Source organism: Rana temporaria (assembly GCF_905171775.1).
Source record: "Rana temporaria chromosome 1 unlocalized genomic scaffold, aRanTem1.1 chr1c, whole genome shotgun sequence".
NCBI classification, from domain to species: domain Eukaryota; kingdom Metazoa; phylum Chordata; class Amphibia; order Anura; family Ranidae; genus Rana; species Rana temporaria.
The window spans coordinates 35632-179810 of NW_024404401.1; the positions used below are offsets into that span (position 1 = coordinate 35632).

Sequence of the window (144179 nt, forward strand, 5' to 3'; positions counted from 1 at the left end):
GAGGTTTTGATTGGTGGATCGCAGAATGCGATTGGGGTTATGGGCTTTTATTTTTTCGCATAGATATTGGGGGGCGTTGCCTTGAATACACTTATGTATTAGGCAGAGTGCCTTGAAAGTGATTCTGTCTTTTACCGGCAACCAATGAAGGGATCTCAGTGAAGGTGAGATTGATTCCCATGGTTTTTTCCCAGTCACTAGTCGAGCGGCCGTATTTTGAACGACTTGCAGACAAGTGATTTGGTATTTGGGGAGTCCTAGATAGAGGGCATTTGCGTAGTCGAGTCTGGAATTGATGATTGTTCCCACCACGACTGCAATGTCCTCTTTCGGGATAAAGGGCGTGAGTCTGCGTAGTAGGCGCAGCAGATGGTGGGATCCGCTGACTACTGACCCTATTTGTGCATCCATTGTCATGTAGGTATTGAAGATGACTCCGAGACTTTTGACTTTGGTGCTAGGGGGGATAGTTTTATCCAGAATGGGTGGGGGAGTCCATGTTGACGCGGGGTGGTTTTCCGGTTAGCGTGAAACAGGAGAAGTTCTGTTTTCGAACCATTGAGTTTAAGATAAGTGTTTGTCATCCAGTTATCTATTAGAGTGAGGCATTCCTCTAGTCCAAGAGAATGATCCTTTTTGTTGCAGATGTGGAAATACAGTTGTGTGTCGTCTGCATAGGAGTGGTAAAGTAACTTCTGGTTTCTGATGATTTCAGATAGATATTAAACAATACGGGCGATAAGGGAGATCCCTGAGGGACTCTGCATGACACCGTACGTTTTTCAGAAGTGAAAGACCCCAGTTTCACTATTTGTGATCGGTTTTCCAAGAAGGAGGAGAACCAGGGTAAAACACATTCAGCGACTCCGGCTACTTCAGCTAGCCTAGCCAGTAGTAGTCTGTGGTCTACAGTGTCAAAAGCCACGCTTAGGTCCAGCAGTATCAGGAGACAAGATGAGGAAGGAAATACAAGAAATGTTAAGACTGGGGATTATAGAACCATCTGACAGCCCCTGGGCCTCGCCCGTTGTCCTAGTACCCAAAAAGGACGGAACAACCCGATTCTGTGTCGATTACCGACGCCTCAATGACAGAACCGTGACCGATGCCTACCCCATGCCCCGAGTAGACGAGCTATTAGATCGTATTGCCAGGGGACGTTATCTGACCACAATCGATCTGTGCAAAGGGTATTGGCAGATTCCCCTGTCCAAGGAGGCTATCCCTAAGTCAGCCTTTGTCACCCCATTTGGCTTATTCCAGTTCAAGGTCATGCCATTTGGGATGAAGAACGCCCCAGCCACATTTCAGCGCTTAGTGGACCGCCTCCTTGATGGCTTCCAGGATTTCGCTTGCGCGTACCTGGATGACATTGCGATCTATAGTGAGACTTGGGGGGAACACTTGAGGCATGTTGAGGCTGTACTGGATCAGATTAGGGCCGCGGGCCTAACCCTGAAACCAGAAAAATGTAATTTCGGGATGGCAGAAGTACTTGGGACACAGAGTGGGGTGTGGGAAACAACGACCCAAACCCGCTAAGGTTGAGGCTGTAGCCAATTGGCCAACCCCCCACACTAAGACCCAGGTGCCATCCCTGTTGAAAGAGGGCACAATCCAGCCCATCTTGAAAAAACCTAACCTGGATCCCAAGGACCCAACTCACCGCCGTCCCATAACAGGCCTTAATGTTCTCTCCAAGATAATGGAGAAAGTAGTGGTACAACAGCTGCAACAGCATCTAGATACCCACAATCTACTGGATCCATTACAATCAGGCTTCCGTCCCGGACACGGGACAGAAACGGCCTTACTCAAAATATGGGACGATGCCCTCGAGGCCGCAGACGAAGGAGAATCTTGTCTCCTGGTTCTGCTGGACCTAAGCGCAGCCTTTGACACGGTAGACCACAAACTGTTACTGATGCGACTAGCCAAGGTAGCAGAAGTCGCAGAAGGTGATTTACCATGGTTTTCTTCCTTTCTTGAAAACCGATCACAAACAGTTAAATTGGGTTGTTTCACGTCGGAAAAGCGCACGGTGTCATGTGGAGTCCCCCAAGGATCCCCCCTGTCACCGGTGCTTTTCAACATCTATCTTCGCCCTCTCTTTGATATTATCAGTAGCCAAGAACTACTCTATCACTCTTATGCAGACGATACGCAACTGTATTTTCGCATCTGCAACAAAAAGGATCATCATCTCAGTTTAGAGAAATGTCTCTCTTTGATAGAAAACTGGATGACTAAGAGTTATCTTAAACTCAACAGTTCAAAAACAGAACTCCTTATGTTTCACGCCAGCCGAAAGAGTCAACTGGCAACAACCTGGACACCCCCGCCCATTCTGGGCCAAATCATCACCCCTAGCTCCAAAGTCAAAAGTCTCGGGGTCATCTTCGACACCTTCATGACAATGGACGCACAAATAGGGTCAGTAGTCAGCGGAGCGCACCATCTGTTGCGCCTACTACGCAGACTTATTCCATTTATCCCCAAAGAAGACGTAGCAGTCGTGGTGGGAACAATCGTGAATTCCAGACTGGACTATGCAAATGCCCTTTACCTCGGACTCCCAAAGTACCAAATCTCTCGTCTGCAAGTCGTACAGAATACGGCCGCCAGACTTGTGACTGGGAAAAAAAAATGGGAATCAATCTCACCTTCGTTGAGAACCCTTCACTGGCTGCCAGTAAAAGACAGAATTGTATTTAAAGCACTCTGCCTGACACATAAGTGCATCCATGGGAAGGCTCCGCAATATCTTTGCGACAAGATAGAACCTCACAATTCGAATCGCGTTCTGCGATCCACCGACCAAAATCTGGTCAGGGTACCAAAAACCAAATACAAGTCCAAAGGAGAAAGAAGGTTTGCTTTTCAGGGTCCTAGACTATGGAACGCTTTACCAACCAGCATTCGGTTGGAGGAAAACCACCTGACTTTCAGAAGACGAATCAAAACTCTGCTCTTTTGATGACATGAGACACGAACAACTAGCGCCCAGAAGCGATTCAGTTCGCATGCGCCGCGCTTTATAAGTTTTTCATTCATTCATTCATTCAGGTACTGGCATTTCTAGGGACAGCGGGGTATTACAGAAAATTTGTCCCTGACTACAGTACCATTGCCAAACCCCTGACGGATTTGACCAAAAAGAATTTGCCTAGAGTAGTCCTGTGGTCTCCCGCCTGTGAAACAGCATTCCAAACCTTGAAACAAGCATTGATCAACGCACCTGTCCTATCTGCCCCCGTCCCTAACAAAAGATTTGTCGTTCATACAGATGCATCCATGTATGGACTGGGGGCAGTTCTAAGCCAGATCGGGGAGGATGGAGGAGAACACCCTGTCGCGTACCTGAGTAGAAAACTATTACCCAGGGAAGTGAGCTACGCAGCAGTGGAAAAGGAATGTTTAGCCCTGGTTTGGGCCTTAAAGAAGCTCACACCCTACCTGTATGGTCAGGAATTCACCCTGATCACGGACCATAACCCACTAGTATGGCTGAACCGAGTAGCCGGAGATAATGGGCGCTTGCTAAGATGGAGCTTGGCCCTACAACCCTACAATTTTTCTATCCAATACCGCCCTGGCAGATTCAATGGGAATGCCGACGGACTGTCCAGGCAAACTGAACTTTTACCCTAACAGCAGACCGGACATCCCCAAGTTGACCCGAAAAGGATCAATCCGGGTCTGCCGGAGTGTTCCACAAAAGGGGAGCAGTGTAACGGACGTATGAACTATTCTGCCGGGACACCCTATAATACTCCGACAGTGAGGTCTACAAAGAACTGCATGGCTCGTTACAATTGGATTTACCACATTGTATTCTGAGCTCAAAGGGTTAATTATACAAGGGACTTTTTCACTGCTGAATGCTAATATTCCCTTTACATAGCTAATGGACTCTCCTTTGTGTAGTAACAGCCTCCTGCCAGGTGTATGCTAACGTGATGATCTGTGAGTGTATATTGTTCTAAAGGTTAATTGAATTCTATTGAGAAAGGAATGTGCCCGGCCAGGTCATGTTAAGTAGATCTCGGTGCCGGAACGTCTAGAGACTGATTGATTCAAGGAGATCATTGTGTTTGAGTTCTGGTAATGAAGAAATGTTTATAATTAGCTCAAAGAAGGTGATTGAAGCCCCCCCCCACGGTGTGATGTGTGGGTGGGGACAGTTTGATTGTTCATGTGCCTTGAATACTGTATAAAATCTCAGAGTGAACCATTAAAAATCAGTCCTGCTTGACTCTGCAAACGTAGCCCGTCTCGTTTCTTGAAAGGGCGTTCGATGGGATATACCGGCGGTACCTGCATATCGCAGCTTGCCAGGGAAAAGGACTTCTCCAACGGCTGATACCCTCTCCCTAGCCGGGTAGCCGTTACAATGTGAATGTTCAATCAATGGAAACCTGAGAACGTAACGAGGCATGAAACCCGCTTCATGATATTACCCTCATAACAGAGGTCCCCCCATCACATCAGAGGTCCCCCCATCACATCAGAGGTCCCCCCATCACATCGGAGGTCCCCCCATCACATCGGAGGTCCCCCCATCACTTCGGAGGTCCCCCCATCACATTGGAGGTCCCCCCATAACATCGGAGGTCCTCCCATCACATCAGAGGTTTCCCTATCACATCGGAGGTCTCCCCATCACATTAGAGGTCTTCCTATCACATCGGAGGTCCCCCATCACATCGGAGGTCCCCCATCACATCGGAGGTCTCCCCATCACATCAGAGGTCTTCCTATCACATCGGAGGTCCCCCATCACATCGGAGGTCCCCCATCACATCGGAGGTCTCCCTATCACATCAGAGGTCCTCCCATCACATCGGATGTCCCCCATCACATCAGAGGTCCCCCATCACATCAGAGGTCCTCCCATCACATCAGAGGTCCTCCCATCACATCAGAGGTCCCCCCATCACATCAGAACTCCCCCCGAATCACATCAGAGGTCCCCCATCACATCAGAGGTCCTACCATCACATCGGAGGTCCCCCTATCACATCAGAGGTCCTCCCATCACATTGGAGATCCCCTATCACATCAGAGGTCCCCCCATCACATCAGAGGTCCCCCATCACATCAGAGCTCCCCCATCACATCAGAGGTCCTCCCATCACATCAGAGGTCCTCCCATCACATCGGATGTCCCCCATCACATCAGAGGTCCCCCCATCACATCAGAGGTCCCCCCATCACATCAGAGGTCCCCCATCACATCAGAGGTCCTCCCATCACATCAGAGGTCCCCCCATCACATTAGAGGTCTCCCCATCACATCAGAGGTCTCCCCATCACATCAGAGGTCCTCCCATCACATCAGAGGTCCCCCCATCACATCAGAGGTCCCCCCATCCCATCAGAGATCCCCCCAATCACATCAGAGGTCCCACCATCACATCAGAGGTCCCCCCATCACATCAGAGGTCCCGACATCACATCAGAGGTCCCGACATCACATCAGAGGTCCCCCATCACATCAGAGGTCCCCCCATCACATCAGAGGTCCCCCATCACATCAGAGGTCCCCCATCACATCAGAGGTCCTCCCATCACATCAGAGGTCCCCCCATCACATTAGAGGTCCCCCCATCACATCAGAGGTCTCCCCATCACATCAGAGATCCCCCCATCACATCAGAGGTCCCCCATCACATCAGAGGTCCCCCATCACATCAGAGATCCCCCATCACATCAGAGCTCCCCCATCACATCAGAGGTCCTCCCATCACATCAGAGGCCCCTCCCATCACATCAGAGGTCCCCCCATCACATCAGAGGTCCCCCATCACATCAGAGGTCCTCCCATCACATTTGAGGTCCCCCCAAATCACATCAGAGGTCCCCCCCATCACATCAGAGGTCCCCCCCATCACATCAGAGATCCCCCATCACATCAGAGGTCCCTCCATCACATCAGAGGTCCCCATCACATCAGAGATCCCCCCATCACATCGGAGGTCCCCCCCATCACATCAGAGGTCTCCCTTTACATCAGAGGTCCCCCCATCACATCAGAGGTCCTCCCATCACATCAGAGGTCCCCCATCACATCAGAGGTCCCCCCATCACATCAGAGGTCCCCCCATCACATCAGAGGTCTCCCATCACATCAGAGGTCCCCCCATCACATCAGAGGTCCCCCATCACATCAGAGGTCCCCCCATCACATCAGAGGTCTCCCATCACATCAGAGGTCCCCCCATCACATCAGAGGTCCCCCATCACATTAGAGGTCTCCCCATCACATCAGAGGTCTCCCCATCACATTAGAGGTCCCCCCATCACATCAGAGGTCTCCCCATCACATCAGAGATCCCCCCATCACATCAGAGGTCCCCCCATCACATCAGAGGTCCCCCCATCACATCAGAGGTCTCCCATCACATCAGAGGTCCCCCCATCACATCAGAGGTCCCCCATCACATCAGAGGTCCCCCCATCACATCAGAGGTCTCCCATCACATCAGAGGTCCCCCCATCACATCAGAGGTCCCCCATCACATTAGAGGTCTCCCCATCACATCGGAGGCCCCCATCACATCGGAGGCCCCCCATCACATCAGAGATCCCCCATCACATCAGAGGTCCTCCCCCCATCACATCAGAGGTCCTCCCATCACATCAGAGATCCTCCATCACATCAGAGGTCCCCCCATCACATCAGAGGTCCTCCCATCACATCAGAGGTCCCCCATCACATCGGAGGCCCCCCATCACATTAGAGGTCTCCCCATCACATCGGAGGCCTCCATCACATCGGAGGCCCCGCATCACATCAGAGATCCTCCCATCACATCAGAGGTCTCCCCATCACATCAGAGGTCCTCCCATCACATCAGAGATCCTCCATCACATCAGAGGTCCCCCCATCACATCAGAGGTCCTCCCATCACATCAGAGGTCCCCCATCACATCAGAGGTCCCCCCATCACATCAGAGGTCCCCCCATCACATCAGAGATCCTCCATCACATCAGAGGTCCCCCATCACATCAGAGGTCCTCCCATCACATCAGAGGTCCCCCATCACATCAGAGATCCCCCCATCACATCAGAGATACTCCATCACATCGGAGGTCCCCCCCATCACATCGGAGGCCCCCATCACATCAGAGATCCTCCATCACATCGGAGGTCCTCCTCATTATAAATGTCCCCATCACATAAAAGTACATTGGGGGTCCCTCCCACCACTTTGGAGATGTCAGGTGATCTGGGGAGGTCTCTAGCAGTCTCTGGTGATCGGTTACCTGGGTGATCTGGGGAGGTCTCTAGCAGTATCTGGTGATCGGTTACCTGGGTGATCTGGGGGGGTCTCTAGCAGTCTCTGGTGGGACAATGTCGGGTGATCTGGGGGGGTCTCTAGCAGTCTCTGGTGGGACAATGTTGGGTGATCTGGGGAGGTCTCTAGCAGTCTCAGGTGGGACAATGTCGGGTGTTCTGTCGAGGTCTCTAGAAGTCTCTGGTGGGACAATGTTGGGTGATCTGGGGAGGTCTCTAGCAGTCTCTGGTGGGACAATGTCGGGTGATCTGGGGAGGTCTCTAGCAGTCTCTGGTGGGACAATGTCGGGTGATCTGGGGGGGTCTCTAGCAGTCTCTGGTGGGACAATGTCGGGTGATCTGGGGGGGTCTCTAGCAGTCTCTGGTGGGACAATGTCGGGTGATCTGGGGAGGTCTCTAGCAGTCTCTGGTGGGACAATGTCGGGTGATCTGGGGGGTCTCTAGCAGTCTCTGGTGGGACAATGTTGGGTGATCTGGGGGGGTCTCTAGCAGTCTCTGGTGGGACAATGTTGGGTGATCTGGGGAGGTCTCTAGCAGTCTCTGGTGGGACAATGTCGGGTGATCTGGGGAGGTCTCTAGCAGTCTCTGGTGGGACAATGTTGGGTGATCTGGGGGGGTCTCTAGCAGTCTCTGGTGGGACAATGTTGGGTGATCTGGGGAGGTCTCTAGCAGTCTCTGGTGGGACAATGTCGGGTGATCTGGGGAGGTCTCTAGCAGTCTCTGGTGGGACAATGTCGGGTGATCTGGGGAGGTCTCTAGCAGTCTCTGGTGGGACAATGTCGGGTGATCTGGGGGGTCTCTAACAGTCTCTGGTGGGACAATGTCGGGTGATCTGGGGAGGTCTCTAGCAGTCTCTGGTGGGATAATGTCGGGTGATCTGGGGGGGTCTCTAGCAGTCTCTGGTGGGACAATGTCGGGTGATCTGGGGGGGTCTCTAGCAGTCTCTGGTGGGACAATGTCGGGTGATCTGGGGAGGTCTCTAGCAGTCTCTGGTGGGACAATGTCGGGTGATCTGGGGGGGTCTCTAGCAGTCTCTGGTGGGACAATGTCGGGTGATCTGGGGGGGTCTCTAGCAGTCTCTGGTGGGACAATGTTGGGTGATCTGGGGAGGTCTCTAGCAGTCTCTGGTGGGACAATGTCGGGTGATCTGGGGGGTCTCTAGCAGTCTCTGGTGGGACAATGTTGGGTGATCTGGGGGGGTCTCTAGCAGTCTCTGGTGGGACAATGTTGGGTGATCTGGGGAGGTCTCTAGCAGTCTCTGGTGGGACAATGTCGGGTGATCTGGGGAGGTCTCTAGCAGTCTCTGGTGGGACAATGTCGGGTGATCTGGGGGGGTCTCTAGCAGTCTCTGGTGGGACAATGTCGGGTGATCTGGGGAGGTCTCTAGCAGTCTCTGGTGATCGGTTACCTGGGTGATGATCACAGACAGGAATACCTGGAAATAGAATATAAATTATTATTGATGATCGGAAGGTTTTATATATAAATGTGACCTGACAACAATGTACAGCCAGGATGTGTCTAATAATCATATTATACAGGAGGAATCAGAGAGCCCCGGAGCTTACAATCTAAAATTCTATATTATAAAATCGGTCCCTGCCCACCCCCATGCGGTCCCTGCCCACCCCCCATGCGGTCCCTGCCCACCCCCCACGCGGTCAGCACTCACCTCGGGAGTCTCCTGCTGTATGGGGCAGAATTGGGTGAAGTTCTTTATATTGGGAGGGGGAGGGGAATTTCTGTGTCAATATTTTTCCTTCCACATGAAGCGTCTCTCTCCTCTCACTTCTGATCTTCTCTCCATTATACGGGGGGGGGGGGGGGGGGGGTGTGGCACCAACATATACCATGGGGCTTTTAGAGGAGATCTGTACTGAGGGGGGTTGTAAAGGGGGAGCTGTATCGGGGTTGGGGGGGGGGATTGTACAGTAGGGGGCAGCTGTATGGGGGGAGGAAATTTTACAGTGGAGGGGAGCTGTACTGAGGGGGGACTTCTGGTGGGGGGGTATTGTACTGAGGAGGGGTTGTAATTTGTGCGGGGGGGTACTGCACTGGAGGCGGAGTGCTGAACTGAGGGGGCTGTACTGGAAGGCGGGGTGTTGTAGTAAGGAGGGGTTGTGATTTGTGGGGGGGCACTGCACTGGAGGCGGAGTGCTCAGCTGAGGGGGGCTGTACTGGGCTGAGGGGGGCTGTACTGGGCTGAGGGGGGCTGTACTGAGCTGAGGGGGGGCTGTTGTACTAAGGAGGGGTTGTGATTTGTGGGGGGGGCACTGCACTAAAGGGGGGGTGCTGAGCTGAGGGGGGCTGTACTGGGCTGAGGGGGGCTGTACTGAGCTGAGGGGGGGCTGTTGTACTAAGGAGGGGTTGTGATTTGTGGGGGGGGGGGCACTGCACTGAAGGGGGAGTGCTGAGCTGAGGGGGGCTGTACTGGGCTGAGGGGGGCTGTACTGGACTGAGGGGGGCTGTACTGAGCTGAGGGGGGGCTGTTGTACTAAGGAGGGGTTGTGATTTGTGGGGGGGGCACTGCACTGAAGGGGGAGTGCTGAGCTGAGGGGGGCTGTACTGGGCTGAGGGGGGCTGTACTGAGCTGAGGGGGGGCTGTTGTACTAAGAAGGGGTTGTGATTTGTGGGAAGGGGGGTACTGCACTGGAGGGGGATGCTGAGCTGAGGGGGGCTGTACTGGGCTGAGGGGGGCTGTACTGAGCTGAGGGGGGGCTGTACGGGACGGTGGGACTGTTGTACTAAGGAGGGGTTGTGATTTGTGGGGGGGTACTGCACTGGAGGGGGGATGCTGAGCTGAGGGGGGCTGTACTGGGCTGAGGGGGCTGTACTGAGCTGAGGGGGGGCTGTACGGGAAGGCGTGGCTGTTGTACTAAGAAGGGGCTGTGATTTGCGGGGAGGGCACTTCACTGAAGGGGGAGTGCTGAGCTGAGGGGGGCTGTACTGGGCTGAGGGGGGGCTGTACGGGACGGTGGGGCTGTTGTACTAAGGAGGGGTTGTGATTTGTGGGGAGGGTACTGCACTGGAGGGGGGATGCTGAGCTGAGGGGGGCTGTACTGGGCTGAGGGGGGCTGTACTGAGCTGAGGGGGGGCTGTACAGGACGGTGGGGCTGTTGTACTAAGAAGGGGTTGTGATTTGTGGGAAGGGGGGTACTGCACTGGAGGGGGGATGCTGAGCTGAGGGGGGCTGTACTGGGCTGAGGGGGGCTGTACTGAGCTGAGGGGGGGCTGTACGGGACGGTGGGACTGTTGTACTAAGGAGGGGTTGTGATTTGTGGGGGGGGGTACTGCACTGGAGGGGGGATGCTGAGCTGAGGGGGGCTGTACTGGGCTGAGGGGGGCTGTACTGAGCTGAGGGGGGGCTGTACGGGAAGGCGTGGCTGTTGTACTAAGAAGGGGCTGTGATTTGCGGGGAGGGCACTTCACTGAAGGGGGAGTGCTGAGCTGAGGGGGGGCTGTACGGGACGGTGGGGCTGTTGTACTAAGGAGGGGTTGTGATTTGTGGGGGGGGTACTGCACTGGAGGGGGGATGCTGAGCTGAGGGGGGCTGTATGGTAAGGGGGGAAAGGCTGTACTGAGTTTGAGGGGGCAGTACTGAGGAGGGTTTTGATGGCGGGGAGGGGAGCTGTACTGGGTGGGGATCTGTGCTGAGGGGGGTTGTGATGGGGGGAGCTGTCCCTGAGGGGGTGCTGTACGGGGGGGAGGAAACTTACAATGGAGGGGTGCTGTGCTGAGGGGTGCTGCATGAAAGGAGGGAAGTACTGTACTGAGTCTGAGGGGGTTGTACTGAGTGGGGGTTGTCGATGGGGGGAGCTGTTTTGGGGGGGGGGGTGGGAGTGTTTGCCCTTAGTATTGATCTATTACATAACAGAGGCACGCTGGGTGGAGGAGGGGTTATAGAGGTGCTGGCTTATGAATGTTCTGTCTGCCGGTGCCCAATCTTTCCGGGGGGGGGGGGGGGTAACTGACTTCTCATGTCCCTCAATGGACTTCAAGAAATAGAAGAATTTTCCGAATGACTTGTCATGGTAAAATTGTCTGTACACAGAGCACACCGCCATTTTGTCCTGTGCGAATCGCACACATTTCGTCTTAGTAAAATAAGCCATCTTTAAACTAAATAAGGTCACTCACCATCCATTCTCTGCCATTCATTCTCTGCCATTCATTCTCTGCCATCCATTCTCTGCCATTCATTCTCTGCCATTCATTCTCTGCCATCCATTCTCTGCCATTCATTCTCTGCCATTCATTCTCTGCCATTCATTCTCTGCCATTCATTCTCTGCCATCCATTCTCTGCCATTCATTCTCTGCCATTCATTCTCTGCCATCCATTCTCTGCCATTCATTCTCTGCCATTCATTCTCTGCCATTCATTCTCTGCCATTCATTCTCTGCCATTCATTCTCTGCCATTCATTCAAGTCAAGAGACCTCACCAATTGTTCTCATTCCATCCTCGCTCCCAGCCATCACCGGTCTGCCGACGCCCTCACAGGCAGTTTTATTAAAGACCCAGCAGGAAGTGATGTCACAACATGTGACCTCCTCCATAGGAAGTGAGCTCACAGAGCTCCACCCAGCAGATGCCCATGTATGGATCTGACAACACAGGATGTGATAATACATGATAACCCTTCTAACAGGGATAATTAGATACATATAATACATGAATGCAATAGAATACAACAACACCACAAGATTCAGCAAGAATTTACGCCGGCGTATCTATAGATACGCCGCGTAAATTCAAAGCTGCGCCGGCGTATCTTCTTTCTGTATTCAGAAAACAAGATACGCCGAAATTAGGCTAAGATCCGACTGGCGTAAGTCTCTTACGCCGTCGTATCTTAGGGTGCGTTGTGACGCTGGCCGTTCGGTGGCGCTTCCGTCATTTTCGGGTGTAAAAAAAATACAAATGACCTAGATACGCCGATTCACAAACGTACGTGCGCCCGGCGGAAGTTTTTACGTCGTTTGCGTAAGGCTTTTCCGGCGTAACGTTGCTCCTGCTTCTATGAAGCGTACGCAGTGTTAAGTATTGACGGCCGGTCCCGCGTTGAATTTTGAATTTTTTACGTCGTTTGCATAAGTCGTTCGCGAATAGGGCTGGACGTAAGTTACGTCCGCGTCGAAAGCATTGACTATTTGCGGCGGAATTTCGAGCATGCGCACTGGGATTCTTTCACGAAGGGCGCATGCGCCGTTCGTTAAAGACGTCATTTACGTGGGGTCATGTTTTATTTACATAAAACACGCCCACCTCTTGCAAATTTGAATTTGGCGCGCTTACGCCGGCTGATTTACGCTACGCCGCCACGGAGCAAGTGCTTTGTGAATACTGCACTTGCCCGTCTAAGTTGCGGCGGCGTAGCGTAAATAACATACGCTACGCCCGCACAAACTTATGGCGGGCTACTTGAATCTAGCCCATAGTGTGCCTGCAGGGCGGACGCATCGCACAGGCGAATATCTGTGCATCACACAGGGGCCCTATCACCGGCCGACACCCCCCTCCACAAACCCCGCCTTCTCCAAATCAGGAAGTGTATCTCCACCAGTCTGTCTGCCCCACTCAGTTCTGTAGAGCGGGTTGCGGAAGTACTAAGACTGGGTGCCATTATGACAACGGCCCGGATTCAGAGAGCAATTGCGCCTGCGTAACCATAGTTACGCAGCGCAATTGCTTGCTTGCGCCGGCGTTACGAATGCTCCTGATTCAGGAACCTCGTAACGCCGACTGCAGCCTAAAACCTGCGTGGCATAAGGCTCTTATGCCGCGCAGATTTTAGGCTGCATTCTTGCGATGCCCGCTAGGGGGCGCTCCCATTGTGCGCAGTGTATAGTATGCAAATTGCATACTAACACCGATTCACAATGTTGCGCGAGCCCTGCGTACGCAAGTTACGTCGTTTCCGTACGGCGTCTTTAGCGTAAGGCTGCTCCTGCTAATAGTAGGGGCAGCCAATGCTAAAGTATACCCGCCGTTCCCGCGTCGCGAAATTTGATTTTCACGTCGTTTGCGTAAGTGATTCGCGAATGGCGCTGGACGCCATTCACGTTCACTTTGAAGCAAATGACGTCCTTGCGACGTCATTTGCCGCAATGCACGTCGGGAAAGTTTCCCGACGGCGCATGCGCTTTACGATCGGCGCGGGAACGCGCCTAATTTAAATGATTCCCGCCCCCCTGCGGGATCATTTTAATTGCGCGCGCTTACGCCGGGCAATTTTGCCGGCGCGCCCTCGCAATTTACGGAGCTACTGTAGCTCCGTGAATCGAGGGCAGCGGCGCAAATTTGCAGGGGCGCAGGGCAAAATCGTTGCCCTGCGCCTCCGTAAATAATGCGCAGATCTCTTTGAATCCGGGCCAGTATTTTAGAACATTTCGTATTGATTTGAACCCAATTCCATAGATTGCAGCCTGCCACAGATCATATGAATGATACGCACAGAAACATAGAACAAATAGATTTAACCACTTCCCGCCTGGCCTATGGCCGATTTACGTCCGGGAAGTGGTTCTGAAATCCTGACTGGACGTCCTGCAGGATTTCATGCCGCGCGCGCACGTGGGGGCGCGCAGCGTGCCCGATCGGTGGTGCGATGTGTCAGTCTGACACCCTGCATCTCCGATCTCGGTAAAGAGCCTTCCGGCGGAGACTCTTTACCACGTGATCAGCCGTGTCCAATCACGTTCGGTGGGGGAGGATCGGTCTGAGGAGAACCCCGGAGGCAGGTGATCCAACAAGGCTGAACGAACCAATCGGGGATCTGGGTGACCGGACACTGACAGGTCACATTCAATCTGTCAGTCGGTGACCCCAAAGGACATACTGGGGGGATTCGCTCTATCGCTCACAATTTCAGCGCTAGGCCTGTGGCAGAGGTAGGGTTGCCACCTGTCCAGGATTCACCCGGACAGTTCGGGATCTTGTGTCCGGGTTTCAGTCTGCCTGAAACCCGGACACATTATTTAGACTGGGCCGTGGCTCTCCAAGTAACTGAGGTAGTCACACAAAAATCTGTTGCCATTCAGGAGATGCGGGCCGCTGTCTGGGGGCAGGTTTGGCATCACTGAGGGGGAGCCATGATGTCAGCAAGAGCAGTTTGGCCACGCCCACTGTTTGCCGCAGCGCGCTGCATTACCACTCTCCTTGAGGCACCCGAAGGTGCCCCAGGTCTTTTATTATCCGATTGTGTATACTACGGGAAAAAACGTGCCCTGTGCCGCTAAAGTGTTCGGGTTTGGCTTGAAGAAAAGGTGGCGCCCCTAGGCAGAGGTCTCACCCAACATCCTAATCCAATCAGAGCCGAGTCGGTGGCGGAGACTTGTTCCTCCCAGAAGCTCTAAGTGGCGCTCCGGCTGCCAGGTAGGGTGACCACATTTCCAAACTACCATTCAGGGACACCCCCCCCTTCCCAACGAAAATCACAGCACAGCGATTGGACGCAAGAGGCGGGATTTATGATTTCTCCAATCACAAGCAAGGGGCGGGTATTGTTCTCCTCCAGGCATTCCCGGCCAGGACAAGTACTGTCAGTGGGCCGGATTCAAAGAGATTTGCGCATTTATTACGGAGGCGCAGGGCAACGATTTTGCCCTGCGCCCCCGCAATTTTTTTGTGCTGCCCTCGATTCACGGAGCATAAGCTCCGTAAATTGCGCGGGCGCGCCGGCAAAATGCCCGGCGCAAGAGCACGCAATTTAAATGATCCCGTAGGGGGCGGGAATCATTTAAATTAGGCGCCGAGCGTAGAGCACATGGTCCGTCGGGAAAGGCTTCAAAGTGAACGTGAATGGCGTCCAGCGCCATTCGCGATTCACTTACGCAAACAACGTAAAATTTGAAATTTCGCGACGCTGGAACGACGGGTATACGTAGCAGGGCAGCCTTGCGTGAAAACCGCCGTACGTAAACGACGTAAATTGCGTACGCAGGGCTCGCGCAACGTTGTGAATCGGTGTTAGTATGCAATTTGCTTACTATACGCTGACCACAATGGGAGCGCCCCCTAGCGGTCATCGTAAGAATGCAGCCTAAGATATGCGGGCATAAGAGCCTTATGCCGCGCAGATTTTAGGCTGCAGTCGGCGTAACGAGGTTCCTGAATCAGGAGCACTCGTTACGCCGGCGCAAGTAAGCAATTGCGCTGCGTAACCTATGGTTACACAGGCGCAATTGCTTCTTGAATCCACCCCAGTGAGTAAAGCGGTGATGTGGCAGCCTTTTTTGGGGGCATCAGATTGGCCATTGGGTGGCTGTGCCAGTTTCATTCCGGGACACTGTATTGTCCTGGAATAAATGTGCCCGGGACAGACCTTCAAAATTCGGGACTTTCCCGGGGCAATCCAGGACACGTGGTCACCCTACTGCCAGGCCTGTGAGAGAGGTCTGTCCGGGGGGCACTATACCCACTCCGGCTGCCAGGCCTGTGAGAGAGGTCTGTCCGGGGGGCACTTCCCCCACTCCGGCTGCCAGGCCTGTGAGAGAGGTCTGTCCGGGGGGCACTTCCCCCACTCCGGCTGCCAGGCCTGTGAGAGAGGTCTGTCCGGGGGCACTATACCCACTCTGGCTGCCAGGCCTGTGAGAGAGGTCTGTCCGGGGGGCACTTTACCCACTCCAGCTGCCAGGCCTGTGAGAGAGGTCTGTCCGGGGGCACTTCACCCACTTCGGCTGCCAGGCCTGTGAGAGAGGTCTGTCCGGGGGGCACTATACCCACTCCGGCTGCCAGGCCTGTGAGAGGGGTCTGTCCGGGGGGCACTATACCCACTCCGGCTGCCAGGCCTGTGAGAGAGGTCTGTCCGGGGGGCACTTCACCCACTCCGGCTGCCAGGCCTGTGAGAGGGACCTGTCTGGGGGCACTATACCCACTCCGGCTGCCAGGCCTGTGAGAGGGGTCTGTCCAGGGGCACTTCACCCACTCCGGCTGCCAGGCCTGTGAGAGGGGTCTGTCCAGGGGCACTTCACCCACTCCGGCTGCCAGGCCTGTGGGAGAGGTCTGTCCGGGGGAGCACTTCACCCACTCCGGCTGCCAGGCCTGTGAGAGAGGTCTGTCCGGGGGGCACTTCCCCTACTCCGGCTGCCAGGCCTGTGGGAGAGGTCTGTCCGGGGGAGCACTTCACCCACTCCGGCTGCCAGGCCTGTGAGAGAGATCTGTCCGGGGGGCACTACACCCACTCCGGCTGCCAGGCCTGTGAGAGAGGTCTGTCCGGGGGGGCACTTCACCCACTCCGGCTGCCAGGCCTGTGAGAGAGATCTGTCTGGGGGGCACTTCACCCACTCCGGCTGCCAGGCCTGTGAGAGAGATCTGTCCGGGGGCACTTCACCCACTCCGGCTGCCAGGCCTGTGAGAGGGGTCTGTCCGGGGGCACTTCACCCACTCCGGCTGCCAGGCCTGTGAGAGAGGTCTGTCCGGGGGCACTTCACCCACTCCGGCTGCCAGGCCTGTGAGAGGGACCTGTCCGGGGGCACTTCACCCACTCCGGCTGCCAGGCCTGTGAGAGAGGTCTGTCCAGGGGGCACTTCACCCACTCGGGCTGCCAGGCCTGTGAGAGAGGTCTGTCCGGGGGGCACTTCACCCACTCGGGCTGCCAGGCCTGTGAGAGAGATCTGTCCGGGGGGCACTTCACCCACTCGGGCTGCCAGGCCTGTGAGAGGGGTCTGTCCGGGGGGCACTTCACCCACTCGGGCTGCCAGGCCTGTGAGAGGGGTCTGTCCGGGGGGCACTATACCCCTCCGGCTGCCAAGCCTCTGAGAGAGGTCTGTCCGGGGGCACTATACCCCTCCGGCTGCCAAGCCTGTGAGAGGGGTCTGTCCGGGGGCACTTCCCCCACTCCGGCTGCCAGGCCTGTGAGAGAGGTCTGTCCAGGGGGCACTTCACCCACTCCGGCTGCCAGGCCTGTGAGAGAGGTCTGTCCAGGGGGCACTTCACCCACTCTGGCTGCCAGGCCTGTGAGAGGGGTCTGTCCGGGGGGCACTTCACCCACTCCGGCTGCCAGGCCTGTGAGAGAGGTCTGTCTGGGGGCACTATACCCCTCCGGCTGCCAGGCCTGTGAGAGGGGTCTGTCCGGGGGCACTATACCCCTCCGGCTGCCAAGCCTGTGAGAGGGACCTGTCCGGGGGGCACTTCACCCACTCTGGTGCCTGCCAGGCCTGTGAGAGAGGTCTGTCCGGGGGGCACTTCCCCCACTCCGGCTGCCAGGCCTGTGAGAGAGGTCTGTCCGGGGGGCACTTCACCCACTCCGGCTGCCAGGCCTGTGAGAGGGGTCTGTCCGGGGGGCACTTCACCCACTCCGGCTGCCAGGCCTGTGAGAGAGGTCTGTCTGGGGGCACTATACCCCTCCGGCTGCCAAGCCTGTCAGAGGGGCCTGTCCGGGGGGCACTTCACCCACTCCGGCTGCCAGGCCTGTGAGAGAGGTCTGTCCCGGGGGCACTTCACCCACTCCGGCTGCCAGGCCTGTGAGAGAGGTCTGTCCGGGGGCACTATACCCACTCCGGCTGCCAGGCCTGTGAGAGAGGTCTGTCCGGGGGCACTTCACCCACTCTGGTGCCTGCCAGGTCTGTGAGAGAGGTCTGTCTGGGGGGCACTTCCCCCACTCTGGCTGCCAGGCCTGTGAGAGAGGTCTGTCCGGGGGGCACTTCACCCGCTCCGGCTGCCAGGCCTGTGAGAGAGGTCTGTCTGGGGGGCACTTCCCCCACTCTGGCTGCCAGGCCTGTGAGAGAGGTCTGTCTGGGGGGCACTTCCCCCACTCTGGCTGCCAGGCCTGTGAGAGAGGTCTGTCCGGGGGGCACTTCACCCACTCCGGCTGCCAGGCCTGTGAGAGGGGTCTGTCCGGGGGCACTTCACCCACTCCGGCTGCCAGGCCTGTGAGAGGGACCTGTCCGGGGGCACTTCACCCACTCCGGCTGCCAGGCCTGTGAGAGAGGTCTGTCCAGGGGGCACTTCACCCACTCGGGCTGCCAGGCCTGTGAGAGAGGTCTGTCCGGGGGGCACTTCACCCACTCGGGCTGCCAGGCCTGTGAGAGAGATCTGTCCGGGGGGCACTTCACCCACTCGGGCTGCCAGGCCTGTGAGAGGGGTCTGTCCGGGGGGCACTTCACCCACTCGGGCTGCCAGGCCTGTGAGAGGGGTCTGTCCGGGGGGCACTATACCCCTCCGGCTGCCAAGCCTCTGAGAGAGGTCTGTCCGGGGGCACTATACCCCTCCGGCTGCCAGGCCTGTGAGAGGGACCTGTCCGGGGGGCACTACACCCACTCCGGCTGCCAGGCCTGTGAGAGGGGTCTGTCCAGGGGCACTTCACCCACTCCGGCTGCCAGGCCTGTGAGAGAGGTCTGTCCGGGGGCACTTCACCCACTCCGGCTGCCAGGCCTGTGAGAGAGGTCTGTCCGGGGGCACTATACCCACTCCGGCTGCCAGGCCTGTGAGAGAGGTCTGTCCAGGGGGCACTTCACCCACTCCAGCTGCCAGGCCTGTGAGAGGGGTCTGTCCGGGGGCACTTCACCCACTCCGGCTGCCAGGCCTGTGAGAGGGATCTGTCCGGGGGCACTTCACCCACTCCGGCTGGAGTGGCGACGCATACAAGTACAATTTCTAAAGGGCAGGATTGCCTTTACTATCCATAGCCTGGTAGTTGCTCCTCCTCCACCAGCCTGTCCTGTCTTCCTCAAGTCACATGTTGGTCGTGTTTGACCGGGAAAATAATGCATTGAAAACGTCAAACACCGGTATGGACATTCTATTATTGCTCTCAGCACCACCAGCACCCCTAGACACAGAGAAGAGGTAACTTAAACACGCCCATCCCAAATCTAATCAGCGGCTCCTGCGGGGGTAGCGCTACAACGGGTTATTTGGTAGAGCGGTGACATGAGGAGTGGGGGATCGGTCGGGGGATGTAGACGATCGGTGTAACGCTCGGCGTGATGTTTGCGGTTCCCGTCTGCTGATCTCAGTGTTTGTTTTTCCTGTTGGTGTCTCTTCTTCTGATCACACGATGGGCGGGGTCTCGGGTCGGCGGCGGTGACCTCGGGGATGAGTGACTCTCTTCATCTTAGCGCTTACCACCACGCTATGTCTTCTCTGCAGGTGTTCAGCAATGTCAGCTGAGACTCTCCATACAAGGACACCAATCAGGGGGGCCCATCGGATGTCTGGGCCCCTTCTCATCCCCGGGCCCCTTCTTATCCCCATTCCACTTCTCATCCCCGGGCCCCTTCTCATCCCCGGGCCCCTTCTCATCCCCGGGCCCCTTCTCATCCCCATTCCCCTTCTCATCCCCAGGCCCCTTCTCATCCACATTCCCCTTCTCATCCCCATTCCCTTTCTCATCCCCATTTCCCTTCTCATCCCCGGGCCCCTTCTCATCCCCGGGCCCCTTCTTATCCCCATTCCCCTTCTCATCCCCAGGCCCCTTCTCATCCACATTCCCCTTCTCATCCCCATTCCCCTTCTCATCCCCATTTCCCTTCTCATCCCCGGGCCCCTTCTCATCCCCGGGCCCCTTTGTAACGGCTACCCAAGTAGTGTGAGGGCCTCAGCCGTTGGAGACGTCCTTTTCCCTGGCAAGCTGCGATATGCAGGTACCGCCGGTATATCCCATCGAACGCCCTTTCAAGAAACGAGACGAGCTACGTTTGCAGAGTCAAGCAGACTGACTTTATTTGCCACATTTTTCCTCCTTATATCTGGTTACAAACTGTACAGAAACAAATGACACTCCCCCCCCCCCCAGGGGGGACTTCAATACACACACTTTGAAACAATGACACTCCCTTGAGCCAATCAGCCGCTAGCCGTTTTGGCTCCTTAACTTGATCAGACAATAGAATTCAATTAACCTTTAAAACAATTATCACTCACACATAATCCCCCTCAGCATACACCTCACAGGGGGGGTGTTACCTACACAAGAGAGAGTTCATTAGCTATGCGAAGGGAACATTAGCATTCAGCAGTGAAAGAGACTTGTCCAATTAACCCTTTGAGCTCAGAATACAATGCGGTACATCCAATTGTGACAAGCCATGCAGTTCCTTGTAGTCCTCCCTGCATAAAGATTATCGATGTCCCGGCAGCATGCATATGTCCGTTACACTACTCCCCTTTTGTGGAACACTCCGGCAGACCCGGATTGATCCTTTTCGGATTAACTTGGGGATGTCCGGTCTGCTATTAGGGTAAAAGTTCTGTTTGCCTGGACAGTCCGTCGGCCTTCCCATTGGCTTACTAGGTCGGTAGCTGATGGTGACGGTGAATAATAGAATTCAATTCTGGAACAGTCACTTGCTTTGCTCTCTCAATGGCTCCCAAAACCTGTTGCTGATGCTCTTGGGACAGATACGGCACCACCTGGATGCAAATCCCATTTAATCTTTTGACAATTTCCGCCTGTTTGTGCATTTCAATGTTCAAGCCACGGGACATCTCATAATACATGACATAGTGTCGTTGCATCTCTGATTTCTCACTGGCCAACTTGTCACATTCCCATTTTAGACTTGTCACATTCCCATTTTAAATGTGGAAAATAAAGTCAGTCTGCTTGACCCTTCAAACGTAGCACGTCTCGTTTCTTGGAAGGGCGTTCGATGGGATATACCGGCGGTACCTGCATATCGCAGCTTGCCAGGGAAAAGGACGTCTCCAACGGCTGAGACCCTCACACCAGTGGGTAGCCGTTACAACTGCATTTAAAGCTTTTGTAGAAAGTGAGGAGGAAATCGATGGATATTTGGCGGACTTTGAGAGGCAGTGCTCACTACACCAGGTACCACCAGACCAATGGGTCACTATTTTGTCGGGGAAATTGTCGGGCAAAGCCAATGAAGCCTTTCGGGCTCTCGCCCCAGAGGGTATTTTACAATATCAGCAAGTTAAAAAGGCGCTGCTAACCCGATACGCCGTAACTCCAGAAGCCTACCGCCGGCGCTTCCGGGAGTCCCAGAAGAAGGCTGTGGACTCCCACATGGAATGGGCCAACCAGTTACAAAGGGTGGCATCCCTTTGGGTCCAAGGGTGCAAGGCCAACACCGGGGAGGAAGTATTACAGCTGTTCCTAATGGAACATTTCTTCCAAGACCTGGCCGCAGACATACAAGACTGGGTACGAGATCGCCGTCCCGCTAACTTAAACGAGGCGGCTCGGCTAGCAGATGAGTACGCGGAGACAAGGAAAGTAAGCCAGGGTACTATGAGGCTGGCTCATAAGGTAGAACCGCGTACTCCAACCGTCACCCCACGCCCAGAGTTTCGGGCCCCAGTCCCACCACGTCCTCAGGGGCCTAGCAACTACCCCCGGGATTCGCCTAGGGTGACGTGCCATCACTGCAGCGACACGGGACATATTGCTCGTTATTGCCCTTTGAGAGCTACAAATAACAACTGGAGACGCACAACACCCAACACAGAGGTCACTCCATCACGTCCCTCTGCGGACCACTGCCTGGAGACCGAGGGGGGCCCTGAGGAATGTCTGGGAATTTTGTATGAGGCAGACCCAATACAAGCTGCCTCTCCGGATAACCGTCAGCATCACCGTCAGGAGGTACGGGTGAATGGACAAGTAGCACAAGGCCTAAGAGATTCCGGGACTACTATCACTCTGATTCAAAAACATCTGGTAAAGCCAGAGAACGTGTCCACTCGCACAGTTGCCGTCCGGGTCGCAGGGGGTGCTGTATTTCGCGTACCCACCGCCCGGGTGCACTTAGACTGGGGAGCCGGGTCAGGAAAGACCACAGTTGGTATCATGGACAACCTACCTGCCGAGGTGGTGCTGGGCAACGACATTGGCCCTCTGACTTCGGCTTATTTACCTACACCTGCTGCTGCTTGTCCCGTGACCACCCGCGTTGCTGGAATCAACCCACTTGCTGCTGAGAACCGGGTAAGACTACCGTCCCCGACATGTACTGTAGATCCGGCACAATATCACAGTCTAAAATGGGAATGTGACAAGTTGGCCAGTGAGAAATCAGAGATGCAACGACACTATGTCATGTATTATGAGATGTCCCGTGGCTTGAACATTGAAATGCACAAACAGGCGGAAATTGTCAAAAGATTAAATGGGATTTGCATCCAGGTGGTGCCGTATCTGTCCCAAGAGCATCAGCAACAGGTTTTGGGAGCCATTGAGAGAGCAAAGCAAGTGACTGTTCCAGAACTGAATTCCATTATTCACCTTCACCATCAGCTACCGACCTGGTAAGCCAAATGGCAATGCTGATGGTTTATCCCGGCAAACAGACGTCATCCCGGCCTCCTAGTTCCGGACATCCCCAAGTTGACCCGAAAAGGATCAATCCGGGTCTGCCGGAGTGTTCCACAAAAGGGGGGCAGTGTAACGGATCATGGACTATGCTGCCGGGACAGTTATAATCTTCATGAGGACTACAAGGAACTGCATGGCTTGTCACAATTGGATGTACCGCATTGTATTCTGAGCTCAAAGGGTTAATTGGACAAGTCTCTTTCATTACCTCTCTTTTGTGTAGGTAACAGCCCCCCTGTGAGGTGTATGCTGAGGGGGATTATGTGTGAGTGATAATTATTTTAAAGGTTAATTGAATTCTATTGTCTGATCAAGTTAAGGAGCCAAAACGGCTAGCGGCTGATTGGCTCAAGGGAGTGTCATTGTTTCAAAGTATGTGTATTGAAGCCCCCCCTGGGTGGGGGGGGGGGGAGTGTCATTTGTTTCTGTTCAGTTTGTAACCAGATATAAGGAGGAAAAATGTGGCATTAAAAGTCAGTCCTGCTTGACTCTGCAAACGTAGCACGTCTCGTTTCTTGGAAGGCGTTCGATGGGATATACCGGCGGTACCTGCATATCGCAGCTTGCCAGGGAAAAGGACGTCTCCAACGGCTGAGACCCTCACACTACTTGGGTAGCCGTTACATTGGTTGGCAGCGGTGGGATGGTCCTTTTATCCAAAGAACAAGTTCTGAATGGAGTCGCAGTACGCCAGGCTGAAAAGATCCACACTAAAAGATTTATTAGAGAGTCGTGGTAGGAGCGCCAGCAACAGACCACGGAGGGAGCTGATAGCTGACCTGCTGGAGCTGGACGAAATGGATGGATCCATGGAAGGAACGGAGCCCCTTGCACCGGTCAGCGAGGAAGATGTAATTACTGGGATTGTACAGCGGAGATTATCCTTGTATCCAGAAACGTCCGTGGAACTTATCAACCAGCTGTTCCGGGAAGCAAGGGAGGAGATACAAACGAAGAGGGGACAAGAACTGGAACTGGTAAGAGCGAGACAGCCCATTACACCTGCAGTTCCTACCCCCCCACCTGCTGCTACAGGAAAGAAAATACCGTTCACTGCATTCAAAGCTTTTGTAGAAAGTGAGGAGGAAATCGATGGATATTTGGCGGACTTTGAGAGGCAGTGCTCACTACACCAGGTACCACCAGACCAATGGGTCACTATTTTGTCGGGGAAATTGTCGGGCAAAGCCAATGAAGCCTTTCGGGCTCTCGCCCCAGAGGATATTTTACAATATCAGCAAGTTAAAAAGGCGCTGCTAACCCGATATGCCGTAACGCCAGAAGCCTACCGCGTCTCCAACGGCTGAGACCCTCACACCAGTGGGTAGCCGTTACAGACCCCTTCTCATCTCTGGGCCCCTTCTCATCTCTGGGCCCCTTCTCATCTCTGGACCCCTTCTCATCTCTGGACCCCTTCTCATCTCTGAACCCCTTCTCATCTCTGGACCCCTTCTCATCCCCGGGCCCCTTCTCATCTCCGGACCCCTTCTCATCCCTGGACCCCTTCTCATCTCTGGACCCCTTCTCATCTCTGGAACCCTTCTCATCTCTGGGCCCCATCTCATCTCTGGGCCCCTTCTCATCTCTGGACCCCTTCTCATCTCTGGGCCCCTTCTCATCCCTGGACCCCTTCTCATCTCTGGGCCCCTTCTCATCTCTGGACTCCTTCTCATCTCTGAACCCCTTCTCATCTCTGGACCCCTTCTCATCCCCATTCCCCTTCTCATCTCTGAACCCCTTCTCATCTCTAGGCCCCTTCTCATCCCCATTCCCCTTCTCATCTCTGAACCCCTTCTCATCTCTGGACCCCTTCTCATCCCCGGGCCCCTTCTCATCCCTGGACCCCTTCTCATCTCTGGGCCCCTTCTCATCTCTGGACCCCTTCTCATCCCCGGGCCCCTTCTCATCCCTGGACCCCTTCTCATCTCTGGGCCCCTTCTCATCTCTGGACCCCTTCTCATCTCTGGACCCCTTCTCATCTCTGGGCCTCTTCTCATCTCTGGGCCCCTTCTCATCTCTGGACCCCTTCTCATCTCTGGACCCCTTCTCATCTCTGGACCCCTTCTCATCTCTGGACCCCTTCTCATCCCGGACCCCTTCTCATCTCGGACCCCTTCTCATCTCTGGGCCCCTTCTCATCTCTGGACCCCTTCTCATCTCTGGGCCCCTTCTCTTCTCTGGGCCCCTTCTCATCTCTGGACCCCTTCTCATCTCTGAACCCCTTCTCATCCCCATTCCCCTTCTCATCTCTGGACCCCTTCTCATCTCTGGACCCCTTCTCATCCCCGGGCCCCTTCTCATCTCTGGGCCCCTTCTCATCCCCGGGCCCCTTCTCATCTCTGGACCCCTTCTCATCTCTGGACCCCTTCTCATCTCTGGGCCCCTTCTCATCTCTGGACCCCTTCTCATCCCTGGACCCCTTCTCATCTCTGGACCCCTTCTCATCTCTGGACCCCTTCTCATCTCTGGACCTCTTCTAATCTCCGGGCCCCTTCTCATCTCCGGACCCCTTCTCATCTCTGGACCCCTTCTCATCTCTGGACCCCTTCTCATCCCTGGACCCCTTCTCATCTCTGGACCCCTTCTCATCCCCGGGCCCCTTCTCATCTCTGGACCCCTTCTCATCTCTGGACCCCTTCTCATCTCTGGACCCCTTCTCATCCCTGGACCCCTTCTCATCTCTGGACCCCTTCTGATCTCTGGACCCCTTCTCATGTCTGGAACCCTTCTCATACCCGGGCCCCTTCTCATCTCTGGGCTCCTTCTCATCCCTGGACCCCTTCTCATCCCCGGGCCCCTTTTCATCTCTGGGCCCCTTCTCATCCCTGGACCCCTTCTCATCTCTGGGCCCCTTCTCATGTCTGGACCCCTTCTCATCTCTGGAACCCTTCTCATCCCCGGACCCCTTCTCATCCCCGGGCCCCTTTTCATCTCTGGACCCCTTCTCATCTCTGGAACCCTTCTCATCCCCGGACCCCTTCTCATCTCTGGACCCCTTCTCATCTCTGGGCCCCTTCTCATCTCTGGACCCCTTCTCATCTCTGGACCCCTTCTCATCTCTGGAACCCTTCTCATCCCCGGACCCCTTCTCATCTCTGGACCCCTTCTCATCTCTGGGCCCCTTCTCATCTCTGGGCCCCTTCTCATCTCTGGACCCCTTGTCATCTCTGGGCCCCTTCTCATCTCTGGACCCCTTCTCATCTCTGGGCCCCTTCTCATCTCTGGACCCCTTCTCATCTCTGGAACCCTTCTCATCCCCGGACCCCTTCTCATCTCTGGACCCCTTCTCATCTCTGGGCCCCTTCTCATCTCTGGAACCCTTCTCATCTCTGGGCCCCTTCTCATCCCCGGACCCCTTCTCATCTCTGGACCCCTTCTCATCTCTGGACCCCTTCTCATCTCTGGAACCCTTCTCATCCCCGGACCCCTTCTCATCCCCGGGCCCCTTTTCATCTCTGGACCCCTTCTCATCTCTGGACCCCTTCTCATCCCCGGACCCCTTCTCATCTCTGGGCCCCTTCTCATCTCTGGACCCCTTCTCATCTCTGGACCCCTTCTCATCTCTGGACCCCTTCTCATCTCTGGGCCCCTTCTCATCTCTGGACCCCTTCTCATCCCCGGACCCCTTCTCATCTCTGGACCCCTTCTCATCTCTGGGCCCCTTCTCATCTCTGGACCCCTTCTCATCTCTGGAACCCTTCTCATCCCCGGACCCCTTCTCATCTCTGGACCCCTTCTCATCTCTGGGCCCCTTCTCATCTCTGGAACCCTTCTCATCTCTGGACCCCTTCTCATCTCTGGAACCCTTCTCATCCCCGGACCCCTTCTCATCTCTGGGCCCCTTCTCATCTCTGGAACCCTTCTCATCCCCGGACCCCTTCTCATCTCTGGACCCCTTCTCATCTCTGGACCCCTTCTCATCTCTGGACCCCTTCTCATCTCTGGAACCCTTCTCATCCCCGGACCCCTTCTCATCTCTGGACCCCTTCTCATCTCTGGGCCCCTTCTCATCTCTGGACCCCTTCTCATCTCTGGACCCCTTCTCATCTCTGGAACCCTTCTCATCTCTGGACCCCTTCTCATCTCTGGGCCCCTTCTCATCCCCGGACCCCTTCTCATCTCTGGGCCCCTTCTCATCTCTGGACTCCTTCTCATCTCTGGAACCCTTCTCATCCCCGGACCCCTTCTCATCTCTGGACCCCTTCTCATCTCTGGACCCCTTCTCATCCCCGGACCCCTTCTCATCTCTGGACCCCTTCTCATCTCTGGAACCCTTCTCATCTCTGGGCCCCTTCTCATCTCTGGAACCCTTCTCATCTCTGGGCCCCTTCTCATCTCTGGACCCCTTCTCATCTCTGGGCCCCTTCTCATCTCTGGACCCCTTCTCATCCCCGGGCCCCTTCTCATCTCTGGAACCCTTCTCATCTCTGGGCCCCTTCTCATCCCCGGACCCCTTCTCATCTCTGGACCCCTTCTCATCTCTGGACCCCTTCTCATCTCTGGGCCCCTTCTCATCTCTGGACCCCTTCTCATCTCTGGACCCCTTCTCATCTCTGGACCCCTTCTCATCTCTGGACCCCTTCTCATCTCTGGGCCCCTTCTCATCTCTGGACCCCTTCTCATCTCTGGGCCCCTTCTCATCTCTGGACCCCTTCTCATCTCTGGGCCCCTTCTCATCTCTGGAACCCTTCTCATCTCTGGACCCCTTCTCATCTCTGGAACCCTTCTCATCCCCGGACCCCTTCTCATCTCTGGACCCCTTCTCATCTCTGGGCCCCTTCTCATCTCTGGACCCCTTCTCATCTCTGGACCCCTTCTCATCTCTGGACCCCTTCTCATCTCTGGAACCCTTCTCATCTCTGGACCCCTTCTCATCTCTGGGCCCCTTCTCATCCCCGGACCCCTTCTCATCTCTGGGCCCCTTCTCATCTCTGGACTCCTTCTCATCTCTGGAACCCTTCTCATCCCCGGACCCCTTCTCATCTCTGGACCCCTTCTCATCTCTGGGCCCCTTCTCATCCCCGGACCCCTTCTCATCTCTGGGCCCCTTCTCATCTCTGGACTCCTTCTCATCTCTGGAACCCTTCTCATCCCCGGACCCCTTCTCATCTCTGGACCCCTTCTCATCTCTGGACCCCTTCTCATCTCTGGACCCCTTCTCATCCCCGGACCCCTTCTCATCTCTGGACCCCTTCTCATCTCTGGACCCCTTCTCATCTCTGGAACCCTTCTCATCTCTGGGCCCCTTCTCATCTCTGGGCCCCTTCTCATCTCTGGAACCCTTCTCATCTCTGGACCCCTTCTCATCTCTGGGCCCCTTCTCATCCCCGGACCCCTTCTCATCTCTGGGCCCCTTCTCATCTCTGGACTCCTTCTCATCTCTGGAACCCTTCTCATCCCCGGACCCCTTCTCATCTCTGGACCCCTTCTCATCTCTGGACCCCTTCTCATCTCTGGACCCCTTCTCATCCCCGGACCCCTTCTCATCTCTGGACCCCTTCTCATCTCTGGACCCCTTCTCATCTCTGGACCCCTTCTCATCTCTGGGCCCCTTCTCATCTCTGGGCCCCTTCTCATCCCCGGACCCCTTCTCATCTCTGGACCCCTTCTCATCTCTGGACCCCTTCTCATCTCTGGGCCCCTTCTCATCTCTGGGCCCCTTCTCATCTCTGGGCCCCTTCTCATCCCCGGACCCCTTCTCATCTCTGGACCCCTTCTCATCTCTGGACCCCTTCTCATCCCCGGACCCCTTCTCATCTCTGGAACCCTTCTCATCTCTGGGCCCCTTCTCATCTCTGGGCCCCTTCTCATCTCTGGAACCCTTCTCATCTCTGGGCCCCTTCTCATCTCTGGGCCCCTTCTCATCTCTGGAACCCTTCTCATCTCTGGGCCCCTTCTCATCTCTGGACCCCTTCTCATCTCTGGACCCCTTCTCATCTCTGGGCCCCTTCTCATCTCTGGGCCCCTTCTCATCTCTGGACCCCTTCTCATCCCCGGGCCCCTTCTCATCTCTGGAACCCTTCTCATCTCTGGAACCCTTCTCATCTCTGGGCCCCTTCTCATCTCTGGACCCCTTCTCATCTCTGGACCCCTTCTCATCCCCGGACCCCTTCTCATCTCTGGACCCCTTCTCATCTCTGGACCCCTTCTCATCTCTGGAACCCTTCTCATCTCTGGGCCCCTTCTCATCTCTGGGCCCCTTCTCATCTCTGGAACCCTTCTCATCTCTGGACCCCTTCTCATCTCTGGGCCCCTTCTCATCCCCGGACCCCTTCTCATCTCTGGGCCCCTTCTCATCTCTGGACTCCTTCTCATCTCTGGAACCCTTCTCATCCCCGGACCCCTTCTCATCTCTGGACCCCTTCTCATCTCTGGACCCCTTCTCATCTCTGGACCCCTTCTCATCCCCGGACCCCTTCTCATCTCTGGACCCCTTCTCATCTCTGGACCCCTTCTCATCTCTGGAACCCTTCTCATCTCTGGGCCCCTTCTCATCTCTGGGCCCCTTCTCATCCCCGGACCCCTTCTCATCTCTGGACCCCTTCTCATCTCTGGGCCCCTTCTCATCTCTGGGCCCCTTCTCATCTCTGGGCCCCTTCTCATCTCTGGGCCCCTTCTCATCTCTGGGCCCCTTCTCATCCCCGGACCCCTTCTCATCTCTGGACCCCTTCTCATCTCTGGACCCCTTCTCATCCCCGGACCCCTTCTCATCTCTGGAACCCTTCTCATCTCTGGGCCCCTTCTCATCTCTGGGCCCCTTCTCATCTCTGGACCCCTTCTCATCCCCGGACCCCTTCTCATCTCTGGACCCCTTCTCATCTCTGGGCCCCTTCTCATCTCTGGACCCCTTCTCATCTCTGGACCCCTTCTCATCTCTGGACCCCTTCTCATCTCTGGAACCCTTCTCATCTCTGGACCCCTTCTCATCTCTGGAACCCTTCTCATCCCCGGACCCCTTCTCATCTCTGGACCCCTTCTCATCTCTGGACCCCTTCTCATCTCTGGAACCCTTCTCATCCCCGGACCCCTTCTCATCTCTGGACCCCTTCTCATCTCTGGGCCCCTTCTCATCTCTGGACCCCTTCTCATCTCTGGACCCCTTCTCATCTCTGGACCCCTTCTCATCTCTGGAACCCTTCTCATCTCTGGACCCCTTCTCATCTCTGGACCCCTTCTCATCTCTGGAACCCTTCTCATCTCTGGGCCCCTTCTCATCTCTGGACCCCTTCTCATCTCTGGAACCCTTCTCATCTCTGGGCCCCTTCTCATCTCTGGACCCCTTCTCATCTCTGGAACCCTTCTCATCCCCGGACCCCTTCTCATCCCTGGACCCCTTCTCATCTCTGGGCCCCTTCTCATCCCCGGACCCCTTCTCATCTCTGGGCCCCTTCTCATCTCTGGACTCCTTCTCATCTCTGGACCCCTTCTCATCCCCGGACCCCTTCTCATCTCTGGACCCCTTCTCATCTCTGGACCCCTTCTCATCCCCGGACCCCTTCTCATCCCCGGACCCCTTCTCATCTCTGGACCCCTTCTCATCTCTGGACCCCTTCTCATCTCTGGAACCCTTCTCATCTCTGGGCCCCTTCTCATCTCTGGAACCCTTCTCATCTCTGGGCCCCTTCTCATCTCTGGAACCCTTCTCATCTCTGGACCCCTTCTCATCTCTGGGCCCCTTCTCATCTCTGGGCCCCTTCTCATCTCTGGACCCCTTCTCATCTCTGGACCCCTTCTCATCTCTGGGCCCCTTCTCATCCCCGGACCCCTTCTCATCTCTGGACCCCTTCTCATCTCTGGACCCCTTCTCATCTCTGGGCCCCTTCTCATCTCTGGACCCCTTCTCATCTCTGGGCCCCTTCTCATCTCTGGACCCCTTCTCATCTCTGGGCCCCTTCTCATCTCTGGGCCCCTTCTCATCCCCGGACCCCTTCTCATCTCTGGACCCCTTCTCATCTCTGGACCCCTTCTCATCTCTGGGCCACTTCTCATCTCTGGACCCCTTCTCATCTCTGGACCCCTTCTCATCTCTGGACCCCTTCTCATCTCTGGACCCCTTCTCATCTCTGGGCCCCTTCTCATCTCTGGACCCCTTCTCATCTCTGGGCCCCTTCTCATCTCTGGACCCCTTCTCATCTCTGGGCCCCTTCTCATCTCTGGAACCCTTCTCATCTCTGGACCCCTTCTCATCTCTGGAACCCTTCTCATCCCCGGACCCCTTCTCATCTCTGGACCCCTTCTCATCTCTGGGCCCCTTCTCATCTCTGGACCCCTTCTCATCTCTGGACCCCTTCTCATCTCTGGACCCCTTCTCATCTCTGGAACCCTTCTCATCTCTGGACCCCTTCTCATCTCTGGGCCCCTTCTCATCCCCGGACCCCTTCTCATCTCTGGGCCCCTTCTCATCTCTGGACTCCTTCTCATCTCTGGAACCCTTCTCATCCCCGGACCCCTTCTCATCTCTGGACCCCTTCTCATCTCTGGACCCCTTCTCATCTCTGGGCCCCTTCTCATCCCCGGACCCCTTCTCATCTCTGGGCCCCTTCTCATCTCTGGACTCCTTCTCATCTCTGGAACCCTTCTCATCCCCGGACCCCTTCTCATCTCTGGACCCCTTCTCATCTCTGGACCCCTTCTCATCTCTGGACCCCTTCTCATCCCCGGACCCCTTCTCATCTCTGGACCCCTTCTCATCTCTGGACCCCTTCTCATCTCTGGAACCCTTCTCATCTCTGGGCCCCTTCTCATCTCTGGGCCCCTTCTCATCTCTGGACCCCTTCTCATCTCTGGACCCCTTCTCATCTCTGGGCCCCTTCTCATCCCCGGACCCCTTCTCATCTCTGGGCCCCTTCTCATCTCTGGACTCCTTCTCATCTCTGGAACCCTTCTCATCCCCGGACCCCTTCTCATCTCTGGACCCCTTCTCATCTCTGGACCCCTTCTCATCTCTGGACCCCTTCTCATCTCTGGGCCCCTTCTCATCTCTGGGCCCCTTCTCATCCCCGGACCCCTTCTCATCTCTGGACCCCTTCTCATCTCTGGGCCCCTTCTCATCTCTGGGCCCCTTCTCATCTCTGGGCCCCTTCTCATCTCTGGGCCCCTTCTCATCTCTGGGCCCCTTCTCATCCCCGGACCCCTTCTCATCTCTGGACCCCTTCTCATCTCTGGACCCCTTCTCATCTCTGGGCCCCTTCTCATCTCTGGGCCCCTTCTCATCCCCGGACCCCTTCTCATCTCTGGACCCCTTCTCATCTCTGGGCCCCTTCTCATCTCTGGGCCCCTTCTCATCTCTGGGCCCCTTCTCATCTCTGGGCCCCTTCTCATCCCCGGACCCCTTCTCATCTCTGGACCCCTTCTCATCTCTGGACCCCTTCTCATCCCCGGACCCCTTCTCATCTCTGGAACCCTTCTCATCTCTGGGCCCCTTCTCATCTCTGGGCCCCTTCTCATCTCTGGGCCCCTTCTCATCTCTGGGCCCCTTCTCATCTCTGGAACCCTTCTCATCTCTGGGCCCCTTCTCATCTCTGGACCCCTTCTCATCTCTGGACCCCTTCTCATCTCTGGGCCCCTTCTCATCTCTGGGCCCCTTCTCATCTCTGGACCCCTTCTCATCCCCGGGCCCCTTCTCATCTCTGGAACCCTTCTCATCTCTGGGCCCCTTCTCATCTCTGGGCCCCTTCTCATCTCTGGACCCCTTCTCATCTCTGGACCCCTTCTCATCTCTGGACCCCTTCTCATCCCGGACCCCTTCTCATCTCTGGACCCCTTCTCATCTCTGTGCCCCTTCTCATCTCTGGGCCCCTTCTCATCCCCGGACCCCTTCTCATCTCTGGACCCCTTCTCATCTCTGGGCCCCTTCTTATCTCTGGGCCCCTTCTCATCTCTGGAACCCTTCTCATCTCTGGGCCCCTTCTCATCTCTGGGCCCCTTCTCATCCCCGGACCCCTTCTCATCTCTGGACCCCTTCTCATCTCTGGGCCCCTTCTCATCCCCGGACCCCTTCTCATCTCTGGAACCCTTCTCATCTCTGGGCCCCTTCTCATCTCTGGGCCCCTTCTCATCTCTGGACCCCTTCTCATCCCCGGGCCCCTTCTCATCTCTGGAACCCTTCTCATCTCTGGACCCCTTCTCATCTCTGGACCCCTTCTCATCTCTGGACCCCTTCTCATCTCTGGGCCCCTTCTCATCTCTGGGCCCCTTCTCATCTCTGGGCCCCTTCTCATCTCTGGAACCCTTCTCATCTCTGGGCCCCTTCTCATCTCTGGACCCCTTCTCATCTCTGGACCCCTTCTCATCTCTGGGCCCCTTCTCATCTCTGGGCCCCTTCTCATCTCTGGACCCCTTCTCATCCCCGGGCCCCTTCTCATCTCTGGAACCCTTCTCATCTCTGGACCCCTTCTCATCTCTGGACCCCTTCTCATCTCTGGACCCCTTCTCATCTCTGGGCCCCTTCTCATCTCTGGGCCCCTTCTCATCTCTGGACCCCTTCTCATCCCCGGGCCCCTTCTCATCTCTGGACCCCTTCTCATCTCTGGACCCCTTCTCATCTCTGGGCCCCTTCTCATCTCTGGGCCCCTTCTCATCTCTGGGCCCCTTCTCATCTCTGGACCCCTTCTCATCTCTGGACCCCTTCTCATCTCTGGACCCCTTCTCATCTCTGGGCCCCTTCTCATCTCTGGACCCCTTCTCATCTCTGGACCCCTTCTCATCTCTGGAACCCTTCTCATCTCTGGACCCCTTCTCATCTCTGGGCCCCTTCTCATCTCTGGGCCCCTTCTCATCTCTGGGCCCCTTCTCATCTCTGGACCCCTTCTCATCCCCGGGCCCCTTCTCATCTCTGGGCCCCTTCTCATCTCTGGGCCCCTTCTCATCTCTGGACCCCTTCTCATCCCCGGGCCCCTTCTCATCTCTGGACCCCTTCTCATCTCTGGACCCCTTCTCATCTCTGGACCCCTTCTCATCTCTGGACCCCTTCTCATCTCTGGACCCCTTCTCATCTCTGGGCCCCTTCTCATCTCTGGACCCCTTCTCATCTCTGGGCCCCTTCTCATCTCTGGACCCCTTCTCATCTCTGGGCCCCTTCTCATCTCTGGAACCCTTCTCATCTCTGGACCCCTTCTCATCTCTGGAACCCTTCTCATCCCCGGACCCCTTCTCATCTCTGGACCCCTTCTCATCTCTGGGCCCCTTCTCATCTCTGGACCCCTTCTCATCTCTGGACCCCTTCTCATCTCTGGACCCCTTCTCATCTCTGGAACCCTTCTCATCTCTGGACCCCTTCTCATCTCTGGGCCCCTTCTCATCCCCGGACCCCTTCTCATCTCTGGGCCCCTTCTCATCTCTGGACTCCTTCTCATCTCTGGAACCCTTCTCATCCCCGGACCCCTTCTCATCTCTGGACCCCTTCTCATCTCTGGGCCCCTTCTCATCCCCGGACCCCTTCTCATCTCTGGGCCCCTTCTCATCTCTGGACTCCTTCTCATCTCTGGAACCCTTCTCATCCCCGGACCCCTTCTCATCTCTGGACCCCTTCTCATCTCTGGACCCCTTCTCATCTCTGGACCCCTTCTCATCCCCGGACCCCTTCTCATCTCTGGACCCCTTCTCATCTCTGGACCCCTTCTCATCTCTGGAACCCTTCTCATCTCTGGGCCCCTTCTCATCTCTGGGCCCCTTCTCATCTCTGGACCCCTTCTCATCTCTGGACCCCTTCTCATCTCTGGGCCCCTTCTCATCCCCGGACCCCTTCTCATCTCTGGGCCCCTTCTCATCTCTGGACCCCTTCTCATCTCTGGAACCCTTCTCATCTCTGGAACCCTTCTCATCTCTGGACCCCTTCTCATCTCTGGACCCCTTCTCATCTCTGGACCCCTTCTCATCCCCGGACCCCTTCTCATCTCTGGACCCCTTCTCATCTCTGGACCCCTTCTCATCTCTGGAACCCTTCTCATCTCTGGGCCCCTTCTCATCTCTGGGCCCCTTCTCATCCCCGGACCCCTTCTCATCTCTGGACCCCTTCTCATCTCTGGGCCCCTTCTCATCTCTGGGCCCCTTCTCATCTCTGGGCCCCTTCTCATCTCTGGGCCCCTTCTCATCCCCGGACCCCTTCTCATCTCTGGACCCCTTCTCATCTCTGGACCCCTTCTCATCCCCGGACCCCTTCTCATCTCTGGAACCCTTCTCATCTCTGGGCCCCTTCTCATCTCTGGGCCCCTTCTCATCTCTGGAACCCTTCTCATCTCTGGGCCCCTTCTCATCTCTGGGCCCCTTCTCATCTCTGGAACCCTTCTCATCTCTGGGCCCCTTCTCATCTCTGGACCCCTTCTCATCTCTGGACCCCTTCTCATCTCTGGGCCCCTTCTCATCTCTGGGCCCCTTCTCATCTCTGGACCCCTTCTCATCCCCGGGCCCCTTCTCATCTCTGGAACCCTTCTCATCTCTGGAACCCTTCTCATCTCTGGGCCCCTTCTCATCTCTGGACCCCTTCTCATCTCTGGACCCCTTCTCATCCCCGGACCCCTTCTCATCTCTGGACCCCTTCTCATCTCTGGACCCCTTCTCATCTCTGGACCCCTTCTCATCTCTGGGCCCCTTCTCATCTCTGGGCCCCTTCTCATCTCTGGAACCCTTCTCATCTCTGGACCCCTTCTCATCTCTGGGCCCCTTCTCATCCCCGGACCCCTTCTCATCTCTGGGCCCCTTCTCATCTCTGGACTCCTTCTCATCTCTGGAACCCTTCTCATCCCCGGACCCCTTCTCATCTCTGGACCCCTTCTCATCTCTGGACCCCTTCTCATCTCTGGACCCCTTCTCATCCCCGGACCCCTTCTCATCTCTGGACCCCTTCTCATCTCTGGACCCCTTCTCATCTCTGGAACCCTTCTCATCTCTGGGCCCCTTCTCATCTCTGGGCCCCTTCTCATCCCCGGACCCCTTCTCATCTCTGGACCCCTTCTCATCTCTGGGCCCCTTCTCATCTCTGGGCCCCTTCTCATCTCTGGGCCCCTTCTCATCTCTGGGCCCCTTCTCATCTCTGGGCCCCTTCTCATCCCCGGACCCCTTCTCATCTCTGGACCCCTTCTCATCTCTGGACCCCTTCTCATCCCGGACCCCTTCTCATCTCTGGAACCCTTCTCATCTCTGGGCCCCTTCTCATCTCTGGGCCCCTTCTCATCTCTGGACCCCTTCTCATCCCCGGACCCCTTCTCATCTCTGGACCCCTTCTCATCTCTGGGCCCCTTCTCATCTCTGGACCCCTTCTCATCTCTGGACCCCTTCTCATCTCTGGACCCCTTCTCATCTCTGGAACCCTTCTCATCTCTGGACCCCTTCTCATCTCTGGACCCCTTCTCATCCCCGGACCCCTTCTCATCTCTGGACCCCTTCTCATCTCTGGACCCCTTCTCATCTCTGGAACCCTTCTCATCCCCGGACCCCTTCTCATCTCTGGACCCCTTCTCATCTCTGGGCCCCTTCTCATCTCTGGACCCCTTCTCATCTCTGGACCCCTTCTCATCTCTGGACCCCTTCTCATCTCTGGACCCCTTCTCATCTCTGGACCCCTTCTCATCTCTGGACCCCTTCTCATCTCTGGAACCCTTCTCATCTCTGGGCCCCTTCTCATCTCTGGACCCCTTCTCATCTCTGGAACCCTTCTCATCTCTGGGCCCCTTCTCATCTCTGGACCCCTTCTCATCTCTGGAACCCTTCTCATCCCCGGACCCCTTCTCATCCCTGGACCCCTTCTCATCTCTGGGCCCCTTCTCATCCCCGGACCCCTTCTCATCTCTGGGCCCCTTCTCATCTCTGGACCCCTTCTCATCTCTGGACCCCTTCTCATCCCCGGACCCCTTCTCATCTCTGGACCCCTTCTCATCTCTGGACCCCTTCTCATCCCCGGACCCCTTCTCATCCCCGGACCCCTTCTCATCTCTGGACCCCTTCTCATCTCTGGACCCCTTCTCATCTCTGGAACCCTTCTCATCTCTGGACCCCTTCTCATCTCTGGACCCCTTCTCATCTCTGGGCCCCTTCTCATCTCTGGAACCCTTCTCATCTCTGGACCCCTTCTCATCTCTGGGCCCCTTCTCATCTCTGGGCCCCTTCTCATCTCTGGACCCCTTCTCATCTCTGGAACCCTTCTCATCTCTGGGCCCCTTCTCATCCCCGGACCCCTTCTCATCTCTGGACCCCTTCTCATCTCTGGACCCCTTCTCATCTCTGGGCCCCTTCTCATCTCTGGACCCCTTCTCATCTCTGGGCCCCTTCTCATCTCTGGACCCCTTCTCATCTCTGGAACCCTTCTCATCTCTGGGCCCCTTCTCATCCCCGGACCCCTTCTCATCTCTGGACCCCTTCTCATCTCTGGACCCCTTCTCATCTCTGGGCCACTTCTCATCTCTGGACCCCTTCTCATCTCTGGACCCCTTCTCATCTCTGGACCCCTTCTCATCTCTGGACCCCTTCTCATCTCTGGGCCCCTTCTCATCTCTGGACCCCTTCTCATCTCTGGGCCCCTTCTCATCTCTGGACCCCTTCTCATCTCTGGGCCCCTTCTCATCTCTGGAACCCTTCTCATCTCTGGACCCCTTCTCATCTCTGGAACCCTTCTCATCCCCGGACCCCTTCTCATCTCTGGACCCCTTCTCATCTCTGGGCCCCTTCTCATCTCTGGACCCCTTCTCATCTCTGGACCCCTTCTCATCTCTGGACCCCTTCTCATCTCTGGAACCCTTCTCATCTCTGGACCCCTTCTCATCTCTGGGCCCCTTCTCATCCCCGGACCCCTTCTCATCTCTGGGCCCCTTCTCATCTCTGGACTCCTTCTCATCTCTGGAACCCTTCTCATCCCCGGACCCCTTCTCATCTCTGGACCCCTTCTCATCTCTGGACCCCTTCTCATCTCTGGGCCCCTTCTCATCCCCGGACCCCTTCTCATCTCTGGGCCCCTTCTCATCTCTGGACTCCTTCTCATCTCTGGAACCCTTCTCATCCCCGGACCCCTTCTCATCTCTGGACCCCTTCTCATCTCTGGACCCCTTCTCATCTCTGGACCCCTTCTCATCCCCGGACCCCTTCTCATCTCTGGACCCCTTCTCATCTCTGGACCCCTTCTCATCTCTGGAACCCTTCTCATCTCTGGGCCCCTTCTCATCTCTGGGCCCCTTCTCATCTCTGGAACCCTTCTCATCTCTGGACCCCTTCTCATCTCTGGGCCCCTTCTCATCCCCGGACCCCTTCTCATCTCTGGGCCCCTTCTCATCTCTGGACCCCTTCTCATCTCTGGAACCCTTCTCATCCCCGGACCCCTTCTCATCTCTGGACCCCTTCTCATCTCTGGACCCCTTCTCATCTCTGGACCCCTTCTCATCTCTGGGCCCCTTCTCATCTCTGGGCCCCTTCTCATCCCCGGACCCCTTCTCATCTCTGGACCCCTTCTCATCTCTGGGCCCCTTCTCATCTCTGGGCCCCTTCTCATCTCTGGGCCCCTTCTCATCTCTGGGCCCCTTCTCATCTCTGGGCCCCTTCTCATCCCCGGACCCCTTCTCATCTCTGGACCCCTTCTCATCTCTGGACCCCTTCTCATCTCTGGGCCCCTTCTCATCTCTGGGCCCCTTCTCATCCCCGGACCCCTTCTCATCTCTGGACCCCTTCTCATCTCTGGGCCCCTTCTCATCTCTGGGCCCCTTCTCATCTCTGGGCCCCTTCTCATCTCTGGGCCCCTTCTCATCTCTGGGCCCCTTCTCATCCCCGGACCCCTTCTCATCTCTGGACCCCTTCTCATCTCTGGACCCCTTCTCATCCCCGGACCCCTTCTCATCTCTGGAACCCTTCTCATCTCTGGGCCCCTTCTCATCTCTGGGCCCCTTCTCATCTCTGGGCCCCTTCTCATCTCTGGGCCCCTTCTCATCTCTGGAACCCTTCTCATCTCTGGGCCCCTTCTCATCTCTGGACCCCTTCTCATCTCTGGACCCCTTCTCATCTCTGGGCCCCTTCTCATCTCTGGGCCCCTTCTCATCTCTGGACCCCTTCTCATCCCCGGGCCCCTTCTCATCTCTGGAACCCTTCTCATCTCTGGGCCCCTTCTCATCTCTGGGCCCCTTCTCATCTCTGGACCCCTTCTCATCTCTGGACCCCTTCTCATCTCTGGACCCCTTCTCATCCCGGACCCCTTCTCATCTCTGGACCCCTTCTCATCTCTGTGCCCCTTCTCATCTCTGGGCCCCTTCTCATCCCCGGACCCCTTCTCATCTCTGGACCCCTTCTCATCTCTGGGCCCCTTCTTATCTCTGGGCCCCTTCTCATCTCTGGAACCCTTCTCATCTCTGGGCCCCTTCTCATCTCTGGGCCCCTTCTCATCCCCGGACCCCTTCTCATCTCTGGACCCCTTCTCATCTCTGGGCCCCTTCTCATCCCCGGACCCCTTCTCATCTCTGGAACCCTTCTCATCTCTGGGCCCCTTCTCATCTCTGGGCCCCTTCTCATCTCTGGACCCCTTCTCATCCCCGGGCCCCTTCTCATCTCTGGACCCCTTCTCATCTCTGGACCCCTTCTCATCTCTGGACCCCTTCTCATCTCTGGACCCCTTCTCATCTCTGGGCCCCTTCTCATCTCTGGGCCCCTTCTCATCTCTGGGCCCCTTCTCATCTCTGGAACCCTTCTCATCTCTGGGCCCCTTCTCATCTCTGGACCCCTTCTCATCTCTGGACCCCTTCTCATCTCTGGGCCCCTTCTCATCTCTGGGCCCCTTCTCATCTCTGGACCCCTTCTCATCCCCGGGCCCCTTCTCATCTCTGGAACCCTTCTCATCTCTGGACCCCTTCTCATCTCTGGACCCCTTCTCATCTCTGGACCCCTTCTCATCTCTGGGCCCCTTCTCATCTCTGGGCCCCTTCTCATCTCTGGACCCCTTCTCATCCCCGGGCCCCTTCTCATCTCTGGACCCCTTCTCATCTCTGGACCCCTTCTCATCTCTGGGCCCCTTCTCATCTCTGGGCCCCTTCTCATCTCTGGGCCCCTTCTCATCTCTGGACCCCTTCTCATCTCTGGACCCCTTCTCATCTCTGGACCCCTTCTCATCTCTGGGCCCCTTCTCATCTCTGGACCCCTTCTCATCTCTGGACCCCTTCTCATCTCTGGGCCCCTTCTCATCTCTGGGCCCCTTCTCATCTCTGGGCCCCTTCTCATCCCCGGACCCCTTCTCATCTCTGGGCCCCTTCTCATCTCTGGGCCCCTTCTCATCTCTGGGCCCCTTCTCATCTCTGGGCCCCTTCTCATCTCTGGGCCCCTTCTCATCTCTGGACCCCTTCTCATCTCTGGACCCCTTCTCATCTCTGGGCCCCTTCTCATCTCTGGACCCCTTCTCATCTCTGGAACCCTTCTCATCTCTGGACCCCTTCTCATCTCTGGGCCCCTTCTCATCTCTGGGCCCCTTCTCATCTCTGGGCCCCTTCTCATCTCTGGACCCCTTCTCATCCCCGGGCCCCTTCTCATCTCTGGGCCCCTTCTCATCTCTGGGCCCCTTCTCATCTCTGGACCCCTTCTCATCCCCGGGCCCCTTCTCATCTCTGGACCCGCAGTGCCACGTATCAATGCCCACCTGTGATGCCAATCAGTGCCACCTAGTAATGCTGCCTATCAGTGTAACCGATCAGTGCCCATCACTGCCAGCTATCAGTGCCACCTATAAAAATGCCACCTTTTAGTGCCACTTCTCAGTGCCGCCTATCAGTGCCCACCAATGAAGGAGAAAAATTACCCGTTTGCAAAATTGTATAACAAAATCTAAAAAAAAATTGAATTTTTTTTTTAATCGGTCTTTTTTTGAATTTTTTAACAAAAAATAAAAGCCGCCGAGGTGATGAAATCCCACCAAAAGAAATCTCTGTTTGTGTTGTATGACCGCGCAATTGTCATTCAAAGTGCGTCAGCGCTGAAAGCCGAGAATCGGCCTGGGCAGGAAGTGGGGGGTATAAGTGCCCGGTAAGATGTTTACATTTCTTCTAATGGGAATAAAAGAAGAGTGTAAAAAATAAAAGGTAAAATAAATGAGAAAAACAATAAATTAAACGCGCCCTGTCCCGCCGAGCTCACACGCAGAAGCGAACGCATACGTGAGCAGCGCCCGCAGATAAAAACGGCGTTCAGACCACACATGTGAGGTATCGCCGCGATCGTTAGAGCGAGAGCGATAATTCTAGCCCGGTCTAGGGGTTCTCTGTAACTCAGAACATGCAACCTGTAAGAAAAAATAAACGTCTCCTATGGAGATTTTTAAGGGTAAAAGTTTGTCGCCATTCCACGAGCGGGCGCAATTTTGAAGCGTGACATGTTGGGTATCAATTTACTCGGCATTACATTATCTTTCACCATATAAAAAACATGGGCCAACTTTACTGCTGTCTTATATAGAATATAATATATACAGCTTGGGGGTTCTAAGTAATTTTCTAGGGAAAAAAAAAATATATATTTTAACTTATAAAAGTCTGATAAATAGGCTCCGCCCTGTCACCTCCCATCCCCCCTCCACACTCAGCTCTGCTGTCTCCAGTCACACCCAACATGGCGGACGGGTCTCCGGGAAAATGGCGGCTGTGTGACGTGTCGCCCGCCCTCTCTTCCCTCCAGTGTCCGGACATTAGTCGGTGGTTGTTGTTCCGTCGGATCTGGCGGGTCGCCTATTCTGACGGAACAGCGGAAAATTTAATTATTTCAATAAGGGCGGTGAGGGCGGAAGTGTCTGAAGCGGAAGGTGTTCGATGTGAGGGCGGAAGTGGATGTCAGTGAGGGCGGAAGTGTCAGAAACGGAAGTTGTCCGATGTGAGGGCGGAAGTGTCGGTGTAATGAGGCGGAAGTGGGCGTCAGTGAGGGCGGAAGTTGTCCGATGTGAGGGCGGAAGTGTCGGTGTAATGAGGCGGAAGTGGGCGTCAGTGAGGGCGGAAGTTGTTGGATGTGAGGGCGGAAGTGGGTGTCAGTGAGGGCGGAAGACATGGAAGATCACTCAGCCACCCAGCAGTGACACCCTGTGAGATGTATGTGTGATGGGGACGGTGGCGGGGGAGGGGACACCCCTCTGTGCAGAGCAGCCAATCAGAACTCGGCTGTCATTGGTCGGGGTGTGAAGTCAGATCTGATTGGTGGGTTGTTAGGGAGAGCCCAGATATGTGTGATAATGGCTCTTCTCTGGCTGTCATGGTGGTCCTTGGGATTCAGTGTTGTCTGACGTCACTAATTCTCATCCCAGCTTTCACTTGTTGCATGCTTCTACCAGATCTGTATGTCGGGGCCCCTCGGTGGTAGTTACGTCTGTCCTGGGGCCCCTCGGTGATAGTCATGTCTTTCCTGGGGCCCCTCGGTGGTAGTCATGTCTTTTCTGGGCCCCCTCGGTGGTAGTCATGTCTTTTCTGGGCCCCTCGTGGTGGTCACGTCTGTCCTGGGGCCCCTCGGTGGTGGTCACGTCTGTCCTGGTGTCGGGGCCCCTCGGTGGTAGTCACGTCTGTCCTGGGGCCCCTCGGTGGTAGTCACGTCTGTCCTGGGGCCCCTCGGTGGTAGTCATGTCTTTCCTGGACCCCTCGTGGTGGTCACGTCTGTCCTGGTGTCGGGGGCCCCTCGGTGGTGGTAGTCACGTCTGTCCTGGTGTCGGGGGCCCCTCGGTGGTGGTAGTCACGTCTGTCCTGGTGTCGGGGGCCCCTCGGTGGTGGTAGTCACGTCTGTCCTGGTGTCGGGGGCCCCTCGGTGGTGGTAGTCACGTCTGTCCTAGGGCCCCTCGGTGGTGGTAGTCACGTCTGTTATATGACTCTCTTTTCTTGCAGTCAGGATGGAGTCGGAGAAGGTCCCCTCGGAGGATCGGGAGGAGGCGGAGAAGGTCCCCTCGGAGGATCGGGAGGAGGAGGAGGAGGAGAAGGTCCCCTCGGAGGATCTGGAGGAGGAGTTCCTCAGGGAGGATCGGGATGAGGAGGAGGGGATTGTGGAGGATGAAGGGAAGGAGGACGGAGATCTGGAACAGAACCCCTTTGATGGTCTCCCCTTCTCCTCCCGCTATTACCTCTTCCTGGCCGGGCGCCGCATGTTGCCGGTTTGGGGGGTAAAATACCAATTCCTGGAGAGTCTTCAGAGCAACAACATCGTCCTTGTCAGCGGAGAGGCGGGGTCTGGGCGGAGCACACAGGTGACTGTCTTATGCATCCTTCTGGGGGGGGAGGGGGGTACAGGGGCCCCATACGTGGTACAGTGTGTGTTAGGATGTATAGGGCCCCTGTACCCCATGTCATGTGACCTCTGTGTCCTCTCAGGTTCCTCAGTGGTGTGCGGAGTTCGCTCTCTCCCAGGAATACTCGGAGGGCGCCGTCATCTCCTCCCAGCCTCACGCCGCCGCCGCCTTCAGCCTGGCCGTCCGAGTGGCGGATGAGATGGACCTGAACCTTGGCCATGAAGTCGGCTTCTCTGTCCCTCATGAGGACTGCACCACCCCCAACACCATACTGAGGTGAGCCGGGGAGCTGGACCTGCACCGACACATGGGGGGAGGAGGGTGGCATGTGTTGGCCAGGCTGCTGTCTGACCCATTTCTTTCCCGAGCTCTTCCCACTTCCTCCAACTCTTCCCATTTCCCCCAGCTCTTCCCACTTCCTCCATCTCTTCCCACTCCCTCCAACTCTTCCCACTTCCTCCATCTCTTCCTCCAACTCTTCCCACTTCCTCCAACTCTTCCCACTCCCTCCAACTCTTCCCACTTCCTCCAACTCTTCCCACTTCCTCCAACTCTTCCCACTTCCTCCAACTCTTCCCACTTCCTCCAACTCTTCCCACTTCCCCAAACTCTTCCCACTTCCCCAAACTCTTCCCACTTCCTCCAACTCTTCCCATTTCCTCCAACTCTTCCCACTTCCTCCATCTCTTCCCACTTCCTCCAACTCTTCCCACTTCCTCCATCTCTTCCCACTTCCTCCATCTCTTCCTCCAACTCTTCCCACTTCCTCCAACTCTTCCCACTCCCTCCAACTCTTCCCACTTCCTCCATCTCTTCCTCCAACTCTTCCCACTTCCTCCAACTCTTCCCACTCCCTCCAACTCTTCCCACTTCCTCCATCTCTTCCTCCAACTCTTCCCACTTCCTCCAACTCTTCCCACTTCCTCCAACTCTTCCCACTCCCTCCCACTCTTCCCACTTCCTCCATCTCTTCCTCCAACTCTTCCCACTTCCTCCAACTCTTCCCACTCCCTCCAACTCTTCCCACTTCCTCCATCTCTTCCTCCAACTCTTCCCACTTCCTCCAACTCTTCCCACTCCCTCCAACTCTTCCCACTTCCTCCAACTCTTCCCACTTCCTCCAACTCTTCCCACTTCCTCCAACTCTTCCCACTTCCTCCAACTCTTCCCACTTCCCCAAACTCTTCCCACTTCCCCAAACTCTTCCCACTTCCTCCAACTCTTCCCATTTCCTCCAACTCTTCCCACTTCCTCCAACTCTTCCCACTTCCTCCAAACTCTTCCCACTCCCCCCAAACTCTTCCCACTTCCCCCAAACTCTTCCCACTTCCCCCAAAGTCTTCCCACTCCCTCCAACTCTATCCACAAGGTCTTCCCACATCCCTGAGCTCTTCCCACTTCCTCAAACTCTATCCACATCCCAAGCTCTTCCCCAAGCTCCTCCCTCTTCCCTGAGCTTTTCGCTGTTCCCTCTTTCCCGAGCTCCTCTTCCCTCTTTCCCGAGCTCCTCTTCCCTCTTTCCCGAGCTCCTCTTCCCTGAGCTCTTCCCATTTCCCAGATTTCTTCCTACTTCCCCAAACTCTATCCACCCCAATCCACATTCTGTGCCATTGTACTTCCATCCACCCCATTGAGTGTCCTTGTAACTCAGACCCTGTCACAGGAAAACCAACAGCCCTTACTATAACCCTACCACCACGACACAACAGCCCTTACTATAACCCTACCACCATGACCCAACAGCCCTTGCCATAACCCTACCACCATGACCCAACAGCCCTTGCCATAACCCTACCACCATGACCCAACAGCCCTTACTATAACCCTACCACCATGACCCAACAGCCCTTACTATAACCCTACCACCATGACCCAACAGCCCTTACTATAACCCTACCACCATGACCCAACAGCCCTTGCCATAACCCTACCACCATGACCCAACAGCCCTTACTATAACCCTACCACCATGACCCAGCAGCCCTTACTATAACCCTACCACCATGACCCAACAGCCCTTACTATAACCCTACCACCATGACCCAACAGCCCTTACTATAACCCTACCACCATGACCCAACAGCCCTTGCCATAACCCTACCACCATGACCCAACAGCCCTTGCCATAACCCTACCACCATGACCCAACAGCCCTTGCCATGACCCAACAGCCCTTACTATAACCCTACCACCATGATCCAACAGCACTTACTATAACCCTACCACCATGACCCAACAGCCCTGACTATTACCCTACCACCATGACCCAACAGCCCTTGCCATAACCCTACCACCATGACCCAACAGCCCTTGCCATAACCCTACCACCATGACCCAACAGCCCTTGCTATAACCCTACCACCACGACACAACAGCCCTGACTATTACCCTACCACCATGACCCAACAGCCCTTGCCATAACCCTACCACCATGACCCAACAGCCCTTGCCATAACCCTACCACCATGACCCAACAGCCCTTACTATAACCCTACCACCATGACCCAACAGCCCTTGCTATAACCCTACCACCATGACCCAACAGCCCTTGCCATAACCCTACCACCATGACCCAACAGCCCTTGCCATAACCCTACCACCATGACCCAACAGCCTGTGCCATAACCCTACCACCATGACCCAACAGCCCTTACTATAACCCCACCACCATGACCCAACAGCCCTTACTATAACCCTACCACCATGACCCTACAGCCCTTACCATAACCCTACCACCATGACCCAACAGCCCTTACTATAACCCTACCACCATGACCCAACAGCCCTTACTATAACCCTACCACCATGACCCAACAGCCCTTACTATAACCCTACCACCATGACCCAACAGCCCTTACTATAACCCTACCACCATGACCCAACAGCCCTTACTATAACCCTACCACCATGACCCAACAGCCCTTGCCATAACCCTACCACCATGACCCAACAGCCCTTGCCATAACTCTACGGCCATGACCCAACAGCCCTTACTATAACCCTACCACCATGACCCAGCAGCCCTTACTATAACCCTACCACCATGACCCAACATCCCTTACTATAACCCTACCACCATGACCCAACAGCCCTTACTATAACCCTACCACCATGACCCAACAGCCCTTACTATAACCCTACCACCATGACCCAACAGCCCTTACTATAACCCTACCACCATGACCCAACAGCCCTTACTATAACCCTACCACCATGACCCAACAGCCCTTACTATAACCCTACCACCATGACCCAACAGCCCTTGCCATAACCCTACCACCATGACCCAACAGCCCTTGCCATAACCCTACCACCATGACCCAACAGCCCTTGCCATAACCCTACCACCATGACCCAACAGCCCTTGCCATAACCCTACCACCATGACCCAACAGCCCTTGCCATAACCCTACCACCATGACCCAACAGCCCTTGCCATAACCCTACCACCATGACCCAACAGCCCTTGCCATAACCCTACCACCATGACCCAACAGCCCTTGCCATAACCCTACCACCATGACCCAACAGCCCTTACTATAACCCTACCACCATGACCCAACAGCCCTTGCCATAACCCTACCACCATGACCCAACAGCTCTTGCCATAACCCTACCACCATGACCCAACAGCCCTTGCCATAACCCTACAACCATGACCCAACAGCCCTTGCCATAACCCTACCACCATGACCCAACAGCCCTTACTATAACCCTACCACCATGACCCAACAGCCCTTACTATAACCCTACCACCATGACCCAACAGCCCTTACTATAACCCTACCACCATGACCCAACAGCCCTTGCCATAACCCTACCACCATGACCCAACAGCCCTTGCCATAACCCTACCACCATGACCCAACAGCCCTTGCCATAACCCTACCACCATGACCCAACAGCCCTTGCCATAACCCTACCACCATGACCCAACAGCCCTTGCCATAACCCTACCACCATGACCCAACAGCCCTTGCCATAACCCTACCACCATGACCCAACAGCCCTTGCCATAACCCTACCACCATGACCCAACAGCCCTTGCCATAACCCTACCACCATGACCCAACAGCCCTTACTATAACCCTACCACCATGACCCAACAGCCCTTGCCATAACCCTACCACCATGACCCAACAGCTCTTGCCATAACCCTACCACCATGACCCAACAGCCCTTGCCATAACCCTACAACCATGACCCAACAGCCCTTGCCATAACCCTACCACCATGACCCAACAGCCCTTGCCATAACCCTACCACCATGACCCAACAGCCCTTGCCATAACCCTACCACCATGATCCAACAGCACTTACTATAACCCTACCACCATGACCCAACAGCCCTTGCCATAACCCTACCACCATGATCCAACAGCCCTTGCTATAACCCTACCACCATGATCCAACAGCCCTTACTATAACCCTACCACCATGACCCAACAGCCCTTGCTATAACCCTACCACCATGACCCAACAACCCTTGCCATAACCCTACCACCATGACCCAACAGCCCTTGCCATAACCCTACCACCATGACCCAACAACCCTTGCCATAACCCTACCACCATGACCCAACAACCCTTGCCATAACCCTACCACCATGACCCAACAGCCCTTGCTATAACCCTACCACCATGACCCAACAGCCCTTGCCATAACCCTACCACAATGACCCAACAGCCCTTACTATAACCCTACCACCATGACCCAACAGCCCTTACTATAACCCTACCACAATGACCCAACAGCCCTTACTATAACCCTACCACCATGATCCAACAGCACTTACTATAACCCTACCACCATGACCCAACAGCCCTTGCCATAACCCTACCACCATGATCCAACAGCCCTTACTATAACCCTACCACCATGATCCAACAGCCCTTACTATAACCCTACCACCATGACCCAACAGCCCTTGCTATAACCCTACCACCATGACCCAACAACCCTTGCCATAACCCTACCACCATGACCCAACAGCCCTTGCCATAACCCTACCACCATGACCCAACAGCCCTTGCCATAACCCTACCACCATGACCCAACAGCCCTTGCCATAACCCTACCACAATGACCCAACAGCCCTTACTATAACCCTACCACCATGACCCAACAGCCCTTACTATAACCCTACCACAATGACCCAACAGCCCTTACTATAACCCTACCACCATGACCCAACAGCCCTTACTATAACCCTACCACCATGACCCAACAGCCCTTGCCATAACCCTACCACCATGACCCAACAGCCCTTACTATAACCCTACCACCATGACCCAACAGCCCTTGCCATAACCCTACCACCATGACCCAACAACACTAACCCTAGCCTTAATCATAACTGTACAGCCCTAACTATAACCCTATAGACCTTAATCACAACCCTACCGCCATGACCCAGTGGCCCTTACCATGCTCCAACAGCCATATCCCCACAGCCCTTGCCATGACCCAATGGCCATAACCCTACCACTATGACCCAGCGGTCCTAGCCATACCTTTGCAGCCCGAACTGTTCATGATACTGGATGTTCTATGCTGCAGTCTACTTGGCCGTGTTGAGGTATGTGGCTATGTACATCCACCCTCCAAGTTGGTATGGTGGTCAGTATATCTGTCTCTGTAGAGCACATCGGTGTGATTCTGGCAGAGCAGTACTCAGGCCCCCCTCCATGTTTCTTACACCTTGTGGTTTCTTCTCCTGTAGGTTCTGCTGGGACTCTCTGCTCCTCCAGGAACTGACCTCCAACCCTCTCATGCAGACGGCCAGTGTGGTGATTCTGGACGAGGTAGATGAGCGGACTGTGGCCACCGACCTCCTCCTGGGCCTCCTGAAGGACATCATTCGGCAGAGAGCTGCCCTGCGTCTGGTGGTCATGACCTCGCCGGCTCTGCAGCCTCGTCTGCTGGAGTTCCTTGGGTCGGGTACGTCCGTGGTGACGGTTCCAGGCCGGGATCACATGCCGAGTGTGGTGTACCGGCCGTCTCAGTCACATGACCAGGTGATGGCGGCGTGTCACATGGTGCTGGATATCCACCGGAGGAATGACCCCGGGGACGTGCTGGTGTTTCTGGCCAGCGAGGAGGTGTGTGTGTGATTGTATGATGGGGGTTGGGATGTGTACCCCGATATCTGTATGATGGGGGTTGGGATGTGTACCCAGATATCGGGGGTGACTGATGTCGGCTTCTCCTTCACAGGAAGTACAGCGGTGCTCGGCGGCGCTCCTCACAGAGTCCGTGTCCCTGAGTCCCAGCCTGGGCTCCCTGCTGCCGATGGCTCTTCTCCCCAGTGCTGGCTCCTCTATACAGAGCGTGTACGAGGCGTCCCACAATGACTCCGACTACCAGCGCCATGTCTTCCTCACATCCTCCGTGGCCGAGTTATCCTTCTCACTGACTGGGATACAGTTCGTCATCGATACCGGGAGCGAGGTGCAATCTGTGAGTATTAATCACACCAAAACCGACCCTTTCCTCCGCCCACTGTGGGATGAAAGGGACCTCCCCTGAGGAGCTGTGGTGAGATCCCACTGCAACAATGTCACTACGGCTTTCCTCTATCAGATACAGCGGGGGAGGGAGAACACACCTAGTGAGCGGGACATGGCTCTCCCCTATCAGATATGGTATACAGCGGGGGGGAGGGGACACTGGGTCCGGTATAGCTCTGTGATGTTCTTCTCTGACGTCTTCTCTTCCAGGTTTACAATCCCCGAATTCGTGCCGATTCTCAGGTCCAACGTCTGATCAGTAAATCCAGAGCGGAGTTCCGGAGGATGAGAGCGCAAGGACCCCATGGTACGTAAATAAGGGGGTGTCACATTATGAGGGTGTTCCATGGTTCATCTTCATATGGGGAAGATTGGCATCACATAGGAGGTCCGGATGAAGCCTTCAGGAGGGAGCACTTTCCACTACCCAATGAGAGACCATCTGTATCTCCTATCATCTTCTCTTTTGTACGAGGGTTTCTGTGAGGTTGTGTATTCAAGGGCGGTTGAGTAGGCGGTCCCTGGGACGATTTCAGGCGGTTGAGTAGACGGTCTCTGGGACGATTTCAGGGGGTAGAGTAGGCGGACCTTAAGCTGTTTTCAGGCGGTAGAGTAGGTGGACTCTCAGCTGTTTTCAGGCGGTAGAGTAGGCGGACTCTCAGCTGTTTTCAGGGGGTAGAGTAGACGGTCCCTCAGCCAATTTCAGACGGAAGAGTAGACGGACCCTCAGCCGATTTCAGACGGTAGAGTAGACGGACCCTCAGCCAATTTCAGACGGTAGAGTAGGCGGACCCTCAGCCAATTTCAGGGGGTAGAGTAGACGGTCCCTCAGCCGATTTCAGGCGGTAGAGTAGACGGATGGACCCTCAGCCGATTTCAGGCGGTAGAGTAGACGGACCCTCAGCCAATTTCAGACGGTAGAGTAGGCGGACCCTCAGCCAATTTCAGGCGGTAGAGTAGACGGTCCCTCAGCCAATTTCAGGGGGTAGAGTAGACGGTCCCTCAGCCGATTTCAGGGGGTAGAGTAGACGGTCCCTCAGCCAATTTCAGGCGGTAGAGTAGACGGTCCCTCAGCCAATTTCAGGCGGTAGAGTAGACGGACCCTCAGCCAATTTCAGGCGGTAGAGTAGACGGACCCTCAGCCAATTTCAGGCGGTAGAGTAGACGGATGGACCCTCAGCCGATTTCAGGCGGTAGAGTAGATGGACACTCAGCCGATTTCAGGCGGTAGAGTAGGCGGACCCTCAGCCAATTTCAGGGGGTAGAGTAGGCGGACCCTCAGCCAATTTCAGGCGGTAGAGTAGACGGTCCCTCAGCCGATTTCAGGGGGTAGAGTAGACGGACCCTCAGCCAATTTCAGGGGGTAGAGTAGGCGGACCCTCAGCCAATTTCAGGCGGTAGAGTAGACGGTCCCTCAGCCAATTTCAGGCGGTAGAGTAGACGGACCCTCAGCCAATTTCAGGCGGTAGAGTAGACGGATGGACCCTCAGCCAATTTCAGGCGGTAGAGTAGACGGACCCTCAGCCAATTTCAGGCGGTAGAGTAGACGGATGGACCCTCAGCCGATTTCAGGGGGTAGAGTAGACGGACCCTCAGCCGATTTCAGGGGGTAGAGTAGACAGTCCCTCAGCCAATTTCAGGCGGTAGAGTAGACGGACCCTCAGCCGATTTCAGGGGGTAGAGTAGACGGATGGACCCTCAGCCGATTTCAGGGGGTAGAGTAGACGGACCCTCAGCCGATTTCAGGGGGTAGAGTAGACGGACCCTCAGCCGATTTCAGGGGGTAGAGTAGATGGACCCTCAGCCGATTTCAGGGGGTAGAGTAGATGGACCCTCAGCCGATTTCAGGGGGTAGAGTAGACGGACCTTCAGCCGATTTCAGGGGGTAGAGTAGATGGACCCTCAGCCGATTTCAGGGGGTAGAGTAGATGGACCCTCAGCCGATTTCAGGGGGTAGAGTAGATGGACCCTCAGCCGATTTCAGGGGGTAGAGTAGATGGACCCTCAGCCGATTTCAGGGGGTAGAGTAGACGGACCCTCAGCCGATTTCAGGGGGTAGAGTAGACGGACCCTCAGCCGATTTCAGGGGGTAGAGTAGACGGTCCCTCAGCCAATTTCAGCCAGTAGAGTAGACGGACCATTCTGCGAGGCTCCTGTTGGGTCTGTGGCCTCATGTCCTCCTATAACCCCTTTCATTCCGTGAGGCTTCGGTTGGGTCTGTGACCACGTGTCCTTCTATAACCCTGCCCACTCTATAAAGGCTCCGGTTGGGTCTACGACCTCATGTCTTCCTAGAACTCTGCCCACTCCTGAGGCTCCGATCCTTTGCTGGTGTCTTTAGGTGATGAATGTCTTTTCCGCTTGGAGAATTTCGAACGTTCCACGCTAGATCTACCTCCTTCACCCAACACTGCTATCCAGATCCCACTGCGTATTGCCTTCATGGATCACTAGCAGTTTCTGTATTGATGGTCCCATTGGGCACTGTACCTGGATCTCATACCCAGGGAAGCCTGTATTGTCTGCTCCGGACCCAAGATCCTGCGCTCACCTTGGCATGTAGAGCAATGAGTGTGGGTAGCTACCGGCTGCTATACAGGTCTCAGGCAGTGTTCCATCCCTATGACATCCAGACCCTGAGAACTTGGCTGAGGGTATGCCCACTATGAATACTAGGTCCACATAGAGAAGTGGCTCATGGGGTACAGGTGTAGAGGACATAGAGAAGTGGCTCATGGGGTACAGGGGTAGAGGACATAGAGGAGTGGCTCATGGGGTACAGGTGTAGAGGACATAGAGAGGTGGCTCATGGGGTACAGGTGTAGAGGACATAGAGAAGTGGCTCATGGGGTACAGGTGTAGAGGACATAAAGAAGTGGCTCATGGGGTACAGGTGTAGAGGACATAGAGAAGTGGCTCATGGGGTACAGGTGTAGAGGACATAGAGGAGTGGCTCATGGGGTACAGGTGTAGAGGACATAGAGAAGTGGGGTACAGGTGTAGAGGACATAGAGGAGTGGCTCATGGGGTACAGGTGTAGAGGTCATACAGAAGTGGCTCATGGGGTACAGGTGTAGAGGACATAGAGAAGTGGCTCATGGGGTACAGGTGTAGAGGACATAGAGAAGTGGCTTATGGGGTACAGGTCATAGAGGAGTGGCTCATGGGGTACAGGTGTAGAGGACATAGAGGAGTGGCTCATGGGGTACAGGTCATAGAGGAGTGGCTCATGGGGTACAGGTGTAGAGGACATAGAGGAGTGGCTCATGGGGTACAGGTGTAGAGGACATAGAGAAGTGGCTCATGGGGTACAGGTGTAGAGGACATAGAGAAGTGGCTGATGGGGTACAGGTGTAGAGGGCATAGAGAAGTGACTCATGGGGTACAGGTGTAGAGTACATAGAGGAGTGGCTCATAGGGTACAGGTGTAGAGGACATAGAGAAGTGGCTCATGGGGTACAGGTGTAGAGGTCATACAGAAGTGGCTCATGGGGTACAGGTGTAGAGGTCATACAGAAGTGGCTCATGGGGTACAGGTGTAGAGGACATAGATAAGTGGCTCATGGGGTACAGGTGTAGAGGACATAGAGAAGTGGCTCATGGGGTACAGGGGTAGAGGACATAGAGGAGTGGATCATGGGGTACAGGTGTAGAGGACATAGAGAAGTGGCTCATGGGGTACAGGTGTAGAGGACATAGAGAAGTGACTAATGGGGTACAGGTGTAGAGGACATAGAGGAGTGGATCATGGGGTACAGGTGTAGAGGACATAGAGGAGTGGCTCATGGGGTACAGGTGTAGAGGACATAGAGAAGTGGCTCATGGGGTACAGGTGTAGAGGTCATACAGAAGTGGCTCATGGGGTACAGGTGTAGAGGACATAGAGAAGTGGGGTACAGGTGTAGAGGACATAGAGAGGTGGCTCAAAGGGTACATGTGTAGAGGACATAGAGAAGTGGCTCATGGGGTACAGGTGTAGAGGACATAGAGAAGTGGCTCATGGGGTACAGGTGTAGAGGACATAGAGAAGTGGCTCATAGGGTACAGGTGTAGAGGACATAGAGAAGTGGCTCATGGGGTACAGGTGTAGAGGACATAGAGAAGTGACTCATAGGGTACAGGTGTAGAGGACATAGAGAAGTGGCTCATGGGGTACATGTGTAGAGGACATAGAGAAGTGGCTCATAGGGTACAGGTGTAGAGGACATAGAGAAGTGGCTCATGGGGTACAGGTGTAGAGGACATAGAGAAGTGGCTCATGGGGTACAGGTGTAGAGGACATAGAGAAGTGGCTCATGGGGTACAGGTGTAGAGGACATAGAGAAGTGGCTCATGGGGTACAGGTGTAGAGGACATAGAGAAGTGGCTCATGGGGTACAGGTGTAGAGGACATAGAGAAGTGGCTCATAGGGTACAGGTGTAGAGGACATAGAGAAGTGGCTCATGGGGTACAGGTGTAGAGGACATAGAGAAGTGACTCATGGGTTACAGGTGTAGAGGACATAGAGGAGTGGGGTACAGGTGTAGAGGATATAGAGGAGTGAGGTACAGGTGTAGAGGACATAGAGGAGTGGCTCATGGGGTACAGGTGTAGAGGACATAGAGAAGTGGCTCATGGGGGTACAGGTGTAGAGGACATAGAGAAGTGGCTGATGGGGTACAGGTGTAGAGGACATAGAGAAGTGGCTCATGGGGGTACAGGTGTAGAGGACATAGAAAAGTGGCTGATGGGGTACAGGTGTAGAGGACATAGAGAAGTGGCTCATGGGGTACAGGGGTAGAGGACATAGAGAAGTGGTTCATGGGGTACAGGTGTAGAGGACATAGAGAAGTGGCTCATGGGGTACAGGTGTAGAGGACATAGAGGAGTGGCTCATGGGGTACAGGTGTAGAGGTCATACAGAAGTGGGGTACAGGTGTAGGGGACATAGATAAGTGGCTCATGGGGTACAGGTGTAGAGGACATAGAGAAGTGGCTCATGGGGTACAGGGGTAGAGGACATAGAGGAGTGGATCATGGGGTACAGGTGTAGAGGACATAGAGGAGTGGCTCATGGGGTACAGGTGTAGAGGACATAGAGAAGTGACTAATGGGGTACAGGTGTAGAGGACATAGAGGAGTGGATCATGGGGTACAGGTGTAGAGGACATAGAGGAGTGGCTCATGGGGTACAGGTGTAGAGGACATAGAGAAGTGGCTCATGGGGTACAGGTGTAGAGGTCATACAGAAGTGGCTCATGGGGTACAGGTGTAGAGGACATAGAGAAGTGGGGTACAGGTGTAGAGGACATAGAGAGGTGGCTCAAAGGGTACATGTGTAGAGGACATAGAGAAGTGGCTCATGGGGTACAGGTGTAGAGGACATAGAGAAGTGGCTCATGGGGTACAGGTGTAGAGGACATAGAGAAGTGGCTCATAGGGTACAGGTGTAGAGGACATAGAGAAGTGGCTCATGGGGTACAGGTGTAGAGGACATAGAGAAGTGACTCATAGGGTACAGGTGTAGAGGACATAGAGAAGTGGCTCATGGGGTACATGTGTAGAGGACATAGAGAAGTGGCTCATAGGGTACAGGTGTAGAGGACATAGAGAAGTGGCTCATGGGGTACAGGTGTAGAGGACATAGAGAAGTGACTCATGGGGTACAGGTGTAGAGGACATAGAGAAGTGGCTCATGGGGTACAGGTGTAGAGGACATAGAGAAGTGGCTCATGGGGTACAGGTGTAGAGGACATAGAGAAGTGGCTCATGGGGTACAGGTGTAGAGGACATAGAGAAGTGGCTCATAGGGTACAGGTGTAGAGGACATAGAGAAGTGGCTCATGGGGTACAGGTGTAGAGGACATAGAGAAGTGACTCATGGGTTACAGGTGTAGAGGACATAGAGGAGTGGGGTACAGGTGTAGAGGATATAGAGGAGTGAGGTACAGGTGTAGAGGACATAGAGAAGTGGCTCATGGGGTACAGGTGTAGAGGACATAGAGAAGTGGCTCATGGGGTACAGGTGTAGAGGACATAGAGGAGTGGCTCATGGGGTACAGGTGTAGAGGACATAGAGGAGTGGCTCATGGGGTACAGGTGTAGAGGACATAGAGAAGTGGCTCATGGGGGTACAGGTGTAGAGGACATAGAGAAGTGGCTGATGGGGTACAGGTGTAGAGGACATAGAGAAGTGGCTCATGGGGGTACAGGTGTAGAGGACATAGAAAAGTGGCTGATGGGGTACAGGTGTAGAGGACATAGAGAAGTGGCTCATGGGGTACAGGGGTAGAGGACATAGAGAAGTGGTTCATGGGGTACAGGTGTAGAGGACATAGAGAAGTGGCTCATGGGGTACAGGTGTAGAGGACATAGAGGAGTGGCTCATGGGGTACAGGTGTAGAGGACATAGAGAAGTGGGGTACAGGTGTAGAGGACATAGATAAGTGGCTCATAGGGTACAGGTGTAGAGGACATAGAGAAGTGGCTCATAGGGTACAGGTCTCTCAGTTACATAGTTACATAGTTAGTCAGGTTGAAAAAAGACACAAGTCCATCCAGTTCAACCACAAAAAAACAAAATAAAAAAACACAGTAAAATCCCATACACCCAACTCCATACCCACAGTTGATCCAGAGGAAGGCAAAAAAAACCCCAGCAGAGCATGAGATCCAATTTGCTACAGCAGGGGAAAAAATTCCTTCCTGATCCCACGAGAGGCAATCGGATTTTCCCCGGATCAACTTTACCTACAAATCTTAGTACTCAGTTATTTTATGTACATTTAGGAAAGAATCCAGGCCTTTCTTAAAGCAATCTACTGAGCTGGCCAGAACCACCTCTGGAGGGAGTCTGTTCCACATTTTCACAGCTCTTACTGTGAAGAAACCTTTCCGTATTTGGAGGTGAAATCTCTTTTCCTCTAGACGTAAAGAGTGCCCCCTTGTCCTCAGTGTTGACCGTAAAGTGAATAACTCAACACCAAGTTCACTGTATGGACCCCTTATATATTTGTACATGTTGATCATATCCCCCCTTATTCTCCTCTTCTCAGGAGAGAATAAATTCAGTTCCTCTAATCTTTCCTCATAGCTGAGCTCCTCCATGCCTCTTATCAGTTTGGTTGCTCTTCTCTGCACTTTCTCCAGTTCTCCGATATCCTTTCTGAGAACTGGGGCCCAAAACTGAACTGCATATTCCAGATGAGGTCTTACTAATGATTTGTACAGGGGCAAAATTATATCTCTGTCTCTGGAGTCCATACCTCTCTTATACAAGAAAGGACTTTCCTCGCTTTGGAGACCACAGCTTGGCATTGCATGTTATTATTGAGCTTATGATCAGTGTTTTCCTTTGTCCTTGTTGACTGCTCAAGATTGTGAGTCACCCTTTATATGGCCAGTGCAGTAAATCTCCTGAGCTGCCAACACCAATCAGTGACTGACGCCCTCCATGATAAGCTCTGATAGTGCCGCTCCCTGTTCTCTATCAGTCACTTCAATATTCTACATACAAACCATGAGCAGCACCGTTCTGTACCACCCACCAATGATTGCACCCCTCACCTCGTGTGCCCCACCCCCTTAGAAGGACCAACCAATGATTGCACCCCTCACCTTGTGTGCTTCACCCCCTTAGAAGGACCTCTTTCATTAGAAGGTCATGAATTGCATTGGACTTGGACCTCCTGGGCGGCTGGTTGGATGAGTTGGCAGCAGATCTGTTCCTGTGGGTTTGGATGGGATCTGGTGACTCTTCCGGTGTCTTTCATGAATGGTGATATGTACTACTGCAATGAGCTCACTGTCTGTATATAAAGGGGCCCTCGGCTTAGGACCCTTTCACACTTGTGCCACTTGGGACTGCGAAGTCACATGACAAGTTGTACCTCCATGATCTCCAATGAGTACCGTCCATTTCTATGTGACTTCAGAGTAGTCCCTGCACTACTTTGGTCCATAGACCTCATGAGTACACAAGCATTGCTTCAAGTCGTGTGACTTTGAGGTCCCACAAATGTGAGAGGGGTCTTGATGTGAACGTTACAATTACTGAAATGCTGAAATCCCTTTCTTGGAGATTATGCTATTCCCGACTCCCCAGATATTCCCTATGTTGGCCCCTTCACTGCTTGCGTTGGGCTCCCCCTCATTATATTCAGGCAGGACCATTTCTCCCCGCTCTGTAATCATTGGTAGACTGGCTCCACCTAGTGGCCTGATAGGGATCCTCATTCTGTATATCCTCCCACTTAGCCCCGCTTACGCCATTTCAGCTAGGACCTTGTAGGCCCACCTTCTCCCTATCTCTCGAGACATTGGCCATCCTGAGCCCTATCCTTCTAAATAAGGGGTGTGAGGAAACGTCCCCCCACACTCCGCTTGAGTGCTTCCTCCCAGGCTGAATATAGATATCAGATATTCCAACCGCTGAGAACCGCGAACAAGACGATACTCGTGTGATTGCTGAACATGGACTGTTTATTAGAAGCAGAATACAAGTCTTATATACAGTAGAAGGGGAGGTTCCCCCCTCCTGCTCATATTACTCTAACAATACACCTGTAACCAGAAACATACATTTACATGAGCTAATGAACTAATCCATAAGGGGGTTCCCCTTCTGGGGAGTCCTTATTTGATCATATCCTCCCTTCTCTGTTCCTATCAGCAGAGATACTTTGGATTCTTCTTCCTTGTGGGGACAGTGTAGCTTGGAAGCCAGTGTTCTCCTCCTTTTTTGTTCCTTGAGATTTTCTATATTCTTCTTTTGTCTTTTCCACCAACACAACCTCTCACCTTCTGCTCTCCTAGATATTAGGAGTCAGGCATAACGTCTATGGCCATGATGTCCTCCTTGGAACCTGTCCCTCCCTCTTGTATGGCCATGTCCTCCTTGGAACCTGCCCCCCCTCTTGTATGGCCATGTCCTCCTTGGAACCTGCCCCCCCTCTTGTATGGCCATGTCCTCCTTGGAACCTGTCCCCCCCTCTTGTATGGCCATGTCCTCTTTGGAATCTGCCCCCCCCTCTTGTGTCTTAAATCGATGGAACCGGCCAGGTCTGTCAAAGCCTCTTTTCACCAGGAAGACTTGCACATCCCCTTTTTCCGGTATTGTCATTGTGACAAACCCTCGTCCTCATCAAAACTTTGTCCGCCATCAATGCTTCCTCTGTCCAGAACCAGCACCGTCCAAGTCTTGCAGAGACAAGGTGGCGTTGAGGCTTAGGACTTGTTTTTTTCCTTTCACCTCAATCCAGGACATCTTCTTTCCATCTCTCTGTCCGGCTCCAATTCATCAGAAGGAGATCTCTCTCCTTTGTCTGGATGTAGTTCGTGTTGTGCAGGTTTACGTCCCGACTACTTGTTCCATTACGTCTCGACTACTTCTTCCATTACGTCCCGACTACTTCATCCATTACGTCTCGACTACTTCTTCCATTACGTCCCGACTACTTCTTCCATTACGTCCCGACTACTTGTTCCATTACGTCTCGACTACTTCTTCCATTACGTCCCGACTACTCCTTCCAATACGTCCCGACTACTTGTTCCATTACGTCCCGACTACTTGTTCCATTACGTCCTGACTACTTGTTCCATTACGTCCCGACTACTTGTTCCATTACGTCCCGACTACTTGTTCCATTACATCCCGACTACTTGTTCCATTACGTCCCGACTACTTGTTCCATTACGTCCCGACTACTCCTTCCATTATGTCCCGACTACTTCTTCCATTACGTCCCGACTACTTGTTCCATTACGTCCCGACTTCTTCTTTCTCCTTCCTTCTACCTCATCTGATGCCAGCTCCGGGTGTAAGGTCCTTCAGGGGTGTGTCCAGACTTCATCTGATACTAGCTCTGGGTGTAAGGTCCTTCAGGGGGGTGTGTCCAGACCTCATCTGATACCAGCTTCGGGTGTAAGGTCCTTCAGGGGGTGTCCAGACCTCATCTGATACCAGTTCGGGGTGTAAGGTCCTTCAGGGGGGTGTCCAGACCTCATCTGATACCAGCTCCGGGTGTAAGGTCCTTCAGGGGTGTGTCCAGACCTCATCTGATACCAGCTCCGGGTGTAAGGTCCTTCAGGGGGGTGTCCAGACCTCATCTGATACCAGCTCCGGGTGTAAGGTCCTTCAGGGGGGTGTCCAGACCTCATCAGATACCAGCTTCGGGTGTAAGGTCCTTCAGGGGTGTGTCCAGACCTCATCTGATACCAGCCTCGGGTGTAAGGTCCTTCAGGGGTGTGTCCAGACCTCATCTGATACCAGCCTCGGGTGTAAGGTCCTTCAGGGGTGTGTCCGGACCTCATCTGATACCAGCTCCGGCTCCAATTCATCAGAAGGAGATCTCTCTCCTTTGTCTGGATGTAGTTCGTGTTGTGCAGGTTTACGTCCCGACTACTTGTTCCATTACGTCCCGACTACTTGTTCCATTACGTCCCGACTACTTGTTCCATTACGTCCCGACTACTTGTTCCATTACGTCCCGACTACTTGTTCCATTACGTCCCGACTACTTGTTCCATTACGTCCCGACTACTTGTTCCATTACGTCCCGACTACTTGTTCCATTACGTCCCGACTACTTGTTCCATTACGTCCCGACTACTTGTTCCATTACGTCCCGACTACTTGTTCCATTACGTCCCGACTACTTGTTCCATTGCGTCCCGACTACTTGTTCCATTGCGTCCCGACTACTTGTTCCATTGCGTCCCGACTACTTGTTCCATTGCGTCCCGACTACTTGTTCCATTGCGTCCCGACTACTTGTTCCATTGCGTCCCGACTACTTGTTCCATTGCGTCCCGACTACTTGTTCCATTACGTCCCGACTACTTGTTCCATTACGTCCCGACTACTTGTTCCATTACGTCCCGACTACTTGTTCCATTACGTCCCGACTACGTCTTCCATTACGTCCCGACTACTTCTTCCATTACGTCTTCTTTCTCCTTCCTTCTACCTCATCTGATACCAGCTTTGGGTGTAAGGTCCTTCAGGGGGGTGTCCAGACCTCATCTGATACCAGCTCCGGGTGTAAGGTCCTTCAGGGGTGTGTCCAGACCTCATTAGATACCAGCTCTGGGTGTAAGGTCCTTCAGGGGGTGACCAGACCTCATCAGATACCAGCTCTGGGTGTAAGGTCCTTCAGGGGTGTGTCCAGACCTCATCCGATACCAGCTCTGGGTGTAAGGTCCTTCAGGGGGTGACCAGACCTCATCAGATACCAGCTCTGGGTGTAAGGTCCTTCAGGGGGGTGTCCAGACTTCATCAGATACCAGCTCCGGGTGTAAGGTCCTTCAGGGGTGTGTCCAGACCTCATCTGATACCAGCTCCTGGTGTAAGGTTCTTCAGGGGTGTGTCCAGACCTCATCAGATACCAGCTCCGGGTGTAAGGTCCTTCAGGGGGGTGTCCAGACCTCATCTGATATCAGCTCCGGGTGTAAGGTCCTTCAGGGGTGTGTCCAGACCTCATCAGATACCAGCTCCGGGTGTAAGGTCCTTCAGGGGTGTGTCCAGACCTCATCAGATACCAGCTCTGGGTGTAAGGTCCTTCAGGGGGTGACCAGACCTCATCAGATACCAGCTCCGGGTGTAAGGTCCTTCAGGGGGGTGTCCAGACTTCATCAGATACCAGCTCCGGGTGTAAGGTCCTTCAGGGGTGTGTCCAGACCTCATCAGATACCAGCTCCGGGTGTAAGGTCCTTCAGGGGGGGTGTCCAGACCTCATCTGATATCAGCTCCGGGTGTAAGGTCCTTCAGGGGGGTGTCCAGACCTCATCTGATACCAGCTCCGGGTGTAAGGTCCTTCAGGGGTGTGTCCAGACCTCATCAGATACCAGCTCCGGGTGTAAGGTCCTTCAGGGGGGGTGTCCAGACCTCATCTGATATCAGCTCCGGGTGTAAGGTCCTTCAGGGAGTTTTCCCGCTCTTTTTAGATATTACTCTTGTAACTGCTTTTGCACAAAACTAAGGCATGCTGGGAGTGGGAGGGGCTGGGAGTGGGAGGGGCTGGGAATGGGAGGGGCTGGGAGTGGGAGGGGTTGTGCAGATCCTCCTGTAGGTGGCAGTATAACCCTCTTTTCCCTCTCCTCCAGGGGTTTGTTACCGCTTGTATCCTGAGAGCACCTTCCAGAGTCGGATGTTGGAGTTCTGTCCTCCTCGGATTCTGCAGGAAAACTTGAGTCGCATGGTTCTGCTGCTGAAACGTTTGGACATCGCTGACCTCGGACAGTGCGACTTCCTGGACCGGCCTGGTAAGGCGGCGTTCTCCCTGGCTAGACCCCTCCCCCCATACTCTGGAAGATATCCCCCCCCCCCAGTCATCGTCCGCTCTTCCTGTAGTACTCTCTCTCTCCTCAGCTCCGGAGTTCCTCATGCAGGCTCTTGAAGATCTGGATTACCTGGCAGCCCTGGATGACGATGGCAATCTGTCTGAGGTTGGGATTGTGATGTCGGAGTTTCCTCTGGATCCTCAGATCTCCAAATCTCTCATTGCGGCCTGCGAATTCCAGTGCGTCAGTGAGATGCTGACATTGGCCGCCATGCTAAGTGGTATGTGTATGGTGGTAAGGGGGGGGGGGGAGGAATGTAGGAGCGAGCACTGACAAAGGACGTTTCCTACTGGGGGCGCCACCATCACTACAAAGTGTAGCTACTGAGGGCGCCACCGTCACTACAAAGTGTAGCTACTGAGGGCGGCACCATCACTACAAAGTGTAGCTACTGAGGGGCGCCACCGTCACTACAAAGTGTAGCTACTGAGGGCGCCACCGTCACTACAAAGTGTAGCTACTGGGGGCGCCACCATCACTACAAAGTGTAGCTACTGGGGGCGCCACCGTCACTACAAAGTGTAGCTACTGTGCTGGCCTCTATAAGGAGAACGCTTCGTACTGATTGGATGAGAGGAAAGTCTGATGTCATGGTGGGGGGAGGAACCATAGAGTCATAGGATCAGTAGGCGGAGTTATAAAGACTAGTGGGTGTGGTTATACATATGGATGGGAGGAGCTATAGATATCATATACATAAATGGTTAGTAGTAGGTGGAGTTAGAGATTAGTGGGCGGAGTTATAAGTCAAAGATAGATATATGTGAGTAGTAGGTGGAGCTGTGAGTATGAGTGGGTGGGGTTAGAAGGAGAAATATAAGAAGCGTAGTAGGTGGAGTTGTAGGAATTACTGGGCGGAGTGTTTCGTAGGTGGAGTTATAGATATGAGTGGGTGGAGTTTTAAGTAAAAGAATAGATGAGCAGTTCATAGTAGGTGGAGTTATCGGTATAAGTGGGTGGAGTTGTATAGCTTGGTGGGTGGGGATAAAAGAAGGAAAGGATAAATATATGGGGCGGGGCATAGTAGGTGGAGTTATAAATAAAACTCAGCTCTGTTGTGGGTTGCAGGTGGAGTTATAGGAGTGGGTGGAGTTATAAGAAGTAAAAGATAGATATTGTAGGAGGAGTTACAGAAATTAATGGGGGTGGGATTATAAGAAGAAAACTAGATGTATGGGCCATAGTGGGTGGAGTTATTGATGTGAGTGGCGTTGTTGTGGGTGGAGTTATTGTGGGTGGGTGGGGTTATTGATGTGAGGTGGGTGGAGTTATTAATGTGGAGTTATTGATGTGAGGTGGGTGGAGTTATTGATGTGGGGTGGGTGGAGTTATTGATGTGGGGTGGGTGGAGTTATTGATGTGGGGTGGGTGGAGTTATTGATGTGGGGTGGGTGGAGTTATTGATGTGGGGTGGGTGGAGTTATTGATGTGGGATGGGTGGAGTTATTGATGTGGGGTGGGTGGAGTTATTGATGTGGGGTGGGTGGAGTTATTGATGTGGGGTGGGTGGAGTTATTGATGTGGGATGGGTGGAGTTATTGATGTGGGATGGGTGGAGTTATTAATGTGGAGTTATTGATGTGAGGTGGGTGGAGTTATTGATGTGGGGTGGGTGGAGTTATTGATGTGGGGTGGGTGGAGTTATTGATGTGGGATGGGTGGAGTTATTGATGTGGGGTGGGTGGAGTTATTGATGTGGGATGGGTGGAGTTATTGATGTGGGATGGGTGGAGATATTGATGTGGGATGGGTGGAGTTATTAATGTGGAGTTATTGATGTGGGGTGGGTGGAGTTATTGATGTGGGGTGGGTGGAGTTATTGATGTGGGATGGGTGGAGTTATTGATGTGGGGTGGGTGGAGTTATTGATGTGGGGTGGGTGGAGTTATTGATGTGGGATGGGTGGAGTTATTGATGTGGGATGGGTGGAGTTATTGATGTGGGGTGGGTGGAGTTATTGATGTGGGGTGGGTGGAGTTATTGATGTGGGATGGGTGGAGTTATTGATGTGGGATGGGTGGAGATATTGATGTGGGATGGGTGGAGTTATTAATGTGGAGTTATTGATGTGGGGTGGGTGGAGTTATTGATGTGGGGTGGGTGGAGTTATTGATGTGGGGTGGGTGGAGTTATTGATGTGGGGTGGGTGGAGTTATTGATGTGGGGTGGGTGGAGTTATTGATGTGGGGTGGGTGGAGTTATTGATGTGGGGTGGGTGGAGTTATTGATGTGGGATGGGTGGGGTAATTGATGTGGGATGGGTGGAGTTATTGATGTGGGATGGGTGGAGTTATTGATGTGGGATGGGTGGGGTAATTGATGTGGGGTGGGTGGAGTTATTGATGTGGGATGGGTGGAGTTATTGATGTGGGATGGGTGGAGTTATTGATGTGGGATGGGTGGAGTTATTGATGTGGGATGGGTGGAGTTATTGATGTGGGATGGGTGGAGATATTGATGTGGGATGGGTGGAGTTATTAATGTGGAGTTATTGATGTGAGGTGGGTGGAGTTATTGATGTGGGGTGGGTGGAGTTATTGATGTGGGATGGGTGGAGTTATTGATGTGGGATGGGTGGAGTTATTGATGTGGGATGGGTGGAGATATTGATGTGGGGTGGGTGGAGTTATTAATGTGGAGTTATTGATGTGGGATGGGTGGAGTTATTGATGTGGGGTGGGTGGAGTTATTGATGTGGGGTGGGTGGAGTTATTGATGTGGGGTGGGTGGAGTTATTGATGTGGGGTGGGTGGAGTTATTGATGTGGGGTGGGTGGAGTTATTGATGTGGGGTGGGTGGAGTTATTGATGTGGGATGGGTGGAGTTATTGATGTGGGGTGGGTGGAGTTATTGATGTGGGGTGGGTGGAGTTATTGATGTGGGGTGGGTGGAGTTATTGATGTGGGATGGGTGGAGTTATTGATGTGGGGTGGGTGGAGTTATTGATGTGGGGTGGGTGGAGTTATTGATGTGGGATGGGTGGAGTTATTAATGTGGAGTTATTGATGTGGGGTGGGTGGAGTTATTGATGTGGGGTGGGTGGAGTTATTGATGTGGGGTGGGTGGAGTTATTGATGTGGGGTGGGTGGAGTTATTGATGTGGGATGGGTGGAGTTATTGATGTGGGATGGGTGGAGTTATTGATGTGGGATGGGTGGAGTTATTGATGTGGGATGGGTGGAGTTATTGATGTGGGGTGGGTGGAGTTATTAATGTGGAGTTATTGATGTGGGGTGGGTGGAGTTATTGATGTGGGGTGGGTGGAGTTATTGATGTGGGATGGGTGGAGTTATTGATGTGGGGTGGGTGGAGTTATTGATGTGGGATGGGTGGAGTTATTGATGTGGGGTGGGTGGAGTTATTGATGTGGGATGGGTGGAGTTATTGATGTGGGGTGGGTGGAGTTATTGATGTGGGATGGGTGGAGTTATTGATGTGGGATGGGTGGAGTTATTGATGTGGGATGGGTGGAGTTATTGATGTGGGATGGGTGGAGTTATTGATGTGGGATGGGTGGAGTTATTGATGTGGGGTGGGTGGAGTTATTGATGTGGGGTGGGTGGAGTTATTGATGTGGGATGGGTGGAGTTATTGATGTGGGATGGGTGGAGTTATTGATGTGGGATGGGTGGAGTTATTGATGTGGGATGGGTGGAGTTATTGATGTGGGATGGGTGGAGATATTGATGTGGGATGGGTGGAGTTATTAATGTGGGATGGGTGGAGTTATTAATGTGGAGTTATTGATGTTAGGTGGGTGGAGTTATTGATGTGAGGTGGGTGGGGTAATTGATGTGGGATGGGTGGAGTTATTGATGTGAGGTGGGTGGGGTTCTTGATGTGGGTGGGTGGGGTTCTTGATGTGGGTGGAGTTATAGATTGTGAGTAGTAGGTGGGTGGAGTTATAGATTGTGAGTAGTAGGTGGGTGGAGTTATTGATGTGGGTGGAGTCTGTAGAAGTTTCTCTCATGTTTCTCTTTGTATCTCATTTCCCGTTTTGCTCTCTGCATTGATCCTGGCGCAGTAGGCGGAGTTATAGATATTAGTGGGTGGCGTTCTTGATGTGGGTGGAGTTATAGATTGTGAGTAGTAGGTGGGTGGGGTTCTTGATGTGGGTGGAGTTATTGATGTGGGTGGAGTCTGTAGAAGTTTCTCTCATGTTTCTCTTTGTATCTCATTTCCCGTTCTGCTCTCTGCATTGATCCTGGCGCAGTAGGCGGAGTTATAGATATTAGTGGGTGGGGTTATTGATGTGAGGTGGGTGGAGTTATTGATGTGGGTGGAGTTATTGATGTGGGTGGAGTCTGTAGAAGTTTCTCTCATGTTTCTCTTTTTATCTCATTTCCCGTTCTGCTCTCTGCATTGATCCTGGCGCAGTAGGCGGAGTTATAGATATTAGTGGGTGGGGTTATTGATGTGAGGTGGGTGGAGTTATTGATGTGGGTGGAGTTATTGATGTGGGTGGAGTCTGTAGAAGTTTCTCTCATGTTTCTCTTTGTATCTCATTTCCCGTTCTGCTCTCTGCATTGATCCTGGCACAGTAGGCGGAGTTATAGATATTAGTGGGTGGAGTTATTGATGTGGGTGGGGTTAATGATGTGGGTGGAGTCTGTAGAAGTTTCTCTCATGTTTCTCTTTGTATCTCATTTCCCGTTTTGCTCTCTGCATTGATCCTGGCGCAGTAGGCGGAGTCATAGATATTAGTGGGTGGAGCTTGCAGTATTTCCCGCTCATTGTCCCCTCCTCTCTCCTGCCCTAGTTGCCCCCCGCTGTTTCCTGCCCCCTCCGCACAGCGAGTCCGTCCTCTGCGCCCGCCGTGACCTGCAGCTTCCGGAAGGGGATCACATGACTCTCATCGCCGTCTACGATCATTACAAGGAGAGTGAGTACTGCTGGATACACTGTGTGTGCTGCTAGTATACCGGACCCCCGAGAACGGGGGCCAGTCATTGGACCCTAGAGACCGGGGCCAGTCATTGGACCCTAGAGAACGGGGGCCAGTCATTGGACCCTCGAGAATGGGGGCCAGTCATTGGACTACCGAGACCGGGGCCAGTCATTGGACACCCGAGACCGGGGGCCAGTCATTGGACACCCGAGACCGGGGGCCAGTCATTGGACCCCCGAGAATGGGGGCCAGTCATTGGACTACCGAGACCGGGGCCAGTCATTGGACACCCGAGACCGGGGGCCAGTCATTGGACCCCCGAGAATGGGGGCCAGTCATTGGACTACCGAGACCGGGGCCAGTCATTGGACCCTCGAGACCGGGGCCAGTCATTGGACCCTCGAGACCGGGGGCCAGTCATTGGACCCCCGAGAACGGGGGCCAGTCATTGGTCTGCTGGTTGTGGGAGGGGTTATCCCGGTCTGGTCTCCATTTATTATTTTACCTTCCTGTGGGCGGCGGTATAACCCAATAGTCCCCCAATTGCTGTTCCTCTCATTGGACTCCAGTGAGTAACCCCGCCCTTTGTTTTATGTGTAGATGGGGACAGTTGGTGTGTCCATGCCGCGGTTTGCCCCCGCGCTCTGCACCAGGCTGACCTGCTCCGCGATGAACTGCTGGACACCATGACGAGGATCGAACTACCGGTGACTGATCCGTCCTTCCCCGACCCGGAGTGCATGCTGAACGTCCTCAGGGCCCTGCTGTCCGGAGGGTTCCTCAAGGTGAGGCGAGGAGAGCCGTGTATGTCCTCATATGTGTCTGGTACCCCTAGGGGGGTTTCTTACTGATGTTGCTGTTCCATATTTCAGGCTGCTAGGGATGTGGACGGACAAGGGAACTATGTCATGCTCACTCACAAGCACGTGGCCTATCTGCACCCCTCCTCCGTGTATTATGGCTGCTCCCCTCCCCCGACCTGGGTCCTCTATCATGACTTCAGCATCACTCAGGACAACTGTATCAGTGTGGCCACCGAAATCCTGCCTGAAATGTGAGTGGTCCCCCCGGGACTCCGCCCTCCTTCCTCTGCACCCTCCTGTCCTGCTGGGTGTGTTCAGGGCCATCCCTAAAACACAGATTGGGGGAGAGTTCCCGATGTATTGTCTGCTTAGCCCCATCCCATGGGTGGTAATAGAGATCATAGCCCCACCCCCTGGGTGGAAATGGAAATCATAGCCCCACCCCCCCTGGGTGGTAATGGAAATCATAGCCCCACCTCCCTGGGTGGTAATGGGATCATAGCCAACCCCCTTGGGTGGTAATGGGATCTTAGCCCACCCCCCTGGGTGGTAATGGGATCATAGCCCTACCCCTGGGTGGTAAAGGAGATTGTAGTCCATCCCCTGGGTGGTAATGGGATCATAGCCCACCCCCCTGGGTGGTAATAGGATCATATCCCCACCCCCTGGATAGTAAAGGAAATCATAGCCCCACCCCCTGGATAGTAAAGGAAATCATAGCCCCACCCCCTGGGTGGTAATGGGATCTTAGCCCACCCCCCTGGGTGGTAATGGAGATCATAGTCCATCCCCTTGGGTGGTAATGGAAATCATAGCCCCACCCCCTGGGTGGTAATGGAGATCATAGTCCATCCCCTTGGGTGGTAATGGAAATCATAGCGCCACCCCCCTGGGTGGTAATGGGGTCATAGCCCCACCCCCTGGGTGGTAATGGGATCTTAGCCCACCCCCTGGGTGGTAATGGGATCATAGCCCCACCCCCTGGATAGTAAAGGAAATCATAGCCCCACCCCCTGGGTGGTAATGGGATCTTGGCCCACCCCCCTGGGTGGTAATGGAGATCATAGTCCATCCCCTTGGGTGGTAATGGAAATCATAGCCCCACCCCCTGGGTGGTAATGGGATCTTAGCCCACCCCCCTGGGTGGTAATGGAAATCATAGCCTCACCCCCCTGGGTGGTAATGGGGTCATAGCCCACCCCCTGGGTGGTAATGGGATCTTGGCCCACCCCCTGGGTGGTAAAGGGACTCATAGTCCCACCCCCTGGGTGGTAATAAAGATCGTAGCTTTGCATCATAGTTGTTTATTGGGAATTGTTGTTCTGCCCCTAGTGGTAAAGTAGATCATAGCCCCGCCCCCTGATGGTAAAAGAACTAAAACATCCACCCCTTGGTGGAGAGAGAAATCATAGCACTGCCCCCGTATGGAAAAGTAATATCCCCACCCCCTGATGGTAAAGAAGTTTGGTAGGAGATGATAGCCCTACCCCCTGATGGTAAAGAAGTTTGGTAGGAGATCATAGCCCCACCCCCTGATGGTAAAGGAGGTAATAGCCTCAACCCTTGGTGGTTAAGGAGAGCGTAGTCCACCCCTTGGGTGGTAATGGAGATCATAGCCCCGCCTTCTGGGTGGTAATGGAGATCATATCCCCACCTTCTAGGTGGTAATGGAGATCATAGCCCCACCTTCTAGGTGGTAATGGAGATCATAGCCCCACCCCCTTGGGTGGTAATGGCGATCATTGCCCCACCCCCTTGGGTGGTCATGGAGATCATAGCCCCACCCTATTGGAGATCATATTTTCACCTTTGGGTAAAAGAGATCATAATTCTGCCCTATGGTTGGTAATGGGGAATCACTGCCCTACCCCCAGTGGTAAAGGAGCTTATAGCCCCACCCCCTGATGGTAAAGAAGTAAATAGCCCCACCCCTTGGTGGTAGAGGAGATCGTAGCCCCGCCCTCCAGGTGGTGCAGGAAGTTGGCGGAGGAGATCGATGCCGGCTCATATATTTTTAATTGATAAATGTATAATGATTTTCTCTGCCCCCCCGCCCCCGCCAGGCGCAGTGTAATTTAAAGGGGAACTCCCTTTTTATTCAGTTGTGGACCAGGATGGTGTGGGTTAGTGTCTCCTGACTGCCGGTCCTGTCTGAGCCTGGCTTTCCTGCCCCCCTATAATATGTCCGGGTAATGGAGCATGTCACCAGAACAGGAAGTAAGGGGTAATCTCCTCATGGGGCAACGCTTCATCTCTCCAACCAGAACTGAAAGTAGAAGAGACCCCAATACCGCCCCCATCTGTATTGTGTAGGCTCTGCAGACCTCGTCCTGCCACTGACCACTAATCCCATCTCTCCTGCAGGTTGGTGGAATTTGCCCCCCAATATTACCTGAGTAACCTGCCAGCCGGTGAGAGTCGGGACCTTCTGATGGAGTTGAGGGACAAGCTGCAGTATGAAGAGACACATCCGGAACAAAACGAGGAGGAGGACCATGAAGGGGAGGAAGAAGAGGAGGAGGAAGAGGAGGTGGTGGAGGAGAAGGATTCCTGCTCTCTGCAGTGAGGACGTCTCTCAGGACTTGATGTGCACTTTATCTGCTGAGCCAATGAGAGGGGAGAGCTAAGCACTCGCTGGCCCTGGGATCCGGTCCAGGCTCCACCCTGAACTGGAAAAGACAAGATTCGCTGAGTGGTCTTTCATGTAGCTTAGTTTGTACAGCTGGGACCCCAGGGGCAATTCAGATCATGTGTATAGCATGGAGGAGCTTAGCCAGTAAGGAGAGAGCTAATTAATAATAATAATCCATGGCCCAACCCTCATAATTCCCTGGCACCGCAAGCGGCACCCTTAACTGGCAGCAGCTGGGGATTCTGTGTGTTTGTTGAGCCTCCTATAGAAATTCACTAGATTTTTGCTGCACAACGACTGCAGTGATTTTTATGCAGCTATGGAAATCTCCCCTCTAAGTGGTCTGACTGGAGGGTGCTGCAATGGGTGCAGATCTCAGGCCTGGGAAAAACATAAACCCCTTCCCCACTCCCATATAATCCATACTGTATGTTTGTTTTTTTAACCAATTGAACCAAGATTTACTCACCTTAGTCCATCGTCCATGTCCCTTACTGGTGCGGTTTCTGGGGGACCGCTAATCGAGCGCTGCTGATGTGCCCGCGTCAAGTGGTCCTCGACGGTTCCCAGCGCTCTGACGTTACCCTTGCAAATTCCCCTTCTGGATCCTAAGAGGACCTTGCAGCTGGAGGTAACTGATTAGGAAATGTCCACATTATACGGGCAGTGACATGGACTACCTGCTATCATACAGCTATGGAAATCTCCCCTCTAAGTGGTCTGACTGGAGGGTGCTGCAATGGGTGCAGCTCTCAGGCCTGGGAAAAACATTAACCCCTTCCCCACTTCCCTATAATCCATCCTGTATGTTTGTTTTTTTATTTTTCCTCTCGGGAGGAGAGCGTCAGGTGACCCTGGTCTTAGCTGAGCAGTTAGAGGGGAGATGGGGGACCCCACCTTTCTTTCATCTGACGTTCTTCTCCCTCCATATAACAAACATTGTTTTGGGGTGCTGCACGGTTCTGACAGCGCTGGACCACGTGCGATTTAGAAGGGTGCGCGCAGTGATGGATTGCGCGGTGCAAAACCAGCAGCAAAGGGGGGAGGGGGGTCAGTGGCACTACGAAATGTGATGTGCAAGATTTTATTCATATATTCCAACGTTTTAGGGCCTCGTGGGGTCCCCTTCCTAAAAACGCATATAGTCAGTGGTGACCCATATCAACCGAAGTCCCTCCATGTTGTCATAATCCCGCCCACATGAACAAGCAGAAAACATGATAGCATGTAATATACATATATATATATACTGCCTTGGAAAAAGTATTCATACCCCTTGAAATTCCCCACATTTTGTTACAACCAGAAAACATAAATGTATTTTATTGGGATTTTCTGTGAGGCCGGGTACTCACGACCAAACATGTATGGTGAAAGCGGTCCGTCGGACCGTTTCCACCATACATGTCTGCCAGAGGGCTTCTGTACGATGGTTGTACACACCATCGTACAGAAGTCCGCGCGTAAACAATACGCGGGGCGTGTCCGCGGTGTCGCCGCGTCGATGACGCGGGTGTCGCCGCGACAATGACGCGGCGACGTGGGCGGCCCGCCTTTAAAATGCTTCCACGCATGCGTCGAAGTCATTCGACGCATGCGAGGGACGGCGGGCGCCTGGACATGTACGGTAGGTCTGTACTGACGACCGTACATGTCCGAGCGGGCAGAATTCCAGCGGACTGTTTTAAAACAAGTCCAGGAATATTTGTCTGCTGGGAAAAGGCCCGGCGGGCAAATGTTTGCTGGAATTCGGCCCGCTCGCGCCCACACACGACCAAACATGTCTGCTGAAACTGGCCTGCGGGCCAGTTTCAGCAGACATGTTTGCTCGTGAGTATGGGGCCTGAGAGACACAAAGTGTCACATAATTGTGAAGTGGAAGGAAAATGATACAAATAAATCTGTGAAAAGTGTGGGGGGGAGGGGCATTTGTATGGCGCCCCCCCGGAGTCAATACTTTGTAGAACCCCCTTTCTCTACAAGTCTTTTTGGGGGGGTCTCTACCAGCTTTGCACATCTAGAGAGGGACATTTCTCCTCCATTCTTCTTCTCTGTAAAATATCTCTGTCTCTGTCAGATTGGATGGAGAGCGTCTGTGATCAGCAATTTTCAGGTCTTGCCACAGATTCTCAATGGGATTTAGGTCTGGACTGTGACTGGGCCATTCTAACACATGAATAGGCTTTGATCTAAACCCTTCCATTGTAGCTCTGGCTGTACTTTAGGGTCGTTGTCCTGCTGGAAGGTGAACCCCCCCCCCCCCCCCCCCCCCCCCCCCCCGGTCTCAAGTCTTTTCTTCTAAGATTGTCCTGTATTTGTCTCCATCCATCTTCCCATCAACTCTGACCAGCTTCCCTGTCCCTGCTGAAGAAAAGCATCCCCACCACATGAAGCTGCCACCACCATGTTTCACAGTGGGGATGGTGTGTTCAGGGTGATGGGCAGTGTTAGTTTTCCCCCACACATAGCGTTTTGGTGTCATGTGACCAGAGCACCTTCCCCCACATGTTTGCTGTGTCCCCTCCCCCACATGTTTGCTGTGTCCCCTCCCCCACATGTTTGCTGTGTCCCCTCCCCCACAGGACTTCTTCTGTCTTTCTTTCTCCAATGTCTTTCTTTCTTGTCACTCTTCCATAAAGGGCAGATTTGTGGAGAGACCACTAATAGTTGTCCTGTGGACAGATTCTCCCCCCTGAGCTGTGCAGCTTCTCCAGAGTTACCATGGGCCTCTTGGCTGCTTCTCTGATGAATGCTCTCCTTGCCCGGCCCGGTCAGTTTAGGTGGACGGCCGTGTCTTGGTAGGTTTGCGGTGGTGCCGTACTCTTTCCATTTTCCGATGATGGAGAACAGAAGCTCCGTGAGATCTTCAAAGCTTGGGAGATTTTTTTTTTATAACCGAACCCTGCTTTATACTTCTCCACAACTTTATCCCTGACCTGTCTGGGGTGTTCCTCGGCCTTCATGATGCTGTTTGTTCACTAAGGTTCTCTAACAAACCTCCGAGGGCTTCACAGAACAGCTGTATTTATACTGAGATTACATGACACACAGGTGGACTCTAATTTACTAATTAGGTGACTTCTGAAGGCGATGGGTTCCTCTAGATTATATTTATCAGAATAAAGGGGGTGCCATACAAATGCCCCTCCCCCCACACTTTTCACATATTTATTTGTGTCATTTATCATTTTCCTTCCACTCCACAATTATGTGACACTTTGTGTTGTTCCATCGCATAAAATCCCAATAAAATACATTTACATTTTTGGTTGTAACAAAATGTGGGAAATTTCAAGGGGTATGAATACTTTTTCAAGGCACTGTATGTAAGGTATACTAGCCACGGACTATCACCGGGGCTTTTGTTGCCTAACAGTGAGTGAGTTGCTTGTGTACTCTTCCAAAATCAGAAGATCTGAGGGAATCCATAGGGGGGCATAGTAAGGTGGGCGCCACGTGTTGGGTGTACAGGGGTAGTTGGCATCATTAGGTTTGTTTTGGAATAATTTTGGCCAGATTATGATGTCATTGGAGAGGGAGGAGACTCTGGTTGCTGATGGGTTATGATTGGCTGTATGTACATTGTGTTGAGTTGTCACCCAAAGGAAGGTAGCTCTGTGAGGCCCCCAAAATATTGGCGGTGTTCTGAATAACGCCTCCAAATTCATTTTTTGGGGGGGGTGTGCTGGTGACGTCCCCCTTTGTTTCCCCTCCATACACGAGGGGCATTCCAGGGACTGACTTTTCAATAGGCTTTTGTAGCACCAAAAATATTTCGGAACGCCTTCCGAAAACTTGGACTTCCTGTGTGTCCTCCTCTGTATAGAGAGACAGAAATGTGTGTCGCGTTCTCTAACACTCCAATTGGAAGGATGTCTCTCTCTCTGTCATCCTATGAGATAGAAATGAGGGCGTGTCCTTGTCTGATGGGGCCCCTGCAGTCAACCACTTGGCAAGGATTTTATCATGTGTATGACACTACAGGTCTTGGGTTAGGCTTCACTTACATGTTCAGACTCCTCTGTAAATCTGTTTGTCTTGTTTTTATAGCTATGGATAATTTAATTTTTTCAATTTAAGCTTTTAAGTTATTTTTTGTTGCACAGTGACTGGGCAATACTTCATATCACAAGTGACTTAGATGGTGTTTTCATACAGCTATGGAAATCGTCGTTTGTTTGGTGTTGTTATGGAAAGGTGCTGCAAGGGTGCAGCTCTCAGGCCTGGTCAGTCCTTCCTGTTTTGATGTTGTAGTGATTGGAAGGTACTACAATGGGGACAGATCTCAGGCTCGATCCGTCATTTATGTTTGGTGTTGGTTGTAGTGATTAGAAGGTACTACAATGGGGACAGATCTCAGGCTCGATCCGTCATTTCTGTTTGGTGTTGGTTGTAGTGATTAGAAGGTACTCCAATGGGGGCAGATCTCAGGCCTGGTCAGTCCTTCCTGTTTTGATGTTGTAGTGATTGGAAGGTACTACAATGGGGACAGATCTCAGGCTCGGTCCGTCATTTCTGTTTGGTGTTGGTTGTAGTGATTAGAAGGTACTCCAATGGGGGCAGATCTCAGGCCTGGTCAGTCCTTCCTGTTTTGGTGTTGTAGTGATTAGAAGGTACTCCAATGGGGACAGATCTCAGGCTCGATCCGTCATTTCTGTTTGGTGTTGGTTGTAGTGATTAGAAGGTACTCCAATGGGGGCAGATCTCAGGCCTGGTCAGTCCTTCCTGTTTTGGTGTTGTAGTGATTGGAAGGTACTACAACAGGGACAGATCTCAGGCCTGGTCCATTATTTCTGTTTTGTGGTAGGCTGTAGTGATTGGATGGTACTACAATGGGGCAGATCTCAGGCCTGGTCAGTCCTTCCTGTTTTGTGGTAGGCTGTAGTGATTGGATGGTACTGCAATGGGGCAGATTTCAGGCCTGGTCAGTCATTTCTGTTTTGTGTGAATTGTAGTGATTAGAAGGTACACCAATAGGGGCAGATCTCAGGCCTAGTCAGTGTTTCCTGTTTTGGTGTTGTAGTGATTAGAAGGTACTACAATGGGGCAGATCTCAGTCTCAGGCCTGGTCCGTCATTTCTGTTTTGTGTCGTAGTGATTAGAAGGTACTCCAATGGGGACAGATCTCAGGCCTGGTCCGTCATTTCTGTTTTGTGTTGGTTGTAGTGATTAGAAGGTACTACAATGGGGGCAGATCTCAGGCCTGGTAAGTTTTGATGTTAAAGGATAAGTTTACTTTTTGGAACATGTTACATGTTCTGCCTGTATTTAGGGTGGAACATGTAACATGTTCCGGCAGCTACAGCCTCTCCTTCTCTGCCCCCCTCCCCAGAGACAATGGTCGGGCATCTTCTCTGGGTGCCCGTTGGAATAAGATGTTGCCATGCGAGGCTCCACCCGCTTGGCCACACCATTCATTCACAGTCCTCTCTGAATGGAAAACTACAAGTCCCAACAGTCTTTGTGGCTGTCCGCTTGTAATTTCAATGAACTACCATGGCGCGGTAAAGGGCTTTGGTAGTTTGTCTCTTGCTGTCAGCGTGTGTCTGTCTGCCCGTATGAGGTATGAGCAGACAGATACACGGAGTCCTGTATGGTACCCCTGATCTGCTGATTACGGGTGCAATGCTTTTCAGGCTCCAATTATTTTTTTTTACCTGCCAAAGGATGTGCAATTTTGTTTTTAAAGGTGAGCTTATCTTTTATTTATATTGATCGAATGGTGCTCCAGTGAGTGCATATCTTATGCCGCGTACACACGATCGGAGTATCCTATGGTCTAAAATCTGATGGATTTTTTCATCGAAATTCCGTTCAGGCTGTCTTGCATACACACTGTCAGACTAAATTCCGACCGTCCAAAACGCGGTGCCGACAAAAATGAAGTTCAATGCTTCCGAGCATGCGTCGACTTGATTCTGAGCATGCGTGGATTTTTCTCCGATGTAATTCCACACAGACGATCGGAATTTACCATCGGATTTTTTTTCATCGGAAGAATTTAAAACGTGTTCTATTTTTTTTACTCCGATGGAAAAAAGTCCGATGGGGCCCACACACGATTGGAATTTCTGATAAAACGAGTCCATTGGAATTTTTTCAATCGGAAAATCAGATCGTGTGATTGGCTTGGCCATCATTTTGGTCTGATACCATTAAAGTGATAAGAAGGTTCTACAGTGCGGGGGGGGGGCATATCTCATGCCTGGTCAGTTGTATTGATTTGGAAGGTGCTGCAATGGGTGCAGCTGTCAGGTCTGGTCAGTAAGTTCTCTTTGATATAATTTTTTTTTGATTCGGAAGGTGCTGCAATGGGTGCAGCTGTCAGGTCTGGTCAGTAAGTTCTCTTTGATATAATTTGTTTTGATTCGGAAGGTACTGCAAAGGGTGCAGCTGTCAGGTCTGGTCAGGAAAGTCCTCTTTGATATACATTTTTTGGATTTGGAAGGTGCAGCTGTCAGGTCTGGTCAGTAAGTTCTCTTTGATATAATTGTTTTGATTCGGAAGGTGCAGCTGTCAGGTCTGGTCAGTAAGTTCTCTTTGATATAATTTTTCTTGATTCGGTAGGTGCTGCAATGGGTGCAGCTGTCAGGCCTGGTCAGTAAGTTCTCTTTGATATAATTTTTCTTGATTCGGAAGGTACTGCAATGGGTGCAGCTGTCAGGTCTGGTCAGTAAGTTCTCTTTTATATAATTTTTTTTGATTCGGAAGGTACTGCAAAGGGTGCAGCTTTCAGGCCAGTCATTTCTGTTTGTCACCACCAGACACGGTGCCTCCCGTAGTTTACACGATAGGAAAACACTAACCTTGCAGCTATGTTCCTGTATAGTAATGTTCACAATGGTTAGCCTCGAAGTGCCAACCATTGTGAAGATCTCAGGGTAGTTTCCTTTGGCCTTCAAAGGGTAGATGAGAATTGAATGAAAAAGGGTTCTCAGAGGAATGGCGGAGCATTGATCTCAGCCCAGGGGGGGCAGACATAAGTGCGCTGTCATTGGGTTACACTACAGAGAGACCTTCTGCTAGTCTGAATTTTAAGAGAATTGCAGTTTATGTCACTCAAACTATAAAAAATGTGCCATACCTTCTACACATATTTGTAGTTCGATAAATGAAACGGCAAGAAATGATGAGATGAATTGCTCATCGGGGGTGGGGGGGGGCATTTGTTATTACATACACCATCGATCTGCCCCTCTGGATCACTTCCTACGCAGCGTAAGACGTCCTGAAGCTGTATAACCTACGTCTGGTGGGAAGTTGCTGCTGTGTGACGTCCCAAGAGCCAGGAATTGGTTAGCAGCTCCCAAGAAGGGGAAAAAAGCGGGATTCTTAATGGCCTTCATCCATCAGCTATTGGGCTCAGCCTATTGGCTTGTTGGGAAAACATGCAAAGGATCGTTTTTTATTTTCTAAATCGGTTCCTTTAATCTCGTGCATTGTGGGTTCACTTACTTTCTCCTTCTGTTTCCCTTCTAAATGTTTTTTTTCTTTGTCTGAATTTCTAACTTCCTGTTTCTCCTCAGTAAGCTTCCCCCCCATCATCCGAGCCGTTCTGGCTGGGGGTTAGTCAGCGTCCTCGCCCCCTCCCATGTCACTACATCCCTACGGAGAGACGCCGTTCTGGCTGGGGGTTAGTCAGCGTCCTCACCCCCTCCCTTGGGACTACATCCCTGCGGGGAGACGCCGTTCTGGCTGGGGGTTAGTCAGCGTCCTCGCCCCCTCCCTCGGGACTACATCCCTGCGGGGAGACGCCGTCCTGGCTGGGGGTTAGTCAGCGTCCTCGCCCCCTCCCTCGGGACTACATCCCTGCGGGGAGACGCCGTCCTGGCTGGGGGTTAGTCAGCGTCCTCGCCCTCTCCCTCGGGACTACATCCCTGTGGGGAGACACTGTGTTCACAGTGTCTCCCCGCAAGGATGTAGTCGCAAGGGAGGGGCGAGCACGGTGACTAACCCCCAGCCAGAACGGCTCGGATGATGGGGGGGGGAAGCTTACGGAGGAGGAACAGGAAGTGAGAAATTCAGACAGAAAAAAAAAACATTTAGAAGGGAAATGGAAGGATAAAGTAAGTGAACCCACAATGCACGAGATTAAAGGAACTGATTTAGAAAATAAAAAACGACCCTTTACAGCCCCATTAAGGGGGAGGGGTGTATAACTTGAAAGCCCCCAAATCTTGCAGTAATTGCCGTCCTTTTCTTGCTGAGGGGTACTTATAGGAAAATCGGAGATGAATCGCCGGTACTCATCGTGCTTTCAGTGATGTCATTTGATTGGTGTGCAATATCACGTCTTCTGTGACAAATGTAATTTTTATAATATAAGAGATTTTATTATTTCCTGGAAATGTGCGTTTCGGGGGGGCTTCCTAAAGAATGCTGGAAATGGGGTCAGTGCAATAAAATCTGAAAAATCTCTGCATGTAAAGACCAATAAACATGCACTACGGAACACCTCCGGATCTGTGTCTTCTGTCTTTGTAATCTTTAGAGGGCGGAGTTTGTATTTCTACAGTATGTGTCACTGTGATGAACCCAGGACTATGCCCCCCATCAATGCTTCCCCTGTCCAGAACCAGCACCGTCCAAGACTCTTTACCCCCCCCCCCCCCAGTCACCAGACAACGGCAGTCTTGGAGTACGTCAGGAATCAACGTTTTGTTTGAGTACTCACAAAAGTATATACACAAGGAGGACAATACAAACTGTGACCAGAAACCTAATTAACATGAGCCAATTATATAATCCTAGGTGACTCAGAGACGTGACCTTTAGGACAGACTTGCCGTCTTTTAGCTCAGAAGACACAATCAACATTATCATCCATAGAAACAGAAAACCTCACAATAGCAGAAGATCCAATTACAATTAACAATACAAACTGTAACCAGAAACCTAATTAACATGAGCTAATTATCTAATCCTTCAGACAGCCTAGGTGACTCGGAGACATGACCTTTAGGACAGACTTGCCGTCTTTTAGCTCAGAAGACCTAATCAACATTATCATCAATAGAAACACAGAAAACCTTCTCACACTAGCAGAAGATCCAATTACAATTAACAATACAAACTGTAACCAGAAACCTAATTAACATGAGCCAATTATATAATCCTAGGTGACGCAGAGACATGACCTTTAGGACAGACTTGCCGTCTTTTAGCTCAGAAGACACAATCAACATTATCATACATAGAAACACAGAAAACCTTTTCACAATATTAGAAGATCTAATTACAATTAACAATACTGTGACGGTATCGGTATGATATCCCCGCCAAGCATTCCCTCCTCTCCATACAAGAACATCACAGGATCCCCCACACATGAGTCAAGACTGGATGCTGGAACCAAGACACTTTATTGACACAAAAACTCAGCTTATATGTGGTTACAGCCTGTTAGGAACGCCCCCCTCACACAGTGGGGTTTCCCATACAGATTATAGGAGACAAGTCGGAGCCGACCATGCAGACACGTTTCTTTAGATAAAGACATCAGTGGAGTTAATTACTACACTGAAGCAATCAGAATAATTAACATACTACTTCTCTAATCATTTAGCCTGATGATACAATACACATCTTTTAAGGGTAAACACAGATCTTCTTTACACAACACAATAGATCAATTAACGTTTAGAATAGTGAGGGGACATTAGCACGTCAATAACCTGTCAGAGGAATGAATCACACATGAAATTCCTTTCTACCTCTAACCCATATGGCTAGCAGGGAGAAGTACACTGAGACATATAGGCAAATGTATCACAATGGCCCCCCTTTTGCTCCCTGCTCTGGCAAATCCGGTTGGACCTTCCCTGGTCCAGTAGGGTTGACGGGTTCAGAGCTTTTAGTCCGAGGTTAACTCCGTTTGGCATGACTGACCTCCCTTGGCAACTGCTTCAGACTCAGGTATGTCACCGGGTAGTCAGATCACACACCGGTCAGTCCCCAAGTCTTTGTGCGATCTGCAAAGTCACCAGAAGTCAGTGTGAAGACAGCGAATGGGTCTGTGCGCCGCCGTCTAGGTGTCCCGCTATGGGAGGGGGCAGGTTATGGCTCTGAAGTGACAATCACAGGAGATTCATAAAAAGGAAAAGTTATATTTGTTGTAGCACTGGTGCTCAGAGTCCGGGGGGGGGGGGAGAGGGGACTCAGAGCCCCATAAGGTCAGCCACCCCCTGCTCCCTCCGCAGCCGCCGGTTCTCCTCTTGGAGCTTCTCCAGCTCCATCTCCAGTTCATGGAGCCTGGGGGGGTCAGCCTGCTGTGACCTCAGGTGGTTGTTCTCCTCCTCCACGCGGCTTATGCACTACTCCAGCTCTATGTACTCACGGATCAGCTCCTGCTTGCTCATGTCCTGCAGGCTCTCCACGTGGTCCTTCATCATCAGGAACTGGGTGGTGGTGTAGGGGCCACCGGTGGGCCCTTGGCGAACATCTCGGCCCGCATCTGGGACGCCCGCTGCGACTCCCTCTCCTCCAGTCGCTTCTTCTCCTCCCAGGTCCGCTGGTTATATGACTTCCAGGACCTCTTCTTCTTGAAGGGTGGCCGGCGGTGCCTCTTTCTGCCCAGCTCCCTCCAGGGCCCCTCCGGCTCAGGGCTGGAGCCCATGACCAGCTGACAATGGTGTTCCCTGTTGTCCGTAATAACAGATTGTACCATGAGGGCTTCGTAAGGGGTGCCCAATGGTTCTTCCCGACCCCGCTCCTGGGGATTCCAAGCCGAGTCTACACAATGGGCTGCTGCTGGTGGGCGGTACCCAGGTTGAGACCAATTTGACCTGGTGTTGTCATTCATGGGGCAATTCTGCTTGAAGTGACCCAACTGTTTGCACCGGAAGCAGCGTTGTTCGTTGTCCTCCTGGCGTGGATAGCGAGGGCTAGATGTCACCGGTCTGTTAGGAGGTTGGTATCTAGCGGCTGGTGGGTGTGAGGGCGCCGTTGGTCGTGGAGGTTGTACCCGTGGTGTGACCTGGTTTGTCTTGCGAGTATCCGCATATTCATCCGCCAACTTCGCGGCCTCTGGTAGAGTCATGGGCCTGCGATCTCTCACCCAATCTTTGACATCCGTCTGGATGTGATTGTAAAATTGCTCCAGGAGCATTAGTTGCAAAATGTCCTCTGCGGTGGTGGCCTGGCTGCTGTTAACCCAGTTAGAGGCCGACGGACAGCTGGCATGCCCATTCTGCGTAAGAGTCTTTCGTGGTTTTGCGTGAGTCCCTGAACTTCTGTCGGTGGGACTCTGGGGTTACTGCATAACGAGCCAGGAGCACTTCTTTAACCCGGGCGTAGCTATGGATATCCTGATCTGGCACGGTCCGGAAAGCATCAGAAGCTTTGCCTGACAGTTTGCCTGACAATATTGCAACCCACTCTCTTCTAGCTATTCGGTGCAGGTTACATTGTCGCTCAAAATCCGCCAGGTAGTTATCAATCTCACAGTCCTTTTCATCAAAAGCTTTAAAAGCGCTAAACGGAATCTTCCTTGTGTCTGCTGTGCTGTACTCACTGTTCGGAGAAGGTGCGGCTGCTTGTTGGACTGCTGCCAGTTTTAACTGTAGCTCTGCGTCTCTTATTTGTTTAGCCTTCTGTAGCTCTGCGTCTCTTATTTCTTTAGCCTCCTGTAGCTCTGCGTCTCTTATTTGTTTAGCCTCCTCCGCTAACAGGTCCATCACTTTCAGCACCACATCCGGCGTTGGGTTCGGGCCGAACCACGCTAGCTTCTCTCTCATTAGCTTGTTGGCTGGCGATTCCTCTTCCTGAATCACTGGTGTCTCCATCTCTTGTACTGCTGGCGTTGCTGCAATCCCGTTCTCCTGGTCTAGCTCCATTGATTCTGCTATGATGACCCGCTTGGTTTTGTTGCTAGCAATCCTTCCACGAACTTCCAGTAGTTCTTCCAGTGTCTGCTTGGAATCCGGGTGTGAAGGAGAGTAGAAGGGAAGATCCCGCTGCTGCCAACCAATTTGTGACGATATCGGTATGATATCCCCGCCAAGCATTCCCTCCTCTCCATACAAGAACATCACAGGATTCCCCACACATGAGTCAAGACTGGATGCTGGAACCAAGACACTTTATTGACACAAAAACTTAGCTTATATGTGGTTACAGCCTGTTAGGAACGCCCCCCTCACACAGTGGGGTTTCCCATACAGATTATAGGAGACAAGTCGGAGCCGACCATGCAGACACGTTTCTTTAGATAAAGACATCAGCGGAGTTAATTACTACACTGAAGCAATCAGAATAATTAACATACTACTTCTCTAATCATTTAGCCTGATGATACAATACACATCTTTAAGGGTAAACACAGATCTTCTTTACACAACACAATAGATCAATTAACCTTTAGAATAGTGAGGGGACATTAGCACGTCAATAACCGGTCAGAGGAATGAATCACACATGAAATTCCTTTCTACCTCTAACCCATATGGCTAGCAGGGAGCAGTACACTGAGACATATAGGCAAATGTATCACAATGGCCCCCCTTTTGCTCCCTGCTCCGGCAAATCCGGTTGGACCTTCCCTGGTCCAGTAGGGTTGACGGGTTCAGAGCTTTTAGTCCGAGGTTAACTCAGTTTGGCATGACTGACCTCCCTTGACAACTGCTTCAGACTCAGGTATGTCACCGGGTCGTCGGATCACACGCCGGTCAGTCCCCAAGTCTTTGTGCGATCTGCAAAGTCACCAGAAGTCACACAATAGATCAATTAACCTTTAGAATAGTGAGGGGACATTAGCACGTCAATAACCTGTCAGAGGAATGAATCACACATGAAATTCCTTTCTACCTCTAACCCATATGGCTAGCAGGGAGCAGTATACTGAGACATATAGGCAAATGTATCACAAATACAAACTGTGACCAGAAACCTAATTAACATGAGCTAATTATCTAAAAATGGATGAATATTTTTTGGGCCCAAAGGGATGAACTTCTGTAGCAAAGGGCCACGGGTTGGGCACCAGGGGCCTAGACACCTGGATTCATCAAATGGTCCGAGCTTCGATGTGCGACACCAACATTCCAAACTGAACCGGGAGCGGAGCAAGTCGGGGGTGGAGGGACGGTGATGACCGGCCGCCCTTCACTGTGAGGGAGAGGGAAAAAATAAGAAATGATTGAGTCTTCGTATCACTCGTCATTTCTCATTAGTTATTTACATGGAATGCATGGTCCTCTGAGATCATGGGAATTCACCCCACACCCGGGGGGAGAACCCCAAACAACGTCACATCACAGGAGCCCAGAACCAGTTTATTGGGCAAGAGAGACCAGGGACACGGACAATCAGCCCACCGAGCCAATCGGCCCACCGGGAAACTCCCAGTAGTCCCGATGACCAGTCCATCCCTGTTGGCCAACAATAGTAATTGGGGTCATTTGTCTTTCCTATCAGAAGGTCTCCCTGACAGCGGGTGACTGACTGGAAATGCCCGGAGGGGCGATTTTTATTTCATGTTTTGCCCCACATTGGTAGAAGAAATACAGAGCATCCGGAAAGTACTCACAGCACTTCACTTTTTCCACTTTTTGTTATGTTACATCTTTTTTCCAAAATTGTTTCCATTATTTCCCTCAAAATTCTACAAACAATCCCCCATAATGACGTGAGAGAAAGTTTGAAATCTTTGCAAAAATCCCATGTACATAAATATCAAAAGCTCCTCCCATGTACATAAGTATCACAGGCTCCTCCCATGTACATAGGTATCACAGGCTCCTCCCACATACATAGGTATCACAGGCTCCTCCCATGTACATAAGTATCACAGGCTCCTCCCACGTACATAGGTATCACAGGCTCCTCCCATGTACATAAGTATCACAGGCTCCTCCCACATACTTAAGTGTCACAGGCTCCTCCTATGTACATAAGTATCACAGGCCCCTCCCATGTACATAAGTATCACAGGCTCCTCCCATGTACATAAGTATCACAGGCTCCTCCCATGTACATAAATATCACAAGCTCCTCCCATGTACATAAGTATCACAGGCTCCTCCTATGTACATAAGTATCACAAGCTCCTCCCATGTGAGTGAGTGAATAACTTTTATAGCGCTACAAATGCGAACTGAATCGCCTCAAGGCACTTGGCCTCCATTTTCCTTCAGAATAGGGAGGTCTTGAGTTTTTTTCTGAAGGCCTCGTGATTCCCTTCCGTTTGATATTAGTTGGTAGGGCATTCCAGAGTCGAGGTCCTTGGACTGCAAATCTTCGTTCTCCTTTGGACTTGTATCGGCCTTGGGGATTTGTAGTAGATTTTGGTTAGTTGACCTGAGAACGCGATTGGGGGTGTGGTTTTTTATTTTCTCACATAGATATTGGGGGGCGGTTCCTTGTACACATTTGTGCGTCAGGCAGAGCGCCTTGAATGTGACTCGGTCCTTTACGGGCAGCCAATGGAGGGACCTCAGGGACGGGGAGATGGATTCCCAGGTTTTATTCCAGTTACCAGTCTTGTCGCCGTGTTTTGGACGACTTGTAGACGGGCAATCTGGTACTTTGGGAGTCCGAGGTAAAGGGAGTTGGCATAGTAGAGCCTGGAGTTGATGATTGTTCCCACCACGACTGCGGTGGATCGATTCTTAGGAGTTGTTCTCTCTGTAGAATTTTTTGAATGGTGTCTGGTAATGTTGCGGTGGTATTCCTTAGGCCACGAATGTTTTTTGCTGAATATATATGTTGAGCATGATACCAAATACACCAAGAGATGACGAGATGGTTAGCGGTGATAACGACGGCGGTGACTAGTGAAAAGTGCTACTGATGACGCTCCGTGGCGGTAAAGGTGGACCCCCAATCTAACCCTCCTGGTTGATCCAGAGGAAGGCAAAAAATCCCCCGCCGAGCGTGGCCAATTAGCTGCAGCCGGGGAAGAAAATTACTTCCTGATCCCTCCGAAGGCGATCGGGTTTAACCCTGGATCAACTGCTATGGTGACAGAGGCCTGGGTCCTTACCTGCTTGTAAGTCGAAACTGCTGTGATGCGACTGTTGATCCTCAGGTGGGGGTGCGACAGGTGAGGGGTGGTAGTGAGGGAGGAAAAAAAAGGGGGTGGAGGGGGCGTGAGCAGTGCTTGGGTGTAGCACTATGGTTGGTTGGTACTTACTGGCCTTTAGGCTTCCCTGACGTGGGTGACCTGAGTGGAGGGGGGTCCCTGCTGGGCACTGGTTCCCGTATGAACTGATCCAGTAGTGGTGGCTGAGGGGGGGGGAGAGGAAGGGGTGATCTGATTCATTGGCAGGGGTGTACCAAGATGGCCGCCGGATGGAACTAGGCATGAGCCGCGGTCTTTCCCGCTGGGGTGGAGGGCCGTTGACTCGGGGGGGCTCCAGGGGAGGACAGGGGGGGGGGGGCGCCGAGCCCGCTCAGGGTAGTGGGATGTCTGGAGGTGACAAGTTGGCGGGGCTGGAACGGTGGATGGCCGGGTCGGCCTGTCACTAGGCCGCAGCCGCGGACTATCCTAAAACAGCCGCGGACTGTTGTGAGGGGCGGGCACCTAACTCTATGTGTGCTCCGGGGGCCCACTGCTGGTTGGGGGGTGCTCAGAGCAGAGCGATGGCTGGCGGAACCTGCGGGAGGAAGAGGTAGGAAGGAAGGAAAGGTGGGAGGCTGGATGTATTAGGCCGCAGTCTGACCTACAGGCCAGGTCTTGAGTGTAAGCCACTCGGGTGGCAGATTGTGGCTGAGGTAGCAGGGTGGGCTGCTATTTGAGTAGGGGAGGGGGGGGCGGGGAGAAGGAAGCCGCGCCTAGTGGAGCATAGACCGGTAAAATACGAGGGATGTCTTAGAGCTGGATACTGATGCTGGAGGCCTGCCTGGAGCTATAACACGTCCTGCTTCCAGGGCCGTGCTGTCGTACTGAGCTCTTGGTGCTATCCGTTTTACAGGCTCCTCCCATGTACACAAGTATCACAGGCTCCTCCCATGCACACAAGTATCACAGGCTCCTCCCACGTACACAAGTATCGCAGGCTCCTCCCACGTACACAAGTATCAAAGGCTCCTCCCATGTACACAAGTATCACAGGCTCCTCCCACGTACACAAGTATCACAGGCTCCTCCCACGTACACAAGTATCGCAGGCTCCTCCCACGTACACAAGTATCGCAGGCTCCTCCCACGTACACAAGTATCACATGCTCCTCCCACGCACACAAGTATAACAGGCTCCTCCCACGCACACAAGTATAACAGGCTCCTCCCACGTACACAAGTATCGCAGGCTCCTCCCACGTACACAAGTATCACAGGCTCCTCCCACGCACACAAGTATAACAGGCTCCTCCCACGCACACAAGTATAACAGGCTCCTCCCACGTACACAAGTATCACAGGCTCCTCCCACATACATAAGTATCACAGGAGCCTGTGATACTTATGTACACTGTGATACTTATGTACATGGGAGGAGTCTGTGATACTTATGTACGTGGGAGGAGCCTGTGATACTTATGTAAGTGGGAGGAGCCTGTGATACTTATGTAAGTGGGAGGAGCCTGTGATACTTATGTACATGGGAGGAGCCTGTGATACTTATGTACATGGAAGGAGCCTGTGATACTTATGTACGTGGGAGGAGCCTGTGATACTTATGTACATTATGGGGGATTTTGTTTGTAGAATGTTGAGGAATATAATTCATTTTGGAATAAGGATGTAACATAACAAAATGTGGAGAAAGTGAAGCTCTGTGAGTCCTTTCTCTGTACATTTCCTGATCTTCCGATTGGCCTCTAGATATATAAATGAATGGACCTCATGCCGCGTACACACCATCATTTCTCGGCGTTGCCCACACACCATCGTGATCAAAAACGCTCTAGCAAAGCGCGGTGACGTGGTGACGTACGCCGGCACTATAAAGGGGCGGTTACATGCGGATGGCGCCGCCCTTGGGGCTGCTTTAGCTGATTCCGTGTTAGTAAAAGACGATTTGCGCTTTTCTGTCAGTTACAGCGCGATGAATGTGCGATCTCCATTATGAACGCTAGTTTTACCAGAACGAGCGCTCCCGTCTCATAACTCGCTTCTGAGCATGCGCGGGTTTTTCACGCCGTTTTAGTCCACACACCATCATTTTTTACAACCCGAAAAACGACATTGTTTAAAACAGCGTTAAAAAATAGAGCATGTTCGAATTTATTTATTTCATTTTTCAGAAGCCGAAAAACCATCAATTTATATGACGTTTTTGAAAAACAACGTTTTTTACATGCCGAAAAATGATGGTGTGTACGCGGCATCAGTCTTCCCCTCCCCTTTCTGTCACCCTTCCCCCGTCTTCTCCTCCTTTCTCTCCTATGGTGTGGGCCTCACAATGTGACGTCATTTTTCTATTACGATGTGAATTCCTCAGACTCTGTATGTTCCTCCGTGTGTCACCATCGCCTCCATCAGATAAGAGGAAGAGGAAGAGGAGGAAAGTCTGCAATGTTATCTGATGAGAGCCGAGCCGCCTGAATCACAAAACACCACATCAGGAAAATCTCACTTTTCTTACAAATGATGAATATAAGGCCGGGGGGGGGGGGCAGAAAAGAGGGGACTCTTTTTAATGAAGGCCCCCCCCCCCATAGGTTGTCAGAATTCCTGGAAGAAAAAGGAAGTCCTTCATGAACACCCCCCCCCCCCCCACCCCATGGGCTGGCAGATTTCCTGGGAAGGGATGAGCCGAACACCCCCCCGATCGGTTCGCACTAGAACTTGTGAACAGACCAAATGTTCGTGTGAACTTTAGAACCCCGTTAAAGTCTATGGGACTCGAATGTTTGAAATCTAAAGTACTAATTGTAAAGGCTAATATGCAATTTGATGTCCTAAAAAGTGTTTGGGAACCCGGGTCCTGCCCCAGGGGGGGTGTTTGGGGTCCAGGGGAGTGTTTGGGGTCCCGGGTCCTGCCCCAGGGGACATGTATCAATGCAAAAAAAGTTTTAAAAATGGCAGTTTTTTCGGGAGCAGTGAATTTAATAATTCTTAAAGTGAAACAATAAAAGTGAAATATCCCTTTAAATTTCTTACCTAGTAAAGTATGCCTGTAAAGTAGCGCATGTTTCCCGTACATAGAACTGTCCCTGCACAAAGTGTCATTTCTAAAGGAAAAAAAGTCATTTAGAACCGGACTTGCGGCTCTAATGAATTGTCGGCTCCGGCAATTTAGAGAAAATACATTCATAAAAAAATGCGTGGGGGTCCCCCCAAATTCAATTACCAGGCCCTTCAGGTCTGGAATGGATATTAAGGGGAACCCTGTGTCAATTTAAAAAAAGAAAATGACGTGGGGGTCCCCCCAAATATCCATTCCAGACCCTTCAGGTCTGGTGTGGATTTTAAGGGGAACTTCACCCTAATTTAAAAAAAAAATGGCGTGGAGTCCCCCCAAAAATCCACACCAGACCCTTATCCGAGCATGTTAACCAGGCCAGCCGCAGAAAAGAGGGGGGGGACAGAGTGCGGCTCCCCCTCTCCTGAACCGCACCAGGCCACATGCCCTCAACATGGGGAGGATGTCGCCATGTTATTGGGGACAAGGGCCTCATCCCCACAACCCTTGCCTGGTGGTTGTGGGGGTCTGCGGGCGGGGGGCTTATCAGAATCTGGAAGACCCCTTTAACAAAGGGGCCCCCCAGATCCTGCCCCCCCATATGAATTGGTAATGGGGTACACTGTACCTCTACCATTTCACGAAGGAAGTGTAAATAGTTGGAAAAAACACATAGACACCGTAGAAAAAAGTCCTTTATTAATAAAAAAATAAAAAATAAATCCAGCGGTGGTAATCCACTCTCGGTCCGGCTCCAACGTTGTCTTCTATCCAGCGACGGGGGATCTCCGGTCCAGCGATGAGAAGATCTTCAAAGCGCAGCATCGCCCGCCTCCTCTCTCCGCTGGACACAGCCCGGCGATTGACGCTGCTGAAGCTGTGACATTTCTTTTTTTGGTGAGGCGGGGCCACCCGTCACGTGACCCCGCCCCCTCTGACGCACCCTCTGTAACGTCACTGGGGAAGCCTGGCTTCCCCCTTGCGTCAGAGGGGGACGGGGTCACGTGACGGGTGGCCCCGCCTCACCAAAAAAAGAAATGTCACAGCTTCACCCGCGTCATTCGCCGGGCTGTGTCTGGCGGAGAGAGGAGGATGGCATGGCCGCGCTTTGAAGATCTTCTCATCGCTGGACCGGAGAGGAGATCACCCGTCGCTGGATACTGACAACGTTGGAGCAGGGAGCCGGGACCGAGAGTGGATTACCATCGCTGGATTTTTTTCTTTTTTTTATTAATAAAGGACTTTTTTCTACGGTGTCTGTGTGGTTTTTACAACTATTTACACTTTCTTCGTGAAATGGTAAGGATACAATGTACCCCATTACCAATTCATATGGGGGGGGGCAGGATCTGGGGGCCAGGATTTGTTAAAGGGGTCTTCCAGATTCTGATAAGCCTCCCGCCCGCAGACCCCCACAACCACCGTGCAAGGGTTGTGGGGATGAGGCCCTTGTCCCCATCAACACGGGGACATCCTCCCCATGTTGAGGGCATGTGGCCTGGTACGGTTCAGGAGAGGGGGGGGCCGCACTCTGTCCCCCCTCTTTTCTGCGGACGGCCAGGTTAACGTGCTCGGATAAGGGTCTGGTGTGGATTTTTGGGGGAACTCCACGCCATTTTTTTTAATTGACGGCGGGGTTCCCCTTAATATCCATTACCAGACCTGAAGGGCCTGGTAATGGAATTTGGGGGGACCCCTACGCTTTTTTTTTTATTTTTATGAATGAATCATCTCTGTGAATTGCCAGAGCCGACAATTCATGAATAGCCGTGAGTCCGGTTTTAAATGCCGTTTTTTTCTTTCAGAAATGACACTTTGTGCAGGGACAGTTCTATGTACGGGAAACATGCGCTATTTCACATGCTGACTTTACACCCCCCCTAGGTAGGAAATTTAAAGGAATATTTCACTTTTATTGTTTCACTTTTAGCATTATTAAATTCACTGCTCCCGAAAAAAACGGCCATTTTTAAAACTTTTTTTTCATTGATACATGTCCCCTGGGGCAGGACCCGGGTCCCCAAACACTCCCCTGGGGCAGGACCCGGGTCCCCAAACACTCCCCTGGGACAGGACCCGGGTCCCCAAACACACCCCTGGGGCAGGACCCGGGCCCCCAAACACTCCCATGGGATAGGACCCGGGTCCCCAAACACTCCCCTGGGACAGGACCCGGGTCCCCAAACACACCCCTGGGACAGGACCCGGGTCCCCAAACACACCCCTGGGGCAGGACCCCGGGCCCCCAAACACTCCCCTGGGACAGGACCCGGGTCTCCAAACACTCCCCCTGGGGCAGGACCCGGGTCTCCAAACACTCCCCCTGGGGCAGGACCCGGGTCCCCAAACACTTCCCTGGGGCAGGACCCGGGTCCCCAAACACTCCCCTGGGACAAGATGGGGGGCTTTCACTTTGTGAGAGAAGGTGAGATCTTTCATGGATAGCCCCCCCACCCATTGGCTGTCAGATTTCCTGGGAGAAGATGAGGGTCCTTCGTGAACCCCCCCCCCCCCCCGGGTGTGATGAGACCTCGGGGCTCCTCCGTCACTCTGACTCTCGGTGAAGTTCCTGATTCTTATCACATGTGGTTTTTGGTCGGATGAATTTAGACTTTTGTGGTCACTTAATCTGATGTCTTCCTCGTCCGTTATTCACCCTCGGCCCACCGACCGCCCACCCCCCGTCCTTCCATCCACCCCCCGTCCTTCCACCCACCCCCCGTCCTTCTTATGTCACATATCACTCTCAGGGACAACCCCCGGGGCCCGGGGACACAAATATAAGACAGGTCTACACCAGGACACCCAGATAGACGGACCGACCGACCAGGAAGGTGAGAGGATCCCGACTTCTATACTACCACATCGTACTACTATACTGACCACATCATATATATATATATATATATATATATACTACACCGACCATCATATATATATATATACTACACCGACCACATCATATATATATATATACTACACCAACCATCATATATATATATATACTACACCGACAACATCATATATATATATATACTACACCGACCACATCATATATATATATATATATATATACTACACCGACCACCATGGAGAGGAGGGGGGGGTGGAGTTGGTCTTGGGACGTTATATTGGTGTATGGAGGTGGGGGGGAGTTGTAGGTGGTCCGGGGATGGTGGATTGGTGTATGGAGGTGGGGGGGGGGGGGGTGATGTATGGGGGTACGGGTAGATATAGGGATGGTGGATTGGTGTATGGAGGTGGGGGGGAGTTGTAGGTGGTATGGGGATGGTGGATTGGTGTATGGAGTTGGGGGGTGATGTATGGGGGTGGGGGTAGATATAGGGATGGTGGATTGATGTATGGAGGTGGGAGGTTGGAGTATGGAGGTGGGGGGGTGGTTGTAGGTGGTCTGGGGATGGTGGATTGGTGTATGGAGGTGGGGGAGGGTGGTTTTAGGTGGTATGGGGATGGTGGATTGATGTATGGAGTTGGGGGGGGGGTGATGTATGGGGGTGGGGGTAGATATAGGGATGGTGGATTGATGCATGAATGTGGGGGAGTTGGGCCCCCAGATGGTGGAATGGTGTATGGAGTTGGGGGGTGATGTATGGGGGTGGGGGTAGATATAGGGATGGTGGATTGGATGAATGTGGGGGAGTTGGGCCCCGGGATGGTGGATTGGTGTATGGAGTTGGGAGGTTGGAGTATGGAGGTGGGGGGGAGTTGTAGGTGGTATGGAGTTGGGGGGTTGGTGTATGGAGTTGGGGGGGTAGATGTGGTGGAAAGGGATTTAGATGGTAGGTACCCCAGGGGCAGAATGAACGAGGTTCTCTTCTATGTTTGCAGATGACGTTCCGGCTTTTCCTCCTCGGCGTTCTGTTCCTCGTTTTGGGATTTTCTTATCTTCAGGCGATTCCGGAGAAATGGCCGGAGCACTGTGAGTTCTCTCCGGATGCCGAGTTCCTCCATTCTTCATTGTCTTTGTTAGGTGATGCCCCGTACACAAGAAGTCCGCCGGGAATCCCGGGGGGGGGGGGGGGGGAGAACCTGCTCGGTAATGTTCCCTGTGTACACACCAGAGGTTTTCCCGTCTGGAAAACTGCGGTGAGAGCTTTGGCCGGGAATCCCGGCTGTGGGTTTGCTCCATCGCATAGGGACACTGCCGGGAAAAAGACCACCGGGAATCGCGGCAGGAAAATAGAGAACCGGCGGTTTTCCTGTATGGAGCCAAAAGCTCTCAAGGGACTGAGAGCCGAAACCTGCAAAAGGAAGGCAGCATTTTGTTAGAGCGCTAAGAAAGGAAAGGGTCAGGGCAGAATCCCAGGACTCACCTCCCCCCAGACAGCAGACCCGGGAGATAGAGACCTCTGGACTCACCTCCCCCCAGACAGCAGACCTGGGAGATAGAGACCTCTGGACTCCCTCCCCCCAGACAGCAGACCTGGGAGATAGAGACCTCTGGACTCACCTCCCCCCAGACAGCAGAACCGGGAGATAGAGACCTCTGGACTCACCTCCCCCCAGACAGCAGAACCAGGAGATAGAGACCTCTGGACTCACCTCCCCCCAGACAGCAGACCCGGGAGATAGAGACCTCTGGACTCCCTCCCCCCAGACAGCAGAACCGGGAGATAGAGACCTCTGGACTCACCTCCCCCCAGACAGCAGACCCGGGAGATAGAGACCTCTGGACTCACCTCCCCCCAGACAGCAGACCCGGGAGATAGAGACCTCTGGACTCCCTCCCCCCAGACAGCAGACCCGGGAGATAGAGACCTCTGGACTCACCTCCTCCCCAGACAGCAGACCTGGGAGATAGAGACCTCTGGACTCGCCTCCTCCCCAGACAGCAGACCCGGGAGATAGAGGCCTCTGGACTCGCCTCCTCCCCAGACAGCAGACCTGGGAGATAGAGACCTCTGGACTCACCTCCCCCCAGACAGCAGACTCAGGAGATAGAGACCTCTGGACTCACCTCCTTCCAGACAGCAGACCCAGGAGATAGAGACCTCTGGACTCACCTCCCCCCAGACAGCAGACCCGGGAGATAGAGACCTCAGGACTCACCTCCCCCCAGACAGCAGACCCGGGAGATAGAGACCTCTGGACTCCCTCCCCCCAGACAGCAGACCCGGGAGATAGAGACCTCTGGACTCACCTCCCCCCAGACAGCAGACCCGGGAGATAGAGACCTCTGGACTCACCTCCCCCCAGACAGCAGACCCGGGAGATAGAGACCTCTGGACTCCCTCCCCCCAGACAGCAGACCCGGGAGATAGAGACCTCTGGACTCACCTCCTCCCCAGACAGCAGACCTGGGAGATAGAGACCTCTGGACTCGCCTCCTCCCCAGACAGCAGACCCGGGAGATAGAGACCTCTGGACTCGCCTCCTCCCCAGACAGCAGACCTGGGAGATAGAGACCTCTGGACTCACCTCCCCCCAGACAGCAGACTCAGGAGATAGAGACCTCTGGACTCACCTCCTTCCAGACAGCAGACCCAGGAGATAGAGACCTCTGGACTCACCTCCCCCCAGACAGCAGACCCGGGAGATAGAGAACTCTGGACTCACCTCCCCCCAGACAGCAGACCCGGGAGATAGAGACCTCTGGACTCCCTCCCCCCAGACAGCAGACCTGGGAGATAGAGACCTCTGGACTCGCCTCCTCCCCAGACAGCAGACCCGGGACATAGAGGCATCTGGACTCACCTCCTCCCCAGACAGCAGAACCAGGAGATAGAGACCTCTGGACTCGCCTCCTCCCCAGACAGCAGACCCGGGAGATAGAGACCTCTGGACTCACCTCTCCCCAGACAGCAGACCTGGGAGATAGAGACCTCTGGAATCGCCTCCTCCCCAGACAGCAGACCCGGGAGATAGAGACCTCTGGACTCACCTCTCCCCAGACAGCAGACCCGGGAGATAGAGACCTCTGGACTCGCCTCCTCCCCAGACAGCAGACCCGGGAGATAGAGACCTCTGGACTCACCTCTCCCCAGACAGCAGACCCGGGACATAGAGACCTCTGGACTCACCTCCTCCCCAGACAGCAGACCTGGGAGATAGAGACCTCTGGACTCACCTCCTCCCCAGACAGCAGACCTGGGAGATAGAGACCTCTGGACTCACCTCCCCCCCAGACAGCAGACCTGGGAGATAGAGACCTCTGGACTCGCCTCCTCCCCAGACAGCAGACCTGGGAGATAGAGACCTCCGGACTCACCTCCCCCCAGACAGCAGACCTGGGAGATAGAGACCTCTGGACTCGCCTCCCCCCAGACAGCAGACCCGGGAGATAGAGACCTCTGGACTCACCTCCCCCCAGACAGCAGACCCGGGAGATAGAGACCTCTGGACTCGCCTCCTCCCCAGACAGCAGACCCGGGAGATAGAGACCTCTGGACTCACCTCTCCCCAGACAGCAGACCCGGGACATAGAGACCTCTGGACTCACCTCCTCCCCAGACAGCAGACCTGGGAGATAGAGACCTCTGGACTCACCTCCTCCCCAGACAGCAGACCTGGGAGATAGAGACCTCTGGACTCACCTCCCCCCCAGACAGCAGACCTGGGAGATAGAGACCTCTGGACTCGCCTCCTCCCCAGACAGCAGACCTGGGAGATAGAGACCTCCGGACTCACCTCTCCCCAGACAGCAGACCTGGGAGATAGAGACCTCTGGACTCGCCTCCCCCCAGACAGCAGACCCGGGAGATAGAGACCTCTGGACTCACCTCCCCCCAGACAGCAGACCTGGGAGATAGAGACCTCTGGACTCGCCTCCCCCCAGACAGCAGACCTGGGAGATAGAGACCTCTGGACTCACCTCCTCCCCAGACAGCAGACCTGGGAGATAGAGACCTCTGGACTCGCCTCCTCCCCAGTCAGCAGACCCGGGAGATAGAGACCTCTGGCCTCACCTCCCCCCAGACAGCAGACCTGGGAGATAGAGACCTCTGGACTCGCCTCCCCCCAGACAGCAGACCTGGGAGATAGAGACCTCTGGACTCACCTCCTCCCCAGACAGCAGACCTGGGAGATAGAGACCTCTGGACTCACCTCCCCCCAGACAGCAGACCTGGGAGATAGAGACCTCTGGACTCACCTCCCCCCAGACAGCAGACCCGGGAGATAGAGACCTCTGGACTCGCCTCCTCCCCAGACAGCAGACCTGGGAGATAGAGACCTCTGGACTCACCTCCCCCAGACAGCAGACCTGGGAGATAGAGACCTCTGGACTCACCTCCCCCCAGACAGCAGACCCGGGAGATAGAGACCTCTGGACTCACCTCCTCCCCAGACAGCAGACCTGTGAGACAGAGACCTCTGGACTCGCCTCCTCCCCAGACAGCAGACCCGGGAGATAGAGACCTCTGGACTCACCTCCCCCAGACAGCAGACCTGGGAGATAGAGACCTCTGGACTCACCTCCCCCCAGACAGCAGACCCGGGACATAGAGACCTCTGGACTCACCTCCTCCCTAGACAGCAGACCTGGGAGATAGAGACCTCTGGACTCACCTCCCCCCAGACAGCAGACCCGGGAGATAGAGACCTCTGGACTCACCTCTCCCCAGACAGCAGAACCGGGAAATAGAGACCTCTGGACTCGCCTCCTCCCCAGACAGCAGACCTGGGACATAGAGGCCTCTGGACTCACCTCCTCCCCAGACAGCAGACCCGGGAGATAGAGACCTCTGGACTCACCTCCCCCCAGACAGCAGACCCGGGAGATAGAGACCTCTGGACTCACCTCCTCCCCAGACAGCAGACCTGGGAGATAGAGACCTCTGGACTCACCTCCCCCCCAGACAGCAGAACCGGGACATAGAGACCTCTGGACTCACCTCCCCCCAGACAGCAGACCTGGGAGATAGAGACCTCTGGACTCACCTCCCCCAGACAGCAGACCCAGGAGATAAAGACCTCTGGACTCACCTCCCCCCAGACAGCAGACCTGGGAGATAGAGACCTCTGGACTCACCTCCCCCCAGACAGCAGACCTGGGAGATAGAGACCTCTGGACTCACCTCCCCCCAGACAGCAGACCCGGGAGATAGAGACCTCTGGACTCACCTCCCCCTAGACAGCAGACCTGGGAGATAGAGACCTCAGGACTCGCCTCCTCCCCAGACAGCAGACCTGGGAGATAGAGACCTCTGGACTCACCTCCTCCCCAGACAGCAGACCCGGGAGATAGAGACCTCTGGACTCACCTCCTCCCCAGACAGCAGACCTGGGAGATAGAGACCTCTGGACTCGCCTCCCCAGACAGCAGATCTGGGAAATAGAGACCTCTGGACTCGCCTCCTCCCCAGACAGCAGACCCGGGAGATAGAGACCTCTGGACTCGCCTCCTCCCCAGACAGCAGACCCGGGAGATAGAGACCTCTGGACTCGCCTCCTCCCCAGACAGCAGACCTGGGAGATAGAGACCTCTGGACTCACCTCCTCCCCAGACAGCAGACCTGGGAGATAGAGACCTCTGGACTCACCTCCTCCCCAGACAGCAGACCTGGGAGATAGAGACCTCTGGACTCACCTCCCCCCAGACAGCAGACCTGGGAGATAGAGACCTCTGGAATCACCCTGTTCCCCGACAGTAGACCTGGGAGATAGAGACCTCTGGACTCACCTCCTCCCCAGACAGCAGACCCGGGAGATAGAGACCTCTGGACTCGCCTCCTCCCCAGACAGCAGACCTGGGAGATAGAGACCTCTGGACTCGCCTCCTCCCCAGACAGCAGACCTGGGAGATAGAGACCTCCGGACTCGCCTCCTCCCCAGACAGCAGACCTAGGAGATAGAGACCTCTGGACTCACCTCCTCCCCAGACAGCAGACCTGGGAGATAGAGACCTCTGGACTCACCTCCCCCCAGACAGCAGACCCGGGAGATAGAGACCTCTGGACTCACCTCCTCCCCAGACAGCATACCTGGGAGATAGAGACCTCTGGACTCGCCTCCTCCCCAGACAGCATACCTGGGAGATAGAGACCTCTGGACTCACCTCCTCCCCAGACAGCAGACCCGGGAGATAGAGACCTCTGGACTCACCTCCCCCCAGACAGCAGAACCCAGAGATAGAGACCTCTGGACTCACCTCCCCCCAGACAGCAGAACCCGGAGATAGAGACCTCTGGACTCACCTCCCCCCAGACAGCAGACCTGGGAGATAGAAACCTCTGGACTCACCTCCTCCCCAGACAGCAGACCCGGGAGATAGAGACCTCTGGACTTGCCTCCTCCCCAGACAGCAGACCTGGGAGATAGAGCCCTCTGGACTCACCTCCTCCCCAGACAGCAGACCTGGGAGATAGAGACCTCTGGACTCACCTCCTCCCCAGACAGCAGACCCGGGAGATAGAGCCCTCTGGACTCACCTCCTCCCCAGACAGCAGACCTGGGAGATAGAGACCTCTGGACTCACCTCCTCCCCAGACAGCAGACCTGGGAGATAGAGACCTCTGGACTCACCTCCTCCCCAGACAGCAGACCTGGGAGATAGAGCCCTCTGGACTCACCTCCTCCCCAGACAGCAGACCTGGGAGATAGAGCCCTCTGGACTCACCTCCTCCCCAGAAAGCAGACCTGGGAGATAGAGACCTCTGGACTCACCTCCCCCAGACAGCAGACCTGGGAGATAGAGACCTCTGGACTCACCTCCCCCAGACAGCAGACCTGGGAGATAGAGACCTCTGGACTCACCTCCCCCAGACAGCAGACCTGGGAGATAGAGACCTCTGGACTCGCCTCCTCCCCAGACAGCAGACCTGGGGTCCTCCTGGGCGGGGCATTGTTGTGCTGCATGTTTCAGGCTTGTCTTTCATCAGCACTATAGTGTCCGGATTAGATGGAAGTTCTTCTTCTCCTTCCAGATCATATCGGGACCCGTGGCAGGGACCTCAACATCATGTGCCCATTAAAGGCAGAGAAAGTCAATTGGAAATGTCCGAAACAAAAAGTCGTATCCCACCAGAAAACTCTTCTTCTCCCCAGGGTGGACTATGAACGGGCCGGCAAGTACTTGTGTTTGGATGACCACGATCAGTCCCAGAGATCCAGTGTATATGTCCTCATACAAGAGGAGGGTAAGTACCGCAGAAATATAACCCAACAAGTTCCGGGGGGGGGGGGGGGCACTAATAGACACTGAACGAGTGCCTGGCATAGGAAACCCTTCTTAGAACAGACATTGTGACTCCCCTTTAGCTCCTCTGACCAGACATTGTGACTCCTCCTTTCAGGTCTCTGACCAGACATTGTGACTCCTCCTTTCAGGTCGCTGGCCAGACATTGTGACTTTCCTTTAGGTCCTCTGACCAGGCATTGTAACACCACCTGTAGGTTCTCTTACCAGGTATTGTGACTCCCCTTTAGGTTCTCTGACCTTATATTGTGACTCCCCTTTAGGTTCTCTGACCAGGTATTGTGACTCCCCTTTAGGTCCTCTGACCAGGTATTGTGACTCACCTTTAGGTCCTCTGACCAGGTATTGTGACTCCCCTTTAGGTTCTCTGACCAGGTATTGTGACTCCCCCTTAGGTTCTCTGACCAGGTATTGTGACTCCCCCTTAGGTTCTCTGACCAGGTATTGTGACTCCCCTTTAGGCCCTCTGACCAGGTATTGTGACTCCCCTTTAGATTCTCTGACCAGGTATTGTGACTCCCCTTTAGGCCCTCTGACCAGGTATTGTGACTCACCTTTAGGTCCTCTGACCAGGTATTGTGACTCCCCTTTAGGTCCTCTTACCAGGTATTGTGACTCCCCTTTAGGTCTTCTGACCAGGTATTGTGACTCACCTTTAGGTCCTCTGACCAGGTATTGTGACTCCCCTTTAGGTCCTCTTACCAGGTATTGTGACTCCCCTTTAGATTCTCTGACCAGGTATTGTGACTCCCCTTTAGGTCTTCTGACCAGGTATTGTGACTCCCCTTTAGGTCCTCTGACCAGGTATTGTGACTCCCCTTTAGGTCCTCTTACCAGGTATTGTGACTCCCCTTTAGATTCTCTGACCAGGTATTGTGACTCCCCTTTAGGTCTTCTGACCAGGTATTGTGACTCCCCTTTAGGTTCTCTGACCAGGTATTGTGACTCCCCCTTAGGTTCTCTGACCAGGTATTGTGACTCCCCTTTAGATTCTCTGACCAGGTATTGTGACTCCCCTTTAGGTCCTCTTACCAGGTATTGTGACTCCCCTTTAGGTTCTCTGACCAGGTATTGTGACTCCCCTTTAGGTCCTCTGACCAGGTATTGTGACTCCCCTTTAGGTCCTCTGACCAGGTATTGTGACTCCCCTTTAGATTCTCTGACCAGGTATTGTGACTCCCCTTTAGATCCTCTGCCCATCAGATGTATGGCGGATTCATACAGCAGCCCCGTACTCCACTGCTCCATTGATGATGAATTTAGCCACCCGGTTCTGGTCCGAGCGAAGGCTTACAGGTGAGTGTGAATGAGTCTCGTCTGTTCTGCTGGGTGGGGGGGCTCTCTGACATGGGTGGGGGAGGGGGGGTCATCACGAGTTGTCTGTTCTGCTGGGTGGGGGGGCTCTCTGGTGACATGGGTGAGGAAGGGGGGTCATCACGAGTTGTCTGTTCTGCTGGGTGGGGGGGGGGGCTCTGTGGTGACATGGGTGGGGGAGGGGGGGGGGCATCACGAGTTGTCTGTTCTGCTGGGTGGGGGGGCTCTCTCTGGTGACATGGGTGGGGGAGGGGGGGTCATCATGAGTTGTCTGTTCTGCTGGGTGGGGGGGCTCTCTGGTGACATGGGTGGGGGAGGGGGGGTCATCACGAGTTGTCTGTTCTGCTGGGTGGGGGGGCTCTCTGGTGACATGGGTGGGGGAGGGGGGTCATCACGAGTTGTCTCTGTTCTGCTGGGTGGGGGGGGGGTGACTCTACAGACTGTCACTACAGTCAGGTGCAATGCTAGGTGGCAAAAATACCAGGGGCTTCAGCCCGAAGTCCAAGGCCGGAAACAGGGGGGGGGGTGGTGTATGTGACGCAGGCTTTTTTTTGTCTGGGCCCGTGACCTACCTGACCTTCATACACTGACGGTAGTCACCTATATACACTGACCTACCTACACTGCCGCATTGTGATTCCCACCTTCTGGAGCCTCCAGTGCCTATGATGAACATCACACGTCCCGCGCTCCCGGGAGTGGACCAGTGGGATGTCCATCATAGGCGTTGCGCAGGCTCCAGAAGGTGGGACCTGCTATGGCACTCGGCCACACTCAGCAGAACTCGGCCACATTTGATGGGGCTCGGGATCAGATCGGTCCCGGCGCTCGCCGCTCACTCTAACAATGGAGACCTGCATGAATGAGACTCTGGGCTTTTCAGAGACCCATTCGGGGCTTCAGCCCCCAAGCCCCCCCTCCCGACGCCCCTGAACACTGCTGGTGGGTGACTTTGCCCACCAAGAGGCAGTTTCTCAATGAAATCTCGGTTCTGGGCGGAATGACCTGCTGCCTTGGCTCCGCTCAGTTATCTGATATGATTGGTTGTCCTTTTATTTTAGATGGAGCGACTTGGAGAACTCAACCTGGGTGCAGACCCCACATAAAAGGGATCCCGTCTACCCCTCAACCATCAACTTTATCATCCCCATCTCCTCAGCTTTCTGCCCCCACGAGGAACATGCCAACCCCTTTTACGTATCTGTGGAGGTGATGACGGAGGAGAAGGAGTACTTGATGGGGGGCAGGCCCATCTCCATGGCTGACGTCGGTGAGTCCACCCAGAAACCAATAAAGTATTTCCTACCTCTGAAATGTCCTCTTCATTGTTCCCCTCTGGTATTATTGCCCCACGTATGGCGCCATCTTGTGGCCGGTACTGACTGATCTCCAGTCCCACTCAGAGTGAGCTGCAGATGGCTGTTATTTATGACATGTCTCTGGTCCACCCTATATATGGTGACCATCTCCACCCTCTTCCCCCCACTCACACCCCCAAGGTAACACAATCCTGGAGGTACTAAATTGGTGGGTAGAGCCACGAGAGGCCGTAGTGAACCATCTCTGCCTCCCCCTCCATGACCCATCTCACCTACCCTATACACCAGCAGGCTGACCTTCTTCTCTACGGCAGCCTCTAAGGGACATTTTCCTGGAAGGGTCATGAGAGGAAAGAAAGTGGGTGGAGCCCAGGACAGCCGTAGCAGATAGGCTCCACCTCTCTAATCTGATTCATTTCCGTCAGCCAGAAAGCGAGTCTGTCCTGGAGAAAGCTGGAAAGTTATTAGAAATAGGTGGAGCCACTTTAACCAAGCCCCTCCCAGAAATGGCTGCGCAACCTCCACACCTCAACCTCTACTTCACTTTATGCAGATAAGCCTTTTGAAGTGGAGCAATGGCTTCTGGGTAAATATCAAGGCCGGGGACAAGGGGTGGGCAGGCAGGGACGGCTGCCCTGGGCACTGTGGAGTCATGCAAGGTGGAGGGGCACTACAAGGAGATTGGGTGGTTGGGGATTTGTGTTAGGAGGAGGAAATTGGGGGGTAACAGAAGGTAAGAATGGTTATAGGAGAAAAAATTTGGGGAGGTGTGCTAGGAGTTGTGATTTGGGGGGGGGTCTGTGTTGGGAGGGGGGAACAGGATTTGTGCTAGGTGTGGGGGGGGGGTGCTAGAAAAGGGGATATGGTAGAAGGGGAAGGGATTTATGCTAGGAGGGGAGGGGGGATTTGTGCCTTTATGGATGATTGGGGGGGAATTAGTGCTAGGATGGAGAAGTGGGGATTTGGAGTGGGGGGTGGAGGAATTGTGCTCTGAGACGACATTTGAGGGGTTTGTGCTAGGAGAGGGAATTTTTTTTTGGGGGGGGGGATATTGGGATAGAGGATTTTAGCTGGGGGGCAAAGATTTGTGCTGGGAGGGGCGGATTTCAGTAGGGGCAGATTTTTGGGAGGAGGGGGGATTTACGCTTAGGGGGTAAGCATCCAATTATTATGGAGAGGGGATTTTTGCTGACACATAATGCTCGTACATCTTGGGGGGGGGTGTAATTTGGCATGTTTGCCTTGGGCTCTAGATGACCTTGTCCCGGCACTGGTAAATATTGCTATAAAATGGGCGGTTTCCAGGACCCCTTGTCCCCATTTGTGATTCCTCATGTGACTCTTCTCCGTGTCTTTGCTCTAGTGGTCCCCGGCGCTCCGGAGAACATACGTGTCAAAGGTGACAACATCACCTGGAGTTATCCGTCTTCCTGGCCGCGTTGGTCTTCCTTCTACCCGCTGCTCTTCCAAGTCAAGGCCACGAGACGTGATAATACGATGGTGAGTCTATAAGACACCCTTCTTTATACATCAATGGACAAGTCGGGGCAAAATAAGGGAGCCAAGAGAGGCTTAATTCCCGCGTCCGCCTCCATTTTATTTTTGGTTTTGGACGTTACGCCACCAAAAATATCAGTGAATGGATTGTGACTCAACCTATATAATGATGGGACTTCAAGTGGTGGCTCAAATCGGCACTTGGGCCTGTCCAGAAAATAAGTATATCGTCGATATACCTGCGCCACAAGAGCATTGTAGAGCAGGTAGATCGACAAACACTCAGAAAAAAAAGGCACCGTTCCCATCCCCCAGGTACAGGTTTGGGTACGATGGGGCACAAATAGTCCCCATCGCCACTCCACCCCCCAGGTACAGGATTGGGTACGATGGGGCACAAATAGTCCCCATCGCCACTCCATCCCCCAGGTACAGGATTGGGTACGATGGGGCACAAATAGTCCCCATCGCCACTCCATCCCCCAGGTACAGGATTGGGTACGGTGAGGCACAGATAGTCCCCATCACCACTCCATCCCCCAGGTACAGGTTTGGGTACGATGGGGCACAAATAGTCCCCATCGCCACTCCATCCCCCAGGTACAGGATTGGGTACTATGGGGCACAAATTGTCCCCATCGCCACTCCCTGGACCTGGATGTAGTGTCTTAAATATATTGTGGGTCAAAATAAATGAAAACATCTCTAGGATGAAAGTGTTGTAAGGTGTCATCTCAACGCTTTCCTCCTGAAAAAAGAAACTTGTATCGGGGGGGGGGGGGGGGATCTTCACATCGACCAACTTTCATGCTACAGTGAGGGAAAAAAGTATTTGATCGGCGGCTGATTTTGTGACAAACGATCAGTCTATAATTTTATTGGTCGGTGTGAAGGATATGTCAGTGTAATTCTCCCTGCTTGGTTAAATTGTGGGTTAGAGGTAAAATGGGTTCATGTGTTACAAGCTATTGACATGTTAATGACCCGTCTGCAGCTAGTTTCTTATTTCAAAGGGATGTTAATCCTGTTACTGTGATTAGAGGTGACTCATGTTATGTATTCTGATGGCTTCATTATGCGGTGCCAGGCTGCCCAGCTATTGTGTTCTGTACACCTTGTAATTAACTTCCCTGATGTAATTATTTAAAGAAAATGTGTCTCAGGTCGGCTCCGAATTGTCTGGCTATATTCTGTATGAGAACTCAAGAGTGGGTGAAAAGGGGGTGGAGCTCCCATTGTTCCTTGATTAAGGATTTAGCTTGTAAAACTGTATTTATAACCAGCAGCAAGCTGCCAATAAATCAGTCTTGGTTCCAGCATCCAGTCTTGACTCATGTGTGGATGATCCTGTTATGTTCTTGTATGGAGAGGAGGGAATGCTTGACGGGGATATCATACCGATACCGTCACAATTGGTTGGCAGCAGAGGGATTTTCCCTTCTACTCTCCCTTACACCAGGATTCCAAGCAGACACTGGAAACAGTGAATGGAAGGCTGCTACACCCTGCTTAAAAGAAATACACTGAAAGAACTACTGGAAGTTCGTGGAAGGATTGCTAGCAACAAAACCAAGCGGGTCATCATAGCAGAATTAATGGAGCGAGACCAGGAGGACGGGATTGCAGCAACGCCAGCAGTACAAGAGATGGAGACACCAGTGATTCAGGAAGAGGAATCGCCAGCCAACAAGCTAATGAGAGAGAAGCTAGCGTGGTTCGGCCCGGACCCAACGCCGGATGTGGTGCTGAGAGTGATGGAGCTACAGAAGGCTAAAGAAATAAGAGACGCAGAGCTACAGGAGGCTAAACAAATAAGAGATGCAGAACTACAGGAGGCTAAACAAATAAGAGACGCAGAACTACAGGAGGATAAACAAATAAGAGACGCAGAGCTACAGAAGGCTAAACAAATAAGAGACGCAGAACTACAGAAGGATAAACAAATAAGAGACGCAGAACTACAGGAGGCTAAACAAATAAGAGACGCAGAACTACAGAAGGATAAACAAATAAGAGACGCAGAGCTACAGAAGGCTAAACAAATAAGAGACGCAGAACTACAGGAGGCTAAACAAATAAGAGACGCAGAACTACAGGAGGATAAACAAATAAGAGACGCAGAACTACAGAAGGATAAACAAATAAGAGACGCAGAGCTACAGAAGGATAAATGGGAAGGCCGGCCGCAGGCTGGCCTGAGTTTGTAGGAGGAGTCGGGGGGTTCATAAACCCGCCCTCCTTCTCCTTTCTCCTGCGGCCGGACCTGGTGTTTTCTCGACGTGACGTCATCGACAGGCGACTCACGGCTCCACGAGGCGAAGAGGCAGAGAGGCAGAGCGGCGGCTCCCACGGCTCCACGACGGAACGGCTGCACGGCTGCACGGCTCATCGGCTTCACGGCTCATCGGTGCGCATCGGCTCCACGGCCCCCGGCGGCCTCACGGCTCCTCCTTCTCGGGTTGGTTCCGCCTTCTCGCTCGGCCACCTCGTACAGGTATCGGGGGGGGGGGGGGGGGGTTCGTCACTGGCTGGCAGGTCACATCACCAAAGGGGGGGGTTTCATTACTGGCTGTCTCGGGTCACATCGCGTGGTCAAGAGGGGGGTTTCGTTACTGGCTGACAGCACAGGGGGGGGGGGGTCATCACTGGCTGACACAGTATCATGTCGCATGGACTAGGGGGGGGGGGTTGTCATTACTGGCTGACTCAGTATCTTGTCACACAGGGAGGGGGGGGGTGTCTCTCTGGTAACCTGTTTGGTTCAGGGGAACTGTGTTTTGTTTGTATTTTTTGCCTTGTTTCATCACCATGTGTATTAATTGTTTTTCCCCAAAAAAAAAACGTACATGTTTTCCGGTTTAGGAGGTATCTGTTGATCCCCCCCCCCCCTCATCCCTCCAAGCTGCAGCTTGTTCAGGTGTTTTCTGGGACAGAGCCCTGTAGGTGTGACTCAGAGATCCTGGTCTCCCTGGGGGTAACCACTCTAGGTGAACCAAGTACCTTTTCCAGGTGAGCCAGCCGGTCACATACGTTTGCCTTGGATACGCCAGTCATGGTGCAATCTCTTTTTCGGTGTTTTGTTGTCTCTCAGCAATGTTGTCATTTTTGTTTTGACATATATCTATCATTTCCGTCATGTCTATCGTTTCCTTCTCTGTTTCAGGACTTTTTCGTACAGTTACGTTTACGTAGACAACAGGGTTCTTGTTAACTGTTGCAGTGAGTGTCATGCAGTTGCTTTCGTTTTTAATCAATTTCTCACGCAGGGTGCTGGTTTCACTTCACTTAGCTTTCACGCAGGTATCGCTTGGGAGTGGGGGGGGGGGTCTCCACTGGGGAGTCACCCACCACGTTTGTGGGTATGTACGGTTTGAGATGCTTCGTTTTTAATTTGCTTGATCAGTGGCAAGTTCTCCTCAACCGTCGGGTATGGGACACCTTTTCCATCTTTCATGCTTCACGTGGCATTATCGTTGTACCTGGTTCGTTCCAGGGGGGGTCTGACTCGCTTCAGTCCCCTGCATCTTTTGTTTCAGGCGCCAGAGGCAAGGTTCACGTGTTAGGTGGAGGACTATCGGTGAAGGTAAGCTGGGGTTCCGGGAGCCTACCCGGTCTGTTCCAGGTTATTAAGGGTCTACCTGCCACTGGGGGTCACCTAATTCGTTTAGGTTGAAGCGGGTTGAGTTGTTTCGTTATTAATTGACTTGAACAGTGGCAAGTCTCCTCACCCGTTTCGAATCCGTTCATGTCTCGAGTAGTCACTCAGCAGCTTCTAAAGCTTGGGACCTGTCACGTTTCAAGGTCCAGGGGGGGGGCCTGAGTGTTTCGTTTTTAATTTGTCTGCGTCGGCAGATGGCTCGGCCCTCCTAGTGGGGAGGTAGTGGGGTGGGTTCGGACCCAGGCTAGGGGGGTGCAAGAGTGGGGGGGGGGGGGCTTGGTCGGTGTTTTCCTTTGTCGGCCTGTTGTGGGAGTCTGTCATGGTGTTTTGTTTTCCATTTAATTTCAGGACATGTCGCAGGCAGCGGATATCGAAGAGTTCGCCTCGGGTTCCCCTTCTTCAGCTAGGGGTTCAGCGAGGGGGTCAGAACGGGGCGCCACGCCTACCCTGAGGTCCTGGACTGTGCCGAGATTGGTGGCGGAATTGCGGCGCAGGGGCATTTCCCATCCGGCTTCGGCACGCAAAGCTGAACTGTTCAGACTATTGTTCCCCTCCCCCGCCAGTACAGACAGCGCAGAACAGGTCACTCTTCGGGCCATGGCCACATCCCTGACACAAATCCATTCCACCCTTAACTCGCTAGCGGGCTCTTTTCAGGATCTAAGGGCCAGGGTGGAAGTGCTAGAGGCCAGCCCAGTTCTTACCCCGGTGGTCCCGGCTATTCCAGAGGTCTTGGTTGTCCCTGAGGTTTCCACGGTTCCTGTGCCTCCGCTGTCAGGTACCAGCTCCGGTGTCCCTTCTGTAACCCCAGCTCATTTCATCCCGGCAGGCATTAGGAAGGACATCCTCGATGGGAAGGACGTCAACCTGGCGTCCTTGTTGATAGCCACTCATGATGTGGCTGACAACAAGTCCTACGCCTGTGGGGACGTTTCCGTGATCATCAAAGCCAGGGATCACAGGTTGAACCGGAAGCTCTCCATCCCTGAGTTCGTGCTGGCTTTCAGCTTGTTCAGGGATGTAGTCTGCTCTGCAAGTCCCCTTAGGAGAGAAGAGCTGGACCACTATCTCTACGCGGTAGTGGAGTTGGGTCACAAATTCGGTGGCTCGGCGTTCTATGATTACCACCGTTCATTTTCCGCCAAGGCTGCCGCTTTGTGGGCCCAGCACCAGGTAGTGGCTGTTTGGAGCCGTGTTGACACGGAGCTGTTCTGCCGCCATTTTGCGGGGTTGAGGTCACCGGTTTGCGCCACCTGCCAGTCATCGTCCCACACGGCCTATTGGTGCCCAAACTCGGAAGCTTCGGCCCTCCCGGGCACTTCCAGAGCTTTCCCCCGGGTCTCTTCCAGCACCGGCGCAGGCAGCCACTGTTGACAAGTTGGGTCGGCCTATCCAATATTTGGGGAAATCCCCTATTTGCAACAATTTTAACCATGGGGTCTGCAACTATGGTCAGTGCCGGTTGCTGCATATCTGTTCAGGATGTTTCAGGGCCCATCCGAAGTCTACCTGTTCACTGAGACTGAACAAACATAGTTGACTGAGCCGCATCAATGTTGAGTTACTGCAGGACTGGCTGTCCTCCCACCCATCCGCGGAGCTAGGCCCCTTTTTGGTGGAGGGTTTTACTCATGGATTCCACACCGGGTTCATTACTTTGCCACAGCAGACCTTTGAATGTCCTAACCTCAGGTCATGTTGCGGGGACATGGGGGCAGTAGACACCTTACTTCAGTCGGAACTGGACAAGGGTTTTGTCATCGGCCCTTTCGCTGTGTCCCCTTTTCAGTCTTGGAGGGTCAATCCGTTGGGTCTGGTTAAAGGAAAGTTCTCCAATAAACTAAGATTAATTTATGACTTGTCTGCCCCTCATTGCTCCGCTGTGCCCAGCCTCAATTCGCTAATTCCATCGGAGGAGTTTTCCCTCAAGTATGCGTCAATAGATCAGGCCATCCAACGAGTCATCAAGGTAGGGCAGGGCGCTTGGCTGTCCAAGGCGGACATAGCGGACGCCTTCAAACTCCTCCCAATCACACCGTCACTCTGGCAGTGGCACGGGATCAAGTGGAGAGAGTTGTACTATTTTGCCACCAGACTCACCTTCGGGTCCAAAAGCAGTCCATGGCTTTTTGATGTGTTTGCCCAAGCGCTTGAGTGGATTCTCGTCCATAAGGAGCGATGCCATGGGGTCATTCACTATCTGGATGACTTCCTCCTCATCGAGAGTCCCCGGCGAGCCCCCGTGGATTTGCAGAAGCTGCTGGGGGTTTTTTCAGCGCTCAATGTGCCACTGGCAACCAAAAAGCTTGAGGGCCCGGCATGGACTCTCACCTTTTTGGGGGTCGTCTTGGACACCAAAGCCATGCAGGCCAGGCTCCCGGCTGACAAACTAGCCAGGATCAGGGAGTGTATCCACGTCTTCACAGTCTCTCGGGTTTGTACCAGGGTGGAGTTGTTGTCTCTTCTGGGCATGTTAAACTTCGCCATGCGTATCATCCCGCAAGGTAGATCTTTTATTTCCAGGTTGTTGGCCTTGTTACCATCGGCACCAGATTCGGACTCACGGGTCAATCTGGACGCGGCCGCGTTAGCAGACCTCCGCATGTGGGACGAATTCCTCCGGTGTTGGAATGGGGTCGCCATGTTCATTCCCGGGGAATCTTGTTCCTCTCCCCAGGTTGGAACTGACGCGGCGGCCACGGTGGGTTACGCTGCTATTTTTGGCACCCATTGGTTGGCAGGTCCGTGGCCGGAGGATGTCTTGGCCATCCCTGGGTTCACGGAATCTTCTGCCTTGTTCGAGATCTACCCCATAGTGGCCGCAGCCTGGGTGTGGGGCAGCTCTTGGGCAGGGCAGACAGTGGTGTTCTCCACGGACAATCAGGCGGCTGTGGAAATCCTCACCAAGGGGAGGTCCCGGTCCTTGGTCATCATGTCCCTGGTACGCAGATTAATCTGGTTGTCCCTGTATCACGAATTCCATTTTCTATGCAAATTCGTCAGTGGGGTGGAGAATGGTGCGGCGGATGCCCTGTCACGGCTCAATTTCCCATCTTTCTTTCTGCAGGTCCCGCATGCCGATGCTCAGGCCACGCCATCCCCACAGGCGTCTCTGCTAATGCTGGACTGAACACCCTCTTGCTCGATGCGGCAGTTTTGGTTGGGGCGTCTCTGGCGAACAACACCAAGAAGGCTTACGCCACGGCCTGGAAGGCCTTCCTGGTTTTTCAGTCCTTGCACCCCTGTGACAACGGCCTCGATGTTCGCTATTTGTTGGCATTTGTCACTTACTGCCACACTCAGCTGAGATTGTCTCATGGCACCATCAGGACGTACCTCGCCGGGGTGCAGCACCATCTGTCCCTGCAGGATCCCAATCGTCCTTCCCTCTTCTCAGCCCATGTCATCAAGGCTGCGTTGAGGGGTGTCCTGAAGAGGTGTCCTCCAGCTACCACTTGCCGTCTCCCAGTCACAGGGCACATTTTCCGCGGCATGTCTGGTTTACTGGATGGGCTGCCTTTCGGGAGGCTCCTCAGTGTGGTGTTGAAAGCAGCCATTTATTTAGCTTTCTTTGGGTTCCTCAGGCCAGGCGAGTTTTGCCGTACTGGCCCGGGTTCCCGGATCCTCACGGTCAGTCAGTTGGTTAGACACCCGCACTGTTATAATCTACATCTAACAGCTTGCAAGACCCAGCAGGTTGGGGCTGGCACCAATGTGTCGTATTTTGAGATTGGCGGGGCGTGGTGCCCCATGCTGGTGTTAGATCAGCTCAAGGCATTGATCTGCAACAAACCCATGAACAGTCCCTTGCTCCCTTTCCCGGTGGCTCCCCTCACGGCGGCCCAGTTCTCTAGTCACTGCCGCACGTTGTGGGCTAGTTTGGGGCTAAACCCGGCAAGCCGGTCGGGTCACTCATTCAGGATTGGGGCAGCCTCAGCAGCATCCCGTCAGGGGATCCCGGCCCATGTCATACGGAAGTTGGGGAGGTGGAATTCGGCTTGCTTTGCCAGATACATTCCAGATCCGCAGGTTGAGATGGCTCGTGCTTTCAGGCACCTGACTGATTAGGTTTGTAGTTTGCATTAAACATATTCAACATTTACCCCTGTGTCCTTTGCTTTTTTTGGCCCCTTTTAGGCGTACCGACCACGTGACCTTTGGCACACTCTCAGGTCTTGTCCAGGATATCTTTCCACGTTCATATCCACATCCACGTGGAGACTCCAAGTACAAATGGGAAGGCCGGCCGCAGGCTGGCCTGAGTTTGTAGGAGGAGTCGGGGGGTTCATAAACCCGCCCTCCTTCTCCTTTCTCCTGCGGCCGGACCTGGTGTTTTCCCCACCCTCCCATCCCCCTTTTAATTATTTCATTTATTCATTTCATTCTTGGGTATGCCCCCTTTTAGGCGTACCGACCACGTGACCTTTGGCACACTCTCAGGTCTTGTCCAGGATATCTTTCCACGTTCATATCCACATCCACGTGGAGACTCCAAGTACAAACAAATAAGAGACGCAGAACTACAGAAGGATAAACAAATAAGAGACGCAGAACTACAGAAGGATAAACAAATAAGAGACGCAGAACTACAGAAGGATAAACAAATAAGAGACGCAGAACTACAGAAGGATAAACAAATAAGGGACGCAGAACTACAGGAGGCTAAACAAATAAGGGACGCAGAACTACAGAAGGCTAAACAAATAAGAGACGCAGAACTACAGGAGGATAAACAAATAAGAGACGCAGAGCTACAGTTAAAACTGGCAGCAGTCCGACAAGCAGCCGCACATTCTCCGAACAGTGAGTACAGCACAGCAGACACAAGGAAGATTCCGTTTAGCGCTTTTAAAGCTTTTGATGAAAAGGACTGTGAGATTGATAACTTCCTGGCGGATTTTGAGCGACAATGTAACCTGCACCGAATAGCTAGAGGAGACTGGGTTGCAATATTGTCAGGCAAACTGTCAGGCAAAGCTTCTGATGTTTTCCGGACCGTGCCAGATCAGGATATCCATAGCTACGCCCGGGTTAAAGAAGCGCTCCTGGCTCGTTATGCAGTAACCCCAGAGTCCCACCGACAGAAGTTCAGGGACTCACGCAAAACCACGAAAGACTCTTACGCGGAATGGGCATGCCAGTTGTCCCTGTCGGCCTCTAACTGGGTTAACAGCAGCCAGGCCACCACCGCAGAGGACATTTTGCAACTAATGCTCCTGGAGCAATTTTACAATCACATCCAGACGGATGTCAAAGATTGGGTGGGAGATCGCAGGCCCATGACTCTACCAGAGGCCGCGAAGTTGGCGGATGAATATGCGGATACTCGCAAGACAAACCAGGTCACACCACGGGTACAACCTCCACGACCAACGGCGCCCTCACACCCACCAGCCGCTAGATACCAACCTCCTAACAGACCGGTGACATCTAGCCCTCGCTATCCACGCCAGGAGGACAACGAACAACGCTGCTTCCGGTGCAAACAGTTGGGTCACTTCAAGCAGAATTGCCCCCTGAATGACAACACCAGGTCAAATTGGTCTCAACCTGGGTACCGCCCACCAGCAGCAGCCCATTGTGTAGACTCGGCTTGGGATCCCCAGGAGCTGGGTCAGGAAGAACCATTGGGCACCCCTTACAAAGCCCTCATGGTACAATCTGTTATTACGGACAACAGGGAACACCATTGTCAGCTGGTCATGGGCGACAGCCGTGAGCCGGAGGGGCCTTGGAGGGGGCTGGGCAGAAAGAGGCACCGCCAGCTACCCTCCAAGAAGAAGAGGTCCTGGAAGTCATATAACCAGCGGACCTGGGAGGAGAAGAAGCGACTGGAGGAGATGGAATCGCAGCGGGCGCCCCAGATGCGGGCCGAGATGTTCGCCAAGGGCCCACCGGTGGCCCCTTACACCACCACCCAATTCCTGATGATGAAGGACCACGTGGAGAGCCTGCAGGACATGAGCAAGCAGGAGCTGATCGGTGAGTACATAAGCCGCATGGAGGAGGAGAACCACCGCCTGAGGTCACAGCAGGCCGACCCCCCCAGGCTCCATGAACTGGAGATGGAGCTGGAGAAGCTCCAAGAGGAGAACCGGCGGCTGCAGAGGGAGCAGGGGGTGGCTGACCTTATGGGGCTCTGATTCCCCTCCCCCCCCCGGACTCTGAGCACCAGTGCTACAGCATTTCAACAAATATAACTTTTCCTTTTTATGAATCTCCTGTGATTGTCACTTCAGAGCCATAACCTGCCCCTCCCATAGCGGGACACCTAGATGGCGGCGCACAGACCCATTCGCCGTCTTCACACTGACTTCTGGTGACTCTGCAGATCGCACAAAGACTTGGGGACTGACCGGCGTGTGATCTGACGACCCGGTGGCATACCTGAGTCGGAAGCAGTTACCAATGGAGGTCAGTCACGCCAAACGGAGTTAACCTCGGACTAAAAGCTCTGAACCCGTCAACCCTACTGGACCAGGGAAGGTCCAACCGGGTTTGCCGGAGCAGGGAGAAAAAGGGGGGCCATTGTGAAGGATGCTTCAGTGTAATTCTCCCTGCTTGGTTAAATTGTGGGTTAGAGGTAAGATGGATTCATGTGTTACAAGCTATTGACATGTTAATGACCCGTCTGCAGCTAGCTCCTTATTTCAAAGGGATGTTAATCCTGTTTACTGGGATTAGAGGTGACTCATGTTATGTATTCTGATGGCTTCATTATGCGGTGCCAGGCTGCCCAGCTAATGTGTTCTGTACACCTTGTAATTAACTTCCCTGATGTCATTATTTAAAGAAAATGTGTCTCAGGTCGGCTTCGAATTGTCTGGCTATATTCTGTATGAGAAACTCCAGAGTGTGTGAAAAGGGGGTGGAGCTCCCATTGTTCCTTGATTAAGGATTTAGCTTGTAAAACTGTATTTATAACCAGCAGCAAGCTGCCAATAAATCAGTCTTGGTTCCAGCATTCAGTCTTGACTCATGTGTGGGGGATCCTGTGATGTTCTTGTATGGAGAGGAGGGAATGCTTGACGGGGATATCATACCGATACCGTCACAGTCGGTTTATTATAACAGCGAGAGACAGAATAACAAAAATATCCAGAAAAGTAATACATTGATTTGCATTTTAATGAGTGGAATAAGTATGTGAACCCCTCACAGAACATGACTTGTGATTGGGGGAGAATCGCTTGTTGGGGGTCACAGAGGTCAGACGTTTCTTGGAGTTGGCCTCCAGGTTCTCACATCTCAGGAGGGATTTTCTCCTCTCCAAGTCATGAAGGTTTCCAGGCTGACGTTTGGTCACTCGAACCTTCAGCTCCTCCACATATTTTTTATGGGATTAAGGTCTGGAGACTGGCTAGGACACAATCTTCTCCCGACAGCTCTTTGGTCTTGGCCATGGTGTTCAACAGAATGTTCACCTGAACCTTGACCCTGACCCTGAGTGTTGACCTAAACCTTGATCCTGACCCCGGCCCCTGACTGAGTGCTGTCCTTAACCTTGATCCTGACCCTGAATATTGACCCTGAGGGCTGACCTAAACCTTGGCCCTGACCCTGAACCCGTGACCCTAAGTGCTGACCTAAACCTTGACCCTGACCCTGAGCACTAACTCTGAAATATTGACCCTGACCCTGAGCTTTGACCTAAACCTTGGCCCTGACCATGAACCGCAACCCTAAGTGCTAACCTGAACCTTGGCTCTGACCCCAAACCCGTCACCCTAAGTGCTGACCTAAACCTTGACCCTGACTCCGAGCACTAACTCTAAATATTGACCCTGACCCTGAGTGTTAACCTAAACCTTGACCCTGACCTGAACCTTGACCCTGGGTTTTGACCTAAACCTTGACCCTGACCTTGAACCGTGATCCCTAAGTGCTAAACTATACCTTGACCCTAACCCCGAGCACTAACCCTGAATATTAACCCTGAGTGTTGGTCTAAACCCTGACCCCGAACCCTGACCCTGAGTGTTAATCTAAACCTTGACTCTAACCCTGAACTCTGACCCACAGAAGTGATCAGTGCCATCATGGTGATAATAAATACAATATACCATAATCCCCAGGAGGTCACAGTGTGGATTATTTCCTCCATATGTCCAGCCACGTGAGTGTGGGTGCCCATATCAGCGTGGTGCCATGTTTCCTGGGTTTGGGGGTCTGGGTAAGGCCTGGCATTGACTGTTGTAGACATTTAGCTTTGTATGACTCCTGATGTTCCCCTCCTCAGGTGACCCAGATAATGGAGCAGACGACCTACAGCAAGCAGAACATCCGCGCCTTCCAAGTTCGCTGCCGCGACCTCTACAGCCCCTCCTCCCCCTGGAGTCACTGGAGCCCAACCTTCTACCCGCGACACTTACAAGGAAGGACAATCCCGGCTGCTTTACCATAATGGCACTTGTGGGCCCACGCCTAGAGTGGTGGTGGGGGGGGGGGGCGTAGTACCTACTATTATGATATACAGACTGTGATAAGACCGCTGCTGCATGTTTCTGGCTGAAATCAGAGAATTAGGGGGCTCAGGATGACGGAGATGTAGGGTTGGGGGAAGGGTTGGTCTAATGTATGGTAACGGGGGTGTAGTGAATGTAGGAGGGGGTGAAAGGTAAAGGGGGTGTAGTGAATGTAGGAGGGGGTGGGGGGGTGAAAGGTAAAGGGGGTGTAGTGAATGTAGGAGGGTGGGGGGGATGAAAGGTAAAGGGGGTGTAGTGAATGTAGGAGGGGTGGGGGGTGAAAGGTAAAGGGGGTGTAGTGAATGTAGGAGGGGGTGGGGGGGTGAAAGGTAAAGGGGATGTAGTGAATGTAGGCGGGGTAGGGGGGGGTGAAAGGTAAAGGGGGTGTAGTGAATGTAGGAGGGGTGGGGGGGTGAAAGGTAAAGGGGGTGTAGTGAATGTAGGAGGGGGTGGGGGGGGGTGAAAGGTAAAGGGGGTGTAGTGAATGTAGGAGGGGTGGGGGGGGGTGAAAGGTAAAGAGGGTGTAGTGAATGTTGGAGGGGGTGGGGGGGGTGAAAGGTAAAGGGGGTGTAGTAAATGTAGGAGGGGTGAAAGGTAAAGGGGGTGTAGTGAATGTAGGAGGGGGTGGGGGGTGAAAGGTAAAGGGGATGTAGTGAATGTAGGAGGGGTTGGGGGGGGTGAAAGGTAAAGGGGGTGTAGTGATTATAATAGGTGGGGGTGTGGGGAAATGTAGGGTAATGGGGTGTAGAGGATGTAGGAGGGGGTGGGGGGGGTGAAAGGTAAAGGGGGTGTTGTGAATGTTGGAGGGGGTGGGGGGTGAAAGGTAAAGGGGGTGTAGTGAATGTAGGAGGGGGTGGGGGGTGAAAGGTAAAGGGGGTGTAGTGAATGTAGGAGGGGGGGGGGGTGAAAGGTAAAGGGGGTGTTGTGAATGTAGGAGGGGGTGGGGGGTGAAAGGTAAAGGGGGTGTAGTGAATGTTGGAGGGGGTGGGGGGTGAAAGGTAAAGGGGGTGTAGTGAATGTAGGAGGGGGGGGGGGTGAAAGGTAAAGGGGGTGTAGTGAATGTAGGCGGGGTGGGGGGGGTGAAAGGTAAAGGGGGTGTAGTGAATGTAGGAGGGGGGGTGTGGGGAAATGTAGGGTAAAGGGGTGTAGGGGATGTAAAGGGAGGGGGAGTGTGTGTGGGGGGGAATGTAGAGGGATTGGGGGAAGGGTAAAGGGGTGTAGGGGATGTAAGGGGGAAACCACATGCTAGCTACAGATGTCTTTTCTAAAATCGCATCACTCAAGGGGCGGAGCTTGTACAAGCCCCCCCCCCCCATCATTCCGGTGTATCGGGGGAAGAATTATATCTATAGAGAGTCATGATCATTTGTGAAGTCCTAGACATAAAAAATGTGCCAAAGATGCAATACTCAACTTTCTCCACTAGGTGGAGATATTGGGATAATATAAGATGTAATACCCACCCCTCTCCACCAGATGGAGATATTGGGATAATATAAGATGTAATACACACCCGTCTCCACCAGATGGAGATATTGGGATAATATAAGATGTAATACACACCCCTCTCCACCAGATGGAGATATTGGGATAATATAAGATGTAATACACACCCCTCTCCACCAGATGGGGATATTGGGATAATATAAGATGTAATACACACCCCTCTCCACCAGATGGAGATATTGGGATAATATAAGATGTAATACACACCTCTCTCCACCAGATGGAGATATTGGGATAATATAAGATGTAATACACACCCCTCTCCACCAGATGGAGATATTGGGATAATATAAGATGTAATACACACCCGTCTCCACCAGATGGAGATATTGGGATAATATAAGATGTAATACACACCCCTCTCCACCAGATGGAGATATTGGGATAATATAAGATGTAATACACACCCCTCTCCACCAGATGGAGATATTGGGATAATATAAGATGTAATACACACCCGTCTCCACCAGGTGGAGGTATTGGTCTTGTAGATGGAGAAGTATTGGGCTTCGTGTATAAGTGATAAATATGTGATGATATGAGAGCAGAACTCACACTGCTCTACAGAAACCTCCAATAAATATATAAACACCGCGAATCAGACAATAAATGATATTATAAGAAAAGTCCATGGGGGGGCGAGATTGTGACAAGTCCTGGAATTCGGCGCTTCGATCGCTCAGGCAATCTTCTCACCACATCCATACTCACATCTGTGAGCTTTATTACCCCCCCCACATCAGGTGCAGATCATCGTGACTTAGCCGGCCTCCTCGTTGGGGACCGTTGGTGAAAAAAAGAGCCAAAGAGAAACCAAAGGATATCCACAGAAGCCGATCCAACAATCGATCGATCATACGAGGAAAGGAAAACTTGGTGCGCAGCGTCCAGATTCAAATAAAAACGGGCAATTTATAAAAAAGAAAAACGACTCACAACGAAACTGTCCTAGTGCTCTCACGAGCGTGATGACGTCACCGCTATTTCCTGCCCTCCCGACGTACGTTTCATCTGAATAGACACTTTCTGTCAGGCAATAGGGGATGTAATACACACTACTCTCCACCAGATGGAGATATTGGGATAATATAAGATGTAATACACACCCCTCTCCACCAGATGGAGATATTGGGATAATATAAGATGTAATACACACCCCTCTCCACCAGATGGAGATATTGGGATAATATAAGATGTAATACACACCCCTCTCCTCCAGATGGAGATATTGGGATAATATAAGATGTAATACACACCTCTCTCCACCAGATGGAGATATTGGGATAATATAAGATGTAATACACACCCCTCTCCTCCAGATGGAGGTATTGGGATAATATAAGATGTAATACACACCCCTCTCCTCCAGATGGAGATATTGGGGTAATATAAGATGTAATACACACCCCTCTCCACCAGATGGAGATATTGGGATAATATAAGATGTAATACACACCCCTCTCCTCCAGATGGAGATATTGGGATAATATAAGATGTAATACACATTCCTCTCCACCAGATGGAGATATTGGGGTAATATAAGATGTAATACACACCCCTCTCCACCAGATGGAGATATTGGGATAATATAAGATATAATACACACCCCTCTCCACCAGATGGAGATATTGGGATAATATAAGATGTAATACACACCCCTCCCCACCAGATGGAGATATTGGGATAATATAAGATGTAATACACACTACTCTCCACCAGATGGATATATTGGGATAATATAAGATGTAATACACACCCCTCTCCACCAGATGGAGATATTGGGATAATATAAGATGTAATACACACTCCTCTCCTCCAGATGGAGATATTGGGGTAATATAAGATGTAATACACACTCCTCTCCACCAGATGGAGATATTGGGATAATATAAGATGCAATACACACCCCTCTCCTCCAGATGGAGATATTGGGATAATATAAGATGTAATACACACCTCTCTCCACCAGATGGAGATATTGGGATAATATAAGATGTAATACACACCTCTCTCCTCCAGATGGAGATATTGGGATAATATAAGATGTAATACACACCCCTCTCCACCAGATGGAGATATTGGGATAATATAAGATGTAATACACACCCCTCTCCACCAGATGGAGATATTGGGATAATATAAGATGTAATACACACCTCTCTCCCCCAGATGGAGATATTGGAATAATATAAGATGTAATACACACCCCTCTCCTCCAGATGGAGATATTGGGATAATATAAGATGTAATACACACCACTCTCCTCCAGATGGAGATATTGGGATAATATAAGATGTAATACACACCCCTCTCCTCCAGATGGAGATATTGGGATAATATAAGATGTAATACACACCCCTCTCCACCAGATGGAGATATTGGGATAATATAAGATGTAATACACACCCCTCCCCACCAGATGGAGATATTGGGATAATATAAGATGTAATACACACTCCTCTCCACCAGATGGAGATATTGGGATAATATAAGATGTAATACACACCCCTCTCCACCAGATGGAGATATTGGGATAATATAAGATGTAATACACACCCCTCTCCACCAGATGGAGATATTGGGATAATATAAGATGTAATACACACCCCTCTCCACCAGATGGAGATATTGGGATAATATAAGATGTAATACACACCCCTCTCCACCAGATGGAGACATTGGGATAATATAAGATGTAATACACACCCCTCTCCACCAGATGGAGACATTGGGATAATATAAGATGTAATACACACCCCTCTCCACCAGATGGAGATATTGGGATAATATAAGATGTAATACACACCCCTCTCCACCAGATGGAGATATTGGGATAATATAATATGTAATACACACCCCTCTCCACCAGATGAAGATATTGGGATAATATAAGATGTAATACACACCCCTCTCCACCAGATGGAGATATTGGGATAATATAAGATGTAATACACACCCCTCTCCACCAGATGGTGATATTGGGATAATATAAGATGTAATACACACCCCTCTCCACCAGATGGTGATATTGGGATAATATAAGATGTAATACACACCCCTCTCCACCAGATGGAGATATTGGGATAATATAAGATGTAATACACACCCCTCTCCACCAGATGGAGATATTGGGATAATATAAGATGTAATACACACCACTCTCCTCCAGATGGAGATATTGGGATAATATAAGATGTAATACACACCCCTCTCCACCAGATGGAGATATTGTGCTAATATAAGATGTAATACACACCCCTCTCCACCAGATGGAGATATTGGAATAATATAAGATGTAATACACACCTCTCTCCACCAGATGGAGATATTGGGATAATATAAGATGTAATACACACTCCTCTCCACCAGATGGAGATATTGGGATAATATAAGATGTAATACACACCCCTCTCCACCAGATGGAGATATTGGGATAATATAAGATGTAATACACACCCCTCTCCACCAGATGGAGATATTGGGATAATATAAGATGTAATACACACCCCTCTCCTCCAGATGGAGATATTGGGATAGTATAAGATGTAATACACACCCCTCTCCACCAGATGGAGATATTGGGATAATATAAGATGTAATACACACTCCTCTCCACCAGATGGAGATATTGGGATAATATAAGATGTAATACACACCCCTCTCCCCCAGATGGAGATATTGGGATAATATAAGATGTAATACACACCCCTCTCCTCCAGATGGAGATATTGGGATAATATAAGATGTAATACACACCCCTCTCCACCAGATGGAGATATTGGGATAATATAAGATGTAATACACACCCCTCTCCTCCAGATGGAGATATTGGGATAATATAAGATGTAATACACACCCCTCTCCTCCAGATGGAGATATTGGGATAATATAAGATGTAATACACACCCCTCTCCACCAGATGGAGATATTGGGATAATATAAGATGTAATACACACCCCTCTCCTCCAGATGGAGATATTGGGATAATATAAGATGTAATACACACCACTCTCCACCAGATGGAGATATTGGGATAATATAAGATGTAATACACACCCCTCTCCACCAGATGGAGATATTGGGATAATATAAGATGTAATACACACTCCTCTCCACCAGATGGAGATATTGGGATAATATAAGATGTAATACACACCCCTCTCCTCCAGATGGAGATATTGGGATAATATAAGATGTAATACACACCCCTCTCCACCAGATGGAGATATTGGGATAATATAAGATGTAATACACACCTCTCTCCTCCAGATGGAGATATTGGGATAATATAAGATGTAATACACACCCCTCTCCTCCAGATGGAGATATTGGGATAATATAAGATGTAATACACACCACTCTCCTCCAGATGGAGATATTGGGATAATATAAGATGTAATACACACCCCTCTCCACCAGATGGAGATATTGGGATAATATAAGATGTAATACACATCCCTCTCCACCAGATGGAGATATTGGGATAATATAAGATGTAATACACACCCCTCTCCACCAGATGGAGATATTGGGATAATATAAGATGTAATACACACCCCTCTCCACCAGATGGAGATATTGGGATAATATAAGATGTAATACACACTACTCTCCTCCAGATGGAGATATTGGGATAATATAAGATGTAATACACACCCCTCTCCTCCAGATGGAGGTATTGGGATAATATAAGATGTAATACACACCCCTCTCCACCAGATGGAGATATTGGGATAATATAAGATGTAATACACACCCCTCTCCTCCAGATGGAGATATTGGGGTAATATAAGATGTAATACACACTACTCTCCTCCAGATGGAGATATTGGGATAATATAAGATGTAATACACACCCCTCTCCTCCAGATGGAGATATTGGGATAATATAAGATGTAATACACACCTCTCTCCACCAGATGGAGATATTGGGATAATATAAGATGTAATACACACTACTCTCCACCAGATGGAGATATTGGGATAATATAAGATGTAATACACACCCCTCTCCTCCAGATGGAGATATTGGGATAATATAAGATGTAATACACACCCCTCTCCACCAGATGGAGATATTGGGATAATATAAGATGTAATACACACCCCTCTCCACCAGATGGAGATATTGGGATAATATAAGATGTAATACACACCTCTCTCCACCAGATGGAGATATTGGGCTAATATAAGATGTAATACACACCCCTCTCCACCAGATGGAGATATTGGGATAATATAAGATGTAATACACACCCCTCTCCACCAGATGGAGATATTGGGATAATATAAGATGTAATACACACCCCTCTCCACCAGATGGAGATATTGGGATAATATAAGATGTAATACACACCCCTCTCCACCAGATGGAGATATTGGGATAATATAATATGTAATACACACCCCTCTCCACCAGATGAAGATATTGGGATAATATAAGATGTAATACACACCCCTCTCCACCAGATGGAGATATTGGGATAATATAAGATGTAATACACACCCCTCTCCACCAGATGGTGATATTGGGATAATATAAGATGTAATACACACCCCTCTCCACCAGATGGTGATATTGGGATAATATAAGATGTAATACACACCCCTCTCCACCAGATGGAGATATTGGGATAATATAAGATGTAATACACACCACTCTCCTCCAGATGGAGATATTGGGATAATATAAGATGTAATACACACCCCTCTCCACCAGATGGAGATATTGGGATAATATAAGATGTAATACACACCCCTCTCCACCAGATGGAGATATTGTGCTAATATAAGATGTAATACACACCCCTCTCCACCAGATGGAGATATTGGAATAATATAAGATGTAATACACACCTCTCTCCACCAGATGGAGATATTGGGATAATATAAGATGTAATACACACTCCTCTCCACCAGATGGAGATATTGGGATAATATAAGATGTAATACACACCCCTCTCCTCCAGATGGAGATATTGGGATAATATAAGATGTAATACACACCCCTCTCCACCAGATGGAGATATTGGGATAATATAAGATGTAATACACACTACTCTCCTCCAGATGGAGATATTGGGATAATATAAGATGTAATACACACCCCTCTCCTCCAGATGGAGATATTGGGATAATATAAGATGTAATACACACCCCTCTCCACCAGATGGAGATATTGGGATAATATAAGATGTAATACACACCCCTCTCCTCCAGATGGAGATATTGGGATAATATAAGATGTAATACACACCACTCTCCACCAGATGGAGATATTGGGATAATATAAGATGTAATACAGACCCCTCTCCACCAGATGGAGATATTGGGATAATATAAGATGTAATACACACTCCTCTCCACCAGATGGAGATATTGGGATAATATAAGATGTAATACACACCTCTCTCCTCCAGATGGAGATATTGGAATAATATAAGATGTAATACACACCCCTCTCCACCAGATGGAGATATTGGGATAATATAAGATGTAATACACACCTCTCTCCTCCAGATGGAGATATTGGGATAATATAAGATGTAATACACTCCCCTCTCCACCAGATGGAGATATTGGGATAATATAAGATGTAATACACACTACTCTCCTCCAGATGGAGATATTGGGATAATATAAGATGTAATACACACCCCTCTCCTCCAGATGGAGGTATTGGGATAATATAAGATGTAATACACACCCCTCTCCTCCAGATGGAGGTATTGGGATAATATAAGATGTAATACACTCCCCTCTCCTCCAGATGGAGATATTGGGATAATATAAGATGTAATACACACTACTCTCCTCCAGATGGAGATATTGGGATAATATAAGATGTAATACACACCCCTCTCCACCAGATGGAGATATTGGGATAATATAAGATGTAATACACACCCCTCTCCTCCAGATGGAGATATTGGGATAATATAAGATGTAATACACACTCCTCTCCTCCAGATGGAGATATTGGGATAATATAAGATGTAATACACTCCCCTCTCCACCAGATGGAGATATTGGGATAATATAAGATGTAATACACACCCCTCTCCACCAGATGGAGATATTGGGATAATATGAGATGTAATACACACCCCTCTCCACCAGATGGTGATATTGGGATAATATAAGATGTAATACACACCACTCTCCACCAGATGGAGATATTGGGATAATATAAGATGTAATACACACCTCTCTCCACCAGATGGAGATATTGGGATAATATAAGATGTAATACACACTCCTCTCCACCAGATGGAGATATTGGGATAATATAAGATGTAATACACACCACTCTCCTCCAGATGGAGATATTGGGCTAATATAAGATGTAATACACACCCCTCTCCACCAGATGGAGATATTGGGATAATATAAGATGTAATACACACTCCTCTCCACCAGATGGAGATATTGGGGTAATATAAGATGTAATACACACTACTCTCCACCAGATGGAGATATTGGGATAATATAAGATGTAATACACACCTCTCTCCACCAGATGGAGATATTGGGATAATATAAGATGTAATACACACTACTCTCCACCAGATGGAGATATTGGGATAATATAAGATGTAATACACACCCCTCTCCACCAGATGGAGATATTGGGGTAATATAAGATGTAATACACACCCCTCTTCACCAGATGGAGATATTGGGATAATATAAGATGTAATACACACTACTCTCCACCAGATGGAGATATTGGGATAATATAAGATGTAATACACACCCCTCTCCACCAGATGGAGATATTGGGGTAATATAAGATGTAATACACACCCGTCTCCACCAGATGGAGATATTGGGCTGGTAAAAGATGTAATACACACCCCTCTCCACCAGATGGAGATATTGGGATTATATAAGATGTAATACACACCCCTCTCCTCCAGATGGAGGTATTGGGGTAATATAAGATGTAATACACACCTCTCTCCTCCAGATGGAGATATTGGGCTAATATAAGATGTAATACACACCCCTCTTGTCCAGATGGAGATATTGGGATAATATAAGATGTAATACACACCCCTCTCCTCCAGATGGAGATATTGGGATAATATAAGATGTAATACACACCACTCTCCACCAGATGGAGATATTGGGATAATATAAGATGTAATACACACCCCTCTCCACCAGATGGAGATATTGGGATAATATAAGATGTAATACACACCCCTCCCCACCAGATGGAGATATTGGGATAATATAAGATGTAATACACACCCCTCTCCACCAGATGGTGATATTGGGATAATATAAGATGTAATACACACCCCTCTCCTCCAGATGGAGATATTGGGATAATATAAGATGTAATACACACCCCTCCCCACCAGATGGAGATATTGGGATTATATAAGATGTAATACACACCCCTCTCCACCAGATGGAGATATTGGGGTAATATAAGATGTAATACACACCCCTCTCCACCAGATGGAGATATTGGGGTAATATAAGATGTAATACACACCTCTCTCCTCCAGATGGAGATATTGGGCTAATATAAGATGTAATACACACCCCTCTTGTCCAGATGGAGATATTGGGATAATATAAGATGTAATACACACCCCTCTCCTCCAGATGGAGATATTGGGATAATATAAGATGTAATACACACCACTCTCCACCAGATGGAGATATTGGGATAATATAAGATGTAATACACACCCCTCTCCACCAGATGGAGATATTGGGATAATATAAGATGTAATACACACCCCTCCCCACCAGATGGAGATATTGGGATAATATAAGATGTAATACACACCCCTCTCCTCCAGATGGAGATATTGGGATAATATAATATGTAATACACACCCCTCTCCACCAGATGGAGATATTGGGATAATATAAGATGTAATACACACCTCTCTCCACCAGATGGAGATATTGGGATAATATAAGATGTAATACGCACCCCTCTCCTCCAGATGGAGATATTGGGATAATATAAGATGTAATACACACTACTCTCCTCCAGATGGAGATATTGGGATAATATAAGATGTAATACACACCTCTCTCCACCAGATGGAGATATTGGGATAATATAAGATGTAATACACACCCCTCTCCACCAGATGGAGATATTGGGATAATATAAGATGTAATACACACCCCTCTCCACCAGATGGAGATATTGGGATAATATAAGATGCAATACACACCCCTCTCCTCCAGATGGAGATATTGGGATAATATAAGATGTAATACACACCCCTCTCCACCAGATGGAGATATTGGGATAATATAAGATGTAATACACACCTCTCTCCACCAGATGGAGATATTGGGATAATATAAGATGTAATACACACCCCTCTCCACCAGATGGAGATATTGGGATAATATAAGATGTAATACACACCCCTCTCCACCAGATGGAGATATTGGGATAATATAAGATGTAATACACACCTCTCTCCACCAGATGGAGATATTGGAATAATATAAGATGTAATACACACCTCTCTCCACTAGATGGAGATATTGGGATAATATAAGATGTAATACACACCCCTCTCCACCAGATGGAGATATTGGGATTATATAAGATGTAATACACACCCCTCTCCACCAGATGGAGATATTGGGATAATATAAGATGTAATACACACCCCTCTCCTCCAGATGGAGATATTGGGATAATATAAGATGTAATACACACCCCTCTCCACCAGATGGAGATATTGGGATAATATAAGATGTAATACACACCCCTCCCCACCAGATGGAGATATTGGGATAATATAAGATGTAATACACACCACTCTCCTCCAGATGGAGATATTGGGCTAATATAAGATGTAATACACACCCCTCTCCACCAGATGGAGGTATTGGGATAATATAAGATGTAATACACACTACTCTCCCCCAGATGGAGATATTGGGATAATATAAGATGTAATACACACCCCTCTCCTCCAGATGGAGATATTGGGATAATATAAGATGTAATACACACCCCTCTCCACCAGATGGAGATATTGGGATAATATAAGATGTAATACACACCCCTCCCCACCAGATGGAGATATTGGGATAATATAAGATGTAATACACACCCCTCTCCTCCAGATGGAGATATTGGGATAATATAAGATGTAATACACACCCCTCTCCTCCAGATGGAGATATTGGGATAATATAAGATGTAATACACACCCCTCTCCACCAGATGGAGATATTGGGATAATATAAGATGTAATACACACCCCTCTCCTCCAGATGGAGATATTGGGATAATATAAGATGTAATACACACCTCTCTCCACCAGATGGAGATATTGGGATAATATAAGATGTAATACACACTACTCTCCACCAGATGGAGATATTGGGATAATATAAGATGTAATACACACCCCTCTCCTCCAGATGGAGATATTGGGATAATATAAGATGTAATACACACCCCTCTCCACCAGATGGAGATATTGGGATAATATAAGATGTAATACACACCCCTCTCCACCAGATGGAGATATTGGGATAATATAAGATGTAATACACACCCCTCTCCACCAGATGGAGATATTGGGATAATATATGATGTAATACACACCCCTCTCCTCCAGATGGAGATATTGGGATAATATAAGATGTAATACACACCCCTCTCCACCAGATGGAGATATTGGGATAATATAAGATGTAATACACACCCCTCTCCTCCAGATGGAGATATTGGGATAATATAAGATGTAATACACACCCCTCTCCACCAGATGGAGACATTGGGATAATATAAGATGTAATACACACCCCTCTCCACCAGATGGAGATATTGGGATAATATAAGATGTAATACACACCCCTCTCCACCAGATGGAGATATTGGGATAATATAAGATGTAATACACACCCCTCTCCACCAGATGGAGATATTGGGATAATATAATATGTAATACACACCCCTCTCCACCAGATGAAGATATTGGGATAATATAAGATGTAATACACACCCCTCTCCACCAGATGAAGATATTGGGATAATATAAGATGTAATACACACCCCTCTCCACCAGATGGAGATATTGGGATAATATAAGATGTAATACACACCCCTCTCCACCAGATGGAGATATTGGGATAATATAAGATGTAATACACACCCCTCTCCACCAGATGGTGATATTGGGATAATATAAGATGTAATACACACCCCTCTCCACCAGATGGAGATATTGGGATAATATAAGATGTAATACACACCCCTCTCCACCAGATGGTGATATTGGGATAATATAAGATGTAATACACACCCCTCTCCACCAGATGGTGATATTGGGATAATATAAGATGTAATACACACCCCTCTCCACCAGATGGAGATATTGGGATAATATAAGATGTAATACACACCACTCTCCTCCAGATGGAGATATTGGGATAATATAAGATGTAATACACACCCCTCTCCACCAGATGGAGATATTGTGCTAATATAAGATGTAATACACACCCCTCTCCACCAGATGGAGATATTGGAATAATATAAGATGTAATACACACCTCTCTCCACCAGATGGAGATATTGGGATAATATAAGATGTAATACACACTCCTCTCCACCAGATGGAGATATTGGGATAATATAATATGTAATACACACCCCTCTCCACCAGATGGAGATATTGGGATAATATAAGATGTAATACACACCCCTCTCCTCCAGATGGAGATATTGGGATAGTATAAGATGTAATACACACCCCTCTCCACCAGATGGAGATATTGGGATAATATAAGATGTAATACACACCCCTCTCCTCCAGATGGAGATATTGGGATAGTATAAGATGTAATACACACCCCTCTCCACCAGATGGAGATATTGGGATAATATAAGATGTAATACACACCCCTCTCCACCAGATGGAGATATTGGGATAATATAAGATGTAATACACACCTCTCTCCCCCAGATGGAGATATTGGGCTAATATAAGATGTAATACACACCCCTCTCCACCAGATGGAGATATTGGGATAATATAAGATGTAATACACACCTCTCTCCACCAGATGGAGATATTGGAATAATATAAGATGTAATACACACCCCTCTCCACCAGATGGAGATATTGGGATAATATAAGATGTAATACACACCCCTCTCCACCAGATGGAGATATTGGGATAATATAAGATGTAATACACACCACTCTCCTCCAGATGGAGATATTGGGATAATATAAGATGTAATACACACCCCTCTCCTCCAGATGGAGATATTGGGATAATATAAGATGTAATACACACCCCTCTCCACCAGATGGAGATATTGGGATAATATAAGATGTAATACACACCCCTCTCCTCCAGATGGAGATATTGGGATAATATAAGATGTAATACACACCCCTCTCCTCCAGATGGAGATATTGGGATAATATAAGATGTAATACACACCCCTCTCCTCCAGATGGAGATATTGGGATAATATAAGATGTAATACACACCCCTCTCCTCCAGATGGAGATATTGGGATAATATAAGATGTAATACACACCCCTCTCCACCAGATGGAGATATTGGGATAATATAAGATGTAATACACACCCCTCTCCACCAGATGGAGATATTGGGATAATATAAGATGTAATACACACCCCTCTCCTCCAGATGGAGATATTGGGATAATATAAGATGTAATACACACCCCTCTCCACCAGATGGAGATATTGGGATAATATAAGATGTAATACACACCCCTCTCCACCAGATGGAGATATTGGGATAATATAAGATGTAATACACACTCCTCTCCACCAGATGGAGATATTGGGATAATATAAGATGTAATACACACCCCTCTCCTCCAGATGGAGATATTGGGATAATATAAGATGTAATACACACCCCTCTCCACCAGATGGAGATATTGGGATAATATAAGATGTAATACACACCTCTCTCCTCCAGATGGAGATATTGGGATAATATAAGATGTAATACACTCCCCTCTCCACCAGATGGAGATATTGGGATAATATAAGATGTAATACACACTACTCTCCTCCAGATGGAGATATTGGGATAATATAAGATGTAATACACACCCCTCTCCACCAGATGGAGATATTGGGATAATATAAGATGTAATACACACTACTCTCCTCCAGATGGAGGTATTGGGATAATATAAGATGTAATACACACCCCTCTCCTCCAGATGGAGGTATTGGGATAATATAAGATGTAATACACTCCCCTCTCCTCCAGATGGAGATATTGGGATAATATAAGATGTAATACACACTACTCTCCTCCAGATGGAGATATTGGGATAATATAAGATGTAATACACACCCCTCTCCACCAGATGGAGATATTGGGATAATATAAGATGTAATACACACCCCTCTCCTCCAGATGGAGATATTGGGATAATATAAGATGTAATACACACTCCTCTCCTCCAGATGGAGATATTGGGATAATATAAGATGTAATACACACCCCTCTCCACCAGATGGAGATATTGGGATAATATAAGATGTAATACACTCCCCTCTCCACCAGATGGAGATATTGGGATAATATGAGATGTAATACACACCCCTCTCCACCAGATGGAGATATTGGGATAATATAAGATGTAATACACACCCCTCTCCTCCAGATGGAGATATTGGGATAATATAAGATGTAATACACACCCCTCTCGACCAGATGGAGATATTGGGATAATATGAGATGTAATACACACCCCTCTCCACCAGATGGAGATATTGGGATAATATAAGATGTAATACACACCCCTCTCCACCAGATGGAGATATTGGGATAATATAAGATGTAATACACACCCCTCTCCTCCAGATGGAGATATTGGGGTAATATAAGATGTAATACACACCCCTCTCCTCCAGATGGAGATATTGGAATAATATAAGATGTAATACACACCTCTCTCCACCAGATGGAGATATTGGAATAATATAAGATGTAATACACACCCCTCTCCTCCAGATGGAGATATTGGGCTAATATAAGATGTAATACACACCTCTCTCCACCAGATGGAGATATTGGGATAATATAAGATGTAATACACACCCCTCTCCACCAGATGGAGATATTGGGCTAATATAAGATGTAATACACTCCCCTCTCCACCAGATGGAGATATTGGGATAATATGAGATGTAATACACACCCCTCTCGACCAGATGGAGATATTGGGATAATATGAGATGTAATACACACCCCTCTCCACCAGATGGAGATATTGGGATAATATAAGATGTAATACACACCCCTCTCCACCAGATGGAGATATTGGGATAATATAAGATGTAATACACACCCCTCTCCTCCAGATGGAGATATTGGGGTAATATAAGATGTAATACACACCCCTCTCCTCCAGATGGAGATATTGGAATAATATAAGATGTAATACACACCTCTCTCCACCAGATGGAGATATTGGAATAATATAAGATGTAATACACACCCCTCTCCTCCAGATGGAGATATTGGGCTAATATAAGATGTAATACACACCTCTCTCCACCAGATGGAGATATTGGGATAATATAAGATGTAATACACACCCCTCTCCACCAGATGGAGATATTGGGATAATATAAGCTGTAATACACACCACTCTCCACCAGATGGAGATATTGGGATAATATAAGATGTAATACACACCCCTCTCCTCCAGATGGAGATATTGGGATAATATAAGATGTAATACACACCTCTCTCCACCAGATGGAGATATTGGGATAATATAAGATGTAATACACACCCCTCTCCACCAGATGGAGATATTGGGATAATATAAGATGTAATACACACTACTCTCCACCAGATGGAGATATTGGAATAATATAAGATGTAATACACACCCCTCTCCTCCAGATGGAGATATTGGGATAATATAAGATGTAATACACACCCCTCTCCTCCAGATGGAGATATTGGGATAATATAAGATGTAATACACACCCCTCTCCACCAGATGGAGATATTGGGATAATATAAGATGTAATACACACCCCTCTCCACCAGATGGAGATATTGGGGTAATATAAGATGTAATACACACTACTCTCCTCCAGATGGAGGTATTGCGATAATATAAGATGTAATACACACTACTCTCCTCCAGATGGAGATATTGGGATAATATAAGATGTAATACACACCCCTCTCCACCAGATGGAGATATTGGGGTAATATAAGATGTAATACACACCTCTCTCCTCCAGATGGAGATATTGGGCTAATATAAGATGTAATACACACCCCTCTCCACCAGATGGAGATATTGGGATAATATAAGATGTAATACACACCTCTCTCCACCAGATGGAGATATTGGGATAATATAAGATGTAATACGCACCTCTCTCCACCAGATGGAGATATTGGGATAATATAAGATGTAATACGCACCCCTCTCCTCCAGATGGAGATATTGGGATAATATAAGATGTAATACACACCCCTCTCCACCAGATGGAGATATTGGGATAATATAAGATGTAATACACACCCCTCTCCACCAGATGGTGATATTGGGGTAATATAAGATGTAATACACACCCCTCTCCACCAGATGGAGATATTGGGATAATATAAGATGTAATACACACCCCTCTCCTCCAGATGGAGATATTGGGATAATATAAGATGTAATACACACCCCTCTCCACCAGATGGTGATATTGGGGTAATATAAGATGTAATACACACCCCTCTCCACCAGATGGAGATATTGGGATAATATAAGATGTAATACACACCCCTCTCCTCCAGATGGAGATATTGGAATAATATAAGATGTAATACACACCCCTCTCCACCAGATGGAGATATTGGGATAATATAAGATGTAATACACACCCCTCTCCTCCAGATGGAGATATTGGGATAATATAAGATGTAATACACACCCCTCTCCTCCAGATGGAGATATTGGAATAATATAAGATGTAATACACACCCCTCTCCACCAGATGGAGATATTGGGATAATATAAGATGTAATACGCACCTCTCTCCACCAGATGGAGATATTGGGATAATATAAGATGTAATACACACCCCTCTCCACCAGATGGAGATATTGGGATAATATAAGATGTAATACACACCTCTCCCCACCAGATGGAGATATTGGGATAATATAAGATGTAATACACACCCCTCTCCACCAGATGGAGATATTGGGATAATATAAGATGTAATACGCACCTCTCTCCACCAGATGGAGATATTGGGATAATATAAGATGTAATACACACCCCTCTCCACCAGATGGAGATATTGGGATAATATAAGATGTAATACACACCTCTCCCCACCAGATGGAGATATTGGGATAATATAAGATGTAATACGCACCCCTCTCCTCCAGATGGAGATATTGGGATAATATAAGATGTAATACACACTACTCTCCTCCAGATGGAGATATTGGGATAATATAAGATGTAATACACACCTCTCTCCACCAGATGGAGATATTGGGATAATATAAGATGTAATACACACCCCTCTCCACCAGATGGAGATATTGGGATAATATAAGATGTAATACACACCCCTCTCCACCAGATGGAGATATTGGGATAATATAAGATGCAATACACACCCCTCTCCTCCAGATGGAGATATTGGGATAATATAAGATGTAATACACACCCCTCTCCACCAGATGGAGATATTGGGGTAATATAAGATGTAATACACACCCGTCTCCACCAGATGGAGATATTGGGCTGGTAAAAGATGTAATACACACCCCTCTCCACCAGATGGAGATATTGGGATAATATAAGATGTAGTACACACCCCTCTCCTCCAGATGGAGATATTGGGATAATATAAGATGTAATACACACCCCTCTCCACCAGATGGAGATATTGGGATAATATAAGATGTAATACACACCCCTCTCCACCAGATGGAGGTATTGGGATAATATAAGATGTAATACACACCCCTCTCCACCAGATGGAGATATTGGGATAATATAAGATGTAATACACACCCCTCTCCACCAGATGGAGATATTGGGATAATATAAGATGTAATACACTCCCCTCTCCACCAGATGGAGATATTGGGATAATATGAGATGTAATACACACCCCTCTCGACCAGATGGAGATATTGGGATAATATGAGATGTAATACACACCCCTCTCCACCAGATGGAGATATTGGGATAATATAAGATGTAATACACACCCCTCTCCACCAGATGGAGATATTGGGATAATATAAGATGTAATACACACCCCTCTCCTCCAGATGGAGATATTGGGGTAATATAAGATGTAATACACACCCCTCTCCTCCAGATGGAGATATTGGAATAATATAAGATGTAATACACACCTCTCTCCACCAGATGGAGATATTGGAATAATATAAGATGTAATACACACCCCTCTCCTCCAGATGGAGATATTGGGCTAATATAAGATGTAATACACACCTCTCTCCACCAGATGGAGATATTGGGATAATATAAGATGTAATACACACCCCTCTCCACCAGATGGAGATATTGGGATAATATAAGCTGTAATACACACCACTCTCCACCAGATGGAGATATTGGGATAATATAAGATGTAATACACACCCCTCTCCTCCAGATGGAGATATTGGGATAATATAAGATGTAATACACACCTCTCTCCACCAGATGGAGATATTGGGATAATATAAGATGTAATACACACCCCTCTCCACCAGATGGAGATATTGGGATAATATAAGATGTAATACACACTACTCTCCACCAGATGGAGATATTGGAATAATATAAGATGTAATACACACCCCTCTCCTCCAGATGGAGATATTGGGATAATATAAGATGTAATACACACCCCTCTCCACCAGATGGAGATATTGGGATAATATAAGATGTAATACACACCCCTCTCCACCAGATGGAGATATTGGGGTAATATAAGATGTAATACACACCCCTCTCCACCAGATGGAGATATTGGGGTAATATAAGATGTAATACACACCTCTCTCCTCCAGATGGAGATATTGGGCTAATATAAGATGTAATACACACCCCTCTCCACCAGATGGAGATATTGGGATAATATAAGATGTAATACACACCTCTCTCCACCAGATGGAGATATTGGGATAATATAAGATGTAATACACACCCCTCTCCTCCAGATGGAGATATTGGGATAATATAAGATGTAATACGCACCCCTCTCCTCCAGATGGAGATATTGGGATAATATAAGATGTAATACACACCCCTCTCCACCAGATGGAGATATTGGGATAATATAAGATGTAATACACACCCCTCTCCACCAGATGGTGATATTGGGGTAATATAAGATGTAATACACACCCCTCTCCACCAGATGGAGATATTGGGATAATATAAGATGTAATACACACCCCTCTCCTCCAGATGGAGATATTGGGATAATATAAGATGTAATACACACCCCTCTCCACCAGATGGTGATATTGGGGTAATATAAGATGTAATACACACCCCTCTCCACCAGATGGAGATATTGGGATAATATAAGATGTAATACACACCCCTCTCCTCCAGATGGAGATATTGGAATAATATAAGATGTAATACACACCCCTCTCCACCAGATGGAGATATTGGGATAATATAAGATGTAATACACACCCCTCTCCTCCAGATGGAGATATTGGGATAATATAAGATGTAATACACACCCCTCTCCTCCAGATGGAGATATTGGAATAATATAAGATGTAATACACACCCCTCTCCACCAGATGGAGATATTGGGATAATATAAGATGTAATACGCACCTCTCTCCACCAGATGGAGATATTGGGATAATATAAGATGTAATACACACCCCTCTCCACCAGATGGAGATATTGGGATAATATAAGATGTAATACACACCTCTCCCCACCAGATGGAGATATTGGGATAATATAAGATGTAATACACACCCCTCTCCACCAGATGGAGATATTGGGATAATATAAGATGTAATACACACCTCTCCCCACCAGATGGAGATATTGGGATAATATAAGATGTAATACGCACCCCTCTCCTCCAGATGGAGATATTGGGATAATATAAGATGTAATACACACTACTCTCCTCCAGATGGAGATATTGGGATAATATAAGATGTAATACACACCTCTCTCCACCAGATGGAGATATTGGGATAATATAAGATGTAATACACACCCCTCTCCACCAGATGGAGATATTGGGATAATATAAGATGTAATACACACCCCTCTCCACCAGATGGAGATATTGGGATAATATAAGATGCAATACACACCCCTCTCCTCCAGATGGAGATATTGGGATAATATAAGATGTAATACACACCCCTCTCCACCAGATGGAGATATTGGGATAATATAAGATGTAATACACACCACTCTCCTCCAGATGGAGATATTGGGATAATATAAGATGTAATACACACCCCTCCCCACCAGATGGAGATATTGGGATAATATAAGATGTAATACACGCCCCTCTCCACCAGATGGAGATATTGGGGTAATATAAGATGTAATACACACCTCTCTCCACCAGATGGAGATATTGGGATAATATAAGATGTAATACACACTACTCTCCTCCAGATGGAGATATTGGGATAATATAAGATGTAATACACTCCCCTCTCCTCCAGATGGAGATATTGGGATAATATATGATGTAATACACACCCCTCTCCTCCAGATGGAGATATTGGGATAATATAAGATGTAATACACACCTCTCTCCACCAGATGGAGATATTGGGATAATATAAGATGTAATACACACCACTCTCCTCCAGATGGAGATATTGGGATAATATATGATGTAATACACACCCCTCTCCTCCAGATGGAGATATTGGGATAATATAAGATGTAATACACACCTCTCTCCACCAGATGGAGATATTGGGATAATATAAGATGTAATACACACCTCTCTCCTCCAGATGGAGATATTGGGATAATATAAGATGTAATACACACCCCTCTCCACCAGATGGAGATATTGGGATAATATAAGATGTAATACACACTACTCTCCTCCAGATGGAGGTATTGGGATAATATAAGATGTAATACACACCCCTCTCCTCCAGATGGAGATATTGGGATAATATAAGATGTAATACACACCCCTCTCCACCAGATGGAGATATTGGGCTAATATAAGATGTAATACACACCCCTCTCCCCCAGATGGAGATATTGGGATAATATAAGATGTAATACACACCCCTCTCCTCCAGATGGAGATATTGGGATAATATAAGATGTAATACACACCTCTCTCCCCCAGATGGAGATATTGGAATAATATAAGATGTAATACACACCCCTCTCCACCAGATGGAGATATTGGGATAATATAAGATGTAATACACACTACTCTCCTCCAGATGGAGATATTGGAATAATATAAGATGTAATACACACCCCTCTCCACCAGATGGAGATATTGGGATAATATAAGATGTAATACACACCCCTCTCCACCAGATGGAGATATTGGAATAATATAAGATGTAATACACACCCCTCTCCACCAGATGGAGATATTGGGATAATATAAGATGTAATACACACTACTCTCCTCCAGATGGAGATATTGGGATAATATAAGATGTAATACACACCCCTCTCCACCAGATGGAGATATTGGGATAATATAAGATGTAATACACACTACTCTCCTCCAGATGGAGATATTGGGATAATATAAGATGTAATACACACCCCTCTCCACCAGATGGAGATATTGGGATAATATAAGATGTAATACACACCCCTCTCCACCAGATGGTGATATTGGGGTAATATAAGATGTAATACACACCACTCTCCACCAGATGGAGATATTGGGATAATATAAGATGTAATACACACCTCTCTCCTCCAGATGGAGATATTGGGATAATATAAGATGTAATACACACCCCTCTCCTCCAGATGGAGATATTGGGATAATATAAGATGTAATACACACCTCTCTCCACCAGATGGAGATATTGGGATAATATAAGATGTAATACACACCTCTCTCCTCCAGATGGAGATATTGGGATAATATAAGATGTAATACACACCCCTCTCCTCCAGATGGAGATATTGGGATAATATAAGATGTAATACACACCTCTCTCCTCCAGATGGAGATATTGGGATAATATAAGATGTAATACACGCCCCTCTCCACCAGATGGAGATATTGGGATAATATAAGATGTAATACACACCTCTCTCCACCAGATGGAGATATTGGGATAATATAAGATGTAATACACACCTCTCTCCACCAGATGGAGATATTGGGATAATATAAGATGTAATACGCACCCCTCTCCTCCAGATGGAGATATTGGGATAATATAAGATGTAATACACACTACTCTCCTCCAGATGGAGATATTGGGATAATATAAGATGTAATACACACCTCTCTCCACCAGATGGAGATATTGGGATAATATAAGATGTAATACACACCCCTCTCCACCAGATGGAGATATTGGGATAATATAAGATGTAATACACACCCCTCTCCACCAGATGGAGATATTGGGATAATATAAGATGCAATACACACCCCTCTCCTCCAGATGGAGATATTGGGATAATATAAGATGTAATACACACCCCTCTCCACCAGATGGAGATATTGGGATAATATAAGATGTAATACACACCACTCTCCTCCAGATGGAGATATTGGGATAATATAAGATGTAATACACACCCCTCCCCACCAGATGGAGATATTGGGATAATATAAGATGTAATACACGCCCCTCTCCACCAGATGGAGATATTGGGGTAATATAAGATGTAATACACACCTCTCTCCACCAGATGGAGATATTGGGATAATATAAGATGTAATACACACTACTCTCCTCCAGATGGAGATATTGGGATAATATAAGATGTAATACACACCTCTCTCCACCAGATGGAGATATTGGGATAATATAAGATGTAATACACACCCCTCTCCACCAGATGGAGATATTGGGATAATATAAGATGTAATACACACTACTCTCCTCCAGATGGAGATATTGGGATAATATAAGATGTAATACACACCTCTCTCCACCAGATGGAGATATTGGGATAATATAAGATGTAATACACACCTCTCTCCTCCAGATGGAGATATTGGGATAATATAAGATGTAATACACACCCCTCTCCACCAGATGGAGATATTGGGGTAATATAAGATGTAATACACACCCCTCTCCACCAGATGGAGATATTGGGCTAATATAAGATGTAATACACACCCCTCTCCCCCAGATGGAGATATTGGGATAATATAAGATGTAATACACACCCCTCTCCACCAGATGGAGATATTGGGATAATATAAGATGTAATACACACTACTCTCCTCCAGATGGAGATATTGGAATAATATAAGATGTAATACACACCCCTCTCCACCAGATGGAGATATTGGGATAATATAAGATGTAATACACACCCCTCTCCACCAGATGGAGATATTGGGATAATATAAGATGTAATACACACCCCTCTCCACCAGATGGAGATATTGGGATAATATAAGATGTAATACACACCCCTCTCCACCAGATGGAGATATTGGAATAATATAAGATGTAATACACACCTCTCTCCACCAGATGGAGATATTGGGATAATATAAGATGTAATACACACCCCTCTCCTCCAGATGGAGATATTGGGATAATATAAGATGTAATACACACTACTCTCCACCAGATGGAGATATTGGGATAATATAAGATGTAATACACACCCCTCTCCTCCAGATGGAGATATTGGGATAATATAAGATGTAATACACACCCCTCTCCACCAGATGGAGATATTGGGATAATATATGATGTAATACACACCCCTCTCCTCCAGATGGAGATATTGGGATAATATAAGATGTAATACACACCCCTCTCCACCAGATGGAGATATTGGGATAATATAAGATGTAATACACACCTCTCTCCACCAGATGGAGATATTGGAATAATATAAGATGTAATACACACCCCTCTCCACCAGATGGAGATATTGGAATAATATAAGATGTAATACACACCCCTCTCCTCCAGATGGAGATATTGGGATAATATAAGATGTAATACACACCCCTCTCCACCAGATGGAGATATTGGGATAATATATGATGTAATACACACCCCTCTCCTCCAGATGGAGGTATTGGGATAATATAAGATGTAATACACACCCCTCTCCACCAGATGGAGATATTGGGATAATATAAGATGTAATACACACCCCTCTCCACCAGATGGAGATATTGGGATAATATATGATGTAATACACACCCCTCTCCTCCAGATGGAGATATTGGGATAATATAAGATGTAATACACACTACTCTCCTCCAGATGGAGATATTGGGATAATATAAGATGTAATACACACCCCTCTCCACCAGATGGAGACATTGGGTTAATATAAGATGTAATACACACCCCTCTCCACCAGATGGAGATATTGGGATAATATAAGATGTAATACACACCCCTCTCCACCAGATGGAGACATTGGGTTAATATAAGATGTAATACACACCCCTCTCCTCCAGATGGAGATATTGGGATAATATAATATGTAATACACACCCCTCTCCACCAGATGAAGATATTGGGATAATATAAGATGTAATACACACCTCTCTCCACCAGATGGAGATATTGGGATAATATAAGCTGTAATACACACCACTCTCCACCAGATGGAGATATTGGGATAATATAAGATGTAATACACACTCCTCTCCACCAGATGGAGATATTGGGATAATATAAGATGTAATACACACCCCTCTCCACCAGATGGAGATATTGGGATAATATAAGCTGTAATACACACCACTCTCCACCAGATGGAGATATTGGGATAATATAAGATGTAATACACACTCCTCTCCACCAGATGGAGATATTGGGATAATATAAGATGTAATACACACCCCTCTCCACCAGATGGAGATATTGGGATAATATAAGATGTAATACACACTACTCTCCTCCAGATGGAGATATTGGGATAATATAAGATGTAATACACACCCCTCTCCACCAGATGGAGATATTGGGATAATATAAGATGTAATACACACCTCTCTCCTCCAGATGGAGATATTGGGATAATATAAGATGTAATACGCACCCCTCTCCTCCAGATGGAGATATTGGGATAATATAAGATGTAATACACACCCCTCTCCACCAGATGGAGATATTGGGATAATATAAGATGTAATACACACCCCTCTCCTCCAGATGGAGATATTGGGATAATATAAGATGTAATACACACCTCTCTCCACCAGATGGAGATATTGGGATAATATAAGATGTAATACACACCCCTCTCCTCCAGATGGAGATATTGGGATAATATAAGATGTAATACACGCCCCTCTCCTCCAGATGGAGACATTGGGATAATATAAGATGTAATACACACCCCTCTCCACCAGATGGAGATATTGGGATAATATAAGATGTAATACACACCCCTCTCCACCAGATGGTGATATTGGGATAATATAAGATGTAATACACACCCCTCTCCACCAGATGGAGATATTGGGATAATATAAGATGTAATACACACCCCTCTCCACCAGATGGAGATATTGGGATAATATAAGATGCAATACACACCCCTCTCCTCCAGATGGAGATATTGGGATAATATAAGATGTAATACACACCCCTCTCCACCAGATGGAGATATTGGGATAATATAAGATGTAATACACACCACTCTCCTCCAGATGGAGATATTGGGATAATATAAGATGTAATACACACCCCTCCCCACCAGATGGAGATATTGGGATAATATAAGATGTAATACACACCTCTCTCCACCAGATGGAGATATTGGATAATATAAGATGTAATACACACCCCTCTCCACCAGATGGAGATATTGGGATAATATAAGATGTAATACACACCCCTCTCCTCCAGATGGAGATATTGGGATAATATAAGATGTAATACACACCCCTCTCCACCAGATGGAGATATTGGGATAATATAAGATGTAATACACACCCCTCTCCACCAGATGGAGATATTGGGATAATATAAGATGTAATACACACTACTCTCCACCAGATGGAGATATTGGGTTAATATAAGATGTAATACACACCCCTCTCCACCAGATGGAGATATTGGGATAATATAAGATGTAATACACACCCCTCTCCACCAGATGGAGATATTGGGATAATATAAGATGTAATACACACCCCTCTCCACCAGATGGAGATATTGGGATAATATAAGATGTAATACACACCCCTCTCCACCAGATGGAGATATTGGGATAATATAAGATGTAATACACACTACTCTCCACCAGATGGAGATATTGGGATAATATAAGATGTAATACACACCTCTCTCCTCCAGATGGAGGTATTGGGATAATATAAGATGTAATACACACTACTCTCCACCAGATGGAGATATTGGGATAATATAAGATGTAATACACACCCCTCTCCACCAGATGGAGATATTGGGGTAATATAAGATGTAATACACACCCGTCTCCACCAGATGGAGATATTGGGCTGGTAAAAGATGTAATACACACCCCTCTCCACCAGATGGAGATATTGGGATAATATAAGATGTAGTACACACCCCTCTCCTCCAGATGGAGATATTGGGATAATATAAGATGTAATACACACCCCTCTCCACCAGATGGAGATATTGGGATAATATAAGATGTAATACACACCCCTCTCCACCAGATGGAGGTATTGGGATAATATAAGATGTAATACACACCCCTCTCCACCAGATGGAGATATTGGGATAATATAAGATGTAATACACACCCCTCTCCACCAGATGGAGATATTGGGATAATATAAGATGTAATACACACTACTCTCCTCCAGATGGAGATATTGGGATAATATAAGATGTAATACACACCTCTCTCCACCAGATGGAGATATTGGGATAATATAAGATGTAATACACACCCCTCTCCACCAGATGGAGATATTGGGATAATATAAGATGTAATACACACCCCTCTCCACCAGATGGTGATATTGGGATAATATAAGATGTAATACACACCTCTCTCCACCAGATGGAGATATTGGATAATATAAGATGTAATACACACCCCTCTCCACCAGATGGAGATATTGGGATAATATAAGATGTAATACACACCTCTCTCCACCAGATGGAGATATTGGGATAATATAAGATGTAATACACACCCCTCTCCACCAGATGGAGATATTGGGATAATATAAGATGTAATACACACCTCTCTCCACCAGATGGAGATATTGGGATAATATAAGATGTAATACACACCCCTCTCCACTAGGTGGAGATATTGGGATAATATAAGATGTAATACCCACCCCTCTCCACCAGATGGAGATATTGGGATAATATAAGATGTAATACACACTACTCTCCACCAGATGGAGATATTGGGATAATATAAGATGTAATACACACCCCTCTCCCCCAGATGGAGATATTGGGATAATATAAGATGTAATACACACCTCTCTCCTCCAGATGGAGATATTGGGATAATATAAGATGTAATACACACCCCTCTCCTCCAGATGGAGATATTGGGATAATATAAGATGTAATACGCACCTCTCTCCACCAGATGGAGATATTGGGATAATATAAGATGTAATACACACCCCTCTCCACCAGATGGAGGTATTGGGATAATATAAGATGTAATACACACCCCTCTCCACCAGATGGAGATATTGGGATAATATAAGATGTAATACACACCCCTCTCCTCCAGATGGAGATATTGGGATAATATAAGATGCAATACACACCCCTCTCCACCAGATGGAGATATTGGGATAATATAAGATGTAATACACACTACTCTCCTCCAGATGGAGATATTGGGATAATATAAGATGTAATACACACCCCTCCCCACCAGATGGAGATATTGGGATAATATAAGATGTAATACACACCCCTCTCCTCCAGATGGAGATATTGGGGTAATATAAGATGTAATACACACCCCTCTCCTCCAGATGGAGATATTGGGATAATATAAGATGTAATACACACCCCTCTCCTCCAGATGGAGATATTGGGATAATATAAGATGTAATACACACCCCTCTCCTCCAGATGGAGATATTGGGGTAATATAAGATGTAATACACACCCCTCTCCACCAGATGGAGATATTGGGCTAATATAAGATGTAATACACACCCCTCTCCACCAGATGGAGATATTGGGCTAATATAAGATGTAATAGTAGAGAGTGTGGCCCCTGTATGTAAGCAGAACATGGCCCCTGTATCGTAGTAGAGTGTGGCCCCTGTATCGTAGTAGAGTGTGGCCCCTGTATCGTAGTAGAGTGTGGCCCCTGTGTCGTAGTAGAGTGTGGCCCCTGTATCGTAGTAGAGTGTGGCCCCTGTGATCTGGGAGTTTGAAAATAGGGGGGTGTATTGGCGCTTGCTATTAATATTTAAAGCTAAATAATCATAATAACAATTCTGCAGTATGCTGTTTTTTTTTTGGTACTTATCGTTTTAGCAGTATTTCTTCTATGGCTCCGAGCGGGGATTACTTCCTGGTATAGGCGTTCCCGAAGACAAGCAAGTTGATTGACAGCCTTCGATAGCGCGTCACGGCTTCCGAAAATACACGAGTGACGCTCGGCAATTTACGGCGCCTGCGCAGTCAGCCCTACACGGCAGGCGCAGGCGCCGTAAACAGCCAAGTGTCACCTCGGCTATTTTCGGAAGCCGCGACGCGCTATCGAAGGCCGTCAATCAACTCGCTTGCCTTCGGGAACGCCCATTCCCTGCAGGATTCCCGGCTCGGAGCCATAGAAGAAATACGGCTATAACGATAAGTACCAAAATAAAATAAAAAAGACCAGCATACTGCAGAAAGTTGATTTTTGGGTGAACTCCCACTTTAAAAAAGAAGAAATGTTCAACATGCATGGGTGAACGCGACCCAGTCCATAAAATGTCTGCAGTGAAGGTGTCCCATAAAATCCACCACGGGATTAAACAAAAAAAGTGTCATAAAAAATAATAAAAATTAAAAAACCGTCTCCAGTGCACAAATCGTGCAGAATAAAACAAATCCAATATTTAAA

At 50.8% G+C, this 144179-nt stretch overlaps 1 protein-coding gene and 1 long non-coding RNA gene across 3 annotated transcripts; both read left to right on the plus strand.

Moving 5' to 3' along the window:
• Positions 1-41524: 41524 nt before the first annotated feature.
• On the plus strand, positions 41525-71225 carry DQX1 (DEAQ-box RNA dependent ATPase 1). Of its 2 annotated transcripts, none has more exons than XM_040334009.1 (12): positions 41525-41611; positions 42392-42747; positions 42872-43065; positions 48513-48891; positions 49007-49249; positions 49510-49606; positions 61385-61543; positions 61650-61841; positions 66381-66503; positions 67110-67294; positions 67382-67563; positions 69677-71225. In XM_040334009.1, the coding sequence occupies exons 2-12, from the start codon at positions 42397-42399 to the stop codon at positions 69876-69878; spliced, it is 2307 nt and encodes a 768-aa protein (XP_040189943.1). In that variant the 5' UTR covers positions 41525-41611; positions 42392-42396; the 3' UTR covers positions 69879-71225. The 2 variants fall into 2 exon arrangements, with proteins under 2 accessions (XP_040189943.1, XP_040189942.1); XM_040334008.1 differs by having other exon boundaries at positions 41551-41716.
• Positions 71226-73204: 1979 nt separating this feature from the next.
• Positions 73205-74993, plus strand: LOC120921517. Its single transcript, XR_005744911.1, has 2 exons — positions 73205-74208; positions 74280-74993. It is a non-coding gene; the product is annotated as an uncharacterized LOC120921517 (long non-coding RNA).
• The last annotated feature ends 69186 nt before the right edge of the window (positions 74994-144179 follow it).

What these genes read in the sequence shown, in the direction of transcription:
- DQX1 (XM_040334008.1), top strand. Translation starts at nt 41,614, where the DNA reads ATGTGTGATGGGGACGGTGGCGGGGGAGGGGACACCCCTCTGTGCAGA. An exon ending in ATTGGCCGCCATGCTAAGTG is followed by an intron (nt 61,842 to 66,380) that starts GTATGTGTATGG and finishes CTCCTGCCCTAG; the next exon opens with TTGCCCCCCGCTGTTTCCTG. An exon ending in ACCGAAATCCTGCCTGAAAT is followed by an intron (nt 67,564 to 69,676) that starts GTGAGTGGTCCC and finishes TCTCTCCTGCAG; the next exon opens with GTTGGTGGAATTTGCCCCCC.